General features: G+C 42.0%; 2 protein-coding genes across 3 annotated transcripts; both read left to right on the plus strand.

The window, feature by feature from the left end:
* Nucleotides 1–29,241: 29,241 nt before the first annotated feature.
* On the plus strand, nucleotides 29,242–30,213 carry LOC119814120. Its single transcript, XM_038329471.1, has one exon. The coding sequence runs from the start codon at nucleotides 29,242–29,244 to the stop codon at nucleotides 30,211–30,213; it is 972 nt and encodes a 323-aa protein (XP_038185399.1).
* An 11,678-nt stretch (nucleotides 30,214–41,891) lies between these two features.
* LOC119814737 (synuclein alpha interacting protein) lies at nucleotides 41,892–114,189 on the plus strand. 2 transcript variants are annotated; one of them, XM_038330751.1, is made up of 11 exons: nucleotides 41,892–41,995; nucleotides 53,889–53,961; nucleotides 71,827–72,695; nucleotides 74,578–74,757; nucleotides 81,369–81,482; nucleotides 94,538–94,663; nucleotides 97,811–97,980; nucleotides 103,713–103,805; nucleotides 104,354–105,413; nucleotides 106,624–106,694; nucleotides 113,599–114,189. In XM_038330751.1, the coding sequence occupies exons 1-11, from the start codon at nucleotides 41,939–41,941 to the stop codon at nucleotides 113,681–113,683; spliced, it is 2,898 nt and encodes a 965-aa protein (XP_038186679.1). In that variant the 5' UTR covers nucleotides 41,892–41,938; the 3' UTR covers nucleotides 113,684–114,189. The 2 variants fall into 2 exon arrangements, with proteins under 2 accessions (XP_038186679.1, XP_038186678.1); XM_038330750.1 differs by lacking the exon at nucleotides 106,624–106,694.
* The last annotated feature ends 29,990 nt before the right edge of the window (nucleotides 114,190–144,179 follow it).

The raw sequence follows: 144,179 nt of genomic DNA on the forward strand, positions 1-144,179 counted from the left end.
ACTGTTCTTGGGGGCGTAGTGGGTACAGCCAGAAATTAAATTTGAAAAAAAAAAAAAGAAAAGAAACATCCTGAATGAATCTTCTTCTGCAATCTCTTATCTCTTACAAATCTGCTTCTCGATTACATCATAGAATCAGAAGGAGGGGAATGGAAAACAACTTAAATGCAGTCAGTGTAGAAGAGTTAAGCCAAGTGGGCTTTTGTGTCTTCAAGTCCCTCCTCTCCAGGAGAGTGGAACTCATGCTACTGAGGATGATGATGCTGGGATGCTGTGGCTTTAGCTGTGTATCATCTGTGCATTTCTCGTATTAGCCAGGCTGTGAACTCCCAGCCATCGGTAGTAACAGATCCAGGGTAAAAATGTTCTGCTATCTCCTCTCCTCCTGGCCTTCTCTTCACCTCAGTGTTCTATACTACTCCCTTACCCAGGTGCTTCGGCTGAAAGGTCATTCTGAGCAATGGGAAAAGTGGGACCAGCAACTTCTCTGCTGATCTTGAGGCGCTCGGGGACTGTAACCAGGGGTGACAATTGCAGGTTTCCAGGAGCTTCCTACAAGCAGGGATGTCATCTCTGCCTCTGCGAATCAGGATATTGATGATGAGTTACTGCACTAAGATTTCATAGGATCATTTCAATCTGCATGCCACTAATCACAGCAGCTCGTAGCTGTCAGTCAGGACTGAGTCCTCACGGACCTAGTAAAATGCCAACCTTTACAGGCTATGTTTCGTTCCCTGCTTATAGCAGTCCTGGGATTTAACTTACAGATGAAGAAATGGCTCAAGGGTATAGAGAGAGTTTCAGGACCTTGTCTTTGGTTATTGTATGTATGAGTTGTGGGGAGGAAATCCAACTGTGGCTTCAGTCCCTGCCTGCAAGGCATCTTGGAGTCCCCTCGGCTGTCTGCCACACTGACAAGCACGAATAAGGCATTCCACAAAACCAGTGTCCTTTCCTTTCCCTTGTTTTCATAGTGACTGTGATAAGCAGGCATTGCTCTTTTCAGTGGCGGAATGTTTAAGCCACACTGTTCCTATCTTAGCGAGGGATTCTAAGGGCTATCTGCAAAGGCATACGAACTGCCATCTCCACATTTGCCTTAAGAAACAAGGCAGAGCGTCTTTTTTCCCTTCCCTTCCCCTTGAACATATGACTGCACTTGTACTGGAAGAGATGCTAGGACAGATGGCATCTTAAAATAGTTGTAGCAAACATATTCAATGAGCTGAAATCATAGACATCCTCATGCCAAGCAGATTTCCCGGAGACACGATAAAAACAACATCTTAATATTGAGACTGAGGTACTTAGCTCTCAGACTAAATTGACTAGCTGTTTCGCGGTTTGCCTTGCCTCCTTCCACTCCCTTCTGGATAAACGTTTGCTTCTGGAACTGAACTTATGCTCAGGAAGGCATTCGCTCTTGCTCGCCATTAGTCTTGCTGTTCCTCCCTCTAATGATTCTACCTGAAATCTCTCATCCAAATGGCAACCCATTATTTCTAGTTAGAACACATTTTTTTAAAAAAAATTCAATAATTTGGAGGTTATTCAAATCAGCATCAAACGTCAGATGCTGGACATTTACAATGGCAATATGGCCTTTTAAATGCATGGAACTGCTTTTAAACTGAAGTAATGTCCGTTTGTGATTATGTCTCGCTTTAATGGATCACTAAGAACGTTTCGTAAATACATCATCAGTGCTCTGTCCAGATGCTAAACAGATGATGATCTTCTGCTTACGTTCTCTTCGGTATGGAGGCTTTGGGGACTGCCACTCCCTCGCTAACCTCTGTGGCAGCATTCTCAGCCTCGGTTCTACTAAGTATGAATAGGTCACTTGAGGGGCTTTTCTCTGGGTGTTTTATTTAGCACTTGTGAGAAATGAGTAGTAACCTCTTTCCAGGTGCAATGGTCAAGTGTCCCAGTGTCCCTTACAGGCAAAACCATCCAGCTTAAGAATCCTTGTTCTATGATTACTAACCAGATGGGAAACTATAAATATATATACACATATACATACATATATTTATGGTATATATACATATATATTTGTGGCATATATACATATGTATATGTACATATGTATATTTGTGGTGTGGTATATATACATATATGTATGTATGTGGATATATATATATATATATATATACATCAGCTTTGTTGATAGTCAACTAAAGTGTGGGGGTCGTTATTATATTCTTTCTAGACTCTTTGACCCAGATCTTTCATTTTCATTTTCCCAGATCTTCCTCACCCGCGTTGTGCAAAAGTGTAACTAGCCCCACATCCCCTTTCAACAATATTTGTCTATGCAGCCCCGATCTGTACCTGGAATTACATATTTAATCTTATATATCCTCCCCCTCCTCTCCACATTTCAAGAGAGCTGGATGCTTTTGTAGTATTCAGTGCTTTAACCCCAGAGCATAGATCAATGCCTGGCACGTAAGCTGCGAGCGAGGAGTAATTGTTGACTAAATGAGTCAATTATCTCCAGACACTTGCTGCGAAAAAGCAAAGAGTGGGGATATTAAAGATCACAAACGTAGCCGCAAATAAATTGTTGAGAGACTTCTAACCGAAGAAGCATAGCAGCCAGCATGGTCATTCTATCTAATGCTTTTATAATTAATTATTCTGTAATTGAGATTTAGCTTTCTCCTCATTTTATGTGATTAGTTTTCCTAGAGCCTGTTTTTCATGTCAAGCGTACAGTGACTTCAGAGGACAGAGAGCACTGAGCTGGAAGGACATAAGGGAAGCCCAGATGTTGGAGGCAGGAAAAAGGCACAGGAAGATCCCAACATTTCTTATGCAGTTAGCTGTTTCAGGCTTACCAAGGAACAGACGCTTAACATTAGGTTCTTTCCCTGGTGTGGACAGTCAAGTGCAGTATTCCTTTAGTTCGGTTTTGGGTATTAGAGGCAACAATTGAGAGTTTTTCATTTCAAGCAGCAATTTATCCATTCAGAGCTTAAAATTTTTTTCTATATTTTTGTTGTCTTACTTTGCATTTACATTTCTTCGTCTCACTAAATTGCTCAAAAATATTAAGTGCCTTCATAGTTAGTATTTTCATCGAAAAATTGTCTTTGATAGAAAAATCTATCATTCACCACTAAGTTGGAAACGGAAATCTTTGGCTTAGTTGTTTGGCATGGAAATGTTTGGGTGAAAATGCTTAGTGAATTTAGTAAACAATAAAGATATGCAGCCCATCAAACGTGATTGAGTCTTGAGGAGCTATGGACATATGTTTTGACAAGGTAATGAATGCAGCCTCTTCAAGCTTTATAATGAAAACCACTAAACTCTTATATGACAAGAGGATCAACATGATTGTGGGTAGAGGACAGAATTCACAGGTGCTATTAATGAAAGGGCTGTGTAATTTTCCAGTTTGAAAAGTCAATTATCAATTTATAATTACTAGTTGATTAGCATGTACTTATTTTTTTTTAATTATGTCTATTTGACCTTTAAAGAAACACATGAATATAAGGAGAACTCATCTTCCAAAACAAAGAGGGAAAGAAGAGAGGAACAAAGAGAGGGAAGGAAGAGGGGAGAAAGAAGAACTCATATTTCTGACTTTTAAACATAAGACTAAAATAATTAGAATACTGGTTTTTTTTCTTTCTTTGTTTAGCTGTTTTTACGCTCCCCAAACTGCTCCTGGAGTATACGTAAAGCCCTGGAGAGTTGGGGTAGGTGGGGCTGGAACTGGCACTTGCTTCTTCTTATGGACTAGTTCCAAAAGCTTCTCCCACTTCTTCACCACTGTGTGCCTTCTTGCACTCTTTATTGTCTGTGTCTTGGAATGGAGTTGACTCCATTCCAATCCAAGAGTGCACTGGTGATTGATCCTGTCCTGAAACTCAGCTCCCACCACCTCTGCTCCCATCTTCACGTGGTATGCAACACGATGCTACCATTTCCTTCCTGGATTCTAAAATTCCTCAACACTGGCGGTTGTGTATATGCTTTTGTATACATTCATGGCGATGAGAGGATGGGTGCACATAGAAGAAAGCAAAGGAAAAGGGTAAGGAGTAGGAGGGTGTGTCACCCAAAATCCCAGGGGACAGCAGGATAATTTATTTCGTCAGTAGACATGCTGAGCTTTCATTCCACGCAGAGCATCACAGCAAGTGCCGTGACTAAGAAGATGGGCATGATCCCTCTGCTCCTGCACTCCTTGGAAAGCCTGCTCTCTGACAGTTTTCTCCCTAAAGATGGCCCAGTGGAGCCCATAGCCACATTATCTTAGAAGAACAAGACTTGCAAGGATCTCATAGTTCTGTGACTTTAGCACAGAAAAGAATGTTTGCTTGGAATGGTTTGGCTGGTAATGCTTTCACTGTTCTCCAGAATTTGGCCTCTCGGGGATTAAACTCAAAAGATGAATTTCCTTTCTCCTGTGATTTGCTGTACGTGGGTTTAAATTTTCTAAGTATATTACCATCGTCAAGTGAGGTTAAAAGTACAATCCAGATGTTAGCGAAGAGGGAATAGAGTTTATCTCAAATAGCTGACGATGTTTCCACAGTCAGACACCAAGCTCCCCCCTTTCTCACTCAGGGCAGTTTGACCCATAAATTCAGTTAGTTCACGTCTATGGCAAAGGATAGATTTATAGATATAGGCTTCAGAGCTGTAAAATTAGAGATGATCTAGACAGCCAAATCAGTAGACACTTGGAGCGTGTCTTCCCTCTGCCCATTGACTAGTGGGACTCTCAGATTTATTTGTAATGACATACTGGAATTTGGGTAGATGGGAGTATGATTGAAATGCTCTATTTGCATGTCTTTTGACATTTCCCGTTCACAGCAGTGTAAAGCCAAGAAGCCAATTTTTAAAACCTTTTAGTAGCCACATAAAAGTAATAACTTTGACTACTGAGATATTTGAACTGTGAGGTTATGAGACACTAATAATATGAATGTAATTATGGATATAATAGAAGCAGTCGTCGCTGGATTGTGTAAGGCTCCTTTCAGTCACATTAACTCTATTACCAAATAATTAAAACAGAGTTTGAGGCAAGCTTTGCAAGAATGATTCCCAGATGTGAGCTAATTTTGGTCATTACATTAGAGATAAGCCAATGCTTTAGTGAGCTGAAGAAAAGCATGCACTTTGACGGAACCTTCCAGAAGTCAATGTTATTTGCTTTTCTTCATTTTTCTCCCCACAAACTGTTTGAAAGATAGACTATGAATTCTTTGTCATCCATAATATGTTACAGCTTTTTGGACCGTCTGTGTGAGAAATGCTTTTCAAAGCTTGCTGGGATAAAGTGGTCATCGTAACATCCATCCTTACCACAAAGAACATCTGCCTACCAGCTCTACTTTCTTTGACCGTTTTTGGGAGTGCTTTAGGGAGTGATATTTTTTCCCTGTCATGAAAAGCTTCTGTGCTTGAGGCCAGAGTACAAAGATAACAATAATGTGTGTGTGTGTGTGTGTGTGTGTGTGTGTGTGTGTGTGTGTGTACGTGCATGTGTGCACAAGCACGCATGTGCATGTGTGTGCGCATGTGTAGAGTGCTAATACTTCATGCAAGAATGTGATGTTCTGATCCTCCAAGCAATTAGAAAGTTGTGGTACTCCCATAGGTGTCCAGATGATTTCCTTCATTTCTTTCCTAATTAAAATTTTGATTTCTGGAAATTCTTTGCATTTTAAGTGAAATAATACATTCAGCATGGTGCATGCAAACAATAAACACCCCCTCCCAACGGTTCTGTTCATCTTATTTATAGAATACTGCAAAACAAAGAACTACCTTATGGAAGCTCTTTAAGGAAGGAAAAACTGAATTTGAGAAGCATTCCTTCTGACACATGCTCTGAAGATATTTTTATTATACCAGAGCTAGAAGAATTTTGTATTCCCAGTTTCCCCTCGGCCTCTGCATATTAAACATTATCAAGCATGTAATGAGCAGACCATGGTATAGATATTTTAATGTCACCTCTTCAACCAGCAGTGGGATTTAATGTCTAAAAAATGCTGTGAATGTTCTTAAATTTCATTCAAATGGCTAGAAGCCTTCTCTTTCACTCTTAAGTGTTTCAGCAGTTGAGACACAACTTAAAAGTTAACTCCACAACATTTTCTATGTTACTTAAAAAGAGAACCATAAAACAACTATTTATTTATTTTTATTTTTTAAACAATCTTTTCTCATTTTACATACCTATCCCAGTTCTCACTTCCTCCCCTCCTCCAGTCCCCCTTCCCCACACCCCAACTCCCCATCCACTCTTCAGAAAGGGTAAGGCTTCCCAAGTGGAGTCAACAAAGTCTGACACATCATTTTGAGGCAGGACCAAGGCCGTTCACCCTATATCTAGGTTGAGCAAGGTATTCCTCCAAAAAGAATGAGTTCCAAAATGCCAGTTCAAGCACTAGGGATAATTCCTGATCCTACTGCCAGTTTCCCCACAGACTGCCCAAGCCACACAACTGTCACTGAACACAACTGTGTTCAGTGGATCTAGTTTGGTTCAATGCAGGATCCCCCACTTTTAATCCAGAGTCAGTGAGCTCTCACTAGCTCAGGTCAGCTGTTTTTGTTCGTATCCCTTTTATGGTCATGACCCCTTTGCTCATGTTATTGCTCCTCCCTCTCTAGAACTGGCTTCCGGAAGCTCGGTCCAGTGCTTAATTGAGGGTCTCTGCTTCTGCTTCCATCAGTTGCTGGATGAAGGTTCAATGATAAGAATTAAGGTAGTCATTAGTCTGATTACAGGGGAAGGCCAGTTCAGGCATCCTCTCCACTATTGCTCAGGATCTTAGCTGGAGTCATCCTTGTGGAGTCCTGAGAATTTTGCTAGTGCCAGGTTTCTCCCTAGCCCCATAATGACTTCCTTAGTCAAGATTATCCCTTTCCTTGCTCTCCCTCTGTTCTTCCCCGATTTCAACCATCCCATTCCTTCATGTTCTCCTCCTCCCTCCCCTTTTCCCCTCTCTCTCCCCTTTCACTCCCCCTTCCTTCACACACAAGATCTCAGGAGATGTTGTCTATTCCCTTTCCCAAGGGGATTCATATATGTCTCTCTTAGGGTTCTCCTTGTTACCTAGCTTCTCTGGGGTCATAGACTATAGCCTGGTTATCCTTTATTTTACAATTATTTATTAAATATATACCTTTAAGTTTGTTATGAGGACTTCGCTCATTCTAGGAACAATCTATACGCCAGTGAAACATTGTGGTCTAGGCCTTAAGGTCTTGGCAGTTCCTAGTGTTTATCACCTAGATTTTTTTTTCTTTTGAGACAGGATTTTACTATATAGTCTGCCTGGCTTAGAAGACACTATGTAGGCCTTGAACTCAAGAGATCCACCTGCCTCTGCCTTCCCAGTGCTGAAATAAAAGGTGTCTTCTGCTCTACCAGACTGCCATGATGCTGCCGAATAAGTGATGAAGAAATAGGCATTCTCATGTCAGCAGAGTCCCACTGTTCACTTACAAAGTGAGCGACCATAAGAGGAGCATTAACGTTTATTGATAATGATAGTGCCCTCACCCCCGGACTCCCATACCCAGGGTCAGTTAGTTCTAGGGCCTCACGAAAACTAAGCAGGCACTGTACCAACAAACTATAGCTGTCGTCGTCTTTTAACATTTATCTTGAAATACTGTCTTGTGAAGTTACTCAGTCTGACCTTGAATTTGAGATTTTCCTACCTCCAAACAATTGGGATTAACAGGCCTGAACCATCAAAGCAGCGGTAGTTAGGACAGCAGGATGACTCAGCAGGTTAAGATGCTTGCTGTTGAACCTCACAAGTTGAGTGCAACCCCTGGTTCCTCCCCGTGGAAGAGGAGAACGGACTCCAAAAGTGGTGCTCTGACTTCCACGCGTGTGCCCTTACTCATTACTTACCTACAATCCGTAAGAAAAAGAAATGGAAAAAAGTAGTCCTATTCTAAACCTCACCAGGCTAATGTCTCCACTCAGCAGTTTGGGGATATTGTATGAGAGTTGCAAAAATTTAATGCCAAAGAAGGCAATGCCAAATACAGAACCCATACCAGCCTAGAACAAATTTATTACAAGATTTTTTTTTTTTAATTCAAAGAAGTAGAAAAACAGCCTGGATCAGCCAAATACAGAACCCATGTCAGCCTAGAACAAATTTATTACAAGAATTTTTAATTCAAAGAAGTAGAAAAACAGCCTGGATCAAGTAAACAAGGAGTCATCCGTGTTGGACAACTGAAAAACAAAGCACGGATATGGACCAGGTTGTAAGTAGATGCTTCCCAGGAGAATCATTTCAGAACCAGAGGATTAGGAAAGCTCCCGGGGGGGGGGGGGGGGGGGGGGGGGGAAACTGATGGCATTTTGAGTGTGTCTGTAGTGATAGCTCTAGATTAGGCAGGCCTGTTGCATGATTTCATCCTGGAGAAAAGCTGCACTTGACTCTGGTTCTACACTTAGGATACTAGCTTTGTTTTATTTTGTGGTAAATCGTCTAACGAGCTTACTTAAGATAATATCCCAGTGAGACCTCTCTTGGCGTTTGTAGTTCAGAGGTCTACTGACCCATTTTTGTTACCAATTATTCTCTAATAATAAAAACCCATAGAGCAATGCCACGACTCTGACTTTATCTCACCATTAATTATGAATAGAATATGCCTCACTTGGCCCTTATATTTTAAACCTCCAGCTCCTTTTATTTATTTATTTCTACAAAATCTATTTAGTATAGTGATTCTGGATCCAGAACAGTAATTAATATCCAAGGGGCCTTTAAGGATACTGACATCATAAAAACTCAGTCTCAGGACATCTAATCAGAGCCTGTGCAAAAGAATTTAAAAGAAACCATCTTTCAGTGCCTTCCCAGACAGTTAGTGGGTAACGCAGACAGGACGTCTGTCTGTGTTAAAACGGCTGACATTTAGCTTTGCAACAAAAGAAATACAGTTTACACCTTCTTAGCTGTTTTAATATGTTGAACATTTGTTATGTTTTACCTTACATAGATAACTTTAAAAATATAACAGATCGCCGAGCAGTGGTGGCGCATGCCTTTAATCCCAGCACTCGGGAGGCAGAGGCAGGCGGATCTCTGTGAGTTCGAGACCAGCCTGGTCTACAAGAGCTAGTTCCAGGACAGGCTCTAAAAAACTGCAGAGAAACCCTGTCTCAAAAAAAAAAAAAAAAAAAAAACCAAAAAAAAAGATCATATCTTCTTTATAAGGAGGAAATCTTTCTTAAGTACGATAATGCATTCCTAGTATTTGTTTGGGGTGTGTGTGTGTGTGTGTGTGTGTGTGTGTGTGTGTGTGTGTGTGTGGTCTGGGTTACTTGCTTGCTTGTTTTGCCACTTGTTTCTGTTATTGATTACTAGGAAAGTCTGATAAATCATTGAAGCCTCAAAACAATCCCACACAAGTTAAAGAGTTATGGATAATAAAAAGAGTTATGTATTTAAGGGGAAAAACTTACAGATCACCATCCCAAACAACAGTCCTCTCTTTGCAAACAGGAAACAGAGAGTCTAGCCACCAGAAAGGGAGCCAGAAGCAAGAGAGAGGGCACCTGGTTCCCGCTGCGTTTTAAAGTATAAGAGACCTGCCCCAGTGGGCTGGTATCTTAAAGGCTGTTGGCTGAAGGAGTGGAAGGAGCTCCCGCAGCAAATCATTTCTCTGATCCTTAGCTCAGACTCTGACCCACAGCTTGTTGCTGAGCATCCTCATTTGCAAAGGAGAATTATTATAGGATTTTTGCGCATATGTGTGCTTACGTGTATTTCCATGTGCTTACATGTGGAGCAAAACCAGATGATCATAGAACACGCACAGTGAAATCATGAGAGAGGTAGTTCTAAACTCCCTGTAGGCTGCTTCATAGCAAAGCCTGGCAAAAAGAGGGCCCTGAATGGAGAGATAAGTGAACAGAAGACAGAATACTTAGTGTAGCCAACAAGCAGCTTTTTGTTGTTGTTTTATTTGTTTGTTTTGTTTTGCTTTTAATGTCATGAAGACCCAGACAGGTCGCAACAAAGAGCTGTAATCAGCAGCATGCAACATCTTCTGGCTGGCTGGCTGGCTTCAGCTGTAACCCGGGATGTTTGTGCTGACCTCATGGGGGAAGGCAGACTGCATAGCAAATCTGGCCAACTCTTACCTAAACTGAATGAGTTTGTATACAGTGATACAGTGTGGTGGCAACTGTACTCCAGCACTCCAGATGATAACCTCGCTCAGAGGGAGATGCTCCTGGTCAGTGGTGACCTCTCGTCTTCCAAAACAGCAGGATGCTTTGATCTCTCTCTCTCTCTCTCTCTCTCTCTCTCTCTCTCTCTCTCTCTCACACACACACACACACACACACACACACACACACACACACACACACGACCTCTTGAAATCTCTGTTAGCTTCTCATCTCCTTGCTGTTGGGGAAAAAGTGAGCCTGACTTACTTAGTCAGCCAAATGCAGTTTTCCGATTCTTGGACAACTCAATGTTTTTAAATGATGCTTTCTCGTCTGCATTAAATTGGTCAATTGGTATTTTCAGTGCAAGTTGCTTGCTTATCTTCCTGTCTCTACTCCTTTTGCATGTTTCAGCCAGCCCCTCCCACAAAGTCAGTTCCTAATATTATCTATCACTTCTGTATTGTCATGCAAGGAAAGCCCACCACTTACTGCCAATTTCATGACTGACGTTCTTACCAAGCCTCCTCTAAGAAGAAGCCATAGACTTCAACAGCTTCATACCAAATGCTGCAGTTTCTATTGGAGTCTCATTAATGGGTTTAAAAATTCATTTCTTTGGACAAGCTTTCTACTCTGGCTACTGAGTTTTCTGCATCTCCTGCTAAAGGATAAATAGCAAGTACAAGATCCCTGCATTAGGAATCCTTAGTAGAAATCAGTCTTTTAAATTGATTTTTAAAATGGCAAGACAGATCCTAACCACAAAGGCATTCTGCTGTGGTCAACTATTTTCAGCTTTTGATTTTTCTTCTCTATCTTGAACTTTATTGAAAAGAATCGTTCTTTTAAATTTTCGTTACAAGTCAAGGAAAAATTATCATTTGTATGGAGAAATGACATAACATAAAAAGACAGCTTTGGGCTCCTTGCATCTGTTCATTCTCTTAACAAATGCTTACTTTTGTTATTTTCATATACATGGTACAGAGTGCATGGAATCACCTAGTTTTACATATAAAGTTTTAGTTTTTAAACTTGTGCCGTACCTCTTGCCCAGGTCTTTGTCTGTATTCTCCTTATTCCTATGACTAATTCCATAGCCTTGGATGATTTCAGAAGCGATTTTCCCTGATTTAGTGAGCTGGGAATTCACATCAGTAGGATTTTAGGGGTAAAAGCAGTCAACAGTGCACACAAGAGTGAAAATGAGTCTCCTAAACACTATGTTAAGGAGGAGGAGAATAAGAAGCACAGAGAACATCCTTCCTGATTCCATTCACGTAGAGGTGACACCACAAACCCTCTTCCTATACTGTGATTCCAGATGTGGTCATCTTCATGACATGCAGGGGGAGAGGAGATAGTGGCTGAGACAGGTCAAGAAGGGTGTGGTTTCAGTTTGTAAAGGTTCATTAAGCTTTCCAATCATGACATATACTTTCCAACAAAACGCTTAACCTAACAATTAAACTTGAGGAGGGACATCGACAGCTGTTTTGGTCAATCAGGACTCATGAGAGGAGCCAAGTAAAAGGATGGTGTGGAGGCAAGTCACCATGGAAACCATAGGTCTGTGGCAAGCACCACATTTCAGAGCTCAGAGAAGCAGTGCTGCTTGGAGGCTGTGATTAGCAGAAAAGCTCACAGCTGCTTGTTGATTCTGCTTCTATGACCTGTCACATGGGCACGCAACACGCCCATGCTCCAGATGTGGCACAAGGTGCGGGGACATATTGGTAACCAGACTAATCCAGCCAAACCCTGAGTTCACAGAGTATAGAATTTAGGTTTTCAAACTGACCCTTTTCCATGACCTGGCTGTTGCATTTCTTAATTTACATGACTTTTATTTCAGAAAACCACGAACTTCATTTTCATTAAGACACAGACTACTCATGTCTCTTGTTTCACATTTCAGTGGATTCAGGGAAGAGCGTTCTGAGAATTGAGCCTCCTCTAAGGTGCTTTTCGAGAGACCCTGGTCTTGCAGAGGGCTTGGATAAGAGCACAGGGAACTCTTGCCAGGGCTCCTCTGGGCTCCAGGGCTACAGTCCCATCATTTCTGGGTGGGTAGGTTCATTCACTCCAGTTGGCTGCCAGACTTGTCATTTGATAGGACTCTCATCTGCATGTCAATGAGGCTTGAAGCCCGTGGAAAGAATTAACTGGCCTGAGATGTTTATGAAACTTTTCAGCAGATGCAATTGAAGGGAAAGTTGCCCTGACTGAGCTGATTGTCTTGGAACAGCTCTACAATGAAGGAATCACACTAATATTAAGTGACTCAAGTTATATGATATTTTCAATGATCAGCCTGGTAGGAGTTTAAACATGAGAAAAAAAAAACCTAATCAAAAACAAAAACAGTAAATGAAACAACCCCATTAAAGCACATCTAGCGGCCTTTTATTTATTTTTATACTTTTTAATTTGCATTAAAGCACATTGAAAATGTAGGCTTCCTCCCTGTAGGAACCCTGCTTTTGATTGCATTTTTAAACCAACAATATTAATCTCCAGTTGTACTTCTTCTCCTTGAGGAGTAATTAAAGAAAACATGTTTGTTTTTCTAGGCATCGTTCCTAAATCTGCCAGTGCCAAGATATAAATTCTGGCTTTATGTTCCAAAAGAATGTTTAGGCTTTGAGATCATATAATCTTTAAGTAGAAAGCGGTTCATGTGTGCGGGAGTGCGTGTGTTCTTTGTTCAAGAGCTTAGCTTTATTTCACGGGCATTTCTAGAGAGGTAAGCAGATTCCATGGGAAAACTTCCCTTTCTTGTCCACAGGTTATATCAACAAAGATTTAAAACCCCAAACTGAAATTTAAAACATCGCTTCGAGGATCTAAACAAAAAGTTAAGGCCCCTCAGAAATGTGTGTGTTTCCTTTTTCTTGTGTAAATATCTTGCACATATAAATGGCTCTCCCACCCAAGAAAAACCTTATAACATAGCTTTATATACAAATTCTTCTAGGCTGAAATATTGTCATATATTATCCTTTGTTATTTTCCTTCTGGGTGATACTAAAGCAGCTTTTAATATTGGTATACAGTGAGATACCAACTTACGGTCTATAACGTTATGAACTCTGTATAAGGCAAAGATTATGTCTAGTCAAAATGACCCTTGAAAGCCCATTAAACTGCCCATAAAAATCCACCTTAACATAAACTCAAAGCTGCCAGGGCTTTCTGTAAAATTGGAAAATCACTGTCTTTAGTATCTGGTGAGGTAGGACTACGCTGTAGTGAGAAATGCATTTCTTTAAGTGCCAGGAAAGCCCCCAGCGAGGGAACAACCCCATACCATGAAATAAATAGGAATCACACAGGGAGATAAACAGTTATCTTGCTGTTTGTCGCCAGGTTCATTACCAGACTCTGAGGGGGATGATAGAATGCCCTGTATTATGTCACTGGCCTTTTTTCCTTCCTCTACAAGGTTATTTCAAGTTAAATGCATACATGTAGTGACACCATTGCACGTGGGAAGCCCTGGGGGACTTTTCTACCAGTGAACATGTCAGGAAATACTTTGCTGAATCCAGAGTTTGGAAACAAGGAAACGACACTTACGATGTAAAAGGTAGTGGGCTGTAGCCCAGCTGTCCGGTTGCTGCATGCCTTTGCTTATGGTGTAGAAGAGCACTTTGAGGGCTGATACCACTCACGTGTGTTTAGGAATGTGTAGATGGCACTTAACGCTACCCTGAAGTATACCTTGGCGGCCATGACTATTGCCAAAATGGCTGGCATTCTTTTGTGTGGTAGCTTGAACGAAATGTCCCCCATAGTCCGGGCATTTGAATACTTACGTGGTCCCCAGTTGGTGGCTGTTTAAGGAAGCTTAGGAGGTGTGACCTTCCTGGAGGAAGTCTGTCACTCAGAGCAAGCTGTGGGGTTTAAGAGACTCAGGTCATTTTGAGTTCATGCTCTCTGCCTCCTGTTGAGCATTGTAAGAGGTGAGCCTTCAGTTTCCCATTCTGCCACAGTGCCTGCTGCTGCCTCCCATCTCTGCCATGATGCAGCTAGACTCTTGGAAACATAAGCCGGAAATAAACCCTCCCTTCTGTAAGTTGCCAGGTTATTGTTCTTAGTACCACAATGGAAAAGTAGCTATGGTAATTGCATTGAGTCATCACAGTCGTATGCTTAATGTTAGAGCAATTCTGTTTGATCAGACAGAGGAAAGTGGGACTTTACTCATCATCTTACTCACTTGTGCACACACACACCCACACACAATGCACACAAGCATGAGCTCACACGCACAGGCACACACAGCCATACTTCCTAAGGACTTTTCTGCTTTGAATGCTTCCAGGATTTTGAACACTTTTTCTTAACTCCAAAATCAGTATCTCCCTAGTGACCTGGCTTGGGGATGAGGGTGGGAGGGTTGGATCCATTCTTCAGCTGACCTTGAGGTCACCCTCAGCTCCTTTCTTTTCTTTCTCACAAACAAATATAGGCAGAGTACATGTCCACGTGATCCATTCAGAGTTGGACCACGGTTACTGCTCTCGGAGTGTCGTGCCTTGAACCCCTCTAACTGTCTGTCGCTTCTACCCTTCCTCCCGCAGTTTGACTTCTGCCTCTACCCGATCTCACTCAACGAAAGCCCTCTCAGCACTCTCTCACTGGAAAGTGTTCTCTTGGTTCTTATTCTTCAGAGTCCGTCCCAAATCCTCTGTTACACGGGGCCCCACAGACTCATATATCAGCTTTCTACTCTGATATTTCCCCCAGACCTGTGTCAAGTCCTTCTCACTCTGCTGAGCTCACACCCACCTCAGGACTTTGGCCTGGCGATGCCCTCTGCCTGGAAACTTCCTCTTCCCCTGTGTTTTTACATAGATTGGTTTTTATTGTTAATTAGATCTCTTCTTAAGAATGCCTCTTTTTGACTGACCTTACTTGCAAGGACACAACTTACCTCCTTGTCCTCCGACACACCACACCCCTTATTTCACAAGACTGAGAAGATGTTAGGGATTTATGGTCATCTGGTTAATCCACGTCAGCTGTGCTGCTCAGGATTGGCAGTCGTGGGTCACACGCTGCAACTTTCAAGTTAAAGGTAGTGAATTAAAACGGAACTAGACGTAAGTTCGTTTCCTTGTCTGCAGTAGCCCACACTTCAGGTGCTCGGTATATAGTGCCAGTTGCCACTGTATTGGACAGAACAGGGTATCCGTGAAGCAGAACGCTATGGTGAGCTTCGTAGAAATGAGTTCCCGAGGACAAGGAGTCCATTTGGCTGGCTCACTGCTGGGACCCCAGTGGCCACATCCAACATGCTCAGCTGATACTGGGCAGTGTGACGCAGTGTGTGAAAGAATGGGAGTCTGGTCGTTTCAGGGGCTCTTACCCTCAGATCTGCCTTCAGTCTTTCCAGGTCATTAAGTAGGATATAATTTCAGGGTTAGTGAAGTTAAAACTTGCTTTTCAATATGTAACAGGAGACTTGGAGACTATTTGATTGTTGCATGGGGGAATCTCTTCTACTGCTATTTTTTTACCTAGCCTCCTTAGAGCCTCATTCTGGAGGGCTACAGCTTCCAGTAAACTCTTAACATCACATCTAGGAGAAAGGTGCATTTTCCTCTAAAGTCTCTGTTTAGCCTGGTACAACATTTTTCTCTCTTTATCTCTATAATATTTGTATTTTTTTTGCTGGTATCCACCAAAGAATACAGAATGCTTTCCCCTGTGAGTTATTATTGCCATTTTCTCTATTTGCCTTGAAAACAAAAATCATACTTTAAAAACGGTTTATTAATTCTTTGAGAATTTTACACAGTACATTTTGATCATATCCCCTGACTCCTCCTGGATCTACCCCCAACTCTCCAGCTCCTCTCAACTTCTTAATCACACTTTTTAAAACTGCCTTTTGCAGTCCGTGAGTTTGCAGCATCTTGTACCACGGAGAGCTGGTGGGAGCTGCTGCTGAGTGCAGGTTGTTGCTGAGTGCTGATTGAAAACAGTGCCTGCCCTCTGGCATGCTTCAGAACTAATACCCTTGAACTTTTGAACTCAGAAAAACTTCAGGATATCTGTGAGAAGACATAAGTAATCTAAAGTCAAGAATTTGTGCCCTTCTGGAAACAAATCAAGTAGATTTCAAAAAATAAGTTTGATTTTTGGCTTTTTAATAGTGTCTTACAATTTAATGTTTGAAAATTTATTTGAAGCAATTATAACTTGATGTGAGATTTCAAAACAATAATTATTCATGTAAAATTGTTCAGATAGAAAAATTAATGAAGGTAGATGTGAAAATTATTTTCAAATAATAGTTTCAAGGATAATAATTTACAATTTGGTTTTAAGGAAGAAAAATTGCTTAAGTCCCAAATAATGCATTCAATCATGCTGTGACATCTAAATGCTAGAAATTTATTAGATCTGAACTATCAAAATAATGTTAAGGCACTTAACTTATGGTGCAGGTTTCTTATCCAATATCACATTTCATCGAGAAACATGAGATTTTTTTAGACCTTGAATGAAGTAACTGTATAATTTGAAGGTCCATTAAGTCTTTCTCCAGAAACCTTGATGAGTTGGTGAACACTTTTACTTAATCAGAAATTATGAGAGAAATAAAATAGTAATCAGTAACTTGTATTAATTTTCCTTTTAATTGGGAAGGGTAAAGTGTAATTGGCCTATAAAATCTCACTGATGGGGACTGGGGTGACAGTTCGTTCGGGAGAGCGTTAGCTGTGCAGACACGAGGACCTGAGTTCAGTCCTCAGCATCTCCTTAAAAAGATGAGTGTGAGATGGTGACTGGGCTGAGAAAGAAATCAGAGAAACATCAGCCTTCACAGTAGCCACAAAGAGCATAAAATATCTCAGAGTAACTCTAACCAAACAAATGGAAGGCTTGTATGACAAGAACTTTAAATCTTTGAAGAAAGAAGTTGAAAAAGACACCAGAAAGTGGACAGATCTCCCATGCTCTTGGGTAGGCAGAATTAACATAGTAAACATGGCAATCTTACCAAAAGCAATCTACTGATTCAATGCAATGCCCAGCAAAATCCCAGCAAAATTCTTCACAGACCTCGAAAGAACAGTACTCAACTTCATATGGAAGAGCAAAAAACCCAGGTTAGCCAAAACAATCCTGTACAATAAAAGAACTTCTGGAGGCATCACAATCCCTGACTTCAAACTCTACTACAGAGCTACAGTACTGAAAACAGCCTGGTATCGGCATAAAAACAGACAGGAGGACCAATGGAACCAAATTGACAACTCAGATATTAATCCACACACCTTCGAACACTTGACTTTTGACAAAGAAACAAAAAATATCAAGTGAAAAAAGAAAGCATATTTAACAAATGGTGCTGGCATAACTGGATATCAACATGTAGAAGAATGAAAATAGATCCATATCTATCACCATGCATTAAAAACTCAAGTTCAAATGGATCAAAGACCTCCACATAAAGCCAGTCACACTGATCCTCATAGAAGAGAAAGTGGGAAGTACACTTGAACGCATTGGCACAGGAGACCACTTCTTACATATAATTCCAGTAGCACAGACACTGAGAGAAACAATAAACGGGACCTCCTGAAACTGAAAAGCTTCACAGCAAAGGACACAGTCAACAAGGCAAAACAAGCAGCCTACAGAATGGGATAAGATCTTGACCAATCCCACATCAGACAGAGGTCTGATCTCAAAAAAATACAAAGAATTCAAGAAATTTGTCATCAAAAGAACAAATAACCCAATTTAAAAGAAAATGGAATACAGACCCAAACAGAGAACTCTCAACAGAGGAATCTAAAAGGGCTGAAAGGCACTTAAGGAAATGCTCAACATCCTTAGTCATCAGAGAAATGCAAATCAAAACAACTCTGAGATTCCATCTTTTACCTGAAAAATGGCCAAGATCAAAAACACTGATGACAACTTATGCTGGAGAGGTTGTAGGGTGAAAGGAACACTCCTACATTGCTGGTAGGAATGCAAGCTGGTGCAGCCCCTTTGGATATCTGTATGGCAATTTCTCAGAAAATTAGAAACATCCTTCCTCAAGACCCAGCAATACCACTTTTGTGTATATATCCAAAGGATGCACAATTGTACCACAAGGACATGTGCTCAACTATGTTCATAGCAGCATTTTTTGTCATAGCCAGAACCTGGGAACAACCTAAATGCCCCTCGTCCAAAGAATGGGTAAAGAAAATGTGGTTCTTTTACACAATGGAGTACTGCACAGCAGAGAAAAATAATGTCATTTTGAAATTTGCAGGCAAATGGATGGAGCTAGAAAATATCATATTGAGTGAGGTAACCCAGACTCAGAAGGACAGTTATATGTACTCACTCATGAGTGGTTTTTAAACATAAAGAAAACCAGCCCACAAATCAGAATCCCAGAGAACCTAGACAACAATGAGTACCCTAAAAGAGACAAACACAGATCTAATCCACATGGGAAGTCGTAAAAGACAAGATCTCCTGAGTAAATTGGGAGCATGGGGACCATGGGAGAAAGTTGAAGGAATTGGGGGAGACAAGGAGAGGAGCAGAGAAAAATGTAGAGCTCAATAAAATCAATAAAAAATAAGGATGAACATGGGTATGTGCTCTGTAATCAAAGCCTTGGGGCGATGGTGACGGATGAACTTTGAAGTTCATTGGTTGGCCAGCCTGACAAATGGATATACTCTGAGTTCACTGAGACATCCTGTCACAGCCAAATAAAGTGTTGAGCAATTGAGAAGGATGTCTGAGGCCTCTACATATATGCACAAAAGCATGCACATACTCACAAACCCACACACATACACACACACACACACACACACATACACACACACACAGCTCAATGATAATCAGCCTAAATATCTGTAGGAGTTGAAAGGAATATTTTATTTCTAAACGCATATGGCTAGTCACAAATACTAACAGCTTCCGCTTCTCAAGAGGATGGTCGTGTGGTTTGTTCTGAACAAATAGGACCCTGAGAATTCATTGGCTTATCAAAACCTCTCAGCAGTCAGGTGTGTTGTCTGCACTTGGTACAGGGGTTTTTTCCACGGAGAAGTAGAAACCATTGTTCCACAGAGTACCCGAAACCATTTTCTTCTACTCTTTGGCGTTCTGATGGGAGAATTGCATTTGGCTCATTGAGACCAAAATGTTTAGTGATATTTCTGCTGCAAACATCCCCAAACAAGCAGACCTGTGAGAATGCTTGCCTGTTCTTTGGATACCCACAGCAGTCCCAGCTGAGCAGAGTGGGAACAGTGGAGCTGGGGCTCTCCTGCCTGACAGGTCACATCACCTGGTTCCGGAACAGCGAGTGGGTGGACTTGTGTTAGCAAGCGAGCTGAAGACAGATGGTTCTCACCAACTCCAGCATCCAGGACTACGGGTATTACCCTATTAGGTTCTTTCCTCATGTGTAATGTAATTCTTTATCCACCAGTTATTGATCTTATCATTAAAGAATGTTGAATTTTGCTTCCACTTTTATGTTTAAAAGGGGCATAACTCTACCAAAAATGCAGAACTGTGTGGTTTAGAAGCCAGGCAGGTAAACTGCTTGCTATGTAGTAGTATTCTAACATCTCTTTAGCTTCTAGACATTTGTTAGCTGAAAGCAGTAGTTGGAAAAGAAGAGAATTTTTTGAGGGGGGGGGTTATATTTCTTTAACACTCAAGTTTTATTTTGTAATGGCTATAAATTTACTCAAGCAAACATATGATTGTATGTACAACAGATAACCAAGAGAGAAATACAGAGGACTACAGGGAAAATGAAACCAATATAACATGGAGCTGTTTTCGAAATAACAGTAAAAAATAAATATACAAATAAACAAATAAATAAGCCAAACACCTAACTGGAATTATCTTGAAAAACCACCTTGCAATTGTAAAAGTCTTCATGGTCTGAGTTTAAAAAAATATATATCTAATCTTTGGAGTCAGCCTGATGGCAGTTTTCTATACAAAATTATACATCCATGTTATGCAATTAGTTTGACTTTACAGTAGATTCATGGCAGAGCCAACTTTGCTTAAAAGTCATTTATGTTCTTGGGCTCCATCAGTTTGTCTAGTCTTTGTTCTTTGATAGATCATTTGCCCACAGACCCTTATCCCATTGTCTTCATTTACATGTCTCTGTGAATCTCTAGATACTTTTGAAATGCCATGCTCTGTGGTTCATTTATCCAGAATCACCTTCTCTGACTTCGTGAACCCTGAATCTTTGTCAAGCTTGGCATTTTCACTTCCAAATTACTCGCATTCTATTTGTTTTGTACTAAGGACTGGCTTGAATTCTCCTGCATCCGTGAGATTCCAAAGATGTTGATTTGCTCCAGCTGGAAAGGCTCATTACCTTGTCACTGCTGACCTGGATACACTATCAAATGCGAATACAAATACAAATAATAGATATGGAGAGATGCTACTGTAGGCAGGGATGAATATTTTCATGTTGTGATGTCTTTTGTGTCCTATTGTGACCTTGAAACTGTGGGGAGTTGGATAATTAAAATTCTCTGTATAGAATAACTGCCACTCCTCTTAGGAAGAATTGTATCATGCCCTAAAGGTCCCCAGTGTGATTCTTTTTCTGAATGTCACTCTTCCTGTCCTTTTCAGAGCTTTTCAGAGCCGCTTCTTCATCAGCATCATTTGATCTGCTACCTCTACCTCCTTAGTTTCTGGTGACAGCAGAGAGAGGCAGGGAGAGAGAGCATTTGTGCATGCATTAGCAAAATCAAACTTAACCGTGGAGAAAACTGGCTAAACAAAAGGAATTAAAGAAAAAAAAATGAATTCGGAAACCTTAGCTAGTAATATTAACGGCCATGAACACGATTTGTTAATGTTCCACTCTTGGGGACTAGACTTATTTAAGAATAAAAAGGAGAGGATTGTATGTGAGTATTCTGAATTCCCACTGAAAGTCGTGACTTCCTAATCATCCCTGATCTGAATGATTGAGTCATTTTGCGTATCTAATTGAGATGGACCCTATAATTCAGTGACAACAGTGACAACAGTATCGGCAACCACTGGACCCTTGTCCCGGCCAGTCTTGTAAAGACTTGCCTGTGTTATCTCTTTTAATCTTCACGATGCCTGCAGAGTATCTTTACAGTACTCCGTGTTCCTATTTCTTAGGTGAGGGCATTGAGTCCCTGTCAATTCAATGCTTGGGAAGGACAAGTGACGGAATAGCAATCTGACAAGAATAGGAGGTAATATAGGTACAAAGAGACTAACAGTATACAGACTGTCAGTCAGTGTGGCTCAACACACAGGGTACACTGGAGACCTAGGAGTCTTGAGGCTTTTGATGACAGGAATTAAGCGGAAAGAATGAGGATGAAGAGCTGTGTTTCAACCCAGAGCTTGTTAGAGCAACTGCAGTACTGACTGGACTAGCATAAGGGGAAATGAAAGGCTTATCGGTTGACATGGAATGCTTCAAGCCAGGGAACTCAAAGGAATGCATACTAGTTACCAAGTTCAGAATCAGATTAACTCGGGAAAGAGAGAGCTGGAAAAAAAATTTACATTTCACTAGATAACAAGGATGGAATGAGCCAAGAACTCAGTTGGGGTTTGATGGAATGAGCCAGAGCATGCAGCGAGCCTGAACTGCACATGAACCACACCCAGTGGCCTTAGCAATGCCCCCTTTAAAATGATACAGTGATAACAAAAACACACAAACGGGTTAAATGGGGAAGCAGCATGTGTTCCAGCTTGCTTCAGCTTGGAAGATGGAGTTCTGTAAGATGTCTATAACTATGCCACTCAGAATATACCTAATTCTGTCTCTGCATTAGACAACAGATGCAGCCAAGCGACAGTCTATGCTTATAGCATTGAACCGAGATGCTAAGTAGCATGGCTGCTCTTATTTCCCTCATGGACTTGGTTGCACTTGACACCAGTCATGCAGGTAGTCTCCTCTGCGTATGTTCTTGCCACTCCTACCAGCCACCACTCCTCTATGGAAGGGGACTTGGTGTGGAGATGGCAAGGATTCTTTTCTAAGTCCTGATATGGGGGAGTACAAGGGAGCTGGTTGTGCTTGGCTGTCTGTTCCAAACTTGTCTTGGGAGAGTCAGATCCTGAACTAAAAATGAGTATAGAACTTGAGTTGAACATACATGTTTAATTTGGGAATCCAGTAAGATTTAAGTATTAAGGAGAAAGAAAAAAATTACAATATTCCTGTTGCCTGGCTGGTGAAATAGCTCAGTAGGTAGAGGCACTTATACACCCACACCCAGACACCCCCCCCCCCACACACACACCCCACACACAATTAAATTAAATTAAAATTAATAAAATAAATGTAAAATCCCGGTGACCTTCCTCCAGCTTTGGGTTCATTTTTTTGCTTTGTTTACTATTTTCATCATTCAAGTGTTCATCGTTCAAGCCTTGTAGTTCTGTGGGATATGGTCTGTCATGGCAGGGAAGGAGTGTGATAGGAGTGTGGAGCAGCTGGTCACGTTGCTTCCAAAGTCAGGAAGCAGAAAGAAATACATATTCCAGCCCAGCACGATCCCACCTTCTCACTCAGTTTAGGATGCCAGCCCATGGGATGGTACTGTCCATATTAAGATGGGTATTTCCACCTCCACGAGCTCAGACTAGAAAATCCCTCACAGACATGCTTAGAGGCCTGTCTCTAGGGTGATTTTAGATCCTGTCAACCTGACATTGAAAATTAATCATCACCTTCACCAGAAGCAATCAGGGGCTGAGTTTATGCTCAAAGACAGCATTTGGAATTACAGTCTTTAGCAAAGAGCACAGGAAGAACCTTTCCATCACAAGCAGAAAGTCCTGCAGTTGTGGACGCAGCCATTAGGAGGTCACACGGTCGAGAAGCAGCAATCCTCATGGACTGTCCAACATCCGTATTAGGTTCTGAGTTTCGTTTGACTTCCAGGATCATCTCTTACCTTTCCCCATGAGTGCGTAAACATGCAATATCAGAGAATACATTCACACAATAAATATGAGTTGGGTATATAAACATCTTTACACATTTGTGTCTGTTTATGCTGTAAAGTCTCTGAGAGACTCCCATTAGAAGTCTAAGAAAGAAAGTAGGCAGAAATGAGCCAAATCTTTCAGTCTGTTCACAGTTTTACCACAGGTCTTTCGTGTTTGGATTCTGAGGGGAGTCCTTTGGCAGAATGCCAGTCTGAGAGACTGGCTTAGAAAGATTCAGGTATATAAAACTACTCTGTTCACTTTAATCCCTAGTTCACCAAAGCTGGCAATCTTAGGGGTCTGCAACCCCCATCCACACCTCCCAACCTCCCAACCCCTAACCCCAGTACAGAGTATCCATGGCAGAAAATGAACTCATGAGATCAATCGCCTCAGTGGGAAGCTCCTCCCTTCATGGCCTCTTGTGTTCTGATGAATCTGACCCAGAACTGTGCCTACAAAGCTCTCCTGTCTGGGACTCTAACTTTCCACTTCTGGGATCCTCATGCTTAGAGATGTTTCTGTCATGGCCTACTTCTCAAATTCTCTTCTTTCCCTGCTACCGTATTTCCATCCCACAGTTATTGAATCCAGGATATCCAGAAGTCAGCAATTTCTGTTCCTACTCAGGGCCTCGCCAACCCACCGCTCTTGGAACCACACGGATCCGACTCAGTCCGGAACCAAGTGGAACTGATTGTGGAAGCTACTACCTGGTAGGGTTATTGTAAGGATCACAGGTGGTAACGCATGTGAAGGACCCACATCTTTGCCAGGCTTAATAAATCTTCACTCCCTTCTCCCACCAGAGTGGCCTGGAGCTCTTACACATTTTCCCAGCACTTAGCACAGTAATATCATTAGTGACATTAGTGTATCTAAAAGGCAATTACCATTTAATTGCGCTGGCCCCATCCAGACTGAAGTTGTTCTTCATTCAGTTCTAATTTGGGGTTAGGCGGTTTAGTCCTACCCTAGCTAGTCAACACCATCACAGTCTTCCAGAAAATAAAAATATCTCTAGGCAGTCACTGGTGACAAGGTCAAAGATTCTGAATCGGTTTGGAGCAGCATCTTTTTTCCTGAATGATCATTCAAAAGTAGCCCGGCTCCACTCAGAAGCACTTTCGCCCTCCTTGGGCTCCTTCCTGCTTTTATCAGTGTAGATCTGTGTCTCCCTACAGACTCAGATTTAGAATCCAGTTTCAGGTATGACATCTTAGAAGATGTTTATTTACATCATATACTCAGTTTAAAGGAGTAAATGCCCTTTGCTCAGCCTGTGAAGTTTGCTTATCTTAGCACCACTGTGAGGCCATAATGCCCAAAGGAAGACAGAGTGCTGTATTTTACTTCCTCCCACCCCAGTGTCACATAAATGAACAACAGTCTCTAGTGAAGAGCCCAGGACTTTTTTTTTTTTTCAACTTTCAGGCAAAAGTCTTTAGAACCCCACAAGCGCCTTTGAAGAAACCTAGATGGCCTTAAGCCACACAGAAAGCATTTGCATCTGAACCCGCGTTCCGTGTGATTGGGGATTGAAGTGAAGTCTAAATAACTTTTAGCAGTTTGAGATTTGGAACATAGCCTGGGCCATATAAATTCCCCTTTAGTTCCTTTTCTGTTACATCTGATGCCAAAATAAAGGAAGCCATAGAGAACCTTTGAACTCCTTGGTTCTCAAGTGACCTCAGAGAAGGTGGATTGGCAGAACCCATATTTGGTTATCAAAGGACAATTTTTTTTCATTCCCCCTTACAGGAACCACAGTTACATTCCTGGGTTGAGGATGTGGTGTTGCTTCTGGATTCTCTTGCTGCAGGATGTACACATGCGCTTGAGAAGGGGCATTCTGCTAAAGAAACCCATTGGCGTGGTCCTCGGAGGTCGTTGAGTGGCATCCAGGTCTCTCAGGACCTTGTAATGCAACTCAGTCAACTTGGTGTTGCCCTCTTCCGGTCCCCTACCCAAACCATCCAAAGCAAGCGGCCCAGAGTTTAACGACACCTCATCTGCCAGTTAGGGCAAGTTGCCCTGGCTTTTCTAGGATTCAGATTGTCTCTGACTGCAGATTAAAACTAATAGAGATCCTCCCACGTGGATCTCTCTGTCTCTTCTCTAAAATACCTTTAATTTGACAAATTACATTTATATGTGTGGTGTGTGTGTATTTCATTTTACTTCTTCCCATCTTGTATCACATGAACAAACAGCAAACTCTAGTTAAGAGGAGCCCCAACCTTCTTTAAAACTTTCAGTGGAGATCTTCTGCAGTGAGCATGGCGAAGTCAAAAGGATGGTTTGCTGGGGTGAGTTTTTCCTTCCACTGGGTGGGTCCTGGGGATCGAACTCAGGTCATCAGGCTTAGCAGCAAGTGCCTTTACCCACTGAACCATCTTGCCTGCCCTCTCCAAATATTTTCTTCTAGTTGAAGTCATTGCAGAGGTTGGGAGGGTTTGGAGAACCTTGCAGTGCTGTGTGAGAACATTCTTATGAGGACAAGTCAGGGCAAGGTACTGGCCACAGATGCAAATGAGGATTCCGTTGACAGCTGAAACAGGCCGTCTTAATTAACCCACGGTTACTCTTAAGAGTGATAAACTACAATGAAAAAATTTGGATGGTAATTTTTAGTTCGATGAATTTATTATGATGGAATTTGATGAAAATATTGGCTGGAAATTTCTGAATGGTGAAACATTTATACCGTAACATTGAATCATTCCCTATGAGCATGGAAAGGAAGAAAGCAGGCTTGGGAAAATGAACTTTCTACCTTCCATAAAGGTTGATATGGGGAAAGAGAATCCGTAAGCCATTTGGCAAAATCAATACAAGTTTTTTCAGATACTTGAAATCGTCAATCGTCAAGACCACTCTTCCTTCCCCCCCCCCCCAAAAAAAAAAACCCACAACATTTTATCTGTTCTTTGGTAATCTCATATGTGTCTTTATTCACCGTCCCTCACCCAGCTGTTCCCTGGATGAACCCTGCTTCCTTTTCTATCGATCTCTGTGTCCCATTTTCCCTACTTATGATAATTTTTGTTATCCAAAATAATCTTGGATATGAGCCCTTTCACTGAAGCATGGTCGACTTAGTCATTATGCCTGTGCTTAAACACTGTCACTATGGGGGCTAATGATCATTAGATATAGCCTTTTTATTCTTAAGGTCAAGTTAGGCATCCTAAACTGGTGTACAGAATGCATGGAGTTCGTTATGAGGTTCAGAGGTGTAAACATTCATACCTAGTAATACTGAAAGAGAAAGAAAAAATGCTAACTGCCATTCAGATATCTGAGTGACTTGTGTAAATCAGACTCTCCCCCAAGAAGTACATTTATAATTTATAGCCTCTATCTGTCTGATGGAACAATCGTAAATCAATACGGAGATGCAGAGAAGAGTCAGTGGAAGATCTCCAGTTTGCCAGGGTGTGTGGAGAAGCAGGGAGACCCAAGCATACCAGGCTGTGTTAGTTAGCCTTTCACTGCTGGACCAAAATGACTGAGAATACAACTTACATGGAGGACACTTTACTTGATTTACAGATTTAGAGTCAAAGACTCTACCCCTAATACACCCATTCAGCTAGGAGCTCATCTATGGAGCATCCCTTGATGATGTCTGTGAATGTGAATGTGTACATGTGTGTGTGTGTGGGTGCAGACACACATACAAATGGATATACATGTAGATGCCAGGCCAACCTCAAGTCATCTTGAGGAGCCATCTACCTTGTTTTTTAGATAGAGTCACTAGGGTCATGAGCTTGCTGATTAGGTTTAAGCTGGCTGGACAGTGAGACCCAGGGACCCAGTGCTGGGACTCTGAGCTTGCACCACCATGTCAGGCTCTTCCTGTGGGTGCTGAGGTTCAAACTCAGGTCCTTATGCTTGTGTGGCAAGCACTTTCCCAACTGAGCCATCTCCACAGTCTCTGCCAGTTACCTCTTCTTAGCCACAGCGTCTAGGGACAAAGCCTTTGACACAGGAGTCACTGCGCAGGCACTCAGGGGAACCTTCATATTCAAACCACAACACTAGGTTTCCATCATTTCAGTTGCTAGCTCTGAACAATTTGCTCTCTGGTCTTGTTTTCCCTCATTACTGAAATGAGATTGGTATTAAAGATTAAATCATATTTAAGATTGCAAAGCAAGACAGTGTACCTTGTTTAAGTTGGTGGTAAGTTAATTTATAGTTTATAATAATGCATAAGCATTATAGTTACTACTTACCTTGCTATAATCATTAGATACGGGGTGGATCCTTGTACTTGTCACTGGTTGATGTTCCTAAGGAAAGAAAGTTGACTGTAAACACTAAGTTCTCTCTTATTTTAGCAATCAGTTCAGGAACATGGAGTTAACAGGAAAGCATCAACTCCCAGCTTCCTTCCCATTCCCATTGGTTTGTGGGGCCCAAACTTTGTACCTGCCTATCCTGTCAGAAGCTTCTTATCATGTGCACATTAGAGGTTACCCTTGAGGAAAAGACTGGGAGGTGCCAAATGCTGGCTTTATCAGTAGATAGATAAGATATCAGCTAATTTCCTACCTCTGGAATCTGTAGTTTCTGGTTTGGTCAAAGTTATACTTACAAAGATGAAAAGAGATTTTTCTTGAAAAAAAGTCAATTTGTGTTATCTTCTAGTTATATATATACATATATATATATGTATGTATGTATATATATATATATATATATATTCTAGCTAACTAAGTTTTCAAGGAGCCACTGAACACAGTTAAGAAATGAACACAAGGACTCAAGCCTGCACTAGCCAACTCCAGTGTACTATTTGATCTGGCAGAAGCACATGTTTGGACAGTACAGGGTAAGATGACTGATGTCAGGACCCACAAACAATTTCAGTACAGGTAAAGTACAGCTGTACCCCTCAGCATGACAGTTTTGCTCAAGGAGGGATCCCGTCACATCTGTTTCAATTCACGCAGCTGCTGTATCGCATGCTCACAATGATAAAATCAGCCAAGAGCTTTCCTCAGAACGCATCTCCTCTGGTGAATGATACCTGGCTATATTCAGTCCCCAGAATGGAGCGTTGTGACATAGCTGAGAAACAGGAATTCATCCAAAGTGTGCATGCATGCCAGGGAGATATGTACGTATCACGTCCTTGCCCTTGCTTCATGTTCTCCTATCAACCTTTAGGAGAGAAGTCACTCCACCCCTGTGGTCTAGGAGAGTGTTTCACTAATCACTGCCCAATTGTTAACAATTTGGGAGACTTGGTTGTGAGCATAAATCCCATGTTCATATGTCTCCCTTCTTCCTCGATTGCTTCTCCCCGTTTTCTTTCCATTTCCTTTCCCTGCTTTCCTCGCCAACATGTTCTCCCATCTTTCCTTGGATCCCACGAGGTCACTGCAACAAGCGATGCTTTCCTGCTTTGCAGAGATGCACAAATGGTAGTGGTGTGAAAACACTGTCTGTTCTTGTATAATCTCTCGCATGTTATTGTCCCCATTCTTTGTTTGTCACTTTGTTTTGTTTTTTTTTTTTTTTTTTTTTTTTTTTTTTTGAAATCTGCCTTGTTCATTCTTCAGGCTTTTTTTCATGCATAAAGTGTGATGTCTGCAATTTCTGGCTACCTTTCCTTGACTATTACCAATTTTTCTTCTCTTTTTGGTTATCGGACATTGCTCATACCTATAAAGGAATGACATATTTAAGTATGACGATACTATAAATACATTTCTGAGAAGTTTTAATTACATAGTGATACCTGAGCCTTTCTCGTCACCGTTAAAAGCCCCTGGAGAGGATAAGACAGAATCCTCTTGGGAAGCAGCTCTGTTTTCAACAGCCGGTCACCAAAGCAAGCAGAATTCTGTCACAGACTATGCCGGAATCGTGGCAGTGTACCAGGGCAGGATTTTGCTAACCTGGTGGGGGTAGAAAACACTCAGCTGGTGTCAGTGAAGACCTCTTGAACCTCAAAGCCCCATGAACAAAGTTGTCAAGGAGATAGTTGCAGTCAGAGTTCTGTCTCGATCATGAAGCTCTCTGCAGACACGCTTGAGATCATTGCCTGCGCCGTTCTCATCTCTGTGAGCCTTGTAGGAAACACATGCTTATTCTATTCCACAAGCAAGTGCATCGCTGGGGGCCTGCAGACCTCCTTTCTTCTCATCATCAGCCTTGTGTTCGTCCACCTTACTAAAAACCTGGTGGTGAACATCCTGAAGATTGTTTACTCTTCTGGTATCTTGCTGGATTCAGCGGGCTGCAAAGTTCTGCAATTCACTGCAGCCCTGACTACGTCCCTGGCCATCTGGTTCATGTTACACTTTGCATTGCTCTACCTCCGGAAGCTTTACCAAATTGTCTACCCCTTGAGTGGGGCTGCAAACCCGGATCCACAGAGGTACTCGTTGAAGGGGGTTTCTGCACTTTGGGTGGCTGGTGTGGCAGTGTATATCCCAGTGTTGATATACACGAGAAAACCAGAACCCCCGAATTCTGGAAATGATACGGGCTCCTTGTCTACTAACAGAATGTACCTGGGTTGCTTGACTGGTTTTGGAAATGACCAGGTAGAGCTCTACTATGGGAAAATATTTCTAGTTTTGGTTGATAGTCTTCCTTTAGCCATCTTAGTGTTTGTCTGTCTCTGGATGGCTCTCCTCCTTTTAGAGAAGAAAAAGATGACATATGGGGACATCTGGATTGGAGATGATGATTCAGAAACCGAAGTCCTTCGAGGGGCCAAGTTCAGTATCTTGTTAATGTTGCTGATCACTCCGCTGTGGGTTTCTCACTTTGTCTTAGTCTGCTTCTTGAAGGACTTGGCAACGTGCGTCTTTATTCCAGCTGTTCTCACAGCCCTCTCTTCCGGCTTCTCCGCTCTCAGTCCTTTCCTGCTTATGCTGGTTAATTACAAAATGAAGCTGGTGTCCTTCTGTGGAATCAGTCAGGAAAAGTCCACAACACAGCCTGCAGATGCCATTCCGTCTCCATATGCTTGATGGCTGAGTGAGTGGACTCTGAGATTCTGCAGAGGGCCTGTCGCCTGGGGGTTGGGGGGAGCATAGCTGCAGCCCAGCAGTTTGGGAACTGTCGTTCTCAGCAGCAGTTTCTGAAACAATGGCTAGAAAATTGACGGCTCTAGAAATTAATTTCTGAGAGAGACTTTACAAGTAGAAACAAGAACACTAAGCTGTTTATGCACTGAAGATAAACAGCCATCAAGACACTTCTCATGTAGGACAGTGATTCTGAACCTTCCTGAACCTTCCTAAGGCTGCACTTTCCTCTAGTCTTCGTGTTGTGCTGATCCCCCCACCGTAAAATTATTTAGTTGCTACTTCATAACTGTAATTTTGCTACTGTTATGAATCATAATGCAAATATCTGATATGCAGGATATCTGATATGTGACCCCCGTGGGGATCTTGACCCACAGGTTGAGAACTGCTGATTTTGCATACGGCTGTGGTTTTTTTAATGTAGAATTTCTAAGGAAAGTCAGTGGTCATCATTCTGTAAATGAGCTCAGCGTGGGCATCATGTGAAGTATTTACTCGTGCAATGTGCTGTGATTAAAAAAAAAAAAAACAGCGTTGTTGAAACAGGTCAACACTTCCTAGGCGAATTCCTCATGATGCTCCTGAGGAAGCTATGTTTTCCTTAAAAGATCTCGCAGATTTTGGAAGTGCATTAGGTAGGTGTATGATACTTAGTGTTGGCAGTTTTCACCATAGTATCTCATGTAAGCTTAGAGCAGGTTTTATTCATTGCCCCTGCCATAAGTCTTTATTAAAAATACATCTAGATAAAAAGTATTGAATTAAAGTATTAATATCTGTTTAGTCTTTTTCTCCAAGTGTGCATGATGTGCAGATATTTGGTTGCTCTTGGCATATAGCTCATTCTCCTTGCTTAATCATATAAACATATACAACTACATTTTTTTTTCTTCAGAAGAAGAAGGACATTGAGTTTATAGATAATTTATTTCTTTCTGCTTTTGGTCATTAAGTGGGTATATTCACAAAAGACAAGAAATTAGTAAAATCCTCATAATTATTTGCTTCCTAGATTGGATCCCATTTTTAAAACACATTACAATTCTAACTAAAATTACATGACCAGGTTTTTATTTTTATTTTTTTGTAGCTAGTCACTTGTAGCTGCTTAAGCTCTTAGGTCACAGTAAATTATTATTATAAATATCTATGCATAAATTTGTGTGCAAAGCAGTACATTTAAATCTAATTCTTAATAATTTTTTTCACTTTCTTGCAATAGCAATGGACCTAGGGATTCTTCTGCTGCTCTAGTGAATGGCTCTCTTGAAACCGAGAACCTTTCTCTAAAAAGACTGTCAAAACTATAAATCTGGATATCATTTGCAGAAGAGACTTGCAATATCTTAGTTGCTAGGAAGTTTTGCAGAGAACGTAAATTTCAAGTAAACCAAAGCCACAATTCTGTAATGCTTTGCACCGTTGTGTGTCCCTTGTTTGACACAGAGAATTACAAAAACAACAGCAACAACAAAAAGTCAGGCTTAAGACCTTCTGAGACTTCCGGGTGGTCTTCATGGGAAATGCTTATTGGAGTCCACCGAGGCAGTTTAATCAGAGGGCACCAGGCACGGATCCTGTGTAATGAACTTAACATCTGGAGCGATGGAGGATGTGGGGAAGAGGTCGCCATCTTTTAATTGAGAGCAGATGTAGCCAGAGCTAGGAATAGCCATTGATCTTAAGTGCTCAGATGCGGTTCTGGGACCAGGAGAAACAGGACGACCCAGGAGCTTGTAAGAGATGCCGATGCCAGGGCCTCTCGTCAGACCTGTTGAATCAGAAAGTCTGGGCTCGATACAGCAATCTCTTCATGAACCTTCCGCATGAGCTTCATGCATGGCGCAGCTTGGAGAACCACTAGCCTAGGGTTGCTCCAAAGTTTAATCCTCACAAATGATCAGAGTAAAGCCAAAATAACTGACTCAAGATGTCGTCTCCAATGATCCTTGTGTGTGCTGCTGCCATGTCCGCTTCCCTCTAAGACAGCAATCAGGTCTGCCAGCTGTGTTCCATATATTGTCAACAGGAATTGGCAAACAAATAAATCCACTGTAGAAATTGTCACTTTGCACAATTAGAGAGAAAGCAAGAATCTTCACGTGTGCAAACAGTTTGAAACTTGGATTTGGACCACTTCCTGTAGTATCTAAAGATCAAGTTTCCAGATCATTCCGCAGTTGTGTCCAGAAACCAGTGCAAAACATGGCTGGCCAAGGCCCAGCTCAACCTCCCAGTGCTAGCAATGCCTCTTTTTTCTTCCCAGATTTTTTCATCTAGATTTGTCCTCATTAGATCATAGTTTTGTTCTTGTGGAGTTGGTAAGTTTCAGCTATGATGGAGAATCTTGTGCTTACTGAATGACCCATAGTTCTCCCTTTCAGATTATTTTCATCTTAATGTTCTCGTTCACTCCTTTCTCTTTTCTCTCTCCTGAAAGGTTATATAGTCATATCAAATTCTTGCTGTAGTCTAAACAGCATGGATGAGGATAAGGAATAGTTAGCAGACACTATGAAGGTAGCATGTATTGGAGAGGGATAAAAATGGGTCAGGACTGTTGGGGGGATTTTGTATAGACTGGAAGGTGTTTCCTGATTTCATCTCTGACTGCACAGCTTCTTTTACTGAGGCCAAGGCAGGACTTTAATCTCTTCTTTCATGGCTCCCACCATACTTCTAGCTGATCAGTTTCTTGCCGAGCTGGCTTTGGTTATAGAAAGCACCTGATTCCATTCTAGCCCATTCAACATGTCATTAAACACCAGGTCCTTTCTGAACCTGGCATCTCAGAATCTCCCTCTAAGATATGTTCTGGAAGTCAAATGTTTCTAACCTACTTACTGGTCATTAAATTTTTGAAAGAGAAAAGAACACTACGTTCATTTGTTTTTCTTATCTGAAATAGATATTTCCCTACTTTTGTTTCAAAAAGAAGAGTTTCTCATTTACAAGCTATCTTGCCTTCCTTATTCTGTCTTTGGTTCATCCCAACCTATATGGTATCCCTCAAAAGAAATGACACCAGGAACTGAACGCAACAATTTTTTTTTCTCTGAGTCTGTATGTATTTTTTTATGTTTATCTTCTCTAGTGCAGCTGCTGTGAACATGGATTCTTTTCATCTTTCAAAAGGTATTTTAAATGTAATACTCATCTTAAATCACATATGCAGACACAATACAAACCTGAAAGAGTGTAAATATGCTTATCTTTCCTATGATTAAAACTGAGGTCTTTCCATCACTAATGCTTTATTGTAAGTTACTTGACTCTTAGTATTTGGTTTCAGAAATCACAAATCAATCCCCCGATCATTGGAAACAATTTTAAGCTGATAAATCAGGACTTAAAACTGCAAAAAGGACAAATGTACAAAGATTCATCAGAGAAATCCTAATTTCTATTAAGAATTCTACTACTACAATACTGTTTTAATTGCCTTTTCAATAAGATGTAATATAGAATAGTCATGCATTGTACAACCAATAAATCTTAGTTATGTGATAAAATAACAATTCATGGGTAATGGGAAAAAGTTATTTCCAGATCACCTGATTAGCAAATGCACCCATGGCTCCAGTATGAACTTTTATAGCACTTAATGTTAGACCTAAGTTCGAGTTTTGTTCTGTAGGTTCTGTAAATTCACGATAAGATTCTCAGTGTCATTAATACAACACATATTTTTGTGAGCTGTGAATTTTCTAAGTACACCCATTGTAAAAAATAATGAGTATCCTAAATCCTTTTCTTAAAGATGGAGCTTAAACTATTAAAGCAGCAAATGGATGATAGACTATGCCATCTTACATGCTAGCTGGTATAAGGTGTGTTCAACAGAGATTGAACACAGTTCTCTGTGCCAGCGATGATCGTGTCTGGCTTTCTATTTAGGCTCTACAGGAAAGATGAGTAACTTGCTTGGTTTTAGGTTCCTGAACACTCAGAGCGATACAGTCCAGGGATGGGACTATGTCGTGGATTCTGATCAGGATGACTCCAAGTGTATCCATGTTTCAGGGCAGCCTGGGGCAGTTAAGAACCTGGCAGAATGTGATTTGTGTCAGCTGCCCTCCTCTCTACTTCATGATGCATACCCTTGGCCATTATGGTCCTGAGTTTTGTCATCTGTGAAACCGGAAGTGCATAAATGCAAATGATAATTTACGATGTCTCCTTTCCTCACAGTACTATCAAAAAGAAAATCACTTAAACATATTGAAGGTGATTTTGGAAATAGAAACTGTTTTAAACAGATGTGGGGTTGCTTTACTGTTGTAGTTTTGGCAAGAACTCAACAGGGGCGTCTACTTGGCTTAAAATCCCTATTTTTGGCTGTGTGTCGATGAGGCATTACATTACCCTTCCAAACCTTTGCTTCTTTATTTCCATAGTGGAAATTCTGAAGATGTTTGCCTGTAGGGTCTTTATAAGACAAAGTGAATAGAGAATCCATGTTAAAAAAACAAACAAACAAACAAAAACGCCTCACTCTATAGACTCAGAAGATGGCTTATTGGGTAAGAAAGCTTATTTCACGAGTGTGAACCTCAGGACCCATGTAAAATGATGGTGTTGTGGTACAAGCCTGTAAACCCAGTGCTATAGAGAATGGATATAGAAGGATCCCTGTGTTTTTCTGGCTGCCTGCCTAGCTACCAGCTCAGTGAGAGGCCCTGTCTCAGGGGAATAAAGTGGCGAGTGATTGATCAGGACACTTGATGTCTTCCTCTAGCCTCTGTATACAAACACAAGCGCACAGCATGCACTCATGGGTGTACCCACAAGCACACACACATGCATGTACCAGACACATACAACACTCACATGCAGTCCCACAAACACACACACAAAACCTAAGCCAATCTGAGATTCCAGGAGATTAGTTTTCGTCCCCCATTTTTCTGAGCAGTGTACAGTATCCTCCCTCCTGCTGCACCCTTACTCCAGTGCATGGATGTCTTTTATTTGCTATCAAAATACTCAACTGCAGTTTTCCAAACATGCCCGAAAACTTGATATTCTAGAAACACGCAGAATTCGGAAATACTCTCGTGTCCGCTCCTCTCTATCACCCAGGGCTAGCCCTCACCCTTCAGATCACTTTCTAAATGAAAAACTGCTGTGGTCAGTGTAAAATCCACCCTCTCCTGGAAATTCTCATTTGCAAGCCTTTGCCCATGCATTAAGACTAGAGCGCTTCGCCCTCCCCCAGAGCTCTGTCTCTCATCCTTGCCTAATTCTCCTTTGCATCGGACAGATCTTTCCCATCTCCAGGGCCTTGCCTCCAGTCCGTATGTCTTCATTCATCACAGCAAGTACCACATTAGACTGAAATGGCTTGCTTGCTTGCTTGCTTCCTCTTGTACTGTGCGTTCCACACTGATGTAGAGCATGTGGTCTTACCCAGCATGTATATTCAGACTGTTCCATAGGTGAAGACCTGGAGAGTCCACAGGCTTGGGTTTTCCCTCTGTCCCTCATATGTGCTTCTTGGCCCTCCTTGCTCTGTGTCTTTCTAGGAGAAATTTCTTGCCTCTGACATTTATCTGCTTCGAGAGTAGGCATTCAGCAACTGCCATGCTTCTGGCCACTGTTGAATCGAAGAGTGGAAAAGAAATTGAATCCACATTTGGAATCAGTTGCTTCCTTGCCAGCCAAACCACGGAGCCAACTGGGGACATTTCCACCCAAGCCTTCTAGGTCCTCGTTTGGAATATTTTTTTCAGCTCTTATAGTGAACAAAGTAAACACGGTGTCTGTGAGCAGGCTTGCAATTTGAAAATGTATCTGAGTATAAATTTGGCAGGGGCGAGGGGGGTGTGGGGAGTGGTGATCTTTTCCCAAGTGTTAGTGGATTACAGGGTGAAGAAGCGGGTTGCCACACAAATCAACTGAAGTTACCTCACCGCTGAGCATACTCTGCTCATGGATGTTGACAGGTCCAGCTTAGTTTTAATTACCTGGCCGTCATAATATACGCGAGTAAAAGTAGGAATCGAGACTTTGACAGGGGAGAAGAAATGTGTGCAGTTCCACCCTTCAGAATGACTCCATACTAACTCCTTCTAAATGGAGTGAGGCAATACGTTTTCAAAAGAATTTGGGTAGAGCAATTTATGTGATGGGTGAGGGTAGTCACAAATCAACGTGCCTTTTATGAGCCAAGCACACCAGAATGTCTGTATTACCATGAGTGCAGTTTCTCAGAGAGATCCTGTTGGCCACTCCAAGGTTTTTCCACTGATGCTGCCATGACCCGCCAGATTTTTGCAAGTCTTCATTTGGAATGGCTTTTTCAGAGTCTGTCTGCAAGTCACACACATACACAAATGAAAATGCCTCCCCAAACCATAAAACAACGAGGGCGCACTGCTTCTAATAATTTGCCTACATTTTTTTTTAATCACATTGCATTCTTTGCTACTTTTGAGATCTTTCCCAGCTTATGGGAGTAGTGGAACCATCACTGGCTGAGGTGACCTCATGGGAAAGTGTCAAAGCATTGACAGACGCTTTAGCACCTACGCGTTTTCTCAGCTAATGGCACTCTCTTAGAGGCAGCAGAGTCTGACAGAACTCGGCACAGTAGGCTTTACATTTCACTTTGTGCTTTGAACGCCAAGCCTCAGTTTGGAGTTTGGGTAAAGTTTCTTCCAGTTCCTTGAACTCGCCCAAAGAAGATGGGCATCCAAGATGTCCCCAGAGCTTCTGGAGATCCTGAAAGCCTTGGCTACCTGGCTGTATCTCCCTTCTCTGAATATTTCCCTTCCATCAATTTTTGTACCCAACTGGGAAAGCTAAGCCATTCAAAATTACTTTCTTTTTTCTCTCCCAGCCCAACCTGCGTCTTCCCTCTTAAACTTTGGAAAGATTTCTTTTCAAATGTGCAGCAGACCTGCCTACATGGGTAACAATATGGTGGGGAACAGTTAAAAACTCACTGGAGTCTGAACTGGGATTACTTTGGTCCATTGTCAGACTCCTCTAAGGGGGCAGATCTTCAGAGATGTATGTTGCAGATGACAGGAGGGCTTCAATACAAACAGAAGCCCCAAGGAGCGTTGGTCAAGTGACAGTAGCTTGCAAGGTTGGGGATGAGGATACCTGGCAGTATATAGACTTTTAAGTGATGAAGCCCTAAAATCCTAAAATAGTGGTTCTTACCACTTCCTAACGCTGCAACCCTTTAATACAGTTCCTCATGTTGCGGTGACGACCCCCCACCTCGAAATTATTTTTGTTGCTACTTCATAACTGCAGTTTTGCTATTGTTATGAATTTTAATGTAAATAGTTTTTGGAGACAGAGTTTTGTCAAAAGGGTCACGACCCCCAGGTGGAGAGCCGTTGTGACCTAACTGTTGTGACCTAAATGTGATTTACAGTAACTGGAATCTCATGTAAAGGATTGAAGCTGAACTGCTCCTTCCGAATACCTGAAACACATTTCTCACTTAGGGAGAAACCCAATCTCGTCAGACTGAGGAGGAAGCAGTCCAACTGCCGCTCAGCTGCTGCTCTGGGCCAGAGGGAGGAAGGCTTTGGTCTCTTTCTGGGCTAGCACTTGGCATGACTTGCCTTCACTCCCACCATGTAAACCCACAGCAGGCATAAGAAAGTGAGACCCTTCCATCCTCCGGTTGCGAAGGGGGAGGAAACCTAATCCGGACCTCATAACATTTTATTATGTTTGTGAAGGGTTTTCTTTCCTTAATCCTAGAGACTGTGAAACAAAAAAAATTGTGACATGCCAGTAGTTTATTTGTTAAATTAAACTGTTGCTGTTGTGGTATGACTTTCAAATGACATTAATACAACAAACTCAGTCTTAGAATTTAAATGAAATCAGCAGTCTTGGCGGGGGACACCCACTAGAAAGGGTAGGAGGGTAGTGGTGGCATTCACTGTTTGAAACTGCATTCCTTTTTGCAGTGTGTCTTCTAGGGTCCAAACTTAAATACACTGCAGACCAGGCTTGAGCAGACCAGCCTGGGAGGGATCAGCTGAGCTGGGGTGAACATCTTAGTAGATACTACGAGACTATGAGACATCGCCACTCAGCTGCAACCAGCCACGGTTATTGGGAATGTGAACCCACATAGCCAAGCCAAGACTTTAGATTTTTTTTTTTTTAGGCTAAACCCAGAATAAAAACTTTGATGTGAACTTCTCCAAAGTCTAGAAGTCAACAACTCGTTTGTTGCTGGATTCTGTTTTGTTCACCACCACCACCACCACCACCACCATCACCCCACTTTTTTTAGACACTACTAGGATCAAACAAATCCCACCTTTAGGACAAAATTGGCCTTGGCTCACGGGACTCCGAATTGTACTCCATGTTGCTAGACTTTCTGATAGAGAATATAGGTCACCAGCTGGGAAAGGAAACACTCTGTGTTGGTGGGATGAGACTGAAGAATAGGAGAGGAAAATCAACCAGAGTTCAGCTCGCTTTCTCGTCTTGTGCCATCGTGTGAAGCAGCTGCCTAGACAGACCTCACCGCCCCCTATCCCCGTGCCTTGAAAGGTGATGCCGATGCCCAGTAGAAAGGCTCATGAGAGGGAGGGAGCATATAATGACCACAGGGACAACTGAAAAGAAACAGCTGGAAATGCGACCAGGACTGATAGACTCTGGGGATTTCCACACATTAAAAGTGAAAATATAAATATATTCAAAATAACTTGAGAGAGAGAGAGAGAGAGAGAGAGAAGCATTGAAACTACAAAAGAGGAACCGGGATACACACAGAATAAGCCCTTCTTAAAGGAGATGGCTCTGTAGGAAGCCAAGGAGTGTTTCAGATGCCAAGGCTTATTATCTTCTGGCCTGTAAGTCATGAAAATCTCATCCAGAGAGAGAGAGCTGGCAGGCCAACCAACCCAGCTACCACCTAGCCCCAGAACCAGGACTGGGGGTCGGTCCACCCAGCATTCACCCTATCTGTGATCTACTGGAGCGCGTGAAGGACCTAGACCGGCAGGTCCAAAGCTGAAGCTTCCACGATGAAATTTTATTTCTTTTTCTTTTTCTTTTAACTTTTATCTTAGTTGTTTTTTTTTTTTTGAGTGGGGGGAGGTTGCGGGGTCAGAGGGCAGAGGCCAAAGGATGGGGAGATGAATGTGATCAGGAGGCATGATGTGAAATCCACAAAGAATTAATAAAAAGTCAAAAAGAAAAGAAGTCAAAGAAAATCACATCCCTACCCTTAAAGGGCAAATAGAAAGATTTTATATTTGCTTTGATGTGACAGTTCATATTACCTTCTCATTCCGTTCTGCTAGCCTGGCTACATTTACAGGAACGTTGCCCTTTCTACTGTCAGAACACCACAAAGGGATCACTGACTACTTGTTAATTGGGTTGCCTAAGGCATATTCATCTGCAATTTGTATTTCGTCCTGTATTTCCGTGCATTTAAAGATCTGCTCAGTTCCCACTTCTGGTGTATGCCTTTCTTCATTGTTTCTTATTTCTGTGTTCTCTGTATCCCGATCCATTACTGTCCTACCCTGAACTCTCTCTTCATATTGTACAATGGTATAATTATGATAAACATAAAAACAATCCTCTTACCTAAGTCATTCTCCTTCCCTTGCCACAGTCCTAGACCACTGTATGTCATTTTAAATATGACAGATAGAGTCCATGCAAAAAGGAATGAGGGTGCTCCTTGCTTCCAGCTGCACCTGGCCACGACACATGGTGTCTGGGTTCTGTTTTCACTGAAGTCATGGAAATGGCTTGTCGATCCACAGTTCATCACAGAGGTGCAGACTGAGGGGAAAGAGTGTAAGCTGGAAGAAAGGCTATTAATGAATGAGCTGAAACCCACAGTCTAGTCTGTCTCTGAACCCGTGTGTGTGTGTGTGTGTGTGTGTGTGTGTGTGTGTGTGTGTGTAAGGAAACGTCGTCGCTATCAGTAATTTGCAAGTACAAGGGTGTGTGCTTTCCTCTGTCAAGCTCTGAGGCTTACAAGGAAAGGAATAAGCTTTCACATCTGAGCACTTGGTTTCAGAACTATTTTTCTAGATTTTTTTTATCAATAATAAAATGCCTGGTTTTAAGTTTTATTTTTACAAATGCAGTTTTTTTCTTTAAAACCGTGATTTCAGAAGAACTGTATCCATATGTCATAAATAGATCATTTTGTTCGAGTTTGAAACAACACCCTAATCTGATCTTGGATAGTTCTTTATTGCAATTAAGTCTGTAAGCAATGCATGTGTGTGGAAAGGGAAGAAGAAACATGGAAAAGTAAATTATTTCATAGGTTTGAGGTGTGATTTTTTTTTTCCTATTGCATAGCTGTACCCTTTTTATGACTCAAAAAGGAGAAAGAATCTAAATCTTTAAAAGGAGGTGCTTAGAATAAGAGTGTCCTTTCAAGAAAATAAACCAGCTACTCAGAAATGTTGGCACATGCTTGTAATCTTTGGAGGCAGAGGCAGGAGAATCACTTAAGTTAGAGACCATTTTGGTCGGCAGAGTCCCATCATGATCCCGTCTCAGTAACATAAATGTAAAAGCCTGCTTAGGCTCCTGGTCTTGTATGACAGAGCTCATCCTCATCCGCCTAGATGCGCTGCCACCGTTCAGTAATCTTTTCATTTAGCAAGACACACTTTCACGACGGACTCCAAAGAGCAAGCCACAAACCATTTATGAAACTCACATGTGGATACCTCAGACAATTTGTGTAATAAAAGAGGCATACGGCGGAAAACAGAATCCTTTCTTCGGTGTCTGAGAGCTGACAGAGGATAATTGCACTCCAAGGCACCACTAGGAGGTCTCTATTTCTGTTCTTGACATGTGTGGGTACCACTGCCACTGCCAATGGTGATGATGATTAAGTGATGGGAAAATGAAGCGGGAAGTGAAGTCTCTTACCCTGACAGATGTAAAGGATTGCCACAGGCATCCCTGGAGCAAGTGCTGACGGAAGACATTCTGGTGCCTGCACCAGGTCACTCCGGCACTGTCAGTCAGGGCTGCTTAAAGCAGAGGCCATCGCAATAGCTCAATTCAAATCGAGACAAGCCCCACCTCCTTCCGTGTCTTCCTTGCCTCTCTTTTGGAATTTGAGATTCACGCCACATTTTCTGAACTAGCCATTGCTTTTGATTAGTTGGTATCTGTCTTGTACCCATGTGATTACTACAGGGATGTAGTGATCATTGCTCCACTCACAGCAACCAAGAATATTCCCACAGAAAATACCTGAATACAGTTTCCCTAACAGTGCCCAGAGATTGTCTTTCCATAAAGCCCACACGTTCACCCAGTGTGTGATAAGGGCATGAGCTTCATTGAAAGCTACCATTTATTGTAGGGGAAAACTCTGACCCAGGTTACTGCCCAGGAGAAGATAAGTGCAAATCAAGTAAAGCAAAGGATTATGGGTGCTCCCTGGGGAAGCAGAGCTGAGGACGAGAGGAGCTGTGCTCAGGGCTTTTGGAAAGCCTGACTTTGGGGGGAGGAAATGTGCCCCAGGGCAGTGCTATTACCCAATTACCTTTCCCGATTTTGTTTGTTCAAATGGGGATAATACTTTTAGTTATAAATAACTAACCTTTGGCCTTTCTTCTCTGCTTCTGCCTTATCCAGGAAATTATAAGTATTTGACCTTACTCAAAATGTACAAAGAAGAATAATGGAAGCCCCTGAATACCTTGATTTGGATGAAATTGACTTTAGTGATGACATTTCTGTAAGTATCACTATCTACAAGCAATGTTTTCACACTGCTCCGCCCTCAAGCTTACGCGCTGCTTCGTTTGTACTGTCCGTATTTCCACAACTCTCCCAGCTACATTGATGAGCTGAAAACAAGCTGTGGAACAGACACAGTGTATGGTTTGGGGCGGGGCTTTCTGGGCTTATGGGAGACTGATGCCTAACTGTGTGTGAGCTGGGGGCAGGGAGGGGGTGCAAGACATTCAGCCTTGCTTAGCATTCCATTCCTAAGGCGTGCCGAGGTTGTTTGAAAATTACTGATGAGTCTGTTTGTAAAGCTTCAGCACATGGATCTAACTGTTCATTCCCAGTGTCCTTATATGTCTGTATCACAACTAGCATTCTCTCAAATTCACAGGAACACAGACTGAAGCCAACTTGACATGTAATTGATGGGAAATAAAGGGAGGGGGTCGAGAGATGGCTAAACAGTTAAGGTCAATCACTGCTCTTCCAGAGGATCTGAGTTCAGTACCCAGCACCCCTAGCCGATGGCTCACAACTACTTATAACTCCAGCTCCAGGGGATCCAACACCCTCTCCTAGCCTTTGTGAACACTACACTCGTGTGCGCATGTATGTGCATACACACATACACAAAACAAAAATAAATATTATGATAAAGGGAAACCTTCCAGTCATTGAAAACATCAAAACACAGACTGGACACTTGGGAATACTGACAAATCATGAGCTGAAGATCAGATCAGCTGACCTCTGAGGTCCTATCATTCCAAAGCGCTGTGGGCTGATGAGTCCCTTAGGTCCGCTAACACTCAAGCCCTACAAGCGTCTGAGCACATAATCTACATGTGGCTTGCCTAGAGCTGCATTCGATGTATCGCCTGCCATGCAGTCAGTTCTGATACCCAACAACATGTTGGCACGATCACCCTACAAGCTCATCGCATCTGAGCTCATTTTATTTAATCTCTCTGTACCTGGAGCTTTGGGTCATCACTGGATGTTGCCCCCCAAACAGTGCACATGCTTTGACGTATGTCTGGCTGGAAGTGGATTCCTGTACTCCTTACCATGTATACCCTAACTAACAGGGACTTCGCATGACAGTCGGATTGTAGGCATAGATATGATAAATCACCTCCTTAATACAGTGCTGGATCTTTCTGTTTTTGAACTAGAAAAATAGCCCCTTGTTATTCGGCTTATTCCAACTTCTAGTTAAATTTATTGGTCCTTATTCAGACCCAGGTCCCTATTCAGACCTATGTGAAGTAAGAGTCCTTTTTTTCCATGATGTGTGGATGTCGATCAGTCACGGTGCTTGACTTGAGAAAGTGTTTAGAATGTGCTTCTTTTGTGACTCTTCCTCTCAAAGTATTTGGATTTGAATGAGAGCCAAGAAAGTGAAGGATAGTATAAAGATTTGTTGGGAAGTTGGAAGATGTAGAAAAAAAGAATGTGTAATCATTAGGAGTTTGGTGGTAGTAGTTCTTGAGGTTTTTTTTGATGGCGAAGTTGAGGTTTGAGAGTTGTTTTTGGTTTGGTTTTGTTATTTTCGGTTTTGTTTCAAGCAGTTTAGTTGTTTGTTTATTTGTTTTTCTATTTGCCATCCTAGGGACAGAACCTACAGAGTTACACATTCTAGGCATGTGTTCTATCACTGAATTGTATTCCCAACTCTTGGTTTTCTTAGACAAGAGTATCATGATGTAGCCCAGGCTGGCCTTCAGTTTACAATCTCCGGCCTCAAACTCTGAGGCAAGCATTACACAACCAGCCAGGTTGTTTTTTTACAAGAACAGGGTTTGAACAGGCAACCAGGCCAGGCTCCTGGTTTCTTCTGCCCGTTGGCTGGGTGATTTGGAGCACATGAGTTTCACTTCCCTGAAATACTCATATAACTTTTTAAAATTGTTTTAAGGTTTGGGTGAAATGATAATATATGTGAAACACTTAGCTTGGCACACAGCTCTTTAAAATAGTAGCTTTGTTATTGTTTCAATGAATAATACAATAATATTTATCTGACCAATAGTGGATAAAGAACTCGAGGGAAAAGACCAGGCATGGTGTCAAGATTTTCTTTTAAGTACAACAGAGCAGTTGTATTTACAGAAGAATCACTGGCAGCAGCCCATAATTTTGATGAATTAGGAAGCTCTGCTTGAAAGATAAAATGTATTAAGCAATAACCGAAGCTGTTTAGCAAATAGGGCTACAGGATTATGCAATGGTTGAGCCTCTCTGACTTGACCACTCTGAACTATAAATTCATATTTCCACCAGTAGGAATGTACCTTCCCCAAAAGTTTCCTTTTAGGTAGACTCCAATGTTTAGATCTTTGGCCTGCATTAAAACTTAACCCAGGTTTGAACTGGATAGCATTGACAAGACAGTAATGGATAATGCGAATTATGTCCTATGGGCCAGGCCACGTGAGTTTCACCCTCACACTGATCCTATGGAGAAGGGATTGTAGCCATCTTCCTTTGACAGATGAGGACATCAAAGCATAGAGACCTTATAGCTTGCCAAGGATCTCCTGGTTGGTCAGGAGCACACTGTTTCCAGAATACTCAGTTCCTGCCTTTCCCAGATTTATAGTTTATTGCAATAATTTACAGCAATGGCAATTTTTCTGCCCCTGTTTCCCACCCACAAGCATTTGGTGATACCGAGTTTTCATTGCCATACTGGGAAGGTGCTCCTGGCTCTGGTGGATAGAGACCAGGAATGTACAGTCTACAGGAAAGCCTCCTCAACAGAGGACCATCCAGTCCAAAACGTTGACAGCCTGAAGGGTGAGGTGTCCAAGTCCATTGCAATCCCCCTTGAAACTGGAGAAGCTCTATTTAGCAACCTCTCCAGCGTTAGATTGTTTTTTCATAATTCAGTATGATCCGAGTTTAATACCCTAACCCTGACAAAGCTTTACTGTTCATAGTTAATGATTTCAGGGAGAAAAAGTGAGGACCAACTCATAAATAGTGAAGTAAGTGTTCTCGGCCTGTTGCGGTAAACTAGGAACACTGGCCGTCGAGGCTGCTAACCGAGAGTGTCTCCAATGCCGAGGCTCAGAAAGGAACGTGTCTCCCAGCTGCTAGTTCACTGTCTTGGAGAATGAAGTTTCCCATAAACGTGCTTTTATTTTTTTGGATTGCACAGACCTCTCTCTCTGCTCCCTTACTCTTCCCTGATTCAGTGGCAGGAGACGATGGTGGGGAGTCCAGGCAGCATTTGGAAAAGATGTTTACAAAACTCATGCTGGGGTTTAAGACTCCCCTCCTTACCCTCCAACTATAGCCCAATTACGTAGTTTGGGCTTTGTATTTCATGGTTTTTCCCTCTGGTCAGGAGACTGGTTCTTGTTTTAATTAAAACGCAAGCTGTATATTTGTATAGAAAAACAGCTAGAACTTTCTGTCTTTATCTAATGAGACAAAACACAGAAGGCAACCAACTTATTTTGAAGTTCTCCAGACTTGAAAATGATGGGTTTCCCCTGTAAAATGCAACGTTTCAACGGCACATCCCTGTCTCCCTGCCATCTGAGGGCAGAGCGCTATGCCCAAGCTGTAGCCCATGAGAGAGGGCACGTACAAACCTTTCTCTCCCGGCAAATAGGTTTACAGAGGCCTCTTTTATTCAGTTGAAAACCAGGCTCTCCTATCATCAAAACAAAAACAAAACCCTCCGGGGTTCTTAGGAACTATGGCATATTTATTTTACCAAGCAAAGCCAATTTTTTTTTTCACAAAAATAGTATCTTATCCAGGACTGAATAAATAAAGCAGAGGTTGAACAGCAGAGAGGTGACATATGTCACTCACAGTCACTGTCACACGTAGGTCCTGTCACACACACAGCTGAAACCTTTCAAGTCAAGCCTCACAAAACTGCAAGAGACGGGTTCCGCTTTCATCCTGTGTCGTAGATTACAAAAAGGAGACTTGCAGAGGACCTGGGAGTTCACAAGGTTACAGAAAAAACTCAGCAAGCAGGGTCAGAACTGGACTACGGAACTCTTCGACTCAGAAGGGGACTTTGACCTTCTGAGAAACTTCTTTGAGTGGAAGCACCTCTGCACCTCTAAACCTGTCACCCATGTCCATTTGGTACTGGAGTGGTCACAAATTTGCTTCTTGGGAGTACGGGACCTGGGTCCCCACTCTAAATAAATATAATCTGCTGAACGAAAACTAAGCAAAACCCTTTCTTTTACTACCCTGACGTTTCCCTAGAAGGTAACCAGAAACTTCACGTGGAGTCTGGATGCCCCAGTCCTGCTTCATGGTTCCTATCAGCCATGTCCTTCCTAGAAGTTACCCTGTTCTTGGCCATAGTTAAACCTTTCTTGGCGCCGATTATGTGATGTGGCCTCAGCAACAATCACAATGCTATTACATTTTCTTACAGTGCTTTATTTGCTGTGTCTTACTTTTGAGTCCAAATTGCCTCTTATTCCTCATCTATAGCCCCATGAAGTTCAAAGCATTTTTCTTATTTCAACACCAGATGCCCTGCATTTCATTGTTTTGTAAGCACCCCCCCCCCCAAGAAGTACACGGGGGATTGTCTGATCCAGAAATGATGTGTTGTATGTTTCGGACCTCAAGACTGGAACTCAGATCTCCTTCTCCATCTTGGCTTAAATGCTCACAGAAGAGAGGAACCTTAGCCAGAGGGTGACTTCCAAGAAGAAAGAGCAACCACCAAATCTTTAATTTGCCTCTTCTTTCTGAACTTAGCCCGTCGAGTCCTCTTCTTGGCTATGCTGGGTAGCCACAGCATTTATTAGACTGACTACACAGCTTATTTATACAAACTACTTGCTCATAGCTAACTGTTTTGCCAATCTAGTCAGCAAGTGTTTATTAAACATCCGCGGTGTTCCAGGCACAGTTCTAGGTTTGAGAAAGTAGTATAAACTCGGTCTGTGCTTGCAGGGAGTTTTATGATGGCAAATAAACTATTCTATTTCATAGCATGTAGCGTATTTATTATAACTGTGAAATGTCAGATCAACTTCATGGGAAGTCACACTTTGTACCAATCCCTGTCCCTGGCAGTCTGTGTTTCTCGGTGCTGATTGACTCTTGGCTCACAGTTGAAGCCAGACAAGTGCTGTTGCTGGACAAGGTCCCTGGCTGGCCAGCGACCCTACCACAAGATAAATGTTTCTTTTATTTGTTTCATCATTTATAATTTTTAATATTTATTATTATTTAGGCTTAACTTTTTAGTGTTTTTGATGCTCTAAATATAAATAATAATGGTACTTAACATTTGTCGAACACTTACTGTACATCCGACAGGACTGCCATGCTCTACAGTGTTAGCTCAGAGTCTTCACGCCACACTCTGTTAGGGTACTGTAGTTACCCTGAGTTACCTGTGAGATTAAAGAATAAGATTGCCAATAAAATGTTGAAATCAGGATCTGATGTGGGCCAACTGGCTCCAGAACCCACATCTTCATTGAAGACGACTTCTGGGCTTTGTAGTCATCTTTGGACTGACTTCTAATGCGACAATGCACTGGAGTTTGGGTGGGGACTTAGTTATGAAGGGACGAGATGGAAATAACACACTCACGAATACAGAGTGAAGTAGCGCCACTGCCTCTTCATCCAGCAGGGAAGGATGGGGAAAGCTCCAGACCAGCTCGCCAAGCCATGGCATCAGGAAGCCTTCCACGTCCAAGAGAGAGCCCACCCCTTCTCCCACGCTTCTTAAAGAGTCATGCATGGATCCTCAGAGAAGACCACGCCCATCGAGCCAACCCATTCCATTCCATTGGTCATTAGACTGAATGGCCAAATTCCCTTAATAGACTTCACAGTTCAGTTAGGTCATTACCATTCATTTCCAGTCCTTGCCATAGGAGGCCCTTCAGCGTTGTTCTCACACTTGCTTCTCCATTGTGGATGGACCACCAAATGCTGCTTGTCCACACACTGCATTAATTATATTCATATTACTTATGTACTGGTGTACTCTTAAAAATGACCAAGAAGAGTGCTGAGTTCTCCCACACCAGCTACAGACAATATCGAGCATGGAAGGCATAAAACAATTTTTTTTCTTTTTTTCAAATCTTGACAAATATAATAGAAACAAAGACCACTGCAAAAGCCATGGGCATGTGAGAATCGAATTGATTACAGTAATTCTAATTATTAATGAATCCTAGTATGGTGGGAATAAGCTATCTGTGCCGCATGCTCAGGGCTATGTGGAGTCATAGGCTTCTCCATTAGAAAGTGGGCCTCTGTAGAGAACAAGATGTTAGAGGGGAAAAAAGTCTTAAGCTCAGAAAATCTCTCTTCAGCTATTTATCTGCTTTGACAGGCAGTTTTGCTTGTGTGGAGGGCTGTGGTTCTACCGTGTGGCTGCCTGAATTCTGGGAAGCTCGGAGAATCCAGGAGTCTCATGATAGTTGTGGGAATGGATGGCTCATCATCTTTGTCATTTGGAAACGTAATAGAACCTCAGTTCCTTAAGAATCTCTAGCTTGCAAAGGTGCTTGGGATGGTGCTCTTTCATTTTCTATGCTTCTTTACCACTTGGGTAATGTTTGCTTGTTCCCCCAACTGGCCCAACTAGTCTTCAGGACTAAAGGCCACTGTTTACAAGTCCTGAATGATTGTCAGTCTTGGTGGTCAGAGATTCCCATAGTCCAATGTAGAACTCATGTTCTACATGTAGACTCATGAATCTCATCCATGTTCAAACTGCTTTACATGGCAAGGGAATAAACTGACTGCTGTGGCCTGGAATACACACACACACACACACACACACACATTTGTCTGACATAAAAGACTGTAGTTTGGAAAGCAAACTTTCTGTGCCCACCCTTATCTACAAACTCGCTTGAGTAAGGAAGTAGTTAGGACGACTCACATAAGGTGCAGCGGTTAGATGACAATATCTTCCTTTTCATTTCCAGTCCCTACTCATACCTGCCCCTCTCTTGTTCTCCTGGGTTTAATGTCCTGGCAGGAATGAAGATGAGGAAGGAAAGTCTGTATAGAACTCACAGAAAACAGGTTAGAGAGGAGAGCCAAAAGTGTTTCCAGGCGCTTATCAGTTTGCAAAATAACTCCATCTTCATTATCTCCTATTGATACCTGTGGCTACAGATAACGAAACCAAGTCCCAGAGGTATAAAACAATTGATTGTCCAGAACCATAGAGATAGTAAGCATCAGAGCCAGGGCGTAAATCCAGACCGGGCTTCAAGTCTTTGTCCTTTATAGAAAAGGGCAACTTCCAGCAGTCACGTTAATGGAGTGAGATTTTAGTCTTTTGAATGTACTGTGATTGCATTGCTAGATTTATAATTATGGGTTTTTCTAAGATTGCTTTTGTATAGATATAAACTGTTGTTATCATGGCTACTAAAGCCGTGGGCTACTTAAAGGAGTTCTTTTAGTCCAGTTCAATAAGCGCCTAGTATCTTAGATAGCTAAAATATTTTCTACCACCTGAAGAAGCAATGAAACCATTTGCATTTGTGGAGAGACAGGATGCCATGTGTATGATTAAGAGGAGGCCTCATGAATTCTGCTGTTTCAGAATTGCCTGGATGTCTCATAACAGGACAATGACTGCACCCAACATAAGTGGTCCTGATTCAGTGTCCTAAAATGGGTCCAAAGAATTCCAAGTACCAGGAATTCCTGGAAGGCATTGATGCCAGTGATCCAGAGGGAACACTTTGAATGCTGACATTCCTTCCCTCTGGGAGAGTCATAGAGGGCATTATAGAGATGATACCGAGACAAGGCTGGAAAAATTAAAGGGAATTTTCCTGTTGAAATGGGAGAAATGGCATTCTGGGTAGACAAAGTAGAATTCATAAAGACATAGGAAAAACAGTAGATATGCGAACTATAAGAAATTTCTTGTTACCACAAAGAGAAGTGAAGGAAAGTAAGAGATGAGACTGATCTTATACTACACTAAGGCACATGATCTGTCCTGTGCATCCTGCAGAAGCACTGACGGATTTGAAACAGACATGCTTTAGTCAAATTTGAACTATGAATTATAACTATATATAACTATAAATTTGAACTGATGAATTATACCAGTATTAATGCTCAGAGGGAATTCCTACTAACTACCTAAACTTGAAAGCTTTTAAACTTCTGAAAATCTACAGTATTATGCCCAGGCTCAAGTGTAGTGTACGTACATGTTGGTGTTCCAGGCAGTTAATTGGTTCCTGCGTATGTACAAGTCAAAGATAATATCCTTTCCCTCCTCTCCGTATCAGAGCTCATAGATCAAGAGGAAAAAGCTAAGCCTAAGACACTGCAGACATTTACTGTGGGCATAAAAGAGAAACATTGCTAAGAACTGCCCTGGGGCTTTGTGCAGAAGGCAGAGTACATGCTGACCTTATGGAACAGTGGCACTTCATGGTTGGAGGAAATCCCTACAGACAAGGAGGACCTGAAAATTAAAAGAAACAGTCAAATAGACCTCAGCTCTATAGAGGCATTGAAACAGCTGAGGGAATTGGTCAACCTCACCAGGAGCTCTTGAAACATAAAGCCGTAGTAAAAGTTTGATCAAAGAGGCTATTTCTGCAGCCAGTGACCTCTGGAAGGATTCAAGAAAAGGAAGATGTTAGGACAAAATAGTAAAAGGAAAAACAATGCCTCTCAAGTAACTGAACGCCCTCTCTCATATCACCAAAGGATAACAGAATCAAGAGAACAGGCTACACAATTTAGGTTGGAGGATAAGTAGAAGAAGGATGTATTCGTCTTGGTTTGGTCAGTCCATGTGGCAGGAGTTACTACTAGTGATTGTCCTACGAGTGAAGTAGGTTAGCCATCTGACAGCTCCTTATAAAAGACCATCTGTCCTGTGAATTGGGAAGCCTCCCATTCCAGATGGTAGCACAATGTACTCTTGTATGAGAGACATCCTGGGTCATTGGGTCATGGGCTCATCCTCAGATTTGCAAGTATGAAAAGACATTTTCGTGTTGCTTTTGTGAGACATGCTTCCTGTGCATTTCTTCCCACCACAATGTAAGCATTTTAGGTCACTCTATTGTATTAGATCTTCCTGTGTAGTGTTGTTATTTACAGAATAAGCCCTCAAATTACTCTTTTATTGTGCCTTTATAAAGAACGATAGATTTGTTGAATGCATAGACTGTGTGACCTTCCATGCATCCTAAAAAGTTCCCCAAACTGTAATTTTCTAGCTGGCACTTTTTTTCTTAGTTTGCTGTGTTTTTTAATTTCTAGTCCCAGGAGTAGCACATCACTTTTTTCTTTAGGGTCATTATTTCTTACTGGTTGTGATGCGAAGAATTCAAATATATGTCTTCACAAAAGAAAGCATCCTTTTTCGGTATGGGCAAAGTTACAGCCTGTATGTTGCCCTCTCCCCAGTTCTGTTTTGGTTTTTTTTTTTTGAGGGGGTGGGGTGTTGGTTTTGATTATTGGTCAGTTGCTTGGTTTGTTTGGTGTTCCATTGTTGTTTTGAGGCAAGGTCTCAGTGTGTCACCCTGACTGGCTTGGAACTTGCTGTATAGACTCGGGCTGGCCTTGAACTCAGAAAATGCTTGGCTCTACCCACTCAAGTGCTAGGATTACAGGTATGTGTCCCCACATCCAGATTTTCCTGTGATAGGCTGTTGACACACCAGCCAAGCACCCTGTGCTGTTCAGAGTTTGAACCTCAGCAAATTTAACCTCACTGCCTCCTGCGGGCCTTTGCAGTCAAACAGGTAGAGCTGGACCTGCAGCTAATACAGCTGAGATCTGGAGAATAGGGAATCTGGCTTTCAGGTGCGAGTGCGCGTGCCTGGGATGCAGACAGCAGTTGGGCTGTTTCCATTGGGTGTATATCATTTAAGCCCACTGAGAAATCCTGGCTGTATCATTGCCCATATTTATACATAATCAATCAATTTTCCTCTTTTCTAAAATGTTGTCTTGAGGGGAAATCCAAAAAGGGAGGGAGGGCGAAGAGGGGAGGGAGGGAAGAAAGAGAGGGAGTGAGAGATGGCAGTGGGGAGCAGGAGAGATGGTGAGCCTTTGCCAAAGGGGGTTTCATGGGGCACAGCAACCAAAACAAAGGCCTAATTTTAATTGAATTATAGACTGTGTAATTATATAACCTGCACCAGCTGGTCTCAGAAAGCTACCAGATTCCTTAGAGAGCTTGTACTTGATCAGGAACATGAGGTACCTTGTTACTACCAAGACGAAGCTTCTCTGTCTAAATTATCCCTGACCGCCCCATCCCCCAACACACACACACACACAAAGCATAATGTAGAAGGAAAAATTGTCTAGAGGCTCAACTCTGGTTCACGCAGCCTTCCCCTCCCTCCACCTGTGTGTAGTGTGTGTGCTGAGACACCTGTAGTCTCGGATGAATGGCCAATATAAACAGGGTGTTATTGCATCAGACAGGTAAGAATAATTTCTCTAATTAGTCTTCTGAGATTTCATTTTTCATTTGGAAATACTGGGAATTTAATTTGTTTGTGATGTGCAAGCTGACAATGGCGGCAAGCGCCTGCTCCTTCTGTCTTGCTTTGCTGATATTCTGTGGGAACTCTGGAGGTCTATCTATCAACATCACACCCACTAACGTACCTTTGCGTTGAGAAAGCATTCTAATTATATGGTCCTCGCTTGTGAGGCTAGAATAATACTAATGGGCTTCCTCTGGTCATTTTTCTTTTAAATTATTTTTTTCTCAGTTGCCTCAGATTTTGCAAGGGAGAAGTAATTCATGATATGCGCCTGCTCTTAGAGATACAGAGCAAAACATTCTGAGAAAATTGTGTTTTATGGATGGCAGTATGAGTATGACTGAAGATAGTCTTTGATTAAAGGCCTCGTGCTCTTCTATTCATTCTATTTATTTTGTTTGAACACATCCTTCTTACACGACAAATTGATGGCTATCAAATGTAGACCCCATAAATCATAGTTATTGATTTTACATGTGTTTTTGTGCCTCCAGTGTCATAATTTGTTATCTTGATATCCAGCCCTGAACTTGATGCTGTGACAGAGACTAAAAGGTGCTGTCTTTCCTTCCAAACTAATCTATGGACGAGAGAGCTTTCAAAGAGACCTGTGCTCCCCTTGCTTTTAATGACCAGACCTCCGTATTTGCCATGGAGACAATACACACAGTAAAATCCGCAGCACATGGTAACTGTTGGAGCCTAAAACAAAAAGACGTGTTTATTGTATGTGTAAGAGTGTTAGGTATGTATGTGCACTGCATGAGAGTGCCTGGAAGCTGCAGAGGCCAAAAGAGGGAGTTGGATCCCCTGGAATGGAAGCTACAGATAGTTGTGGCCCATCATGAAGGTGCCGGGAAGCACATCAATCTTCTCTGCAAGAGGAGTAAATGTTCTAAACCACTGAGCCATCTCTCCAGGCCCAGCTTTGGGATTTTATGTAGTGCGGTCCACACCAGCATGGACATGTCTTCTCCAGTCTGGATGCTGAGGAAGCCGAATTCTCCTCCACTAGGCTTTTTACATTGGTAGCTAGCTAGCTCTTTGGGTTGAGGAAACAAATCCTATCTTCTGGAAATATTCAAGGTTCAGTAATTCTGGCTATATTTCAGTTTGAAATGATGAGAAACAGAATAGCTTTCAGATGTGTCTTGCTTTACCCATTAAATAAGAGCCGCCAGGCTCCTCTTTAACCTGTGTCTACTGAGATGCTCGCTGATCCATCTTAGGATGCTCTCAGATCACCACGAGGTCCACCTCTTGAATGTGTCTGTTGTACTTAAGCCTCAGTCCTTGTGTTCATCTTTTTTTTTTTTCTGGCTGGTTTAAGGGAATGCCTTTATTTTAAATTTCTGTCTCACACCCTTCTCCCTCTGTCTTCCCATTCAGTATTCAGTCACATCTCTCAAGACCATCCCAGAACTGTGCAGAAGATGTGATTCCCAAAATGAGGACAGATCAGGTAAGTCGGACCCCTCGCCCCTCCTCCCCCACCAGTGGTAGCGCTCCGGTTTGCCTGGCCTTGGTTACCACTTTTGCCTTCTGCTCGTTTCCCTTGTGGTTTCTCTGCTCCCGCCACCTCCCTGCCACCTTCAACAAACAGATGTATCTGTTGAGATGTGTAGATGAGGTCATCTACAGGACTGCGAGGTCGTAACTAGGACCCGGCTGTGTATACATCGACATAGGTCCTCTTGATAACCTTCAAACCGTAGACTCCACAGAGATCTGCAGAAAACCCAAGAAAGCAGTGGTGGCAAAAACATAATGATGCCGGCGCCAGTGAAAAAATGCTGGATGCATTTACTGCCCATATGGCAAGGACCGACGTGAGGGATGATGCTTTGCCAGAGTCTGAAACCCTATCAGGATGCGACATGCTAGAATCTGCAATAAGGCATACTACAACAGTTAAGATGAAAGCAGGGCGCTGGCGTTTAATAGTGTAAACTAAACAGAGAATTATGGCAGCTAGATGGAAACCAGCTGGCTGGCCTCGCCTCCTTGCCCCATCCCCCGACTGAAAAAAAGTACATTGAGGGTTGTTCCCCCTTCTCCCCCTCCCTGTAAATCAAATTAAATCCCTCTGCTTTTCTCTCTGAGATGGGCAAAGAGGAAAATAAAAAGTATATTGATGGGAATGATATTAAACTATGGAATGGTGTTCGTTCCTTCGCTCTAGATAATGACTCAAAGGCATCACCATTAACCTAGCCAAACTGAACCTCTCCTCGTAGGAACACCAGGCTGGAGAAACATGCTTGGCAGGAGACTTAAGATAATCCTTAAATTATGCACGTGATGTTTAAAAATAAATAGAGGTATCTTTCCTGTACAGCTACTAGAATTCTGAATTTCTGACCGAAAGGACTTGGAAAACTAATTAGCTTTCCTCCCTGGACTGTTTGTTTTGCTTTCACATTTTCCATAGAAGAAACAGCAAAAATAATGCGTTTTCAGGTCTGTCTCTCTCTCTCTCTCTCTCTCTCTCTCTCTCTCTCTCTCTCTCTGTCCCCTCTCTCTCCTCTCTCCCTGTGTATACACTCAAATTTGAACATGTGGATGTGTGTTGGTAATATATAAATATGAATCAGAAACATGCCAGAAGTTAGCCTTAAATTTAAATGAAAGTTTTCATTTGCTCTAAACTGTTAAAAAAAAAAAAAAAAGGAGACAGGACATAAAGTTGGGAGGGAGATGGGGTAAACCACATCTGGGAGTTTGGAGGGAGGCAGCGGTATAGGGACACGATGGAAATAAGTTGTATAAATACATAACATTTTCAAAGAATGCATAAAGATGTTGTTTTTAAAAAGACACGTGTTTGCTGAGATGGACAGGAGATTTTTGGCTCTGAGCCTTTGAAGGATTTATCTCCTTAAAGCAACATTTTTTTTCTCAAAAAAATCACTTGGAAAGGATTGTGCTCAGCAGCAGAAACTACACACTGCAAGAATCAAGAGACAAGCCTCAGAGTCCAAAGACTGGAGTTCAAGTTAGAGTCCAAAGACTTGGGAAGACTGTCGAGTGTTCCCATCTAGCGCTGTTTTACGAAGTGCTTTAACAAATATTCCCATTCATGCTTGCATTTGTTCAGTCAACAGCTGTGTGTTGAGGGTTCTCTGATCCAAGCATAGAGAATAAAACAAACCAAAAAACACCAAGACACAAGCTCCTGTGCTCACTGAGCTCGCACCTGGGTAGGTGACAATCAGAGGACAAGCAAACATCTAAGTAGGCAAGAGCCTTGCAGACAATATGGCAGCTTGAGCCCTCATGACAGTCTCTCAATGTGTGGGTTGCGACCCTTTGGCAAATCTCTATCTCCACAAATACTTACATTACGACTCATAACACTAGCAAAAATGACATTTAGGAAGTAGCAACAAAATAATTTTAAGGTTGGAATCACCCACCTTAAACATGAGGAACTTTTTAAAGGGTCACAGCGTTAGGAAGAGAACCACTGTGGTAGAACAACTTATGGGCCTTGAGGAGGAAGTGTTCAGGATGGCAGGGAGTGTGTCAATGACTTTTCTTATCACCTTGACAAAAGCAATTTTAGGGGTGTGGGGATCTTCAGTTCTCAGTCTAAGTATACAGTCCGGACGACAGGAAAGCCATTGCCTCCTGAGCCCGAAGCAGCTGATCACGTGGGGTCTGTCGTCAGGAAGAAGAGAGAGGGCTGTCTGTGGGCATACAGCTTTCGTTCCCATTCCCATTCATTCCAGGACCTCAGCCCATGGAATGGTGCCTCCTGCATTTACAATGGGTCACCCCACCTCAATTAACCTATCGTGGAAACTCCCTCACAGACATGCCCAGAGATCTTTCCAGATTATTCTAAGTCGCATCACCTTGACGATTGAGAATAAGCATCACAGAATCTTAGAATGACCCAGCCACGTGAAAGCCAGGAAAGGGGACTGAAAACCAAAGAATGAGCAATGCCCACTTCCTTGATCCAGGAATAAACTTAGCAATTATGACGAAGTAAAGAGAGCCAGTGTGGCTGCTGAATAGTGATCAAACTAAAGAACAGCAGGAGAGGGGGGTGGGCAGAGGATGTGGCCAGATGCCAAAGCCAGCTAGGTTTCCTATGTGTAGTAGACAGCACTGCCAGCAGGGTCCAGCTTTTATGAAATCCTATCACAGACAGACCATGACTTACTCAAAACGTCTGCGGCCAAAAGTCTTTCAGAGTTAGGAGTTCTCTATATTTTAGGTGTTTTGTGTGTTTGTTTGTTTGTTTGTTTGTTTGTTTTTTTAGATAGCCTGAAGGTCATCACTCTAGTGATGGGAAGTATATAATCTCATGAGACTGACCATCTTAAAAATGTTAACAGGCTGTGCACGTTTTAATCCAAATGTTCCAAACTTGAAATGCTCTAAAATCTAAAACTCATTAGACATCATGCCAGCCCCTTACATGGTTTGGATTTTGGAACCATCTTATTATTAGATTTCCAGGTCAGGGATGTTCAACATGTAGAACCATAACCCGTGGAAAGACTCCATGTGACAGAGCTCAGGTGGGGTGGGGGGGTTAGAGGGAGAAAGCGAATGGGAAGAGTGGGGAGGGGAGAGGGAAGACCGGCCTCTGGGGAACAGAAGAGAGGAGAAGTAGGGAGGGAGACAAGCACACACACTCACGTGGGCGGGCAGACAAATGGATGGACAGAGGGAGACAGAGAGAAAGAGAGGGATGGGAGGTGGGCGGGGCCCTGAAAAGGGAACATGGTGAATGTGCCCAGGTGGTGCTCTTAGTGGCCACAGCAGAGGACATAGACTCCAAGGTCAGGCCAGGGCAGGTGAAGCTAGTTGGGGCATTGTTTTAGTTTCCCAAGTGTGATATAAATTTGTTTGTAATGAAAAAGTTTTAATTATTTACAGGCACAAAAAATTTTAAGGTTAAGACAAATTTAGGCAGTCTAAAGCCAATCAGATTCTTTTTTCAAGAATGAGTTTTTTTTTGTCCCACAGAGGCAGCCGTCCTATTCATCACTCTATTAACAGAGTACCAATTCTGATGACATGAATTTTGTTATTCTGTCAAACCTGGTGTCCCTTGAATTTCACCTGCCCCTTTCCTGGAACCTTAGAGAAGCAGGACACATCCCTCCTGGAAAGGAGAACTGCTCGATATTTGGAAAGGGCTGCCCTGTGCCCCTCCAGGGTTTACATCTTCCCAGCAGCCATCTTGAAATGCAGCACCCACAGCTAAATCCGTAAATCCAAAGTCTCGCTGTTGTCTGCTCAGCCTCATGCAACAGCTTAACATACTATATGTGGCTTACCATATACCTTTCCTGCGCATAAGGTCTGTCCTTTCTGCCTGTGTTCTGTGATGGGAGGTATAATGATCACCTTGGATGTGGCCTTTAAAACAGTTGATGGACATGTAGCCCAAGGCTCACCTCTCTTCATCCCTGCACCTGGGTCAGCTTGCTTTGTGGGCTGCCAGATAGGCAGCTGCCACGGTGTTGTCAGAGGCTCTGAGTTGAGTTCTAGCACTTTCCACCAGCTTGCCACAGCCTGTGAGTCCCCCTGGAGTACCCTTCTCTTAGCTAAAAAACTTGAGTCTCTATCGTCTCCTAATAAGGATAATATTGTCATTGATCATTAACTACACTACACAATCACTAGGCTTCAGGTTTGTGTGTGTGTAAGAGAGAGATTTTGCAAAGAAGAAAGGGTGGAGGAATTTTGGACATACGCATGAGGTAGGAGGGAGACAAATTACTGAGGAGTGGGAAGCCAGAGAACGTATTCTGTTCATGGTGTACTGGAGCCGTGCAGGGTGCCCCTGAGACTTCAGGGATTCCTCAGGGATACCTCATTCCAGGCATTGTGCCAAATCTTCTGTAAACATTTCCCTTCTCCACCAAATAATTCTGAGGAAGGACCGTTATTGTGGCCGTTCTACTGATGAGGACCCAAGCCCGCAGTTAATAATTTGCCCCAAATTCTTGAACCATCAAGCGGATCTGAAACCAGATCCTCTGTCTCCAAGACCCCCATGAATATGAGTCAGCTTAGGGGTAATTGAATTCCAGGAACATGTGTATCAAGTAGTGTAGGGTGAGGAACAGCAGCAAGGGAAGGTTGTGTGTGAAATGTTCACATCTGATAAAGGAAGTAATCCGTGAAACCTTTGCATGCATTTCCTGCCCAATAGCTGCGTCTCCAAGGCAGTGAGGGTTAACTTCATGGCTGTCTTCAAATGAGGGCAGAAATGCATCATGCAACATATGGTATTCAAATAAAATATCCAGTTTCATTGGCTTGGAGGTTTTTTTTTTAAAGTTAATTAGATATTCAAAGATGCATTCGTTTCAAATTCATGATGCTATCACTGCCCTGTGATTCTTTGAAAACAAGTATCTGCTAATCTCACCGTCCACTTTTCTTGGGCAGAAAGGCAAATAAATACGAATCCTCCTTTGGATCTGGGAACGGAAACTCAGTCAGGTTAGAAAGCTTGGCTCTGCCGCTGTGATAAATACGCCTCCCATAGCTCTGAGAATAGATTCTGAAAGACTTTCAATGCTGGAATAATATGAATTGTTGCTCGTATGACACCAAATAAAAGAAACCATTCTCTCCAAAACTTGGTTTCTTTTAAAAAGTCATTTGTATATATTGAAAAGCATTGTCAATTTGCTGTATTTTTAGACCCTGTTCCTTCAAACTTTGTGACAAACTCTGAAGCTATGAAAACAAACACTTCCATGCTGTTTGAAGATTTACAAGGATTTTAGCTATCACCTAAAATAATAAATTGGCATCAAATGTGTCCCGTAGACATTGTTGTGACATAGTTAATGTTGCTAAATATATAAACCTCCTGTTTTCAATTTGTATTAAGGTTTAATGCCACAAACATGAAAGTAAAAGTTAGCTGGGCAGTTTTAGGATAGTTTTTTTTTAAAAAAAAAAAAGCATGCAGATTAATCCATTTCCCATGATGTAACATAAAATGTACTCCAAAGAAAAGAATAAGGAAACAAATTTTCCAAGATCTCAGTTAAAAAAAAAAAAAAAAGAAAAAAGATTGCTTTGGGGGCTAGAGCAATGGCTCCATGGTTAAGAGCAAGGACTGTTCTTGCAAATGAACTAAGTTCATGCCCAACACCCACCCACCTTAGGCCAATAACAATAGTATAATTCTAAAGGTGTTATAATCTGTTATTTTAGAACATGGGAAATTAAATAAAACTATAATTACCTTGCCACTGAAACAATTGTATCTTTTCAGGTTTTTCCCTGAGACTTTTTTTGTGCCTGCAATTGTAATACAGACAATGTCAGCTGATGCATTTTTCATTACTACAGAGTTTGCATGCAGGCCAACATTGTGAAAGTGGGCCACAGAATGTTCCTGTAAAAGTGGAGCTGCCCCCACTCTCCAAATTATTGGCTTACTTTTATTGGAGTCTAAAACACTCCTTTCCCTCACACTGCTCCTTAGAGAAAGCGGTTGGTAGAAATAAGTGCAGGGAAGTAAACATCGAATTAGGACAAGAAAGCTGAGGATGCAGAGAAAATGACCAGACAGATGAGGTGTGTGTGTGTGTGTGTGTGTGTGTGTGTGCATGTGTGTGTGTGTGCGTGCACACGTGTACATATAAACTGAAGCAGAGACCAGACACACCATACACATGCAGACAGCCTCTTAAAGAAGTATGGCCCTGCAGAGAGTTTCTTCTCAGGAGGTCCAATCCCTGTCACTCCTCCCCAGGCCAGTGCAAACCCGTGGCTGTAGAAAGGTCTTCATAAGCTCCAGTGCATCTTTCTCACACACCACTCTCCCTTCTTCCTCTGTTGTTCAGTCGTCCCGTCTCAGTCTCTGTCTCTGCATCTTCTCTGTTCTGATTCTCCTGTAAAGGGGGATGGGGTGGAAATGGGAATGCAATTCAGTTGGTAGGGTGCTTGCCTAGCATGCATGAAGTCCTGGGTTCAGTCCTTAGCATCACATAAACCAGACACGGTAGTGTAAGCTGGGAATGCTAGCACCTGAAAATGGGAGATTCAAGCCAGCCTGGGGTACATGAAGTTCTCAGGCTTCCCCTTCTGAAAGAGAAAGGGGTGGGAGAGGGAGGGAGTGGGGAGGAGATTCAGGCCTCTAAGGCATATTCAGGTATTAGAATCCTAGAATCCCAAAGTTGAAGGATCTTCTGCAGAGGTTATGATTGTCGATAGTGACCCCCTCCCATAAGGCATCTGCTCAGCTAGACCCTCTCATCTCTGTGCTCAACCCAAGTGTTTTCAGAATCACCCAGTCCTGAGTCTGTGCGGGCTCTCAAGCCTCACTCGATCAGTGTGGTACAGAACCAACACCAATGCTGGCAGATTCACCCGCCCTGAGTCTGTGGGCTCTCAAGTCTTAATGCAGACCCAGATTCTGAACCTACAGTTTCCAAGCTTGGTCCAGGCTATTTATTTATTTATGCACATTCAAGTTTAAGACACTTTGACCTAAGTCACTGGGAATCCAACCTGTTGTCCTTAATGAAATACAACAGTCTCCTCAAAAATTTATGATCTGCTATGCCTCTCCAAGCTTAAAATTCAGGTAATGGTGTCCAAAGATGGTCATGAAGCTGTGCAGTGGGAAATGTTTCTGTGGTCATGAGAGACAAAGAGTGATTTGCTACACTGGTCCAGCAAGCTTTTCTGGTGCCACTCCCCCTGCCTTTGGCTTTGTAGCCACATCAATCATGCAGTGTATTAGGCTCCTTCACAGGGACTGCCCTTCCTTTCCCCTTCACCTCTAAAGGAACCCCTTGGGTCCCTTTAACTGATTCCCTAGACCAGTAATATCTAGTAGAAATATATAGTGAGCCACATATATAACAATTTTTAGCATCCTTATAGGATAAATACCACTAAACAGATGGGTTTATTTCATAATGCTGTTTATTATTCTTATGCTTAAAAATTATTATCATTTAGACATGTGCGAACAACTATCTTTTAAAAAATAATAAAAAAATAAAAATAAAATAAATAAATAAAAGATTTTCACAACCAAAAGCTTCTAGAGACAGTGAAGGTCTAGGTTATACCAGGACCTACCACAACAAACTGTATTGTTTCCTAGCTCACTGTATTTTGTTCTCCTCCTGAACTATCTAAAGGGCCTTTCTTTCTTCTCCCATTCTTTTGTGTGCATGAGTGTGGGGTAATAGTTGGCAGTACTGAGGAGTGAATGGAGAGCGTGTCACTTGCTAGTTACCTGGTTCACTACTGAGTTTTAGTTCCAGACCTGCTTTTCCTTTATGTTTTGAGACCAAGTCTAACTAAGTTGTGTAAGCTGGCCTAGAACTCATTCTGCAGTCCCAAGAGCCGTTGAAATCAACTTACTTTAAAGAGTTATGAAAACCTCTGATTTTCTACTTCCTTTTGCCCTAAGCATCTACAGTATTTGCTGCCCTGCTAGAAACCACTGCCACTTCCATATCATAAAATCCATTGACACTTCCTTTTTTTATTCTTGTGGAAGTATTTGAGTCTATTGGCCACCACTGCCTCCCTCCTGATTTTCTTCCTAACTCATTGGGAGCCCCTTATTCTCCTTTACAAGTTCTTTCTCTGTTTGACCGCCAGCGGTCAAGTGAGCTAAATATTCAGTAGGGCCATCCTCTCTCCTCCCTGCCTCTAGGTCCCCTTTATTGCTCAGATGGTTTCTGATGCTCTCTAACTGCAACTATTAATCTCCAGCATTTTTTTCAACAATCCACCCAGTATCTACATTAACTGTCTCACTGAATTTCAAGAGGAATTCTTGAATCATCTTTGACATGGTTTTTAGAGGATCACACACACACACACCCACCACACACACACTGGGCATGTACCTCATCAAATAGCTCTTGACCTATCAGACAATTCACTGTGTTGCTAACGGTGGAATTTCCTTGCTCACTCATGCCTCATCATTCCATCTCTACATCCTGGGTCCTCTATGCTCCGAGAATGTCTTTGGGCTCCCAAGAGTATCTGCCTAGGCTGAGTGCAGTGGATGGCAGAGACAGATGCAGGTCAACACAAAATCATCAACTGACTCAAAACATGGTGAGGAGGTTGTGACATTTTAAAACGTTCTGGCGTGTCAAAAAATTGGGCTTGCCGGGCGATGGTGGCGCACGCCTTTAATCCCAGCACTCGGGAGGCAGAGGCAGGCGGATCTCTGTGAGTTCGAGACCAGCCTGGTCTACAAGAGCTAGTTCCAGGACAGGCTCCAAAGCCACAGAGAAACCCTGTCTCAAAAAAAAAAAAAAAAAATTGGGCTTGCCTGTAAGCTAGAATGAATATTTGTGCTTCTATAAAATTTGTGTATTAGAAATCCCCAAGATGATATTACATGTAGGTGGAACCTCAGGGGAGGCTGTTTGGTCATGAGGGTGCGGGATTAGTGGCTCATGAAAGTGGCTGTGTATTGGCCCCAAATAGCCTTCTTGTCTTCATCTCCAGCCCTTCCCTATGGCTCTCTCTGCCAACATCTCTGCTGCTTTAGGTCTTTACAAATGTGCTAGCTTCTCCCCAGATTGTCACAGAATTGCCCTTTCTGGCTTACTTCCCCAAATTCACATATGCGTGGCTGTTTCTCCTTGGATTTAAGAATTGCCTCCTAGGCGGGTTTTCTCCATCATCTACACCCTCACGCCGACTCATTTCCATAAAAGCACATTGATGTCCATCATATTTTTGTTTGTATGTGCTCTTGCATTATTGTCTAGACAAGGTTGTATCTATTTCAGTCTCCCCTGCGGGGAAAAGAGAATTGTGTGCACAGAGGACATTTAGCAAATGCTTACTGAATAAATGGGTCTGGTAAGAAGACCTTAGCACTCAGTCTGTCACCAACTACTTTGGCTGTGCATCCTTTGTCCTGTTCATACATCTCTTGATTATATTCAAAGGAGATTGACAGCTTTAGCCAGGAGTCTCAGTGATCAGATAAATCCAAATTTAGACTTGACACTGCCAATTATAAACAAGACGGAGAAAATCTGCTCGACTGTCATTTAGACAAGTTATTATTAAAACTCTATCCTAAACTTTCTTCCCTTAACTTTGTAGTTTGATACTCGAGGAGTGGCCGAATTCAGGAGGAGCTCATGTTGGGATTTTAGTTAAAGGGAATCTGAAGTGGCTCCATCTGTCCTTGCCACTGGTTGCTGGGGTTCCGTGACCGACATGTGAACCAAATAGAGAGACGGTGAATTGTCTGTTTAGGGAGTGGCTTTAGTTTTTGACAGAGTAGTCCTCCGGTGCTATGGGAAGCTAGAGTCAGGCAACCTTCTTCCTGATTGAGAAATCAGAATGCTGCATGATTTTCCACACAATGCTTAAAATTCCCCGAGTTCTCATTTGTTTTCAAGTGAGAGTCCATAAAAACTGCCCATCCATCTTTGAGACGTGTTATGAAAAATCTCTGATGAAATCATGAACTCTCCTGTGGTCAGAAATACAGAAAGTCTGATGTGGATGTATTGGCCATTTTAAAGTGTTAAGTGAAGGAAAATCCCAATGAAGGTACCATTTTGTGGGATCCAGGAAACACATGGTACACATCGTTACACTAATGTCTGTGAAGTGTGCACTGACATAGCTAATTCCTACGTCAGGATGCACATGATACGCTTAAAAATGAAATAAGCTGGTATTCAAGGAGATGGCAAGTAGAAAGTGTATATTTTCCAAACACACACACACACAAAACCTTACCCATTTCCTGCCCCTGTCTGCCCTTGCCTCTTGTCTGGTCTCTTCCTAAGGAGCAGCATAACTCTGTGCGTTGTCCTTGGCAGTAGATCAGCACTGTAAAACGTCGCCACCTTCAGTTAAAAGGGGTTAGTGTGTGTCTGCACATCCAGAAAGCACACTTGGGCTACTACTCCCCAGCTGTCTTTTCCCATGTGTCTCAGCTTGATGAGTCTTTTCATTGACCTTTCGCTGTGGCTCTTTGTACAAACCCAGAGTGAAAGAGAGAAGGGAGGAGGGGCGAGAGGGAACCTAGGAAATGGGCCTGGAATGAACCCCAACTTAATCCACTCGCAAGGTTTTGCTAATGTCACAATGAAGGCTAGCATACTTTCTGCATGACAGAATAGCTCTGAAAGCGTGTATTTTCTTCAGACCTACCAATTGCCAGTCTGTGTAAACTGTACTTTTGAAGCCCCAGGATTTAAACTTGTCCAAATATTGCGTCCGACTTCATGACAGAATATGCCTCTGTGGTAAAGATGTATCTTTTCTAGCCAGGTTTATAGGATTTGAATATTTCAGTGAGTTTTCACAGAACAAAGAAACAAGCAGAGATCGACTGGTTAGTTCTCCGAGAAAGTCTGCATAGTTACGGGCAGGGCTGGGAGTAATAAAACATGAAGTGACATGTTCAATAACAGCTGCTTGGTGTCAGTGGCCTTTTAAAGACAGGAGGTTTAAGACCCAAATCGATGACATTTTCTTCACAGCATGTGAATAGATCAATGAATGGGGTATTTATAAGAATAAAGTCATGTGTATACTTACTCTTCAATCTCAGGATACCCTCAATAAAGGGCCTGGGGTATCAGTGAAAAGGATGAGCCAGCAACCCCAAAGGAACGTTCCAGAAGTGTGCGTTCCATTTACACACATCACTCTTCCCAGCATAAGGTCCTGACACAATCCTCCAAAGCCAGAGTTCCCTCAGCAGCCATCCCTTGGATCAGGTTACAGACTAACCTGTAGGGCAGTGCGAAAGGTCACTCCTCCTGTACTTCCCATTCAGATCCAGGCTCGTCCCCTTCTTCCTACGGTCACGAGGAGATGGAAGCCATCTGTTATCGGTCCTTAGAGATCCTAAGGTGTTTGTGTTCCACGGGTCCACTGCAGATGTCACTTGGCCAGTGGTAACCAAGTCAGGACTCTAGCATTGGCAAGCCCGTTCTTTCACGATTGCCCTCCCACGGAAGTGTGAGTAGAAGGAAACGGAGGAGACCAGCAGTGGACTTGCCTAGCACGTACCCAGCCTTGGGCTTGGTCTCCAGCGCTGCATCAACTCAACATATTTGGTGACTTGTCATCTCAACATTCAAGAAGTAAGGGTAGGAGGATCAGAAGCACAAGGTTATCCTTGGCTACATAGCAAGTTCAAGGACAGCCTGGGATATATGAGACCCTATATTTATAAAAAATGGTTAAAATAAAAGAGAGAGAATTCTGGAGAACATGTAGGGTATATTTCTTATAGACTGCTATGGAATGTAGTGTGTTGTGTATACTTAAAGAAATTAAATTTGTAGGCAGACATTATTCTTCCATATCCTGGCTGCCCAGACCCGAATAATCACATAGAAACTATATTAATTACAACACTTCTTTGCCAATGACTTGGGCATATCTCTAGCTAGCTCTTACATACTGAATCAACCCATTTCTATTTATCTGTGTATCACCACAAGGCTATGGCCTACTGGTAAGGATCCCATATGTCTCCTTCAGCAGCTACGTGGTGTCGCCCTGACCCTGCCTACTCCCTCTCTATATCACTGGATTTCCCTCCTGGCTTTATTCTGCCCTGCCATTGGTCAAAACAGCTTTATTCATTAACCAATAGTAATAAAACACATTCACAGCAGAGGGGAATTCTACATCTTAAATTGACCAGTTTGCTTCTCACCGAAAGTAGAATCCATTTAACTTGACAGAATCCTTTCTCTCCTCACTGTCTCATGCTAATTTTCTAATATGGAATATGGATACAGCTCTCCATATTTAGAAGCAAAATAAATGGGCATTTTAGGAGCCAGCATTGATGTTTAGTCTTAAAAGTTGGGTCTACTATGGCAACAGCAAACGTTCCATTATCTTCTTAAAGAAAACAATTTATCAAGCCTAGAAGCCAGAGAATTATGTGTCTGCAATCGTCTCAGCCTCATAATTATAAATTTGTGAGGATCCGGTAAAATGCATGAATCCAAAAGAATTATAGTGTTCCATTGTGAGTCAGAATCAAGAACCCTGTTATTTGTAGACATTCTACATCATCAGAGATATTTAGGGAGGGTCAGATCTTAGCAATAATATTGCCTAACCTTGTTATTTTCTAGATGAGGAAATTTAAATTAAGAATTTTTTTGTTGTTGTTTTTTTGAGACAGGGTTTCTCTGTGTTGCCCTGGCTGTCCTGGAACTTACTCTGTAGACTAGATTGACCTCAAACTCAGAGATCACCTGCCTCTATCTATCTCCCAAGTGCTGAGATTAAAGGTGTGCGCCACCACCACCCCAACAAGAACTTCTTAAGAGAGTACATTAAAAGTACCTCACTATGTGGCATGCCTTCTAACTGCCCAAGCCACTTGAATAACTTAACTCACCTTGGTTTTGAAAAAAAAAAATGAGCTCATTGTAACAAAACTTATTTATTATACTTTGCATTTTTGGTCCATTCACTCACTCATGGAAAGGCTGGTCACTTTGAAGATCTTTGCTAAACAGTGAGCAGGTCACAAGCAGAAGTAGCTTCTTGAAGAACCCGTGTCCTTGAGGGACCTCAGGAGAAGGTGAGGTTGGTATGGCACCTCCAGATTGCTGCAGGCATGTCCAAGTGTTGCCAGGGAACTGAGACATAAAGCATTTTTTTTTAAACTCTCCCAGCTGTTTCTTGGGAGACTCAGAAGAAGGGGCTCAGTGGAGCAACACTGGATGACTCGTGTGTGATGAACATGAGTCGCTGGCAGCGACAGCAGCAAGGAATTCGTAGGAAAAGGCCCAAAGGCAAGAACAATGATAGATGGCCATAGCATTTCCAGAAAGATTGGATTTAACAGAGGAGGAGAATAGAAAGGCGGGGCTTTAAGGATCATGAATTCTGAGAGAAGAAGGTAAATTATAAGGTGAATGAAAGAACCATTGCAGACCATGCTAAAGAATTTTGCTATGAACAAAAAAGCCAGTGTCTACAAACCTTGTAACTTAAGGGACATTTTACATCATGTGCTATATCCAAAAGTCCCTTTTTTGTTTTTATCTTTAAATATATATAATGTATGCGTTTATTTATTTAACATGTTTCTAAAGTACTTTACTTCTAAGAATATTTGTTTCTTGAAAGAAACTGTCATATGGTAAACAGAATACCAATATTTCTTGAAATGAGGTCATCATTGAAAGGAATGTGACGAGCATGAAACCCTCCAGTTAATTCATATGAAAGTCACTGACTCTGAAGGCTGCAGTCAGTTTATTAAGGGCCATTCTACATTTTGGGGAGGAATTAAATTCTAGCACCAAGCTAAGACTCCTTAAGCAAATGAGAAGGAAGACGAAGGCTGACCACTGAATAGTTTTCTCACATTGTAAATGAGGTGTGTTTATCATGGGTCCTAGGGTGTGTCCGACAGTAAGGAATATTCATCGTATACTTGAGGCAATATCATTTTAGGAAGTATGAGACACATGAAGTTTGGGAGCAAATTTTGGGTGACAAATTTGATCTTACCCAAAGAGGGATTAGCTAGACTAGAAAGAGAGACCAATGAGAGAAAGGAATCCAGTGTGTGATAGTTGTGGAAAAGGATCCTAGTGTAACCCAGTTAGTGCAGGAAGGGTACAGAAAAGGGGCCAAGTTTAAGAGAGATTTGGGATAAGGCCACAAATTTTTGTCTGAGCAATGTGGGGCAGGGATCAAAGAAATAGAGGGACAGACGATGCCTTGGGGAATGAACGTCTTAAGAGACTGTATAAATGACACTGTGGTTGTTCATGCCAGGATCTAAAGGATTGTAAGGGGGGCTTCCGGAATGGGGAGAGTGGAAACAGACAGAGGTGGAGAGAGTCAGACCCCTGGATTCAGATGCTTGCCATTCAGAGAATCTTGCATATTCTAGATTGACATTATTGCTTGTTAGGAAAATGGCTGGTTTTTAGTAGTTATGAGGTGACTGAAATCTTCTTGCTAATGCCCAGAGCATCCCAAATGTCAGCTAGACTCTAGGAGACTGTTTTGCCTATAAACTGGCATCATAAACATCTGCCTCATTACTGATCATTTTAAAATTTTGTGACTCCATCAGGTAGACAGATTGAAGGCACACTAGGCATATTTACTGTGCTAAGATGTTAAAGATGGACATCTCTAAAAGCAAAACATCACTAAGAACCTTCTTATGTAAACAATCTACTGGGAATTTTGAAGGATAGCGAGCTAAATTAAACACAGATACCGTTCCCATAGAATTTGTAAAGATTAAGATAAAAATTCTCAGGGATTTAAATTGTGTTCACATGTCAACAATTTGTGCATAGTTTCAAGAGAAGAAATCTAGCTTCAAAAACCTTCCCAGTAGCCCATTAGTGTGAAATTTGTTTCCATGGATGACTAGAATGTTATGACGGTTCTGTAGCAAAACAACAATAAAGCAAATTTGGTGGTACCCTTAAAGAATTGAAAGGGAAAACCTTGCCTGCCATTAATAATCTGTTTCTTATGCTGTGTATACTTGCCCAGCTTAGGAGAGATAAATGGGTGTTTGTCTTTTGTTTGTTGCATTTCTGCTCATCCAAATATGTGACATGGCAACAAATTTGAGCTTTCTCGTGAAACCCATTAGTTCATTTTTCATAAGCAGGTTTTCCCCCTTGGCAATCAAGACAGGCTTGAAGGCACAGATTTCATCCTAAGCCCACAAAACAGCCATAGGCTTGAATGAGGAAAAAAGACAACATTCCCAAATGTTGACACTCCTTCTTCAGTTTCTAGACCTTTCTGTGGAAAGAAGGGCAAGAAGTGTTTTCATAAAACACAGACAGAATTCATTTACATAGAGCGTTCTTAATGGCTCCTGTCAGAACAAAACAGCTGGGAAACATATGGTACCCATTTCCCTGTATCACTTGGAAAAAAGTTCATATGTAAATAAAGCCAACATAAAAGAGTGGCCCTTTGAACCTGTGACCTCACATAATACATAAATATATCAGTACAGGGCACTCGTTGCATTGACCCACTAAGTCATGTGCTTTAAATATTTTTAAAACATTCTAAGAATCATAGTTTTTAAGAGCTCCAAAGAAATCAAGGTAAGTGACAAGATATCAGCAGATACCATGTCAAGCAATAGGCATGTGTTTCACACTGTCTATGAATAGGTTTTCCCACAATATTTATAGATTTGGGGAAAGTTGGTGAGTAAAATCAAATGCCTACTTACACCTTATAAGCTCCATGATCTCTGTCTCTCTATTGCTTCATGTGAAACAGGCACTGTGTGTTCTTAAGGCAGAGAAAATGGCTTGGCAGAAATTTCTGGCAAACAATAACTTTTCATAGCTTCATATTTTCAGAAAGAAAAGAACATATAAAAGGTAGACATTTTTATATTTATAGAGAATTGATTGGAATAATTGGCCTTTACCTTTACATATTGACATTTCATAAATGACTTTAAAGACTCTGGCTTTTCCCGGCGATGATCACTCCTTTGGGTTTATGAAGGGAACTTATTTCCCTCTGGGATATTAAGCTGAAAATCCCTCAGAAGCATTCACTTTACGCATGTTATAAGACTGAATGAATTGTGCAGAGTGAGATTCAAGTTCACATATGTGTGTCTGTCAGTCGTTTGTTCCAGGCTGAGATTGTGCATGGCTCTAGATACAAAGTGCTGTGGGTAAGAGAAGCAGGCAGCAATCTAGATGTCTTCCTTCCCTTCGGGGTGTCCTTTACTATGTGTCGCTCATTGGGAAGAAACCGGCTCTCCTCCCATAGCTTTCAGGGTCTTCCTCTTTGCTTCTAAAGTCCGAGAGCTGGAAAAGCCTTGAGGTTGAAATGTGCAGAACAGACCTTCTGAACTTCATGCCAAGTTGTTGACCATTTGGAGGACAGAACTCGGGATTTTATGACAGGCAAGCCCACTCACTCCTCCCTTTGCTTGATTCCATAACTTCCCTGAATGATTTTAGGTCAGATGTCGGTATGAACAACGGCTAGTAGCATGAATTGAGGGATCCCTTTAACTGTAAGAATCAGTCATTACCAGAGGTTACTGTAAAAGTCACAGGACTGAGCACGCCTGCTGTCTCAGGGGCTCTCACCCTTTGGCTGTGCCCAACAGCAAAGACAGGCAGGTTTGCTCACTCTGGGGTGAAACCCTTCCCACCCGCGTTTGTTTCATAGGATAGAGGGTAGTTGGAAGGAAGCTTTACCTGCCTGATGGACGATGATAGAAACTAACAGCAGAAGAATAGAAACCTGTAAAGTAGCCTGCTAGCTTGCAAGAGTGCTGCCATCTGCCTTCTAGTAGAGGAGGGTCTCAGAGGAAATAGAGCCCTGCTGTGGGCACGAGCCCTGCAGCTGCGTCCGTCCACTCTGAGATAGGCTACCAGGCATCTTGTTTGTATTGAGGGTTATTAGAAGAGAGTGTGGTTTTATCTTTTCTCTCCCAATGTGCCTGACTGTCTCACTGTCTGTCTCAACCAGTTGAAGGTAGGCCGGCCTGCAATCTTTAACTGCACAAAAATGAGAGAAATTTAAAAAACAATGTTGAGTACTAGTCTGCCTTCCCTCTTTGCCCTTCATGACTTCCCCTTTTCTGGTTTCTACCTCTCCCAACACAGAGAACAGTGTTGCTCTAAAGAGCATGTTCTATTGTTAAATGGAAATGCATTATGTCGTGTGAGAAGCACCACAAGATGGCCCTGCACGATGTTTGTCTAGGATGCTCAGTGTAGGGTGGATTGGCTCCATCATGGCGTGTCTCCTGTGAACAGATGAGCACCTAACCACTTTTTATGCTTTTCCTTGCTGTCCCTAAACATCTAATGGGAAAAAGTGTCAGATCACATTAGTAGGTCACAATTTGAGTTTGTAGAAGATGAGCTATGATTCCTTCACACGGATGTCTTAAACATTAGAGATGTGTATACAGGCAAGTACATGCTTCTGTGTGTGTATGTGTGTACATATATCACTGGTTCACTGGCTTAGTGTAGAAGCCCAGTCTTATTCTCTTTTGTTTTTGTTTTAGGGTGGTGGCAAACATGTAAACAGTATCAGAGACACCCAATCATAAAATGTCTGTCAGGGTTTATTTATTTTAACTTTCTGCTGTTATCAATTAGTTCTGGGACATTATGTCATGACTTTCTTATGTTTCTCTGCCTTGCAGTGGTAATGAAGCATTAGTTTTCTGGATATATGTCCTCTCATGATTTTTATCCCCTTATAAAGCGGCCCACTGTGAGCATAACCTAAGTGAGCTATATCTACCTATGTGGCCAAACTCTGTTCAATTTCCAGTTTAATAGTCTCCTCTGTTACTTTTTTAAAACAGTTTCAAGCTCTAGCTGGAATTGTGGTGTCTCAACTCTCATTACAAACCCACAAAAGCCCACTGGAATTGCTGATGTATACAGTAAGTTCCGCCCAGTGAAGCGCGTGTCTCCGCTGAAACATCAGCCAGAGACGCTGGAAAACAATGAAAATGATGACCAAAAGAACAATACAGTAGAGTACCAGAAAGGCGGGGAGACTGACCAGGGCCCCCAGCCGGAGGAACTCAGCACTGAAGATGGAGTCAGGGGGTTGCCAGGTAAGGGCTCTGAGCCCAGCCAGGCACTGGGCGAGCTGGAACATTACGACCTTGACATGGATGAGATTCTGGATGTGCCTTACATTAAATCCAGTCAACAGCTGGCCTCATTCACTAAGGTGTCTTCAGAGAAGAGGATTTTGGGCTTATGCACAACCATCAATGGCCTTTCTGGTAAAGCCTGTCCTATTGGAAGCACTGAGAACTCCACACCCAACATGACTCCATTTTGTGTTCTTTCTCCTGTGAAAAGTCCTCACTTGAGGAAAGCATCGACTGTCCTCCGGGACCAGCACAAGCTCTGCACAGAAGACTCTGAGAGCTTACCTGCTCTGGGTAAATGTGCCCCTGCGTATGAGTCCGAGAACCACAGTAAAGACTTCCTGAACAAGGCCTTTAGTGATCCCCATAGCCGAAAAATTGAGAAGGCGGGGCCAGACTGCAAGCTCAGGGCCTTCCACCTGCAGTCCTCAGCAGCAGGGGCTAAACCGGAAGAGCAGGTCAACGGCATGAACTGGACCAATGCCCAAGGCACAGAAGAAAGGAGTGAGAACCTGAAGAAAGTAAGAAGCATACTGAACATCGTGAAAGAAGGACAGATATCGCTCTTGGTGAGTACTGTCTGTCTGTCTGTCTGTCTGTCTGTCTGACTGACCTACAGACTCCGTCTCCTAACAGGATGAAGTGTTTGTTTCACGCCTTTCTGTGAATTTTTTTATTTGCTCTTTGAGCGTTTTTTATACCATGTTTTGTTCATTTTCACCTTCTTTGTTTGATTCCTTGCTAAAGCTTTACTTGCTGCTTTAGTTGAGAGGCGTGATATCTAAACACCAAGGTTAGGAGGTTAATTCAGGGGATGCAAATGGCTCCGGAAGAGTGTGGGTGCCGTTTAACATCGCCTGACCTCAGCTGAAATAAAGACATTTAATCTAAAAGGAAAACAAAACAAAGAGCCCCGCACTGTTTTCCAGTTGAGTTGATGCCTTTTTTTCCCCCTTTGCTTTTCGAATGATTCCCCATGCTCTCCCTCCGTTTCTGTGGGGACGTCAGTTTTCAGCTGATGGCGGACCTGCCAGATCTGGGAACAGAGAGTTCTCTGTTTCACCCTGATCATTATTCAGAAAAGTTGGGCCACGGGGTTTGGAAAACATTTGCAGATACAGCTTTCCCTAGAGTTTGATTGTTCTCTGACACACACGGGGTTTTCGCTCTGCTCCAGCACTCTGTGTCCAGGGAACATGAAGAATTGTCTCCAAGGACTCCAAGCAGAGTTACTGGGTGTAAGAAACATCTATTGAGAAAGTTCAACCGAATAGCGTTCCATCCGCTGCACTGTTTTCCTAGCTTCCAGATGCTGATTGGACGGTAGCAATCCTGGGCTCCTACTCAGAGGATAAAGTCTCCTTCAGGAAACGCACTGCCTGCATCGTGGCATCACGACTCCACTAATGTTAAGCTTGCACAGAGAAACTATAGCACGCTGGTCCCATTGTCACAAACAGGACAATGTGATTGATCGATTTTATCACATGAAGCCGTAACTGGTTTCTCGTGAAAATGTCTTGTCTATTTTCCCCAGCTTTTGTCTCTGAGTCTCTTCAGTTTGTTGTTTTCCTTCATCCCATACATTCAGAAGTCACAAATGCTAACACCACTGGGTTTGCCCAAAATATTCTATCAGACACTTCATACTCAGAGGAATGAAAACAGATAAAGAGCCAGGTTGCCTCCGGATATCCCAGACGCCCCTGGGAGTCACTGGTATGTCTAGAGGTCTCTGTGAACACACTAGTGGCCACAACCTTTAGGTAACATGCAGAGGGAGGCTGTCTGACAAGTCAGGCCTTTGACACAAGCGCTTCATTCATCCAGCAAACCTACAACAGTCAATAAAGCATAGCCCTGTCCCTCGAGCACTTAGCAGTGTCGTGACAGAAGAGAAGCTATTGCTTGCCATCAATGTCACCTCAGGGACCTAAAATACCATCTGGAAACCTTCGCAGCTTATTGGTCCTAGCTTGGTGACCCTTTCTCTCAAAACCATCTGTCCCTTGAGAGTACCTGTTCTAAAGCAGTGGATCTCAGCCTTCCTAATGCTGTGGTCCCTTAATCCAGTTTCCCATGTTGTGGTGACCCCCAGCCATAAAATTATTTGTGTTATTACGTCATAACTGTGATCTTGCTATGGTTATGAATTGTAATGTAAATATTTGTGTGTTCTGATGGTCATAGAGGATGCTTTGTGAAAGGGTCATTCAACTCCCAAAAGGGTCACGACCCACAGGTTGAGAACCACTGTTCTAGAGCATGTTGTAAGTAAGACAAATAGCAAGGGACTCTAACTAACTAGGTCCTTGCAAGGCCACCAGGGCCCTCGTGAGCTGTTCCTTCTTCCCTATGCCCAAAGGAGACCCTCCATAGTGTCCGGTTTTGGTTCATTGATTGAAGTCTCCCCTTCCTCCTTCTCCTCCCTTCCCCCCAACCCCTGGACAGCCACACCTAGCCGCAGACAATCTGGACAAAATTCACGACGAGAATGGAAACAATCTGTTACACGTCGCTGCATCGAAGGGGCATGCAGAATGTCTGCAGCACCTCACGTCTCTGATGGGCGAAGACTGCCTCAATGAACGGAACGCAGAGCAGCTGACTCCAGCGGGTCTGGCCATCAAGGTGACGTCTTAGGGGCTGAGCTGTCCCGGGCTTTGTCTTTGGATTTGATCTCCACTTTTTTTTTTTAAATAAGATTTCTTGTGAGCTAAGCTATTGGAAGGGGAAGAGGAGAGAGTGACGTATTAAACAAAGAGCAAATGAGTGTATGACATGTAAGAAGTTAATCACTCAGTCACTAGCGCTCTGAGATGTTGATGGCCTTCCAGCTTATTATCCAATAAGGATAATTTCCCAATCAACTCACAAAAGAGAGAAGAAGATGACCCCCTGCAGGGCTGAGAATTTTGTTATTCATGGTGATTGCAATTTGGATTCTTACCCACACCTGGATCTCTCAAAGACTGTGTCAGTTTTTCCTAATGTGGGAATAAGAAGCAAGGAGAATTAGATCAGCGTGTGCTGTTAAGGGAGGCAAGCTCTTAGGAGTTTTGGACAATAATGTGGGCTTTTAATGAATCAAATCTGAGTTTAAATGACATCAGCATCAAAACTGCTTATAACATCACTGAGGATTCCATACGTAGTCCCCTGAAACAGCACAATATGCTATCTGTCAAAGTGTACGTAAATTAATACCAACTGGGGTGGAGTTAAAACCTGGACCTAACACAAGAGAGCAGGGACCTTGTGGCACGGTGGTAAGAGTGTCTGGAGATAGACCGAGTCACAAGGAGATTAGCTAGTAAACCGAAATGTCTGTTGGGATCTTTGGCCGATAAATGTAGGATTTAGTCATACTTATGAAGAAGCCAGAAGTGACGTTCAGAGAAAAAGAATACATCTTGACTTCGGCATGAGACCACTTCACACGATGGCTGGATCTCCTAAAAGCCAAATGCATCATTTTACAAATGGAATTGCATAGGTGTTGACTAGGAGAACAAGCTAACTAAAGAAACCTACGTGTGACCCTACTAACGCAGTTTTAAAGCAATAACTTACTCTCTCATCCCTAATAGATCTTATCTGCAAAGGTGATTTTTAAAACCTTAATGCATGTAGTGGTCAACAAAATTTATAGATTAAAAATGTTATTTTAGTTTCCATTGCTCCCTGAGAAAGTATGACTTCAAAATCTGCATAGTAAATACTTTGTTAGAAAGAAATCTACACTGCCAGAGAATGTATTTTTCTCTGGTTGTGAATGATGCCATGGCAGATCAGAACTGAGTTTCCTGCAGCCAATGTGGAAAAAAAAATTTAGAGGAAAAAAAAAAACCTCATTCAGTAGAGTTGAGTCTGTGTGCCGAAGCCAACATGTTCTGTGTTATTGGGTGCTGGAGGCAGAAATCTGAATAAGAGATAGTCCCTATTCCTAGGGACCGATATACCTGGTAACTAAAGTAGGCACCTTGATTACCGGTGATAACAATATCGATGGTAAAATTGGCATCTCACCCTGTGACACACTCCAGTGAGATGGCTGGGTAGAATGTGGTCATCCCTGGGCATATGTCAGTGACAAATATCCTTATAATGCCAACAGATGTTGGCACCTGTCATATCTACAGCCTGGTTTAGTGTTTATGAAATATAGTCTTCATTAGTTTTCCTAACTAATGGGTGGTGATTGAATATTTCCTTATTATATAATTGAATGAAACATTTCTTTTAATTTATTCGCCCTGCTGCTCATTTGGATATATTAAACATGTTAAAGCATGAAGGCTCATAAGACATATAGTCGCCCTTAAACCAGCCCTCGTGTGAACAGCTTCCATGCTATCTCCCCAGGAGCTGTTGATTTCTATCTAAACTTCAGCCACCGCAGTACAGCCATCACCAACAGGGCTGCAGATTCCTGCTATAATTTGATTTGGGGACTTGGGCTTCTGAATGCTTTAAGAAAGCATTCTTTCTGCTCCATCATTCCAGTTACATTGGCCCAAAGCAGTACATTCAAGTATTTTATACAAGTACCTAGCCCTTCACAAAGGTGACCTGCACTTCACTCGGTGTGCTTCAGGTGACACTGATGAAGCTGAGAGTCTTAAGAAGCCACCAGTCTCTGGTTTTAGGACCTTGTTTTGAGCACCTGTAGCAGCTGACAGTGTTTCATCAAACAGTTCTAAGAGTGGCCAGAGAGATGGCTCGGTGGCTATAAGCTCTTGCTGCTCTTGCAGAGGACCACGAGAAAATTATTTCCTCATTCCCAGGCTCCTTAAGCAGAGCGTAATAAATAAATATGTCCGTTACATTACAGACTTTATTGAGGGTTTTCCAGGAGACTCAAGAGTGACGGCTTTGGGAGTCTGTGCCCTTTGGAACTGGCTAAGCAAAGTCACTGTGAAGAAAAAGTTCTGAAAGGCCCGATTTCTAACACAGTCTGTTTTCTAAAATAGAATTGGCAGAAGGAATTGTGTAAGGACCTGAGCAAACTCAGAATGAAATAAGCCTAATTCCTTTTTTGTTTTGTTAACTTCTTCTTTGGTCGTTCTGATTAAGCCCAAAGGCAAAATGTTGATCTTGTGATAATGTGACGTCATACATGCTTACAGACATTCTTTTTTTTTTTAATACTCAAATAACTTTAAGCCCAGAAACTTGAAGGGGCAGAAGTATACTGCTGGAATTTAATATTTTTTTGTTGGTTTGTATTCTTGTTACTTGTATTTAAGGCAAGTTATTTTGGTTTCAAATTCGGGGAAGTGCAATAATATTTCCTTCTGTTCTTTGATGCATTTTATTGTTTAAATGCCACTTCCTTGATTCACCAGATGTAAAACTCACCTACAAGAACTGTCTCCCACAACCCTCGAATACACCCACTTGTCAAGTACACAGAAAACATTTTCTAGGATATAGCCTATATCGAGTTGTATCCACAAACCCAGTACCTTGTGAAGGACTGAAATACGTGCTTACATACTTCATCAGTAATAAAGTGCAATTAGAAACTAACAACACAAGGAAGCATGGGCTATTCACAATGATGACAAATTAGTTCTCTCTAAAACAGTCAGTAGGACAAAAAAAAAGTAAATTTCAGAGGAAATTGAAGATGGTTGCGGACAGCTGAGAAAGAGAAAGCAGCAAACCACTGTCTTCGCAGGAAGCATCTACAGCTGTGTGTGTAGGGAGGCCTGAAAAGGAGGGGGACAGGGAGGAAAGCTTCAGACAGACACCTTAGGAACTGGAGAGGTAAGAAAAACCTAATCCAAAGAAAACAAAAGAAAGGCAATAACAGGACGTAAAGCAGAGATAAGTGTAACGGGGAATGTAACAACAGTAGAACAAATCGACAAAGCTAAATTGAGTTATGAGGAGGTAGGAAAAAACCCTTTAATTTAGTTAGACTTACCAGAAAGAGAGGGCGAGAGACATAGTGAGGGGGTCCCTATTTACTAAAACTGGAGGCATGGCTTCACATTTCTGTGTAAATAGTAATTTTTACACACTGTCTTGCTTCTTGTATGATCAAGATGGCTTCCATCTTCTTCATTCAGAAAGAATGAAGAGAATGTTTCATAGGGCAACAGCCAGGGCTCAGTTTTGAAGTCTGGGGCCTGGAAAAAGAGAGGTCATGAGAGTCTGAAAGTGCTGAGCTGAAAGGCATGGCTGACTTTGACCTGTGACTAGTGGAAGGAGCGTGGCCAATGGCAGCACCACAACTCGAGAGCCAAGAACAGAAGGGACCTCAAACTCTGTCTCTTCTTCTGGTCTCCTGTGGCTAACGTGCATTACCCAAACCCAGCCAGAAGCCAGGATGCCAGGCAGACACCCTAAAGAGAGCAGCCCCAGGGCAGCAAGGACCACGTTGCCTTGCCATACCAGTAAAAACTTAATGATGAAGACACATCCTGAGATGCATTTTTCCACGATTTTGTCCTTGTGCAAACACCACAGAGAATATTTACATACACATGATACATGTCTGCACTGTGGCCTTTAATGCAGTTAGGAAATGGTAAACATGAAACGCATGTGGGTACCGCCAGCGTAACACAGCATCCTGTTTTACAGTAAACTCTTTGTCATAGGCCAGAGTGCCGGCTAAAAGAATGAGAAGCAGCCTAGTACAGTAAATAGATAAACCAGTAGCGTAGCTGTTTTGTTATTGACTGTAATGACGGTTTTTATGGAACATTTATACTATGCACAGTCATGCAGCACATCCCCAAGGACAGAATAGCATGGGTGTTTGTGAGTGTGAGAGTGTGTATGTGTGTATGTGCATATATGTGTGTGACAGAGTGTGCATATGTGAGTGCATTGTGTAAATACAGTGTATGTGTGAGACTCGATGTGTGTACGTGTCTGTGAGAGAGTGTGAGTCAGTGTGTGTGAGGGAAAGATTCAGTATGTGTGGGAATGTGTATGAATGTGTGTGTGTGTGTGTTTGTGTGAGAGAGAGGGAGGTGTCTGAGTGAGTGTATGTGCGTGTGTGTGTGTGTGTGTCTGTATGTAACTGGGAATTCTTGACTTAAAATCCTGTTAGTCAAATAGAAAATGAAAAAAAGAGATTGCCTCTTCTCTCTTCCTCTGGGAATAGATGTTTTCATCTTGACAGGTTAAGATTCTAAAGAAAACAATAATCCTGTTAGATGCTGCTCATTTGCCCTTCCCTGACTCCAGGAGACCCTTTCTGTGCTCACACCCCACAGTATGCAAGCTAGAAACAGTCTTAACAGTCTCTAGGAAAATCTAAGAGAATAGACATGTAGTGAGTGTAGTGGCCATGAGCCTGTGCTGCATCTCATTTCGCCCCTATTGTGATGCTACGGTCTCTGGTGTCCATGTGAGATGGCTCATGCCCTAGAGCTAAGTAACTGTGGCCAAGTGGCGAGCCAACGACGTCCATCCATCTCAGAGTCTGTCTGGAAGTTAATCACAGGATGCCCCACTTAGATTTTCTGTGAAGGGTAAAGAGACCTTCCCAATAAGCATGGACTGCATCTTAACTATTTCTGTGCCTCGTTTATGTTCCGAAACTCTCATGGTGCTAAGAGTAAAAACCCAGTGGTGACTAGAGATGAGAGAGAATTTTAAACCCAAAAGTATGAGAGTCATAAAACAAAAGTCTTTCTAACACCCCAGGTGATTTCTTTCTACTGCACCTCTCTCCTTCATCACAACTAGGGAGAACTTTTAATTTCCTGAAAATGTACAGCTTGTAGCTGTTTGACTTTTGTAGCATCATTACAAATAACAACAATCTTCTTCCATAAAAATATTGTCGCCTTTTGAACTTTTGATTGTTCTGCTAATTAAAATGTTTATCCTGGTCACTTAATGAAAATTGTTATTTCAAATAGAAAGTTGTTAATTTTTCTTGAAAACTATGGTAGTGTTTTATTTTGAAAATAGTTGCCACATCTTATAAACTGTAAGTGAAGAATGCCGGAGAAATGGCTCAGAGAGTAAGAGCTCTTCCAGAGAACCAGGGTTTGATTTCTAGCACCCACATGACAGCTCATGGCTGTCTGTAACGGTAACTCTAGTTCCAGAGGATCCGATGCCCTCTTCTGGCCTCCTGGAATACCAGGTATGCATGTAATGCATGTAGTTCAGAACACTCATAACATAAAATAAATAAATCTCTAAATAAAATAAATTTTAGGTGATAGGTAGTGATTGCTGACAATATTATGTGTTAGCTTGGATACAGAACAACTGGAATGCTCTACTGCTGTTTGTGGTAGTAAAAGTAATTTTCCACTTTGGAAAACAGTTTGACAGCTTTTCATAAGGTTAAATATATACTTACCACAATCTTAGAAATTCTAGAGCTTGGCATGGTGGTGCAGGCCTTTAATATCAGCACTTGGGAGGTGGAGAATCTCTGTGAGTTTGAGACCACCCTGGTCTACATAGTGAGATCCAGGACAGCCAGGACTAAATAGAGAGACCTTGTCCAAAAGAGAGAGAGAGAGAGAGAGAGAGAGAGAGAGAGAGAGAGAGAGAGAGAGAGAGAGAGAGAGAGAGGGAGGGAGGGAGGGAGGGGGGAATGGAGGAAGGAATGGAGGGAGGAATGGAGGGAGGGAGAAGAAAGAAAGAAGAAATTTTAATTCTAGATATCCATTCAAGAGAAATAAATAAGAACTTACTTTCAAAAAGATACAATTAGATTTTAATTTCAAAAATTAAAAAATATTTGTAGTAGTTTGGATAAATACCAAGTGAAAACAAGCCAGAATCAAAGAACAACATGCTCATCTTGTCTGAGCTTATTTTGCGTGTGTGTGTATACATATATATGCTGTATATATATTGAATATATATTCAAAAATAAACTATACTTTCAATTATACTTTACAGAATGTAAATTTATCTCAATAGAGTAAGTTCATCCATTCATTCACTTGTTTACAGTGCTAGAAATCAAACTTGCGCACACTAGGTGGGTACTCTACCACAAAGCTCAGCAGAATGATTTTAAAATAACTGGTTAGAATCACAAAGACATACACAAGTAGAAATTCTCCCGCTGATTTGGAGCTAAACCACAAAGCGTGAATGTAACAGGTCTTACATTTATGTTTCAAGTAAATACAAGCCCAATACAAAGTCCAAAATTCATCTGTCTTCCCATGGTAAAACTACAATCTTTGTGATATTTGCTAAACTTTAGTAATTTTGAATTTCTTTCTCTTTGTCTCCTCAAACTCCAGAATGGCCAGCTGGAGTGTGTGCGCTGGATGGTGAGCGAGACAGAAGCCATTGCAGAATTGAGTTGCTCCAAGGACTTCCCAAGCCTTATTCATTATGCAGGTTGCTATGGGCAGGTATGGTGTCCTTAAGTATCTTCTCTTACATGTCCATCAAAGTCCAACATGACATCATAAATCCAAAGATTTTATGAACAATGATATTTATTGTAATTTTTAATGAAGGAATGTTTTAAACAACCTAGATATCTCAACGCAAGATTTTAGATGAAGAGTTAAGCTATATTCATATAGTAGAATTATATGAGGAAGTGTTAATTACATAATGTTGATAAAATCTAATATATAAAGCTTCCATTGTAAGTTAGTACCAACTTTAAATTTTGTGGAGAAGGAAAGTAAGACTAGAAAAAATACAGCCTAACATAGTTGCAGTCATTTGGGGACAGAATGGAACTATAGCTTTTTTAAAGGTTATTTGTTTGTTTGTTAATTTTCTACTTTGACAATGAATATTTTTAACGTTTACCAAAAAGAAAAATGGTAGTACTTTATTGAGCACAAACCCAAACACCACGTCCTCTTAAGGTATCAGCCAAGGATGCCTCACCGGAACAAAAATGACCAGATGCTCACCTTCCTAGATGTGGATGGAGGGGGGAGGAACTTGGACTTCCCACAGGGCAGGGAATCCTTACTGCTCTTCGGACAGGAGAGGGAGGGGGGAGTGAAGGGGGAAGGGGGAGGTAAATGGGAGGTGGGGAGGAGGCGGAAATTTTTAATTAAAAAAAAAATGAGCAGGTGTATTAACAAGAGCATCCTTAGAACTAAGTTCTCCACCCCGGCCTGTGAGACACTCCATGGGTAAGAGAGCCGTCCCTGCAAAAGCCTGATGACCCAGTCCAGTCCCCAGAGCCCACGGATAGGCAGGAGGAGAAGGCTGACTCCAAAACGTTGTCTTCTGACCCACAAGTGCATGCACACACATACTCATAATAAACTCAAGAAATCGATTTCTACATTAGAAAAATCTTGACATTATTAGCTGATACACACAGATCTTGTCTCTACCTCCCTTTGAGGGTGATGGTTATAATTTATCTTTTAAAAAGGCTGAAGTCACAAAAACGTCAATCTCAAGCTTAAAAAAAATAAGGAAGTCAATATAGTATAAGAATAGATTTAATCAAATTTGTGGCAGAGAAAATTGCTTTTCATGTATCTAACCACTCCCAGCCCCTACCCTCACCCCCGCTGCTGCCTTTGGCTCTGTAGATTTTCCCAGGAGCAGTAAATTGTGGCATTGCCAATTAAAGATTGTGCTTATTTCTTCAGCATGCCAATCACATTTTTCAAAAGGCTAGAAAATATTACCATAGTCGTTCTTCCCTTTTGTGCTATTGTTTACTTTTGAGATAGGGCCTTTCTATGCAGTCTAGACTGTACTACAGCTCACTACAGGCAAAACTCAATGATCTTCCTGCCTCTCCCTCCCAAGTGCTGGGGTTAGCAGTGTGCATGATCATGCCTAGGTTGGCTTTTCTTCAGTAATCATACTAGCTGAAAGTTTATTCTGTACCAAAGCAACTTCAGTTGATATGATGCATATATAAACTGAGATAAACAACAAAGATAAAACACCATACATATGCACGTTTCCTTTGTTGCCAAGCTCCCTGCTATTGGAATTTATGTAAATTATCTATAAGATCTTGTTTAAGCCGGGCGGTGGTGGCGCACGCCTTTAATCCCAGCACTCGGGAGGCAGAGGCAGGCGGATCTCTGTGAGTTCGAGGCCAGCCTGGTCTACAAGAGCTAGTTCCAGGACAGGCTCTAAAAAAGCTGCAGAGAAACCCTGTCTCGAAAAAAAAAAAAAAAAAAAAAAAAAAAAAACAAAAAAAAAGATCTTGTTTATTCCATCGTTGAAGAACACAAAGAAGGAAAGTTAAGAAATGGCACATTGTCTAATGCTATTAAGAGGGAAGACTAGAGCCATGCAATGATGGCGCACGCCTTTAATCCCAGCACCTGAGGGGCAGAGGCGGGTGGATCTCAGTGAGTTTGAGGCCAGCCTGAGTCTACAAAGCAAGTTCCAGGACAACCAGAACTGTTTCACAGGAAGGAGGGAGGGAGGAAGGGAGAGAGAGAGGGAGGGAGGGAGGGAGAGAGGGAGGGAGGGAGGGAGAGAGAGAGAGAGGGAGGGAGGGAGGGAGGGAGAGAGGGAGGGAGGGAGGGAGGGAGGGAAAGAAAGAGGGAGAGGACTAGATTTCCACTCAGGTCCTGTATCTTTAGGGGCTCAGTTGTTTTGTCCCCATCTGTACAGATGGTTTGTACAGGAATATCTCACACAGACCATTGAAGTGAGAAACTGTATAAATGCATAGAATTCAAAAAGGAGGATAGGAGGAACATTAAAAGTTTGAATAAGTCGCTATCTTTTAAAACATTAGACTCACATCTTTTTTTTTTTTTTGGATTGTGCTTCCCAGTCCAATCCTCTGTCATTAAAATAAACAATGGTAATTATTACACATTTGCTAAAACAGAGGTTTATAAATTTTTTCTCAAGTATTTGACCATTGCTAATCTCCATAAGTCATTTTTGGTATTGAGCATATTTATTAAACTATGCGATCGATGGCTTTACATTTCTAATTTCATTTGCTCACTCAAAGCCTAATTGGGCCTTTGGGGTATTTGTGGAAAGGTTGCGACACTGACTCCAGTTAGGGAGGGAAGGGGGCTAGCCAGCCACACTGACTCCAGTTAGGGAGGGAAGGGGGGCTAGCCAGCCACACTGACTCCAGTTAGGGAGGGAAGAGGGCTAGCCAGACCTGTTCTGAGGCTCTGGACAAAGGACTGGCATCAGCCATCTTCAGGGAAATGTCAGTTCCTTGCTACTTTCTTTATTCGGTTCTCAGAGCACATGTCTCAGAATTCTTAAGCTGTGGGAATAGAAGAAAAGGAAGTGCCCCCTTGTGGGAAGGCTGTGTGAGCGTCCACTTACTGAGCTGAAACCTAGGAAAACGCAAAATCTAGTGACCCATCTGAAGAGACTTGTCAAACATTAGCCTCACACTGGGAGTCATCCTGAGGTTGCTCTAGGATGCGATGCATTTCTATGACATAAAATGCAGATTTGAGGGAGGCCAATCGCACCCTTCAGAGGACAGTCTACCCCCATGGAAACTGTAGATGCCCATTTGATCTGCCAGTTCTTCCCAGTGTCATCCTCCTGCCGCCACAGCCACTTATGTAACAGATAACCTGCAGAGCGGCTGAACTTGGAACCATGACAAGGCTAATATTTCCACAAGGAAGACTGCTATTGAGCAGTCTCTAATGGATTCAGCACATGCGAGTCTTTCTCTGCCAGGCAGGCACTAGACAGAGTGTGTTCTGACTTTTGTTTCTTCAGTAAACACCTTTGGAAAGGATCAGACCAACCAAAGAAAATTGTTTGCTGCTTCCTCTCCTTGCTCTCTACTCTCCTATAGATCCGGGAAGAAGGGGCTCCAATTGTCTCCCGATTTGTGTCCTTTTTCTTATAAAAATTGCCTTTAAAGATGGCAGTGCCACAGGGTGGTAGCCAGCGGGTTTGGTGGATGCGTGGAGTGAGCGATCTTTGGATGATAGGAATTGACTTTGCTCACGCTGACACTTGAAGTCTCAGAGGGCACAATTATTTTATCGCCTGGCTATACCTCGCATAACTAGCTACAGGGAGTGGGAAGGCTAAAGCCTTGTGGGGACTGGAAGAGCAGGCCTGGGGGTGGGAGCAGTTCCTGCATAGGCCTGCTCTGCCTCCCCAATAGGAAAGCTGTTGGCGAAACAATAGAGATGGAACCGTGTTTATTCAAAACCACTCTCTGTGTGACTTGGGCATTTTAGGCCAACATGAAGGTTCAGGTGGTATCCAGGCTCTCCCTGCAGATAGTCTGCCTGCAGCTGCTGTGGGAGGTGTCACCCTATCCTGCCTTGATACTTGGTTAGGGGGCTCTGTGATGTGCAGCATTGAATTTGTGATTCCTTTGGTTTTTGAGTCTTTCATGGGCCATTTAGTCAAAACACTCTGTCGAAATGACTTGCCTTCATAACGCTAAACTGCGTCTAGACTTCATTTTACATTTGGTCCTGAGAAAGTCTGGTATTTTTTTTTTAAGGACTCTTTTTGAAGCGAGCAAAAGCTCATAGTTTCCCGTGAGTGGTCATTGGCAGCTGAGGGCACGATGACGAGGGGTGTGCTTTTACATGCCCTGTTGCTGTTCTCTGAGTCACTTTCATCAGAGAAGTATTCTGTCCTGGACTTTGTTTCATTGACTATTGTTTCAATGTCGTGGGGCGGAAATAAGTAAACCATCTGAAAGTACTCTTGTTGGAGATGAAAGGCAAGTAGAAAGATCTTGGTTTTGTTTATGTTCTGTTTTGCTTTTGTTCTCTGATAGAGTCTTGCAATGCCGCAGAGGCTAACAGAGAACTTGCAATCCTCCCCTTTTAGCCTCCCCACAACCTGGAATTGCAGATGTGCTTTCTCCCACCACCGCTGGCAGAAAAACCTTAGATTAGCACAAACAACCATCTAAATGCTAACTATTGATCTTGGAGAGATAACTAACCCAGAGCTCCACAATCTGCAGACTGACAGCCAGAGTTTCCTAAGCCTAAGGGCTCCATAGGAGCATGCCTGTTAGAATCAGTGCTGTTGGAGAAATCAGAGCCTTCTGATGTGGAATTCCCCTCTGCCATTGGATAATAAAGAAACTGGCTTGGCCTGATAGGGTAGAACAGAGCTAGGCAGGGAAAACTAACCTGAATGCTGGGAGAAAGAAGGTAGAGTAAAAGGGAGAAGCCATGTAACCCTGCCAGAGACAGATGCTGGAACTTTACCCAGTAAGCCACAGCCTCGTGGTGATACACAGATTAATGGAGATGGGTTAATTTAAGATATGAGTTAGCCAGAAATACAGTTAGGCTATTGGCCAAACAGTATGGCAAATAATGTGGTTTCTATGTGATTATTTCGGGGCTGAGCTGCCAGGAACAAACAAGGGGCTTCCTACAACAGTGTTCCAGCCCTAAAGATGGAAAAGAGAGTTCCAAAGACAACTGAGCCCTAGTGCCAGGTGTCTGGGATTCAGTCTTACCCAGTCCTAGCTTGATGGCTTTGCACACATGCATATGCATGAATGCATGTAGAAAGAAGAAAAAGGGAATTCAAAACAAGAAAAGAAAAGAGAAAAGAGACATGTCCTGTGCCTTTGTTGTTCTCAGCTGTATGACATGGCAAGAGAACTTCCCTCTTGGGAGTTCTGAAGACCTAATGAAGACCAGTATACTGACCAGTCCAAAATACACACTAGACAAATGTTGGCTGCTTTGGCAAATCTTCCAATTTGTTGATTTTATTGCCATCAGTGTAGTTTGTCTACTTATTTTACTTTAAGTAAAGAATAAACCAAACTTACCAAGAAGTTATTTTGGCCTTGATATACTTAATTCTTAAGTGCATCTTCCCCCATAATCTTGCCATCTCTGTATCGTACATTTACCTTACAATAAATGATGTAAAAGTATTAATGACCGATTTTTTTAATTTACATTTTGACATCTTGATAAATGGGATGAATCTCTAAATGTGGTGTATTAGATTTGGTGATCTAGTGTTGCAGACAAAGCTCCAAGTTGTACCACAAACTGTAGAGATTTTATTGATACTAGCAATAAAACTGTGACATATATTTCAATTAAACTTTTATTAGACTTTGTTCAGTGCATCTTATAAATTGCATGTATTAATTGCCTCTTTAAGGACCTTGCATTGCCTATGGGAACACTTAAGTTGCAATGCTAAAACAGGTTATCCAAAGGCCAGAGAATCCTCAGAAGAGAAAATATGTAGATAAGAGAAGTTCTTGGTCCATAGATGTAAGCTGAATAGATAAGGGGATGTGTGAGTGGATTGATGAATGGATAGACGGACTTTACATTGGAGAGTATTCCTCAAGATAGAAACAGCAGAGACAAGCTTCTCTGTTCACATGACTGCTTAGAATAACCCTTGAAAGCAATATTTATCAAAAATGAAAGTCTGACATTGCATCCCTCCTTCAACATTTCCTCCTGCAATGGAGAGGAAGAACATACACACACACACACACACACACACACACACACACACACACGTGCAAGCATGCGCACTCACACAGCAGGGAGGAAGAGAGAATCTGAATGCATTAAAGGACTAGGAGGGGAGGAAGACATCATTAAACATGTCTCTAACACATGTAGGCATCAATGAGGACCTTCCTAGCTGGACAAGTGGCCATTCTCTCCTGATTATGTTTTAGTGTGCTTGTCGAATAAGTCACCATTTTATTCTAAGTCTTTGCGTCCCTATGCTTCCCAGAAGTAAAGCCCAATGTCTCAAATAATGAGTACTAAAGATCTTATGTGAAAACAAGGGAAACTAGCCATCTGTCTTGAAATCCTAAATGCATGTAATCAGAAGACCACTCATGCAGTTCCTTTGAGTAGAACCCATTCAAATGGTATGACAGGAAAGATTTTTCTTTACAAGATATGAGTAAATAGGCCAATTGCCTTATCTTCTTAACATTGTATGTATATATATAATATATATACATAGATTTTATTAACTTAAATCAATTAGGTTTCATTATGTATTTTTGACACTCTTTTCCCCACCTCTTTCCCCACACACACCCCATCTGTCCCCTACGCCAGCTTACCCCAGTATCCTCCTTTCCACTCTCAGGTCACAAGTGATCTTTTGGTTTTCCGCCCCTCCCCGTTCCTCAGCACTCTTGTTCCATTCTCTTGGTGGCTTATCTTGTTTCATATAAAAGAGCTGTACTACAGAAAGTATATAACAGAATTTGAGGCACCAGGCAAAACACTGGTAAGTCAGTAGAATTGTGTCTGCCTTATATGAGTCTTAGGTAAGGTCTCTGACAGCCACTACAAGAAAAGATTATTGTAGCGATACATCTGGGCACTGGCTCAGGGCACTCAGGATCCATGGCAACTCTCTTTTCTCACAGAGCGCTCCTATATCTTATTCTCCCACATCACCTGGCCCCTTGCCAAGGGCCCTTGATTTTTCTCCACATTTCCACATTTCTAGAATAATTCTAAGACTCAAAAAATGTAATATTCTATTGCTGACAGTCCAATTACTAAAAGCCAAAACACTATGATTTTAGTAAAGCCTGTGTCTATACAGGTGGAATAGACGCACCCTCTAGAACATTCAGTTTGATCTGAAGAATCTGAAAATTTGCATGGCAAGACAGTTTACAAATAGGACATTTCAAATATCTTCAACTCTCTTGAACTTTACTTTCTAAAGGAAGCTGGTACAAATCAGATGACATTCCTCGCTGTCCTGGACTAATTCTATGTCGACTTGACACAAGCTGAAGTCATCTGAGAGGAGAGAACCTCAATTGAGAAAGTGCCTCTATTAGATCCTGCTATAGGGTATTTTCTTAATTAGTGATTGATGGGGGAGGGCCCAGTCCATTGTGGGTGGGTCCATTCCTGGGCTAGTAGTCTTGGGTTCTATAAGAAAGCAGGCTGAGCAAGCCTGCACTTCTCCATGGCCTCTGCATCAGTTACTGTCCTGGGTTCTTGCCCTCAGTAATGAACTATGTATGATATGGAAGTCTAAATTAAATAAATCCTTTCCTCCCCAACTTGCTTTTTGGTCCCGGTGCTTCATCTCAGCAATAGAAACTCTAACTAAGACAGTTACAGTTCTCTGATTTATAAAACAAGATTGAATGGGATAGTTTCCCCCAAATGTCTTCCAATGTGTAGTTTTAAGAGTCCTTGGTTTGTTATCATGGAACAAACCAAGTCCCCCAAGCTTGAAAATGACCTATTGAAGAGGTTCTGTTCTGTGATTGGTGGGACTGTCTTTCTCATCTGTAGAGACACCACAGCCTTTCTCCTGGAGTTTTCTTAAGTCTTAGCCATTGCCTGCATGCCAGTTGGTAATAGCTTTAATCCTGATACTATTCATTGAGATTTTGCTTTTTTTTTTTTTTTTGGTCGCTTTTGGTTTTTTATTTCTATTTTGATTTTGGAGACAGGGTCTCTCTATGAATGCCGGGCTGTTGTGGAACTTGCTATGTAGACCAGGCTGGCCTTAAACTCATAGCGATCCACCTGCCTGTGCCTCCCAAGTCCCAATCCACAGAGAATTTTTAAAGATTTATCTTGTGTTATGTGTTTGAGGGGATATGTATATGTGAACTCAGATGCTCTGGGAAACAAGAAGAGGGTGCCAGGTCTCCTGGTGGTAGAAATACAGGCCATGGTAAACCATTTGGTGTGGGTGCTAGGAACTGAACTTGGGTCTGCAAAAGCAGTAGTCACCCTGAGCCATCTCTCTTGTCCCCTCAATGAAATGTTAAAAGAACTAAGTTGCTTAATACAATAACCTGTTTCCAAGTAAAAGAAATCCAGCATTTTTTGCCTAGTTAACTAGGAAAAGTAGAGTAGCCATTTTATTGTCTCAAGCATATGAAAACATTGTCTATTCTGGTCCCAACATCAGCCCCAATTTCCTGTAAGTTTTTCTTTGAAGAAGAGAGTTAAGCCTATCAGGACTCCCTTCTCCAGTTTCTAGTTCTCAACCAGAGTCTCCAGGCTCATCCTCGCCCCTTTTTCTGGGAACCCTTGAAGACCCTTTGACTCTCTTCAAGTTCCACCTCCATCCGCAGCTAGCATTCATCCCACTCTCCCAGGTACTGTCTTACTCAGATGTAAGAATCAGTTCCCTTTTCCTCATTTTGCTTTTTGAGGGGTTTTACTCCATCTTGCCCACTTGGACAGAGTACGGCACAAATATTGTGTCTGTCCCCACATGTTAGCTACCTTTGTAAACAGTGCCCTATTGACCAGCAGAGAGAAAAAAAAAACCATTTAGGAGTTAGCTGTTTGGATTCAAAATTCCTTTAGCAAATTAACTGGCATGTTCAGAAGATGAGGGCAAATTTAATCCAAAAAAAAGTTCATGACCAGTCGGAACAAATAACCAGAGGGGAGAAAATCCTTTAAGAGGTTAAGAAGAAAGAAGTTCAAGGCTATTCCAAGCACATGATCATCTTTTTAAATGTCACATTCCACCCACTAAGCTTCATGCTGTTGTTTTTACCACTCTCGTGTTTTTTACTTTATATTTAATTCTTCTATTTTAAAACATTGTAATCCCATCTCCTTGCTTGCTTCAAAAACCATGACATGAAAATACCACAAAACATTCACTGGGTAAAATGCAAACAGATTACAACGAAATATCCTGACTGCTCGCTCTCTGGCTTCGCTTCTGAAAGACTTAGTCTCTTTGCCTTTGGTTCCTTTCCTTTAACATGAAGGGGAAAAAAATGATATTACTTTAAAAAAAAATACCACCAGCATTTGGTCAGAGACAAGAACAAGAAGTTCCTGCTTTATCTCAGCAAGGTTATCTTGGATTTGACAGCTTACGGTACTGATTTGTGTTCAGTCTGTGGACTGCAGGATGTTCAGGATTAGGGGGCCATGGTTTAAGAATATAAATTTAAAAGTAAATCGAGTTGTGTCGGTAGTGTAAGGTCTTGGGGTAATCGGCTTGAAAGCTACAGGCAGCTTAACAGAGCAGAAAGTGTGGCCTTAATGTAGTGATGTGCTGCAGGTTGTGTTCCTGTGGCCCAGTTCCCGGCCTCCTGACTAGCTTATGCCCCAAAATAACAACACACAAATTGTATTCTTTTAAACACTGCCTGGCTCATTAGTTTCAGCCTCTTACTCACATCTTGCTTTAACCCATTTCTAATAATCTGTGTAGCACCACGAAGTGGTGTCCTACCGGAAAGATTCTAGCGTACGTCCATCTTGGGCTGGAGCTTCATCATGTCTGGCATCTCCTCAGGAGAGGCACGGTGGTCTGTCTAACTTAGGAGAGGCGTAGCATCTTACTGATCCTTCTACCTCATTTCCTCATCCTGTTCTGTCTACTCCACCCACCTAAGGGGTGGTCTATCAAATGGGCCAGGCAGTTTCTTTATTAGCCAATGAAATCAACTCAAACAGAAGACTCTACTACATCATTTCCCCTTTTTCTGTTTAAACAATAAAAAGAAGGCTTTAACTTTAACATAGCAAAATTACATATAACAAAACAGTTATCAAGCAAGAATTATAATTACAATATTTATATCTACTTTATCTTTTATCATAACTAAGGAAAACTATATCTATCCATTCTTCAACTCCATCAAAGACTCCAGAAGGATATAATATTACCTAGGTGAACAAGAAGTAAGCTACTTCCAAAACTCTAGAAATCACAGAGACATCTCGCTGCCTGGACAGTCACCCAAAGTTCTTTTGTATTGTTGGTGCATCTATCTTCGGCCTACAGGCCCATAACTATCCAGCAGACATTTCTATGCAGCAGGAATTTCGAAGGCAATTCAGTCACTTTCTGCTGTGTCCTGCAGAATGTCTTGCAGACTCTTTCATGAGTCAGGAACCCCAAAGAATCATCTCACATTTAGGCAAGTTCAGCATTCCTCTCTGTGTCCAGTTTATGCAAGTGTCCAAGCAAGAGCAGTTTCTTGCCCAATGGCTATCAAACTCCATAAGTAGCCTCTTAGATGCCCATCTTCCTCTTGAAGTAGCTTGTGCTGCCAGGAGCAGATGTGTCTCATTGTCATGAAAAGTCCTAAGTTATTAAGACATTTAAGTAGAATATTCTGTAGTCTTTGAAAGATATGAAGAATATCTATCTAACTGAAATATATCTCTATATATCTAGAAAATCTAACTAACATAACTATAAGCTTTACTATTATTGATGATTATCCATTAACAACCTATATTTCTTAATTATACATTACATTTTTAAAATGAACTACACAATCACAATACCTTAATCAGTATCAAAAATACATATACATATAACAAAATTGACCTTAAATGTCTATCAATAAAGCAAAATCTATACCAATGCAAATTATTCATATCTATATCATATCCCCCCTTTAAATGTAAAAGAACACTTATAAACAATATTTGGGAACATGGGCGCAGTTATTTCTCTCCAAACTGCTTCCTGCTGAATGGGGACGCTGTTAATCAGATCTTTCATGGTGTAACCTGTGTGCCAGGTTCATCTCAGTCATCAGTTGGGTGAAGTAATTTTCTGAAGATGTTCACAGCAACCTTTCAGGAGGGCGTGGTCTATCATACCATATTGGGATAGATGCAATCCATAGGGTCTCATTTTCTGTAAAAATAAAAGAAGAATCTCTTTTCCAAAGTATCATATCCTTAGATCCAAATTCTGAAGTCAAGGTATTTTCAAAATATCTATCTTGGATTAGTTCAGCAGCATTTATAAACAAATATCTTTTAGCAGTTGTTGCTTCTTCCTCAGCATTCAAATAATTCAAAGAGAGCATAGTAGTAAACAGCATCAAGATTCTCTGTGTATTTTCCATCTTTGTGCAGCTTTATTTTAACCTCTATTTCGTTTATTTTTACTTTTATTTTTTGAGACAGGCTCTCTGTATATCTTTGTCCTGGAATAACTCTTTAGACCAGGCTGTCCTTGAACTCTCAGAAATCCACTTGCCTTTGCTTCCCAAGTGCCAGGATTAAAGGTGTATGCTACCACACCTTGAACTCACAGAGATTTGTCTGTCACTGCCTCCCAGGCATTGGGATTAAAGGTGTGTCCTGCCACACCTTGAAGTCACAGAGGTCAATCTACCTCTGCCTCCCAAGTGTTGGGTTTAAAGGTGTGTACCACCACAACAAAGTACTTCCTTTTTTTTTTTTTTTAAGAACTTTAACCTTTAGCCTGCATATATTTTTAACACATAGTAAAACATTTAGAGGTTTTCTTTGTCTTTGAATCTCTCTTTACTGTATATCTCTCTTTTTCTGACCACACGGGTCTTTAATTTACCAAGCAATATAGGTAGGATTAAAGCCATGACTTTGGCGGCTGGATCCAGCCCATTCCTTAGCTTTCCAGCCTCATACAGAGGTACCGGCTGTAGCCATGTTTATCACCACAACTCTGTGGCGGTTCAAGGTCCCTGCCAGCAAGCAAGCTGCAACAGTGTTAAACAACACTCAAAAGCTCCATAGTCAGGACCGCCTGCTTGAAAGAGTCAGAGTTTGCCCTGGCAGGACGGCCCAGAAAGCTGGCATTTTTAAAACAGCACAACTTTTTTCCAGCTACAACTGAAAACAAACAAGCAGACGTTCAGACCCAAGAAATTGCTGCTACCAAGAAGCCATGCTTTACTCTATTCTTTCCCAAGCTTTCTCAAGCTTTCTGTGGATTCATTTATCCATGTCTGGGCGCCATTCTGTAGTGATGTGCTGCAGGTTGTGTTCCTGTGGCCCAGTTCCCGGCCTCCTGACTAGCTTATGCCCCAAAATAACAACACACAAATTGTATTCTTTTAAACACTGCCTGGCTCATTAGTTTCAGCCTCTTACTCACATCTTGCTTTAACCCATTTCTAATAATCTGTGTAGCACCACGAAGTGGTGTCCTACCGGAAAGATTCTAGCGTACGTCCATCTTGGGCTGGAGCTTCATCATGTCTGGCATCTCCTCAGGAGAGGCACGGTGGTCTGTCTAACTTAGGAGAGGCGTAGCATCTTACTGATCCTTCTACCTCATTTCCTCTTCCTGTTCTGTCTACTCCACCCACCTAAGGGGTGGTCTATCAAATGGGCCAGGCAGTTTCTTTATTAGCCAATGAAATCAACTCAAACAGAAGACTCTACTACATCACCTTAAGAGACTTGACATCAAAAGACCTGGATTCAGGTTTCAACTTCAGATATGTCTAGCTGTGTGACTATGAGGACCGATACTTTCTGTAAATTCTCCCCCGCTTCTGTAGTCTAAGTAACAAGAACACTTCCAAGGAAACTTCCCACCTTTGAAATCTTCTTTGCGATCCTCTTTTGCATTTCAGTCAGACTCACAGCGTTTAGTGCTTACTGAATGGGAATAGCCTTTTGATAGGATAAGTAATATTTGATGTTACACACTGCTCGTAAACTATACTGCTGTTTCTTTATATTCAGCTTCTCTGCATGGTATTCCACTAATCCCAAGTGCTCTTGTGTGTGTCTAGGAGAAGATTCTCCTGTGGCTTCTTCAGTTCATGCAAGAACAAGGCATCTCGCTGGACGAAGTGGACCAGGAAGGCAACAGTGCTGTTCACGTCGCCTCCCAGCATGGCTACCTTGGATGCATACAGGTGCACAGCTTGCTGCTCACAGTCAGAAAGGGGTCTCTTAAGAAACAAAACTGGGGCAGTGGAGGGAAGGAAGGAACAATAGTGGGAAGGAAGGAATTTTGTTCATTAGGAGAAATGCCTGTACAAGATCAGCTTTTGTACTATACAGTAGGGGTAACAAACTGGACAGTAAGAACCCTGTGCTTTCCTTTCTTTGTGATAGGACTAAGCTTCACAAGTGTGTTTAAAAAAGGCCCAGAGTCAGAGAAGCTCAGTTATGGATCCCCTTGGGCCTTCAGCAGACCAGGCTCAGCCTTGGTTAGCCTTGGTTTCACCCAACAGCCTCAAGCAGCCTCACACTTGTAACCCAACATATCTTTAAAAAAAAAAAAATCTCATATTCTCTGTGCATGTGATAGTTAAAGATTATTAAGCAGAGGCACCGAGTGGGGTAGGGGGAGTATCGTGGTCATGGACCCATGTCACAAGGTGAGCACTAGGTCAGTAAAGGGTCTCTATGGGAAGGGAAGACTGCATCTGAGACAGAGAGCACTGGGCAATGAGAACTGGTTGCTCAGAAAGTCACTTAAGAATGTATGCCAAAACCTTGAATATCAAAGTCAAGAGTATAATAACAGCAAACATGCAGAGAATACTAGGAAGTTCTCTAGAGGACCTGTGCTCACACATCTGCTCTTCAGAGAGCTCACTGAAGAGGAAAATATGCAGCGTATCTGGACGCCATGCAATGGTGCATCTCCCAATTTAACACACTAACATGGAAAAAAAGTGATCAGTAAGAAAGTGTAGAATGGAGAGAAAGCCAAATTTCTTACCAATATATGCAAAATGATTAAAATAATGGTGTTGTTTTTCTATGGAAGAAAGACAACTGGATGAAGATTTAAAAAAAAAAACAAGATGGGTCTTTTCATTAGATAAAACAATACTTAATAATCCTGAAGCAAACATTTCATAAACTAATCAGTGACTGAAGCCTGAAGAAACCCAGGGGATGTTACTACTTCTATTTACAGTTTAGATATTTTCTTCTTAATATGTTTAGAGAAGTAGGCTGCCTCCCAGGGCATTCGTCACTCCGCTTCACACAACGGTGTTTTTGGCACTAGGCACCGTGGAAACTTGGATAACTCAGACAGAGTCTATCCACTGTGCGGAAGATTAAAAAATAATAGTAATGAGGGATTGGAGCAAGTAAGGGGCCTTCTGGGTTGAGAAAGGGATTGGGGGAGGAGAGAGGAGGGCAAACTGCCGGGGAATCAGAGTCAAGGGCAGGAATAACAGTGTATGTTTAGACTGAGTCTCTTGGAGCTTCCTGCTGACAGGGTCTCTGTGACACCCTGAGAGAGGGAGGAAGTGGCTTTATGGAAAGCTGACCTTTCATGGTGAGCAGCCATAAACTAAGAGGAAAATGAAGTTCTTTAATGGCCTCTGAGTCTAGCAGTTGATGATATTGAACACAAGCACTGTTTGTGGGGGGAAAATCATTACTACCAAAATAAGCCGAGGTTTTCAGTATCAGCATCATCATGTCATCAAAGAATATGTCAGGGAGCAACAAGTTCTTACTATTCGTGTGACAGCTTCCTTCCAGACTCTAACAATATTAAATTAGTATTAAATGAAAGTATTGAAATGGAACCATTTCCATGTTTTTAGGTCACTGACTTCAGCCATGCTCTGTCGAGTCTTCCTCTCCTCTATTCATGATACTTTGGCCACATGCCATAACTTCTCCACTCGCTTTTGCCTGTTAAATTTTGCTCCAAAACAGTTTTAAGCCTCAATATTAGGTCAATATTCAAACGTTACCATTCTTCTCCACACTCTGAGGCTAGATGAAGGACTCACGATGAGGCATGTCTGCACCTTAATCCACCTTGTGGGATCCTACCCACCCCATTCCAGCTATACTATCAAAAACAAACACAAGGTATTAAGAAAGACATGCAAATGTCCTCTTACTCAGCTGAGAAAGGCCTCAGCCTCCTTGGAAGGCATTGCTTTAACACCTCTTCAGCTGGCTCCGCTCACTGTTTTGTTCTATTGCATCCAGGTGTAGAGGCTTTGAAGCATCCCCTAGAGTATTTTCATTGATACTTGACGTGAGAGATCTGGTTCCAACTTTGACTTTTTAACCTTATACACATCCTTCCATCTGTGGTGCACCTGCTGCCCATGACTTTAGGGAACCTTTTCCCTTGGGAAAGAGACAAGTTCACACCACTACTCTAGAGAATCCTCTCCCTCAGGAAAGAGACAAGTTCACACACCACTACTCTAGAGAACTCTTTCCCTTGGGAAAGGGAGAAGGTCACACCAAGCTCTCTGCTACCACGTCTACCCAATTAGTATCTTTGCCATGGCCCAAGTGAACTGCTACACAGCTTCTCCAGGCCCCTATACTATCTCTTTCCAATTATTTTATTCCCAACTAGGGAGGCCTGGCAAGAGCTTAACAAGTGTTATTCCAAAACCAGTTAGCCAAGAGAATAAGAATAGGATGACAGAATGCCACTCCCCACATCCCACAGCTCCTCTGACTTTAAGAATGCTTTCTTTGAACCCCAACCATAAAAATGACAAAATATTACAAACATTGCTTTGCCCATCCCATAAAGAGGATAAGTGGTTGGTAGACCTCCCTGTAGGCTACATGTGGATAAGAAAATAATAATAATACCATCGTTGTTGGCTGTGAAGGGAAGCCTCTAGAATCAGCTAGGTAGACCACTAGAGATACTTTTCTCTGAACTGGTGTTTCCCGCACAACACCATGGACTCTGATAATTGGCTTTGGAATAATGAGAAAAAAATCCACCCAGCATTCTGTTATAGTCTTTTTAAAAACAATGTTCAGGAGGAAGTCCTGGGGCTAGAGAGATGGCTCAGTCATTAAGAGTACTTGCTGTTCTTCCAGAGGTCCCAAGTTTGGTTCCCAGTACCCACACCAAGCAACTCACATCCATCCATAACTCCAGTTCTAGGTAACGTGATGTCTTCTTCTGGCCTCTGTAGACACAATCTTGCACACACACACACACACACACACACACACACACACACACACACACACACACACACAAACAATCTGTTTAATAAAAAGCAAGTCCTGATACAATGATATGTTTTTGTATTTTCTGGCAGACCCTGGTGGAGTATGGAGCAAATGTCACTATGCAGAACCACGCTGGGGAAAAGCCCTCCCAGAGTGCTGAGCGGCATGGGCACACCCTGTGCTCCCGGTACCTAGTGGTAGTTGAGACCTGCATGTCACTGGCCTCACAAGTGGTAAAGTTGACCAAGCAGCTAAAGGAGTAAGTGGCCGCTTGATTCCTAGAGAACAAAGTCTACCTTATATTTCTTGTGCTTAGATCTGAGCCAAGGGCTTTGGAAAGTTCCCTTCATTCCAGGTATTAGTGAAATCTGGGCATTCTCATCTTTTCTTCTTCCATCCTAGAGGATCACAACCTGAGTATATGCTCTAAAGAGGCAAAATGGTATTAAGCCATGAAGTGCAGAGCAAGCGCACCAACAGGGAATCACAGTCTTCACAGAGAGGGAGTATCATCTGTATTGCTGTCACCTCAGGGACAGGTGGCAGCAGAGCCTGAGTAGCACACAGCATCCTCGCTGTCCTTTCATTCTTTGTGTAGGACATCATGAAGAGTGGGAGAGAAGGAGGGGCTAGAAATGCCCCCCTTCGGTGTTCTCAACAAGGGAAGTGTGTCTTTGGGAAATTACAGATATAAGTGTCTTGATACCCATCCACAGAAAATTTATTGGGGAAAAAATGAAGCAGGGTTTTAATTAGGTTTCAGAATATAAATGTCACTTTTTAAAGTCATTTGCCTGATGGATTATGAAACTGGTACCCATTGCCTATCAGGTGTCAGAGAAGCATTTGTGGAAGATGGGCACAACATAAATAGTTGAAGAAGATGGGATGGAATATGAATACATCAGGTGGGAGTCTAGAAAGAATTAAGGAGTTGTAGACAGTTGTGAGCCACCTTGTGGGTGCTAAAATCAAACCAGGGTCCTCTGGAAGAGCAGCCAATGCTTATAACCACTGAGTCATCTCTCCAGCCCTCTACCAGAGTTCAGTGAGAAAAGAAATGTCTCCTATTTACAACTTACTTGGATGAAAAGAGGGCCAGTATGGGTAAAGGACCTTAACTGGTTGCAGATATGCGTCAGGTAACACTATGATGTGACCTTGGACTCCCTGTGCCTCCCTGAGCTCAGGCAACCCCTTGTCTCTCTACATGCCCTCTTTTGCCTCAAATGAGCAAGCCTCTTGTGCCCCTCATGTTGGTAGGATCTAAAGTAATCTGAGTTTAAAACCTAAAGTGTAAAAGATTTCCTCCAAGAATGCTCTGTCAGTTAAACAAAACTTCTCCATGACAGCTGAGCCTGGGCAGACATAAGATCCCACTGTAGCTGAAGGAAGAGTATATATTAGTTAATAACCTAATAACTCACTGAGTTATTTTTCCACAGTGAGCAGACTCTTTCATAAGTCTTTGTGTATCTACATAGCTTTCTGAATAAGGCAGTAGATAGAATGAAAGGCATGTATTTTTAAAATTAGAGAGGCTGGGATGATAACTCAGTGGTAGAGCACTTGCCTGGCGTGCAGAAGTTCTGGGTTCAACCCTAAAATCTTGGGGATGTAAGGGGATTGGTACTCAATGCCTTTCGAAAATGCTAAAGCACCATCCACTCCCTCTAGTGATAAATGGACATACTCTTAAAAGGAGCTTTAACATCCCATAGAATACATTTCCTAAAATTTCACACCCAGAAAATAGATTTTTTTTAAATCTCAGCTTTTATGCCTCAGACTCTGAAAATTTTTTATGAACTGCTTAGTTGTTTTGCTGTTATGTTGGTGACTTTTGCGAATTCAAGGTCCAGACCACTCTCCCCGTTAGTTATCCTGGGATAAGCAAGCCCTATACACTGACAGATGGCAGCCATCCAGTTGTCTTGAAATCCAAATGCTGTGGACAAGTGTTGTTAGTCCAGATCAAAGATAAAATATATGCGGTGCTCTTGTGGGCACTGACCTTTCATGTAGTATGTACTTTAGTGATGTACAGAAGTGTGTAGAGAAAGCCCATGAAGCAGTCACAGAGATCTGTGTCCTTTGTGCTGTGGGACATGGGTAGCAAGGCAAGGAAGGGAAATGATTTCCAAAGCTTGAAAAGACCTGACTTTTACCCAGGGTGAGCTTTGGGGACAGTTAGCCTTGAGTGTCTCTCCTTATTATAATGCTGTTCCCAACTCCTTTATAGCCATTGCTATGTCTAGAAATGGCAAACTTCAACCCTACTAAAATCTATGTTAGTAAACCTAGTATTTGGAATGGAATTCGGTCTCACCAGAAAGGTCCTAAACCTTAATATTTTAGTGTAGCCTTAATTGGAAATCAGATATTCAGAGAAGATAGCAAGTTCAAGTGGGATTAAGGTGGTCTTAACCTGGTGACTAGCATCCCTATAAATAATGGTGAGAGGCATGTACCCAGAGGGTATGCCATGTGAACATGAAGACAGTGTTCATGGGGAAATATCTACAAACCATGAAACCAGAGTTTGCCAATAAAAACTAGACCCTAGGAGACAGGCACAGGGTACAAGATGGATACCATAATGGCCCCCAGAAGGAACCAACATGGCTGACAATGTCATCTCAGACTACTTAGGCCTCCCAAACAGTGAGCTGATAAATTAATGTTGTCTAAGGCTGAGGAGATGCTTTAGTACTTAAAAGCCCATGGTGCTCTTGTAGAAGATCATTCCCATAATACGCAAATACAGCTTTCTCTCTGTAATTATGAATGATTGAGGCTTTCTAGAAGCTCAAATCTAGAGAATTAGAGTGTCCTCCATTGTTCTTTTGGTCATAACTGACAGTCAACGTAACTGATGTCGCATGGGATTTTTTTTTAAATTCTGTCACAATTCCTAAAAGATATGTAATAAATCTTTGAAAAGGTGACTTCCTCTACCAACTTTTGAGTGTGCACCTTTCCCTAGCCCACTCGGTCACTCATGTCTTCAGAGTGCTTTATCTCTCTTAATAATGTCTGTCTTCCTGTTTGTTTTTATAATTTATTGTTTTGCCTATTTTCTGTGTATGAGTGTTTTTTCTGCACAGATATCTGTGCACTGTGTCCATGCCTGGTGCCTGAAGAAGAGACCATTAGATCACCTGGAACTGGAGTTGTATAGATGGTTATGAGCCACTCTGTGGGTGCTATGATTCAAACCCAGGTCCTCTGAAAGAGCAGTTAATGCTCTTACTGCTGAGCCATCACTCCAGCCCCTATTTCTGTCTCTTAAAATACCACACACACAAACACACACACACATGCATGCACGCATGCACACACAAACTTAGTATGTATCCAACTAGCAAAGTGGAGTATATTTAGTACTATATTAAGCCAGTGTCAGCAAATAGTAAACTGGGCAAAGCCTGCTCAATACCTATTTTGTAAGAAGTGTGGTTGTCACACCACCACACATGTTCACCTGTGTGTTAGGCAAGGTTAAAGTCATGCTAAAGGACAGAGCTGAATGGTTGTTCCAAAAGCTTAGTGACTCCCAAGTCTAAGATATGGGCTCTATGGTCCAGTAAGAGTTTGCTAGGTCTTGCTTTGGACAACTTCGTGGTTTTATTTTTATTATTGTTGTTTAAGATGGATTTTTGCTCTTATATTATATGTATGAATGTGGGCCTGAGTGTATATCTGTGCACCAAGTGTTTGCAGGTCATCATGGAGACCAGTAGAGGCATTGGATCTCCTAACTGGAATTACAGTTTGTTCTGAGTGACCCAGGGTGGGTGCTGGGAATCAAACCCAGGACCTCTACAAAAGCATCAAATGCTCTTAGCCTCTGAGCCATCTGTTCAGCCCCATGACTAAGTTTGATTCAGTGAGTTTGACAGAATAGCTGAGATGAAATAAGGTTACAGACTTGGCTTGTTTTGGGAGATGAATTATTAGAGATAATGCTGACTGCTTATGAGAAAAAACAAAGATGCTTGGGACTTGTGGAAGATGTTATTAGGATCTGACTCCACAGAAGTACATTTAGACAAAAAAAAGTATATGAAGCAAGATCCTTCAAGAATGCCAGGCTTCCTCTAGTCCATTCTAAGATAAGATAGTCACTGTAAGAAAACTTACAAACCGTTCATTTAGTTCTACGCCATGGCTCAAGAGAGCTGTTACCATTTTGATGCTGAACTAATCATGTAAGTTTTTTGTTGTTTATAACAAATTAGCACAGAATTAGTGACTTAACATAGGACAAGTTTGCCTTTTATTTTTATAAGATAGAATGTCAACAGGGATCTTGTCATGCTAAGATCTAAACGTTGACAGGCCACTTTCCTAAAACACAGGGTATAAGGTAAGTGTATGCTCTGCTCCTTCAGATTGTTATAGAATCAGCTTTTTGCATTTGGATGACGAGGTCCCTGCTACTTTCTGACTGCTAGATGGGGGTCACCTCCCACAGCATCTTGTAGCCCATAATCTCCTTTCTCTGTGTATGACATCAGCAGCAGGGTCAAGTCCTTCTTCTACTTCCCCACTGTAAAAGGCTTACATGAGTAGAACAGTCCAGCCCAGAAACCCATATGAAACCTTCCTATTTTAACATTAGCTATAGATAGTATCACCTCCCTTTTGACATGTTTATGACTTCTGGGAATTTGGACATGGATGGACATTCTTGGGGCACTGTACTAATACCGCTTACTGCATTCAGTAAATGATGATCATTCCTGTAGAATAAGAGTCAATTTGCTTTAATCCCAGCACTTGAAAGGCTGAAGCAGAAGGAGCTCTATGAGTTCAAAACCAGCCCAGTCTAGACAGTGAGCCAAATGCCACCCAAGGCTACAGAATGAGACCTTGACTCAAAAGAAAAGTCAATTTGATTGGTTCATACCAATTTCTACAATAATTAATATATGTTTTTGAAGTGATTTTTTTTCTTCCTGTAGCTGTGACTTTTAGCCTATTTTCTGGACTTAAAAGCACATTCTGATATACATACTCTTATGTCCAGAGGAAATGGAGCGTTATCACGCATTATTTATTATTTATATAAGAACATATAAAGCTGTTGTAGGTATTTTGTGTTGCATTTTGTTTTATGTCTATGACGATTAGTAAACTGCTACAAACACTTCTAAAATTCAAACAGTTTCTAGGCTAAGTGTCCTGTGCCCTTAATCCCAGATGTAAGAAGGCAGATGTAGTTAGATCTCAGTGGGTGCAAGGCCAGCTTGGTCTACATAGCAAGTTCCAAGCCATCTACAGCTATACAGAGGGACCTTGTCTCAAAAGCAAGCAAACGACAAAGACAATCGTTTAGAAAACAACAGTATCATTTTGAAATACACCCTTCTAGATTTCGGTTCTGCTGATGGGGAAAGAGAAATTCTTCCTAAAACTACAGCGACTTAGCAGCTCACACTCATGATGCCGGCAGTGTGAGGCAGACATAGCCAGGTTCCTGAATCTTGCTGCCCAGCCATTTTAGCTGCACCATTAGCTTCAAGTGCAGCGAGAAATGATGTCACAAATACTAAGGTGGAGAGCAACAGAGGAAGATGGTCAACATCACCTTCCACGCGTGCACACATGCACAAACACACACAGAGGAGTCTATATGACACATAGACTAGTAGAGTATAATATACACATACAAATGTTAGACGAGTTTTTTTGTATGTTCATAGGTATTCAGTATTCAAGTAATAGTGCCATTGCAAAAATGATTGAAATCCCTTCGCTCTTACTCATGAGTTATTAGTTTCTTCACAGCTTGTCATTAATATGTCCTTTTTGACACTTTTGATTGCTTCCTTGGAAAACTCTCTGAGTCATAAGAATGGAGACTAAAGACTTTTTAAGGCCTTTGAATAGATTGCCATATACTGCCTTTTCGTGAAGATTCTTCTCCCTCTAGTTTTTGAGGTTGCCATGCTTCAGACATTGTGTTCTTTGATTGTTTTCTTGCAGACAGACAGTGGAGCGTGTCACATTGCAGAGCCAACTCCAGCAACTTCTAGAAGCCCAAAAATCAGAGGGCAAATCACTCCCTTCTTCACCCAGGTAATACCAGTCATTGAATTGTTGGGTATTTGAAATCTTTAAATCCTTCCTCTAGTATTCCATTTAAAGTTTTTCTTTTGAGAAAATGACATCAGGAAACATTTTGTTCTTCTAAAAATAAATTAAAAGTTCTCACAATGAAGTCTGTGTCTAGGTCACAGGACCTAAGGTAGTCTTCAGCCTTTTAATTTCTTTGGGCCATGACTACAAACAAGTTATGTTCCCTTTCCCTTTTGTTGCCTTACCTATGAAATGAGAATAAAGACATATAGCTTTATTAGATTGTTGCAAACAGAAGTGAGAAAATTCATACAAAATGGTGGATAAACAATAAAACTAACAAATTTTGTAGCCATGAAGTTTAGGACGTGTTATGCTCTAGCTACAGCTGCTAGAATGGAGTCTTTGCTAATTGTCCTGAAAAACCATTAAGTAACTCCCATCTTGTTTGCCGTACACTGCTAATCACACTAAAGGTCGTGCAAGGACTTATGGCTGCATTCAGTGCAGTAGGAAATCATCTCACATCTCCTTCATCTTCCTTTCAGTTCACCCTCCTCACCAGCTTCTAGAAAGTCCCAGTGGAGAATCCTAGATGCAGATGATGAGGCTACAGGCAAGAGCAAAACAGGAGCCCAGGAGGGAATACAAGTTCTTGGAAGCTTATCAGCATCCAGCAGGGCTAGGACCAAAGGAAAAGATGAAGACTCTGATAAAATCCTACGTCAGTTATTGGGAAAAGAAATCTCAGAGAATGTCTGCACCCAGGAAAAGCTGTCATTGGAATTCCAGGATACTCAGGCATCCTCTAGGAATCTGAAAAAAATTCCCCTGGAGAAGAGAGAATTGAAGCTAGCCAGGCTGAGGCAGCTGATGCAGAGGTCATTGAGCGAATCTGATACAGACTCAAACAACTCTGAAGACCCCAAAAATACTCCTGTGAGAAAAGCAGACAGGCCCAGGCCACAGCCCATTGTGGAAAGTGTGGAGAATATGGACAGCGCAGAAAGCTTACACCTGATGATAAAGAAACACTCTCTGCCATCAGGACGCCGGTTTCCTTTCAGTACAAAGGCCTCCAAATCCCTGGATGGGCACAGCCCATCTCCCACTTCAGAGAGCAGTGAACCAGACTTGGACTCCCTTTGTCCAGGCTTGGGGCTGACTCCTCCCACCCAGCCTTCTGCAGACTTCACTCAGTCCAGTCCCGACAGTTCCGCTGCCCAGAAAGTTGCCACGAGCCCCAAGAGTGCCCTCAAGTCTCCATCATCCAAGCGCCGGACATCCCAGAACTCAAAACTCAGAGTCACCTTTGAGGAGCCTGTCGTGCAGATGGAGCAAACTAGCCTTGAACTAAATGGAGAAAAGGACAAAGATAGGGGCAGGGCCCCCCAGAGGACTAGTGAGTCAGGGGAACAAATGAAAAGACCTTTTGGAACCTTCCGATCCATTATGGAGACTTTAAGTGGAAATCAAAACAACAATAACAACTACCAGCCAGCCACCCAGCTGAAGACCTGCACACTGCCCTTAACATCACTTGGAAGGAAGACGGCAGATCCCAAGGGAAACCCCGTGAGCCCTGCTAGCAAAGGAAAGAATAAGGCTGTGAGTGCTATTTGCAGACTGTGCTTGTACGACTGTTCATTGATTGTGTTATTGTTAAAGCCCAGGTTACCGACTTGTGCCATCTTGAAAGGGTCACCCCAAAACTCAGAAATCCATATTTTTTTAATGAAATGTGTCTGCCAGGTTAAAATACATACCCTTGCACGTTCCTTTGGAGAACGCTGAGAGAAGTGGGTAAAGAAATCACGGGTTTGTTCTGATCCCTTTTTCTTTTGCTCTGGGCATTAGGAATTGTAAACTGGGAGGCATTCATACAAGATGAAACTACCCATCAGCATAAAATCAGTCCTTTGTTGGCTCTGATTCTGCCTTGGGAAGAGTTTGTTCTCGTGGACCTGGTATTCTCAAGCCCATCTTAAAGGCAAATAAACAGAAAGCCCATTTCTAAGCTACTTAACTCAAGTGACTTTTGAAATGAATGACCCTCCCCCAGGGACTGCCACATGGCATGATACTACACAGATCTCTCTATGTTGATTAGATACTGGAGAGGCTGAAGTACTTGCCAGTATACAGGAGATGGCAGGAGACACTGTTGAAGTCATTTATAGCACCATTTCTTGGAAATCCATCTGTAATTCACATCCCATGAAGAAGAGATAGGAACATCTTTTTAGGCAACGAATTCTGCACGCTCTGTGCTTGCCATGCCACCAAAAACAGTATAGCAGCCAAAATGCATAGCTCCTTGTGGAAGGAATGCCTCGGATCTTTTCACGATTTTAGTTACTACGCCGCCCAGTAGTATCCAAAGCTTACCAGTTTTCCTCGTTGAGTTGTTAAATTCCTATTACAGCATAGTCTTAAGAACTGTCTGTATTTCTTGCTGTGATGCCAAGTTCAGTTTCAGTTAACTTCTCTGCAACGGCCTCCTCACTGACTTTTAAATTATCTACCAACTCCCTTGCTATGAAAGACTTCACCATATACTGGTTACATCTAGAAAGGGCACATGCCAGCTAAAACAGCAGACAGCAGACTTTTTGCATTAAAAAATTAAAACCTAACTTTTCTCCCCCAATAACTTAAGGGGATCTCAGGATCAGCAATAACTCTAAAGCCGTCTCCACAGTTTCCCATGAAGCTTCCCCTGAATGTGTCCTGCATGCCTTTCATTAACTGGGACTGGTGCATGGGATGAGCTTGTTGCATGCATGTCTTCAGATAATTCTTACTTGCGCTTCTCTAGGAGATGCACAGCAGCTGTATCCACCTTCCCTCTAACGTGCTGGTTGAAGAGCACCTGCGTGGCTATGCACGGTATGTGGCGTGGGGCGCACCGTGAGGCACAGCCATGCCTTTGCTTGGATTTGCATGCGCTCTGAAATGATGCATCTGCGACCCTTTTCAGCAGGGATAACACCAACGGAGAAGAAACTTGCAAGTCTTCCCTGCCCCACAAAGAGATAGGGTTCAGGTGGCAACTAAACCCTGGGAAGGTGACCGGTAGTCATTGGAGGGGCTTTATCCCAGCATCAGTCAGGAGAATCTACTCTGTACATAAACTCACCCTGTTTCTCAGTTGACTTTGGCCCTTCGGTTTGCATTTTAAGGGAGCATGGTGCCAAGTAAGTATAGAATTAGGTTCAGTCATGGATAGAAGGGGTCAGCTGTCCATCAGAAATCAGAGCTTGAAATGGAAGCTGGGGCTTTTGCTTCAGTGCCGCTTACAGACTGGAGGTGCCTTTTGTCAAGACTGCTGTTCTTGGGAGAAGCAAGCCTCTGCTTCTGCAGAAGCTCTCTCACTTAGCACAGTGAACGGCTTCCAGTCCAGACGCCATTAGGATGAAGGTCCACTGATAAAGGAAAGGTCTTCCTCCAACGAAACGTTCACAAGCCCAGATGCATAGAGTATAAACATACAAGAGAGTCAGGAGCCTGTAGCCAGTGACTGAGACTCCTCCTTCTGAGCATTGAATTCAAACCTTGTCACTACACAAGGCCAGTAAATCTGCTAGCTTAATGACCGAGTCCTTAGAAGGACGGTTCCTTAAATGCTGTAGGAAAGTGTTCTACTCCTCTCAGACATCCAAGTGGCATTTTGTGCACTGAAGTTTCATAAACCTATTACACTAAAATGCCCAGTGTTTCCAGACCTGGCGGGAAGTGGGTAAAGTGGCAGGAAAGGTGCCTGAGTTAATGTGGTCAGTGCCTTTGGACTGGTTTATTTGAGAAGCGTTTAACGTCAAAACCCATTTTAAAAGCAAACTGTTGGGTCTAAAACTTTTCAATAATTTGAAAAACATTGCATGGTATTCAACATTCCTCCAAAATCCCTCAAGGAATGTGTTTACTATACATACAGATTTTAGTTCAAAATACTAAATTTCCAGAAGATCTCTCTTTTCTTTCTTTTTTTTTTTCCTTGCCCTCTCTAGGTCAAATTTAGTCTGCTTCCCAGTCTGAATAGAAAACAGACATTAGTCATGTTAGGGTATGTCATCAGGGGTCTCGTTAATTCCGTGCATTAAAGGAACAGTCTTAGACTCTTAATAGTCACTAGTGACCAGCTGGCTACTAACAGGTAGTCTACATGAGAGTCAGGACTGCTCCCTGCCGTCCTGTGACAGAGGCTGGGCCAGGGTTAGAGATGGGAAAATGACAGGGGAAAGTTCTACCTCCTTCCAAACATCAGTGCTTTCCCCTTTTGTTCTTCTTGGCCTCGGTCCCTATTCTTACACCCTCCCCTGTGCCGCCTGTCTTTGGCTGCATGGGTCTTCTTGGTGCCTGGAAAATTCTGCTTTTGTCCCTAAGACAAGGAAAGCACAAAGACTTGGCAAACTCTCTGGGAGCGGAGAGGAAAATGCCTCTCGTGGCTTCCAGGCTCCTAACAGCAACTGGGAACAAGATAATTAGTGTCACGACAGATTTTCCCGCCAGAAATATTTCACCCTGTCTTTTTACAAGGAAAAGAACAAAGCTGGGCATTTTAGTGTTATAGGATTACAAAACTTCAGAGCACAAAATGAGGTTACAGAGCCTCTTGGATGTCTGAGAGTAGCAGAACACTTTCCTACGGCACTTAAGGAACCGTCCTTCTAAGGACTCGGTCATTAAGCTAGCAGATTCCCTGGCCTTATGTAGTGACAAGGTTTGAATTCAATGTCAAATACTTAGAAAATTCAAACAACATGTATAGTCAGCGCCCAGACCAGACCTCTTCCTCTCACTGCCGTACACCCTCAGGCACACTTTACCATGCTCTTAGTTTGGCATGGGTTTCCATTACAAAGGAGTTGAGTTTGTTTGTTGGATGTTTGTTTCTCACACTGGAGAGAATAAGTTCTTCCTAGTCTCTCTGCATCTCATGCACGCATCTAACACAAGTCTGGTCCACTCCACAGATGAACCAAGAATGCCTCTCTACTTAAAAGAAAGATTCCTCGAAGAAATTGAGGCTAGAACGAGATGTTTAAATGAGTAATACATAATTAACGCTGGTGCCTGCAGCATTACCTGAGGGCAAGGGTTCATGTATCAGTCAAATCTTGACCTAGGAACTTGCTAGAAGATCACATGACTTCTTGAAATAGTAGAGGGCAGCCTCAACTGTGGGTGGAGATGTTGACAGCTCCCTGCTACTGACCCTCTTGTTAGCAGAGATGAAACAGTGGTAGTAGCTCCAGAACTCTGGAATCAAAGTCTAGTTTAGTTTCTAAGAATTTTATTTTTAGTTCTTCTAGCTAAAAGGAAAGTAGAAAGTCGCATAGTGATGGTGCACACCTTTAATTCCAGCACTTGGCAGAAGCAGGTGGATCTCTGAGTTTGAGGCCAACCTAGTCTACAGAGAAAGTTCTAGGACAGCTAGGGCTGCACAGAGAAATCTTGTCTTTAAAAAAATTTAAAAAAATAAGATAGAGAAAGGAGAAGGAAGAGGAGAAGAAGAAAAGAAAGAACAATAAATACAGCATTTTAAAGACTGTTTTTCAGCTCTTTTTGCAGCTTCTGATGGCTACTTATTTTTCTAAATTGATCATGGAGTGATCAGCAAAGAGTCTGGATTCTAGTGGCCTTTAAAGTCAGCTTCAGCTTCTTTGCTTTGAACAGCCTCTTCAGTGTGTCAGCTCTGGAAGATGACTTGGTTTACAGGGGGCAAATTTATCTTTCCTTTTTTTTTTCTTACAGAAGATAAGTTGACCTGGAGTCTTTGCAACTTAGGGGGAATATTTGCAATCCCTGGTCTTAAAATGCTAAGGAAGTCTTGAGTCTGCCTGTGGTAGCTTGTTTTCACCTTGGCTACCCCCAATAACACCCTCTCTGACCACGTGGCGCTGTTTCCTGAAGGAGTCATACCCCTATCCTAGCACCAGCATTAGAGACTCCTTGAAAACCACATGAAGCTGTCAAAACTCTTAGAATGCTTTTTATTACCCATGCATTAATCGCTTAAGAATTAAATATCCAGAGCCAAGAGCTAATGTGAAGTATTTTGTATAGATTTCAAGGTTCCCAATGCTGCTTCAGAGAATCATCTTTTTGGCCCAGGGCTGGGGCTGATGTCACTCGTTTGCTGTTGCTCACAGAGGAGAAAGGAGAAATCTTCCTCGGAAACCAAAGGCACCCCACCAGGATGAATTCTTTAGCTTGCTTATCCTGACTATCCGACTATCACTAGAGAGACAAAAAAATCCTAAGACAAAAGCCCATTTCTTCATCTTCTCTGTTTTTCCCACTCCTGAAGGTCCAGTTGTGAGTTAAGTTCAGAGAAGAGATATGTCTCTCAGTGCCATATCTGTACTATTAGTCTGCCATTACTAAGGACACCTTAGGATATTGTGAGCAGAGGGACTCCCCATAATCTCTCTGAAGGCTGAATTGTAGAGGTGTATAGGTTGATTGAAATTATCACAAATACAAACCTTCTTCTCTTGTATGTTACATCCCTACTCCTAGCTGACAAACCACACCTTTCTTTTCAGCATCTTTATCAATAAGGCGGAACTGAGAAAATAGCTCAGTTGGTTAAGTACTTTCTGTGTAGACATGAAGACTTGAACCTAGAACACACATTGACAGTGTCAGTCACAGTGGTATGAACTTGCACTCCCAATACTGAGTCAACAGATTGGCACACTCAGCCTGTTACATTGCCAACCAACCAAAACCAGTGAGCCCCATACCAACAAGAAATCCAAAGCCTGGGAAAGAAGCTAGGTACCTCTTGAGGAACAACACTTGAGGTGTCCTCTGGCCGCCAGACCCATGTATACACATGTGATGCATACCCATGTGCACACAGCTGTACTTACATAAACTTGTACCCATATATGCACTCCCATACACAAAAGACATGTTTTTCCCAAAGTAAGGCATGGCCTCTGAACTCAGACAGGTCATAGTGAAGACACTCACAGGAGAATAGGCATAAACTCATACCAGAGCTCGGGGAGATCAGTCCCCCTTGAGAGAGCCATTGTATTCCCAATGTTTGGAATGGTGTCTGGTGTATGGAAGAGGCTTCATAAATATTTGAAAAGAAAAAGAGCCTAACAGATGAAAAGGAGGAAGAAAAAGGGGGGAAAAGCAGGACAAAATCTTGTCTCTACTAGCCTACCAGGAGAGGGCTGTTATTATGCTCTATGGATACATTTGAATTCAGTCTTCTGCAGTAAGCTTCTATTTGAGTATTAAAGAATATATTAAATTTTGAACCACAATTCCCCCTTTTAGTAAATAAATTGTACAGATTGACTACGAGTAAAGCCGGAAGAGAGAGCACACTTAGCAAGCTCTTCTTTTGGTTAGCGGGGGAATGTGTGGCAGGCTGCAGGCCATGGCACACTGATCCCATAAGTTGCTGCGGGATCGCCACGTGCTGTGGAAATATAGTGTGTGCCTAGATGATTCAGCATGCTGGAACACTTGAAAACCAGTTATTTAAATAGAAGCCTCTCCTCCTTTTTAATTTTGGTCACTCAGAATGTGATTTCATATCCAAGAGTGAAATCAAGGCACAACAATTATCCGAATGATTTGTGCCAGAATTACCCACTTTTGTTCTTTTGAATTCTGGCAATTGAAGATTGAGTAATTGAAGGATTCAGGGAAGACTGAATTATTATCATATTAAATGTCTCATATTAAATTAACAGTTTACTTGGTTGGGACTTGAATTTCTCTAATCAAACTAGGTTTTTCCTGCAGAAAGAGGGTTCACTTGTGGGTGCCCAAAGCAATGTCCCCTATCTCAAAGCAAAGATACCCTTTCAAGAACTAAACTCTTTAACTCATTTAATTGGATTTTCATCAAGATTATATAAATACATCTGAGTAATAATAACAAGAAATGTTATATGAGGAAGGGCTGAGGGGACCCCCGCCCCTTACTATTGAGCTGTTTGTTGATTTGAGAAGAAGGAATGGCAGTCTTCAAATATGTGCCTACTAGTTACTCTCGTAACCACCTCAACGGGTTGCTTTAATCCGATGCTCACACCAATGGCCCTGCTTAAATTAAATGGGTCACAAAACAAAAGCAAAGGACAGAAGTCTCAGAGAGGAACTGGTAGAGATGGGAGGGCACACTTATAGAAAGGGAGGGAGAGAAGAGAGAATTGAGGGAGTGATCAGAGTATGCTCTATACATGTAGGAATTGTCCAAGGACAAAATTTAAAAAGCTGTCAACCTCTTGCAGCACGCCCCCCATCCACTATTCCTGTTCTTCTCAATGAGCTGTGCCTTTTCCTTGCAGTGTGCCCCCCATCCACTATTCCTGTTCTTCTCAATGAGCTGTGCCTTTCCTTTCCGATTTTCTCCAGCATTCTGTATCCCTATGTACAGTGTCAGAGAAATTGTCAGTGTCCTATCATTTACTGGCATCCTGCTGTGGATGATAAAAATGGGCCAGCGAATATTCCAGACGCTTTACACATCTCTGCTCTTTCAATCTTCACAATGATATGTATGGCAGATACTATTATTACCCACATTTGCACACTGGAAAAAGACATAGATAATTGTGCATCTTGCCCAAGATTACACGGTAATGATGGTTATAAATTGTGGAGCCAGGATTTGAATTTGAACAGTCTGGCTCAAGAGTTCGTATTAACAGTAAGTCTTATTTTAGCCTCTCCTTCCCACCCCTCTTCTCTCTCTCTCCGTTTTTTTTCCTCTGAGAGTTGGATATTGAACCTAGTGCTTTATGCGTTCTAGCCAAACACTCTACCACTGAACTACGTCCCCTGACTGCCGCTTCTTATGAACCCACAAGGATTCAACAGGGACCCCAAGGTTCCATAGCTGCCTCTAAGTTTACAGCCATGAGCCTTGAGGACGCATTCCAACCATGCCCAAGCCATACCAGTAATCAAGCATCAAGTGTGGTTTTGAGGTCATAAAGCCACACTCTTAAGCTTGTCCTGCATCTAAATATTAGAACCATTACCAGAAAGAAGCTTTTGATCGTATCTCATGTAGCAACAGTAAGAACTTAGTCGTAGACAGGCTTGTCCAGAAACAAGGCTCGCTCCTCTCTGGAAGCTTTAAATAGATGTATCTAATACATCATGAAAATGGATGTATCTTATCCAGAGGGGAAAACCACTCATAGAAAAACATCTGTCCCTTTGTCCTCCTCTTCCACAGTATAGTCAGGATTAGGCTGGAAACAGCACTCATGGTTGAGAGTTTTCTATTTCCCATACCTTCACCTCTTTACGGTCCTTCAGCACACCAGTCTGCCGTCACTCCTAAAGGCATTCTTTTCAGACCGTCAAGACTACAGCTTCTTGTGGAAGTCACCACAAGGCACCAGTGATTCCTTGAAATTACTTGAAACTATAAAACAAAACAAAAACAAAAACAAAACTCTTGCTTCCCTGCAACCAGCAACACTACACATCCTATCATGTTTGTCTCTGATAAAAATCCCCTTGACTACAGAGTGCCTGAGCTCTAATCAGTGTGGCTAAGAATTTGCTCCTGGAGCCAAATTCAAATATGCTCAGAGAGTGTGCCTTTTTATATCATGACTGCTTTCGTTACATTTAAACAGTAATGTGTATGAAAAGCGACTAATTTGCCTCCTGGAATGAAGTGCTGCTCTTCAGGATGGTTTGGGGATGGATAACTTCCATTTTTGGTGAGCTGTTTAGCAGCGTCATCGTGTAACCTGACCATGGTTTTATCTAATTTTGGCCTGTGTTTTTTTCTTCTGTTTAGGCATAATGACATCAAGAGAAACACGAAGAAAACCTATGGCAGAAAGCACGATGCTGAGTCAGAATCAAAGGAACTCTTCTTATAGATCACTTTTTATAAGTCTTACGCATGCCCTCTGGCCACCACCGGGAGCTCCTGGAGACAGTGGCAATAAGACCACAGAAACAACACCTCACCAACAGAGCAGAATATCTGGATGCCTTAAATTTATATCTGGGATTTATCATAAGATACATTTTGGACCATATCTGTATATAGAACTTTGTTTTTTAAGATGCTATTTGAAAACATGATTGGGCAATGTGTGCGTTGAAACATTTGCTGTTTGGCTGATTCAGCCTTCTCCACACACACACCCCAGGCTCTGACACCGCTGGTGTTCTGTCAATTGCATGAGGATTTGCTAGTGTTGATTGATATTTCCTTCCTCCATAACAAGGGCAGCTTTGGCTCAACTCAGTGAGTCTAGGTCACTGGTATTATTTTCTGTCAAGAGTGTGTGTTTTTTTTCTGTCATTTCTACTTTTTTAATAAAAAAAATAATAAAACATTGTTAATAGCCACGTATGAGTACGGGGCATCGACTTCCTAGTAAATCTGTGATGTTCTGATTTTTAAAAGGCTCTGCAAGTATTTTGACTGCTGATACTCGATATCAAGGACAAACTGGCCTGTTTATCTTGTTTCCTGGGATGGAGGGGTCAAATAAAATATTCTATGCTTCATTAAGCACAGAAAGATCAGACAAGTTTGTGGAGCAAGCCGTCCCTCTGCCTTCTCAAAACACAGTGCTGACATGGGAAAACACATAACAACTGAAGATTTAGTCCTTTCTTGGGTCACTTTTTTCTGCCTCCAGCACATCATGAGGCTTGTCTAATTCCTGTGGGAGACAGTGTGGAGCCTAAGTTTATAACAGCCTTATTGTTGACATAGACCTCTTAATCCCTGTAAGCAATGACTTACAGGAAGGTTCATCTTATCGTGGAAAAACACATTTGTGTTGAAACTACAAGAGTTTTATTTTCAAAGCGTTGGCATGGTCTGTGAGCTCAGAAACTACCATAGTGGTGTCTTCATAATGTCCGTGTCATCTAATATGGGCTACAGTGTCCTGGTGCACAGAGCAGGCCCAATGTCTGAATCTGATGGTTAGGCTTGCAAATGTGGGCCAACTTGATTTAATGAAATAACAATGACAAATAGGAGTTAATAGTTGAGTGTCTTTTGTGCACTAGCCACATGTGGCAATATCATTGTTCCTGTTTTATATTAGAAAGGCAACCTTAAAAAGAAAGAGAAAGAGAAAGAGAAAGAAGGAAGGAAGGAAGGAAGGAAGGAAGGAAGGAAGGAAGGAAGGAAGGAAGGAAGGAAGGAAGGGAAAGAAAGAAAGATAATTGAGAACACATAAGTTCTGTGTTCAAAGTTTACACCACTAGTTGATAGCAGATGAAACATTGGTTAAAAAAAAAACTTGTTCATTATCCTTGCTACACTATAAAGAGAAATCATGCCATGCAACAGGGCTCATATGAGTGGTTTATTGGAAGAGAAAAAAAAAGGGGCAGAAAAGGGAACAAGGAAGGGGTAGAGGGGTTTCAGAGACTAATCCATGGGGACAAGAGTGGCAGAAGAGAAAGACAGAGAAAGAGAGACAGAAAGATGGGAGGTGGGTAAGGCCCACCTTTTATAAGGAAACACAGCGAATATACACAGAAGGTGTTCTTAGTGGCTGCAGCTGAGGTTGTATCCTGTCCTGACCCTAAGGGCAGACCAGTACAGATGCCTGAGTACTAACATTCTGTTGGTGTACAAAAGAGTTCCAAAATGGAGTATAACAAAGGTATATTTATCTGGGAATAAACTCACATAAAGAGTAGAAATCTGCAGTCCTCTTCATATGCTGGTAACTGGAACCAAATCCAGCATCCAAGAGGCCCATACATGCTTTTTGCCTGCATTTATAGTACATGAGACCATGCCCAAAGTGGGCTAATATCATAAAGGCTACTGGCTGAAGGAGTTCCCACAGCACCTCCCCCTTTCGTCTAAATAAGAGAGTTCTAAGCCTAATACAAAACTATATATAATAAGAGCAAATATCAACTGCAAAATTTAGAATTACAACCAACATGAACAACATCAAGCAAGAAACATATGTTAAATGTTTCAATAGTTATCCTATCCTAAGGAGTCTAAGCCTTATATTAAAAATTGCTTGGGCTAAGTCATGAGAGGAAAGTAACTATGAACCAATGTTGCAATTTATTTAAAAATGTGGCAAAGAGGAGTCTCACCACGCAACAGGGCTCACATGGGAGGTTTACTGGAAAAGGAGAGAAGGGGCAGAAAACATTTCAGAGAAGGGGGCAGAGGGGGTCAGAGACTGGACCCTGGGGACAAGAATGGTGGAAGAGAGAGAAAGAAAAAGAGAAAAAAAGGAGAGGGAGAAAGAGACAAAGATGGAAGCTAAGCAAACCCCGCCTTTTAAAAGGGTTTGGAGCAAATGTGCACAGGAGGTGCTTTAGTGGCTGCAGTTGAGAATGCATCCTTCCAAGACCCCAAGGACAGTCAGTACAGTTGCCTGAATACTAACATTTGCCATGCTAGCCTTCAATCTTTGCTATGCTGTCTTCCTGAGACAGAGCCATGGACAGTCTTTTGGTCTTGGACAAGCAATGCTGCCTTCTTGGGAATTCAGGAAAATGGTAAGAATGACCTACACACATAGCTCAAAAGAAGGTTCTGGTCAGGCAGTGGTGGTGTATGCCTTTAATCCCAGCACTTGAGAGGCAGAGGCAGGTGAATCTGTGTGAGTCAGAGGCCAGACTAGTCTGCAGAGCAAATTCTAGGATAGCCAAGGCTACAAAGAAAACCCTATCTCGAAAAAAAATGAAAGAAAGAAAGAAAGAAAGGAAGGAAAGAAGGAAGGAAGGAAAGAAGGAAAAAAGGAAGGAAAAAAGGAAGGAAGGAAAGAAGAAAGGTTCCTTCTAGTCTACAATGCAACATGCCTATAAGTTTCAGTGAGTTCAAAGTGGCGCAAATAGCTGCTCCTGCACAGCCTGGTGTCATTTCTCATGGTGCCTTGAATTCAAACAAGATGCCCTGTGTCTGGTTTGGGGACGTCCCCACTTTTGCTCTATTTGCCTGCTTTGTACTATTGCTTGTAATTCTAGCAGAGAACACTAGACAAGAGCTTATAAAATATACCTTCCTGTTTCCTGCCTGATGCTAAGGAGGCCACCACGGAAGCCACATAATGAGGCAGCACGTGGTTCTTGGCCCAAAATGTGGCCTGCAAGAATGGATATCCAGAAAGTGTTCCCTCTGTTCCCAAGAGTCCCAGTTTTCTTCTGAAACTGATTTGAAAGGTGAAAGGTGAAAGGTCCAACCATCCTGCAGGTTTATAAAACAATACAAAGAAAATAATTGAACATAGAAGATGGGGCTGGAGAGATGTCTCAACAGTTAAGAATACTGACTGCTCTTACAAGAAGGAGGGTTCAGTTCCCAGCAGCCACACAGTGGCTTATAACCATCTATAACTCCAGTCCACGAGATCTATGTCCTCTTCTGACCTTGTGTGTAGGCACAAGGCATACACATGGTGCGCAGACATACATGCAGGCGAAACAGCAAAGAAAATGTCAAGAGTTTGAATGAACTTCAACCCAGAAAACTCTGTGATCCAGCTGTGCAGAGGAACATTTAAACCTCAGGATAGTGCGTGAATATGGCAGAGCAAAAAGGGGAGTAACTCAGGAAGGTTGAGAAGATTCCTACAAGCTGGGCTGAAATCCACACATTCTCTGGTTAATGACATTGCTGGTCACTGAAAATGCTGGTCCTTGTCGTACATGGACATGTCTTTACTGCCCAAATTCCCAAGAAAATGCATAAACTAGAGAGGCTTGAAATTAGTGGAGACTTTTTTTTTTTTACCACAAAGTTTCATGCAACATATACAAAATGAATGTGGAAACTTACTTTTCTCTAGGAATTGAGACACATGTGCAAGTTAAAGAAAGAGAGTAGGAGCAAGACTCTGAGGCTCCTACCCCAGCTTCCCCTTCCCATCGGGCTAGTAAAACGAGCGAAGCTCTATCAACATGCCTAATGGCATGCAGCAGAGAAGGAAACTTGGCTCCACAGTAAAAAAGCAGTCACAGCATCTGTCAACATCTTGTAAAGGTTGGCTTCTTTTATGTCTCCAAAGGGACCTGTATTGCCAGAGTTCAACACATCAAATTAAGAATGTTTCTCAGAAACAATCAGAGGACACTAAACTCTCACCGCACTCAACAGATTGAATTCCTGTTGCTTATTTGTGTTAAACAGTGTCAAGACCCCACTCCTAATGAGAACATTCTAGGTGTTTACCATGGGTTTGGTAGTGGGGAATAAGACTCATGAGACTATCTTCAAATAAGATGGTGTGTGTGTGTGTCAATGACGATGGAACTCAAGCAAGTGCCTGGCAAGTGTTCTACCACTGAGCCACACCTCCACCCTAATTGAAGAATTTTCACTCCTTGCTCAGCCTAGATATAGTGGGGAGGGCCTTGGTCCTGCCTCAAAGCAATGTGCTAGACTTTCTGGACTCCCCATGGGAAGCCTACCCTCACTGAGGAGTGGATGGGGGGGATGGGGGAGGGGGAAGAAGTAAGAAGAGGGAGTGAGAACTGGTTTGGCATGTAAAATGAGAAAAGATAGTTGTTGTTTTTTTTAAATAAATTTAAATAAATAAACAGAAGGGGAAAAAAATTTTCCCCCTCAAAGTACAAAGACAAGCCAGGCATGCAGATACATGCCTCTAATCCTATCATTCCAAAGTCAGAAGCTGGACAATCAGAAATTTAAGGCCACATAGATGCCATTTCAAAAAGTGAGAACCATAACAACATGGTGATATGCAAATTACATAACAGAAATTATGCAAATGTGCTTAAATCCCTCAGAACCTCAGAACCTCTTTGATACAAAATGGGCTAAATGCTTATTCTTTAATGCCTTCCTGTGAGTTTGTGTTGTCCTGATAAGGCTAAGTGAGTACAAGGAATTCATCACAGCAGGGAGTACTGTTTCCTGATCCTGTCTACTGCTCATGACGCTCATCGGCAGATGGGTCAGGTTTGCTTTTATAACTTTCCCCGTTAACCACTGCATAGTTTCTTAAGACTTCTCACGGAATTGATTCCTGTCTTTTTATTGAAACAGTAAATCTAATAATCTTAACAAGATTTCTGCATCACCTTAGAGATGCTGGTCAACAGACGCTGGCAATCTCTTTCCATAGCACAAATCGCCCTTTCCTTCTCGTTTTGTTCTGGCTCTTTCTCGTCCTCCTTTTCTCTCGTTCTCCAAATTCTTTTCCCTTCTTCACTCCCTCTCAACTCTCTTTAAGGTCATCTCCCAATGCTTCACTCATCCCTGCCCTCTGTCTACAAGACCTTGAAACCCCTTACCTTATTCTTGTTGCAGGAGTAAAACACCCCTATGAAGAGAACGTAAGGAAGAATGCATTTATTTTAGCTCACCTTGAAGTGAAGCAGGGCGTTCGACGCAGTAGGAACTTGAAGAAATTGGTTGTATCATATTCACAGTCAGAAAGCAAACAGCAGTGAATGTTAGTGTTCCAGTAACTTCATGTATTCAATACAGATTGCAGCCGAGGGAAATGTCACCCACAGTGGAAAATGGCCCCATATTAACTAACCAAATTGAGATAGTCTCTCACAGGTGAGCCCGGAAGATAATATCCCAGGTGATTCTTTATTCCACCTATATTTCATTCTATATTCCATCAAGTTAACAAATATAGTTAATCACAATGACCTAACCTTGCCAACCTGACACACAAACACATCATTTTAAACCACAATCTTACACTCCTTGTGCCCAAAGTGTCATGGCCATCTCAAAACACAAAATATAATCAAACTTCAAAAGCTCCAATGGTATATAGCAATTTTAAAAGTATCAAGGTCCAAAGCCCATGTCTCATCTGAGATTAAAGGCAACTGCTAAAAATTGAGAGCTCCTAACAAAAATTAAAGACAAATTATATGATTTCAACATATAATGACAGAGTAACTGTTCCTACTTGAAATATCGTGACATAACAAAGAATGATTAGACTAAAGCAAGACCAAAATCCAGTAGGGAAATCATTAAACCCCACAGCTCCATGTCTGGCATCTGGGCCTCCTAATGTAATCTTTGGACTCCAATGGAACTTAGCAGCTCAATTCCTCCTTCCACCTTTGTCCTTCCACCACTGCCTGTACCCATTTCACCTTTCTTTTGGGCCAACCTGTGTATGTGGCTTTCCTCAGTAGATGTCCCGTGTTCCTAGTAGCTCTAATACTCTGATGTCATCATTATAACTTATGCTTTACTTTCACAGCTTACCAACATGGCCTATCAGACCTCTTTACAGGGGATCTGACCAAATTACACATGCCTAGCCTCGGCTGCTTTCTGAAACTCCTTAACGTCCTCAATCTTGCCCCTTCTATATCTGTAAAACCAATATCGTAGAGATGTCACTACCAAGTTCACTTGCTACTCAAAATGGAGCCTGACTCCCTTGAACCACAACTCCATCAGCTTCTGTATGCTGACCCTAGACATTGTCAGCATCCAGTTGACAACCAAGATTAACCAACACACTCACTATAACTGAAGGAGTCAGCAAAGGACTCCTAGGAAGCAGAAATGTCCAGGTTTGTAGTGAAAATTAAGATGCTCCATTCTTGTCAAAAATGTCAGATGAGTAAACACTACATGATAATAAATTCAGCCCAGTGACTGGGCCAATGCTATGAAGTAGGCATTCAAAGAAAAGAGTCCCAGAAGTTAACATCAGAAGCTGAGATCACGAAAGTTAGTTTAGACTTCCAGATACTCTTGAAACAGGCAGCTCAGTTTGGCCAATGATAGAGGGGAGTGAAGTTCATAGCAAGGGGTCTTGGGAAATTTTGTTGAGGAAGCACCTTACCTGCCCCTCATATTTTGCTCCTTATGTGTAATTCTTCTTCCTCCCTAGGCTCAGCACTTCCTCTTTAGCTATGAGAACAAATGTTTAATGAAAAGAAAGAAAGCGAGAAAGGGAGGGAGGAAGGAAGAGATGGAGGAAAAAAGGAAGGAATGCGGCTGGAGAAGTGGCTCAGCAGTTAAGAGCACTGGCTGTTCTTCTTGAGTTCAATTCCCAGAAATTGCATGTTGGCTGGCAACCATCTATAGTGGGATCTGATACTCTTTTCTGTCATGCAGGCATATATGCAAATAGCACTCAAATACAAAAGTATAAATCATTTAAAAAGAAAGAAAGAGAGAGAGAGAGAAAGGGAGGGAGGGAGGGTAGACAGGAGACAGTCAGTTACTTGACTAGCTGCCCAAGCTCTGAATAGTACCCTATGTGATTTGTTGCATAAGTTCTATTAAGTAAATATTGGTATCTGGACTCTAGTGAGACCAATCAAATAAACCCTGATTGGTGTATTCAGTTAACAGAACAGAATGCATCAGATCACTAGACTCAAGCAACATTTCTTTTTTTTTTATTTACTCCTAGGTCATGGAAACATTACTTGTGCTTCAGAATTGAAGTCAGTTTTGATAGCTCATCTAAAAAATAATGTGAGTAAAATCTCATACTGTAATACTGTGAAACAAGGTTATATTCCCCAGCTGCCAGAAGGCAGTACTGCTGGCCCAGAGCCCTTCGGTGTCCTGCTTTAGCTAAGGGTCGCTCTTGGCTGAGGAGGCTCTCCTTGACCAAAAGCAACTACCTCCTTAGAAACCCCTGACCGCTCGGTGTGTAAGTACACACAGACCCAGTCCCTCACCCAGCTCTAGACAACTCCCAAAAGTCATCTCAGCTCAAGAGCAAATTGTGGGTTTGGCCCATTTTCCCAGCCAATTCCTTCTTCCTACACCTCTGAGGGTCATAATCTTAAGAGACGTCCAAACCAAACTTCCTGCAACCAATCTTGAGATCACATCTTCTTATCAAGATATACAATCTGTGATAGCATGTCAACGTGTCCTGGACTTACACAAAATAAACTTGTTTAACTCTAGTTGACGCTTAATCCAAATTGTATATTAACAATATACTTTCAGAACGTTTCACTTCCCTCAAAGTAGGTTTTTTTCCCTTAAAACTTGTTATAATCAGTTCTAATATGTGGGATTTAGACCATTCTACCATCATGAAGATTTGGGGCCAAAATATGCAGGTTACGGCATAACTGTCCAGATAATTTTTTTAAAAGAAATTCAATGAAAGTTACATTCTATATGACTATAATTTCATTTGTTTGCTAATGATGCCAAATTGATACTTAATATAGTAGCCTGTGGTCATGATTATGGAAACACACCATTCCTAGCATCCTTCCATAGGCTATGATCCCAGATGCAATCCATCAACTTCATGTCATTGCTGATGGTTGAATTATACCCTGGGTCTCCAAAAACCATATCACCTCTACACTACGGCATTTATCAAAAATCAATATAAGAAATGGCAACGTAGAAAAATGTTTCCATATATATTTTTATAAAACTTATTGAAACCATCATATGTTTTAAAAAGCCAATAACTCCATAAGGGGCCATAAAGTAAATTCCTCTTAGAGTTAGTACCAGGGGGGAAATCTACCTCCATAGAAAAACTGGCCTGGTGCTTTTTATTAGCTAATAAGAACCTTATATGACTTGCTTTCCTTTTCCTCTTGCCTGCCAGAAAAGGGTCAAAAGTGAAGTTTGCACTCAATCTAAGAAGCAATCCTTATCCAAGATTTTCCTAGAATACCCATCTCACCAATACCGTCATCCTCCTTTGTTCTTAATTTCTCATCCTATCTTGATGATTGAAATGATCTGTGAATCCTACTGTGTCTCCAAACTTTCTAAAATATGCTGAATGGCGTAAATATAAATGTCCCCACCATACCTTACCTACCTAAGCCTGCTTCTTTCATTTCTGATGCTGAAACTCGCATTTTGTTCAAGTCCATGCTCATTCAAAGTGTAAGACAGTTGCTGCCTTCCATTTACTTGTTGTTTATCAAGGATGAGAGAAATCACTTAAAAGTATGTATAAAGAATGAATCAGGAAACAATATGGTGGGGATGGGAGGGTCAGTGTTGAAAAGAGGGAGAAATCACCTTGGATTTGGTTGAGACCGGCTCATGATTTTTTTGTTTGGTTTTGGTTTTTGCTTTTTCCAAGACAGGGTTTCTCTGTATAGCCCTGACTGTCCTGGAACTCACTTTGTAGCACAGGCTGGCCTCAAATTCAGAGGCCTCTGCCTCCCAAGTACTGGAATGAAAACTGGGCCCCTCTACACCTGACTCCAGGCACATGATATTTAAGGTTCACATTTAACAGAGGCAGACAAGACAAGTCGATAGAGATCCATGAGATTCCCGTGGCCTCCACATGCTTGCTGTGCTCAAGGGGGAATACAGATGCACACACGGTACTAACTGTGCACAACAAGACACCACTCCCAGTAGCTTGTCACAACTCACATAAGCGTTAAAACTTTCAATCAGCCTTTCTTGATCAATCTGTGTTTTCCCACCCACAGACAGGTAGCAAATACTCAGAAGAGAGTTTCCAGTGCTATTTAGTTTGTCTCCTAGCTGTGACACAAATATAGGGACAGAGTCCTGAATCCTGAGCATTTTTACTGTGACTTGTGCATAGGGCATACTTCCTCTGGTGGCTTTGAATGCAGTGTGCTTTAGGAAAGACCCTACTAGGAGGAAAACGTTCATTTCTCTCTTTACTCCCAAGATCACTCTTCAGTGGCTGAGTTAGGTCTTCACACCTGGGATCTCTTCTAAAGGACAGTAGGGGGCCTGGGATTCTGCCCACCCTGTGGAAACTCTCCCTAGCTCTGCTGCATGCTGAGGATCTTCCTCCCCAGAGGTCCTTCTTCCTCTCTTATGTTGCCGAGTGTTCTCTGCCTACCCTACTGCCTTATGTCTCTCTGGAAATCTCTTAGGCATCTCTTACTTTCTGGCTGCTTCTCAGATGCCCTGAGCTGATGACCCTGGCTCCTGTGCTCTATTTGTCCTCTCACACCTGTTCTCAGGACCAGCAGCCTCCCATCCAGGTAAGCGTCTGGCTTAGGCTTCATTCTTCTCTTGGCTTTCTCTCGTCCCCCTGCTAAGTGGGCAGGAGACCTCAGGACTGGTGATTATGGTTTGCAAGATGGAGCAGGAAGGGGCACAGGCCTCATAGCAAAAGTTAATTCAGTGCAACTACATGTGAACCCTATAACTTATACAGAAAGACTTTATTTCCTTCCCCAGCTTGAGTTATGCTCTATTCCTTAATGCCCCATAAACTGCAAGATTAAGGGCCAGATCTTAACTTAGCAGGAGAGTAACAGACTTAGTTGAGGTGGGAGAGGTGGCATATGGCGGCAGAAACTCACCTTACACCATGGGCAAAATACATGACCTGAGTTCAAAGAGTCAATTCTCAATAAGAAGCAGAGGAAAATTGCCTCTTCAGTTAGCCGCTTTATTCAAAAACTTTGCTATCTGTGTGAAAAAAGAATGGAATTCTTCCATTCTGTCCCCTCAGGTTTTTCCTTCCCATCATCAGTCCCTATATTTATGTTAACTTAATGCATAGAACTCACAAGCAAATTACTGACTGATCATCTCCCATTGCTTCTAACATTTACTATTACCATTTGTCTTTGTTGGAAGGAATGATCATACTTAAATTGTTAATAAAATGGTTACAAGCAAGGTTGGAAGGATGGCCCTGCAGTTAAGAGAAATCACTGCTCTTGCAGAGGATCCAAGTTGGGTTCCCGGCACCCACACCAGAGAGCTCACCGTCACTTATAAGCCCCTCCAGAAAATCCAAAGCTCTCTCCTGGCCTCCAGGGACAACTGCGTTCACATGTACATTCCTATGCATGCCTGCCCATAATTAAGAAGAAATTTAAATCCTTTTAAAAATTGTGACAGGCAACGAATAGCAGGTACAGAAGCTGAACGTTAAGGTGGGTGTCAGAAAGTTTCGCCCTTATCCTGCTGATGGCAGCTGTCTTTACCAGCCGGCCCATGCACAGGATTTTCTTTCTTCTGTCATACACAGAATTTCTATTGCTGTAAAGGGAACCCACGTATCTGAGTCCCAGATTCATCGGTGCAAGGTGCTGTGCTTGTCCGGGTCTGCACACTCCTCTAGGACAAGAATACCATGGTGCTGCATCCCCAACAATGGCCAGAACGTGGAAAATGCTCCCGCTGAGAGCCATCCTCCCCCAAGCTTCAGTGGGATCAGAAGAAGACAGGAAATCCATTGTTCTGCTGTGTGTGTCATGACAGCCTTCCAGGTGAAGGCCTGGCCACCGTTCTTCCCCAGACTTAAAACTTGCCACCAGCAGGAAAGATCATGACTATTTGCTGGAATTTATTTTGGCCTAATGAACATTTAAAAATAGTTACTTTATTTGATATCGTCCAGCCTCCTTCCAGAGCCAGTTAAAAGGCCAAGCTTCCTCCCCCAGACTCCCTTTGTTTTCCAGACATACCACAGCCCTAAGGAGCATATGCCCTGCACCATACAAAAATGTTCAGTAACGAGATTCCTTGATTGGCTACCCAATTAAGTAAATCTGGCCCGGAGGAAACTAAGTTACAATAACATTGAGGTCTGTCTCCAAGCCCACAAAAGAAAAGAAACTTAGAAATAAAAAACAAACAGGGCTGAAAATTCTGTTGTGCAATGAGAACTGCAGAATGGCTGTCTGTCAGAGGATGGTTCAAAAACATTAACACTTTCCCAGACTCCTATGCGGCCCCCACAGTCCCTACGTGTTGCAGGCTGGGTGGATGACTGGCTTTGAAGCCAGCCCTCTTCAACACCATTAGCAGTGTGAGCAGCACTTGCTCTCAGACCTTGTTGCGAGGCCAAGGCCGCCATCTCTTCTGCTTTTTAGTAATAAACACATGGGAAAGTGTGGGCTCCTGGGCCGAGGCTTGGGGATCAGCAACTTCCCAACACCCTTCTGCGGTTAGGACTCATACGTGGTTCCAGGGAGAAGAACTTAGCTAACTAAACCTCCAAACAATGAGATGTCTCTCTTCACTATCTTCCCTCCATCCTTCGCCTCTCCTCTCTCTTCCCTCCCCTCCCCCCTCTCGCACATTAACTCTTTTCAGTTATTGTAGCCACGAAGGCCAAGCAGATCGTTCTCCACGCCTCATCATTTCCACGGGCCTGCGTTCCCGGAAACGTTCCTCTTTAGACTGCCTCGCTTGGCTATGCAAGTCTTCAATCCAGCACAAATGTAGAATGGTTCAGGGGGAGTCAATTCTAGAAGCCGAAAATAGTAAAAGAAGGATTGAATAACTCTATACGTGTAAGAATTGGCACTTTGTCTTTTAGCCATAAAAAGAACTAAAATACATTTCCCTCATAAAGCCATGTTTTATTGATATATATGTGGTCCGGTGATGTGAAAACCACTTTAAAGCTAATAAATGGCTCATATTCGCTTTGACCCATGAAATAGGTAATCATGAAGGACAAGCTTCTTAGGGTTATACATCTCTCTTTTGGTGTATTTATAATAATCCAGTGTTTAACGGCATTTCTTGGAGGCAGTCAGTTGTTAATGAGGAATTCATATCAATTATTAGTGTTGTCCACCACTCTAGACAGATATTGTCGAATGATTTTTACATTGCACATCTAAAATCTAGTTTAGGCTTCCACGTCCTCCCTCTCTCCCCCACGAAGATCTATCTTGTGGGATTTACCTGGTTTCTTTCCATGTTAGGGCTTGATATCTAATATGGCTTGTTAACAGAGCTCACTATATTTTCTGGGCAAAAGTGTTTATGAGAAAAACTTTAGATTTATACAAGGGTTGGGACATGTGACTCATATAAACTGTAATAAGAGTATTGTTGCTGAAACCTGGGTTTGCTTTGAAGCCTCGTCATCCTGTTCTTGGGAAACCATTAAGCGAAATGCCCCGAAGGGTAGGAGAAATTGCATCGAGCAATAAAATGCCAACAAACTACAGGATTTGAAGATCGTACACTTTCATCTAAACATGCCCTTCTCGCCTTTCACTTGGCAGGAGTTTGCTTTTTGAAAAGCAATAAACTCTAACACTCTGGTTGACCTGGGATGTGTTTAAGAAATCAAATCCTCGAGCCAGAAGCGGGAGGACCTTTCACAAGGATGGACTCCCCACCTTAGAAAAACCACAGGATGAGAAATGTAAACAAAACGAGGCCAGAATTGTGTGTCTCAATTGTCCAGATCTTGGGTTTCTGCGATGAGGGTACACACTAAAACCCTAGGACAGGAGAAACAGCTTTCAGTCTGTTTAAACAGGTGTCCAGTAAGTACATATAATCTTGGTGCACAACCAAGATGGACATGGTCAAGTTTCCCTGTCCACAGGCCTCTGGGGCCTTTGGAAATCTAGGGCAGACAGCATTCAGTCTCAGATCAAGTTTGTAGTCAAGTGGCTCTTCCCAGAGCCAACCGGGGTTCTGAAGTGACTCGTGCACTTTACTTAGGTTTCTTAGGAATAATAAAAGAGATCCAAACTAAAAGCCCATAGCAATATTTATCTAAACCATTTTCTTCTTCCACTTCTGGCCCCATTCACTGCCAGTGGGAGGAAGCCCTTCAATTCTCCCTTCCCGTGGCTGCTCTCAGCTCATGGTTCCCTGTTCTTTCCTCATTCGGAATCACTTTGTGATGTAGACTGACCCCATGTCCTTCCTAGCATAAAAGGGTCTCTTCCATTTACAGCACAGAAGCAGGAATTTGATCTGGTAATTAAAGGGTTCTTTTTTAGCTGGGGAGGGGAAGGAAGAGCCAGTACGCATCCTGTATTAACAGTTTGATCCCAATGTGTATGTTTAATGATACAGCACAAACTGTTAGCAAAAGTGGGGTTGGAGAGATGGCTCAGAGGTTAGGAGCATTTGTGGCATTTGCAGAGGACCCAGGCTCAGTTCCCAGCGCACACATGATGGCTCACAATCATCTGTAACTCTCGTTCTGAGAAATACGATGCTCTGTTCTGACCTCTGTGGGCACTAGGCATGGTGCACACACATCCATGCAAAATACTCATACATATAAAAGAAATATATCTAAAAAAACATTTTTTAAACTAGCGAAGATTAGGCTGGGAGGCAGAATAACGTTAGAGTGCTTGCCTAGCATACACTAAATTTACCATCAAAATTAAGACATGAGAAATACCTGGAGGCGTGTGCAGGATACTATTATAGTCTTAAGTCTTATATTAGAGGTTTGACTAGAGAAACTTGTGTTTATAAAAACAGACCAGGAGATCTCAAAACAGTCCAGTTCCCTTTCAGAACAATGAGTCTGGTAGGTTGCCTAGTGGAACCTACAATTTACAAGAGAGGGAAAGGAAAGAAGCCCTTTAAAAAAAGGCCATTCACAGCCCTGGGGTGTTATAATGCCTATCTGTGAAAACCATTGTCCCAAGGTTTGGGGTGACAAGCTAGGAGGTGCAGGTCTTAGCTGCACCTAATAAATTCTATTCTCCAAGTATTGTGAATTCAATGTCTGGAAGAGTAGGCGGCATTTCCACACAGAGGCACTGGGTGACTGACTCAGAACCATGGCCGAATGGCAAGAGTATGACTTACCGGAACTCAAGGGACCATCCCGTCTCTGTCACTGTTACCGGACAGAAAGGCCAACCCAAGGTTACTAGACTCTATCATAACAGCGTAAGAAAATAAAATGCCATGTACCATAACTTCCCAATTCTTCTCGCCCAAGGTTCAATATTTGTGCTACATCTGAAGGCCAGCTACCCATGCCTACCGGTTTATATGGTTCACGGGCCAGGGTATAGGATGGGTATAGGAGTAGTAAAAGCCTTCAAACAAGTATTTGGACTCACATCTGCTTCAGTATGAATATTCAATAGAATAAACTGCAAAAACCACCCCCCAACAAATAAAAATTATTTTAAGAAAATAAAATGGGAATTTTACCAAGTAATTTAATTTCGTTAGCCATGGAACATATATAAGCTCAGGCCAAAGTAAAAGTCAGGGTGAAATGGAAAAATACCCTGAGCGAAGACAACTTTAATCAATCACTGCTCTTACAGAACCCCTTCTCTCTCTTTCAGACACACACACACACACACACACACACATCTTCTTGACTATAGCAGATTAATAAATAGATCAGGATATGTATGACATGAATTTGTACCCAAAACATTGGAAATATCTAAGTTCTGCAGAGGCGGGAACTTGGTGTGGGTCCATTTTGTATGTCTATGCGTGTGGCGTGTAAAACTACTCACGCTAAAAGTAATACTGCTGGAAATTTCATTGCAAACAAGAAGGCAGCAAATCAGTTACCTTTCCATTTTCTTACATGTTTATGCTTTTGGGATTTTATCTTTGGATAAAAAATCAAAAATAAAGGAAACCAGAAAACAATTCAAAGTGAATGATACCATAAACACATACACCTGGACTGGTACAATACATTCCAGCAGTGCTGAGAGAGAGAAAAGGGGCTGCTATTTTATTGCCTCCACTAGAAAAGAAGAAACCCTAACACTTTAGAAGCTTCTCTACGAGAATGGTATTCTTCAGAGGGGATTTAACCCCAAAGAGTAGAATCAATGGCTTTGCTCAGGCTGGCAGGGGGACTAGCAACCTGGAACTGCTTGGGCTATGCACACACCCCTCTTTTAATAATGCACTTGGCATCCTGAGACCTTATCTGCATACACTGTGCACACTTACGTGACTCTGAACAATTCATTCAGTAACCCAGGACCCTCACCTGCACTGAGCTACATTACAGTCTACCCCAACAATGGAACGAGTTTGTCTGCACCTGATAACAATCAAACTTGGGCAGTTGCCACTTACACACGTTCCCCATATAACTGGGAAAGAGGACAAATCCTACCTAGGCAGATTTTTAGGTCCCTGCCCGATAATGCGCAATGTCTTTGAAGTGAAGATTTAAGGAGAAACCCCTGATGTGGAATATTAGTTAAAGATGTGTTACATTTGTTTATGCTGTGGAGCATTTGTTTAATGATGCAAAGATGTGTTGCACTCTTTTATGTTACATTTGTTTAACTCTGTGAAGCTGTGTTACTTTGCCTGCCTAAAACACCTGGTTGGTCTAATAAGGAGCCGAATGGCCAATAGGTAGCTAGGTGAGGGATAGGCAAGGCTGGCAGGCAGACAGTAAATACAAAAAGAAAAATAGAAGAGGGAGGAGTGGAAGAAGAGGAGATGCCAGGGGCAGCCATCCAATCATCCAGCCTTCCAGCCATCCAACCACCCAGCTACACAGAAAGGCAAGGAGTAAGAAGTAAAGAAAGGTACATAGAAAAATAAAAACACAGAGTCAAACGATAGATAGGATAATTTAAGAAAGACTGGCTAGAAAAAAAGCCAAGTTAAGGCTGGGCATTCATAAGAAAGAGTAAGACGCCGTGTATTTATTTGGAAGCTGGGTGGTGGGCCCACAAAAGACCAAAGAGCTAAGAGTTAAAAAAAAAAAAAAACCAACTACAAGCCCCTATTTACCATCTCTCTTAGTTTGCTTTATATTGCTGCTATAAACCACCATAACCAAAATCAACTTGGGGAACACAGAGTTTATTTCAGCTTACAGTTTATAGTTCATCCTGAAAGCAGGTCGTGGCAGGAACCTGGAGTTAGGAACAGAAGCAGAGACTGTGGAGGAACACTTCCTTCTGCTTTGCTCCCCCTGACTTGTTCAGCCTGCTTTCTTATACAGCCCGGGACCACCTGCCCCAGAAGGGTATCACCCACAGTGGCCTGGGGTCTCCCACATCAATTGTTAATCAAGGAAATGCCCTATACACTTGTCCATATGGGTAATACAATGGAGGCATTTTCTCACTTACGTTTTCTCTTCACAGATAACTCCAACCTATGTCAAGTAGAAAAAAGTTAACCAAGACATCATCTCCTACGTATGCACGATTGGAAATGCATATGATTAAAATCAAAATGCATTATGGGAAGGGAAGTAGGAGAAAAGTTACATAGCTTAAAAGCCTGTGAGTAAAAATAGATTGCCACCCACACAACATCCCTTAGCAATCAAACTTTTTCCCTTGATCCCCATTAAAAAAAAATGCTACATACTGGGGTGGGGGGTGTAGATATAATCTGCCACCCCTAACCCTGAAGATATCCACAATAGAAAACCTCTTACAAAGGAGAAATTAGTGTTCTCCAATGGAGTCTCTCTGAGAATACAAACTGTTATAGCCACATGTTGGGGTAAAATCTGTCAGGGTCCAACCTCATCAACCTCATTCACACATTACAGGGTAGGGATATGTAGATTATAAAAATTAGTAGGAGGGACAGAGATACAAAAGAAACACAGAGGCATAGGATAGAACCAGGAGGTCAATCCAGTAAATACTGGATATGCCTGTGTTTATTTTCCATTATTTCCAATCCAAATAGGGAGGAAGAAGCCAATAGACTCCTTTAACATGACACAGACAGCAAACAGAGCAATTACCTGCTTTAATACTTGAAACATCAAGCAACTATATCCTGAGTTAAGCATTCTGTTGTTTAGGCAGGACACATTGCCACCACACCTTAGACCAAGCATCCTGTAGGTAGCTACTCCCTGGGTCAAACCTCCTGCCATAGCCTTGAAGGAGCAGTAATAGACTTGAATTTTCTGAACTTTGGTCAAGGTTGAGTAGATCCACCTCTGTGAGTCATCTCAGTTCCCAAAGCACCAAGTAACCACACCCTAGGTGAAGATATCTTGTTTGTAGGCACACCTTAAATCAGACCTCTTATCAATAACTTTAAAAGAGCAAGAGTAGGCTTAAGCTCTCCGACCTTCAGTCAAGGTGGAGCGGACCCCCTTCTGTGGACCCCACAATAAACCTCACTCAAGGGCAGGCTCTATGCCCAGCAGTAGAAAGAAGGCCAACACACACACAAAAAAAAAACTCAGTGGTGTTTGGGGAGCTTTTGTTTTGCTTTGTTTTGTATTTCATAATGCTTTATTTGGGCTCTATTTTTTAAACCTTACTGGCCTTTTGCTTATAGATTGTGGTTTCTAATTTTGTGTTCTTCTGAGTTTTCATTCTGCTGGTATGTGTTCCTTAAGCTTTTTCTTGTTGTTATGATATGTGTGTTTTTTGGTATTTGACTTTATTTTTTTTTCTTTTTCTCTGTTTTTCTGTTTCTTTTCTAAGGAAAGAAAAAAGAAAGAAGGCTTAGAGTTGGGTGTGTAGAGAGGTAGGGAGGAACTGAAGGGAGATGAGGGAGAGGAAACCATGATAAGAGTATATTGTATAAAAAACTGTTTTCAGTTTTAAAAAAGAAGGAATGATGAAAACTCTCTCTAATTATTAAAGCGCTTTGAGTACCCTCACTCATGTGGCCTGCTGTCATCTGGCACTCTTCACAGTATACCTGACCTGCTTTGATGCTTTGATTTGAATTTGATTTGCAAATTTTGCAAATCTATATGATGCTTTATTTCAATTCCTTGATAAAGAGTCAAAGAACATGAAAACATGGCCCAGGCTCTAACACCTGTAACAGAATAAAAATAAGAGATGAAGTCAATGAAAACTAAAGCAAACAGTAGGGAAAGTTACAATAACAAGCAAAGTCAGCTGTTGTAGATTTATAAAAGTAGTAAACCCTAGATTGAAGAAAGAAAAAAAAAACAGAGATCCAGGGATTAGCTCAGTTGATAGAGTGCTTGCCTCACATACATGAGACTCTGAGTTCAATGCCCAGCATTAAAAACCAAAACCAAAGTCAGGAAGGACCAAAAATATCAGTATCAAAGACAAAATAATCATTTCATTATGTGTTCTACAGTCACTTGAAAACAATAATGAAAATACAATGACCAATTCGGTGAAGACAACACCTGAAAAAAAAAAGGGACAAATCCTTTGAGAATTGAAAGTGACAAACAATAGCAAGAATTGACAGATGGGATTGCATGGAAATAAAAAAGTTTCCACCCGGCAAAGGAAGCAAGAGTCAAGTGACAGCCTATGGAGTGAGAGGAAACATTTGCCAGCTATACATCTTTCAGGGGATTATATCTAGAATATAAACAAAGAACTAAAACATTAAACATCAGTTACACAGGCCTTTTTCTGGTTTCCTGGCCTTGGCCCATATTTCTCCCACCTAGATATGCACATTTAACAGTTAGAGGCTAGAATCTGCATTTGAGCAAGAATGTATAGCTTCTATCTTTATTAGCCTGGATTATCTTGCTTAAAATAACATTTTTTCCCAGTTCTATGAATTTTCATACAAATAATTTCATTTTTCTTTACATCTGAAAAAAATGTATTGTGGGTATTTACCATTTATCGTTATTCATTTATCTGTTGGTGGATGTCTATGCGGATTCCATTCTCTTGCTGCTGCGAAAAGAGCAGCAGCATTTCTCCCTAGTCAGCATGACTATAATTAAAGAGATGTTGGCAAGAACAGGGCATGTTAGCCGAAGAGCATTGGTATGTTGCTGCTAGATTGCCAAAGGAATGGAAGTCAGCACACAACAGTGATACCTCCACATCGTCTTTACAGATGCCAAGAGATGGAATTAGCCTGTGTCTATCAACAGAGGGATGGATAGAGAAGATATAGACATAAATGCACACATGCTTGCTCACACAGCGGAGTTTTCAATCAGCCATGAAGGAGAACAAAACTGTGACATTTAGTTGTGTCATTTGCAGAAAAGTGGGGAAACTGGAGATCATCATACGAAGCAAAATAAACCAGACTCAGAAAGATAAATGCCACGTTTTCTCTCATTGACAAGATCTAGATTTAAATAGACGTGGTGGAGGAGGAGAAGGGGATTTTAGGGTAAGGGAGATGGGGAAGGAGAGCAAGAGGAGGATAAAGGTGGGTATGAGCGAAGTAAATGGTATTCACATTCCTAGGTAGTGTTTACTGTCAATTTAACATAGCCTAGGGTCACCTGGGAAGAGAAGCCTTAATTGAAAAGTTAGCTAGCCAGATTGGTCTGTGGGCATCTCTGGAGGCCTTGTTTTGATTGCTAATTGATGTAAGAAGGTCTAGCCTACTGTAGGTTTTTCGTACTCTCTTCCCCTCTGATTCACCCTTGGTTTTTCAAACCTATCCCTTCTTTTTTTTAAAATATTTATTTCTTTATTTATTATGTATACAATATTCTGTCTGTGTGTATGCCTCCAGGCCAGAAGAGGGCACCAGACCCCATTACAGATGGTTGTGAGCCACCATGTGGTTGCTAGTAATTGAACTCAGGACCTTTGGAAGACCAGGCAATGCTCTTAACCTCTGAGCCATCTCTCTAGCCCAAACCTATCCCTTCTTAAACCTTTCTCACCCCAGTCTTTTGCTTCTCTACTTTAGCATCTATCTACAGTCCCTACTACCTGATGATGTCCCCATAAAAGATCCCTGTTTTGGTTAGTGTTTCTACTACTGTGAAGAGACACCACGACCATGGCAACTCTTATAAAGGAAAAACATTTAATTGGGGTGGCTTACATTTTTAAGGGTTCAGTTCATTATCATGGTGTGACATGGGGGAATGCAGGTAGACATGGTTCTGGAGCAGGAGCTAAGAATCTTTACATCTTGATCCAAAGGCAACAGGAAGTGAACTGAGACACTGGGCATGGCTTGAGCATATATGATACCTAGAAGCCTGCCTCCACAGTGACACACTTCCTCCAACAATCCACACCCACTCCACAAAGCCACACCTCCTAATAGTTCCACATCCAGTGAGTTTGTGAGAGCCAATTACATTCAAAGTATCACAACCCCTGGCTTCCACGTGGGCTTAACACACAAAACAAAAGATTTGTTAGGCTCTGCATATGGGAGAAAACATAGAGCATTTGTTTTTCTGGGTCTCATTTGCCTGGTTCAGTATCATTTTTTCCAGTTCTAGCCATTTACCTGCAAATATCATGATTTCCTTTGTCTTTATAGCTGAGTGGTTTCCCATTGTGTATATGTACCGTATTGTCCTATCGGTTCACCTGTTGATGGACATCTGTGTTGGTTCCATGTCCCAGGTATTATAAAATAGAGCAGCAATAAACAAGGATATATGTGTTTCCACAGTGAGATATACAGTGTCTTGGGTACATGCCCAGGAGGGGCATAGCTGTGCCGTATGTCAGTTCCTGTCTAGGTTTGTTGAGGATAGTTTGTTGTTGGGGGGGTGTTTGTTTTTTGTTTGTTTGCTTGTTTGCTTTCGATTGTCTGGTTTGGTTTGGGTGTTAGTTTTGGAGGAACCTCTAAACTGGTTTCCACTCCCACAACAGAGTCTGAAGAGTTCCCCTTTTCCTCATCTACCATAGCGTTTGTCCTCATTTTTATTCCTGATGATGGCCATTCTGACTGGAGGGAGATGGAATCTTAAAGTAGTTTTAATTTGCATTTCCCTGGAGGCTACGGTGGTCCAGCAATTTTTAAATGCTTTCTGTATTTCTTTTTTTTTTGAATTTTTTCTTAACTTCCACGGCAATTTTTAAACTGGGTTGTTTATCTTTTTTTCTAATGTGTAAGTTTTTGAGTTCTAGACACTGATCTTCTGTGTAGCACAAATTCCAATTGTTCTTAATAAAAACCCAGAGTCAGATATTAGTGGGGAACGCTGAGAGACCAAAGAAACAGAGCTGCCAGGCACTGGAGACCTTTTCCCTCTACCAATGCTCAGACAGAAGGGGCAGATCCTGTCCTCAGACTGCCTCCTCAGACTTGGTCCTCTGACTGACTGCTTCAGCTTGCACCTCAGAGTGCCTCCTCAGACTGCACTGAGCTCCTGTCTCATCCCACCTTACATTCCTCTCTCTGCCCAGCCATATCGCTCCTGTCTCCACCTCCCTAGTGCTGGGATTAAAGGTGTGGGATACCAAGTGCCGGGATCACCTTTGTGTGAACTGTTTCTCTTTTAGACAGATTTAATCTCATGTAGCCCAGGGAAGCCTTGAACTAACAGATCCCTCTGCCTCTGTTTCCAGAGTCCTGAGATTAAAGGTGTGTGCCACCACTCCCTGGCCTCTAGTGGCTCAGCTCTGCACTCTGATCTTGGGGCAAGCTTTATTTATTAAAACATAAACAAAATATTACTGTACTTCTGTCTGGCAAAAACTGTTTCCCGTTTTCTGAGCTGCTCCCTCACTCACAGATCAGGATTGCATAAGCTTTTAAGTTGCATAAGTTCTCACACATTGATTGTTGGCCTTGTCCTGTGCATCTTCAGAACCTTCTTCAAAGATACCTTACCTCTACTTGTAAGTGAGAGCATACTCCCAACTTTCTCCTCTAGCAATTGTGGGGTGTAAAATTTCATGCTGCAGTCTTCGATCCATTTGCCCTAAAATGGTATTCTGTCTTTGTTGGTTGAGGTTTGTTTATCGGAGGCAATGTAAAGACGGAAATCCAGTCTGTCTAACTGTCTTTGTATCGTGGAATTTAAACCATAAAGGATTAGATTGCTATTGAAAGATCTGTGTTGATGCCTGTCACCTTATTGACTTTGTAGTGTTTTCTTTGACCTCTTTGGATTAACTGTCCTGGAGTTGTTTATTTACTCTTGTGATATCTTGGTGTTTATCTTTAGGCCTAAGTATCCTCTTTAGAGCAAGTTTAGTGATTATAAATTCATTTAGTCTATTTTTATCATGGAAATATTTTATTTCTTTTCCCAAGTTTTAAGACATAGCTTTTCTTTGTATGATAGTCTGGAATGGCAGTTGTGGACTTTCAGAAGTCAGGATAAATCCTTGGCTCTAAAAGTTTTTGTTGAATAAGCAGATGTTATTCTAGTGCATCCTACCTCTATTAGTAACTTAATCCTTCTCTCTTGCAGCTTCTAATATGCTTTATTTTCCCTGTATTTTTAGTGTTTTAAACATAATGTGTCAAGAGACTTTCTTTTCTCATCCTATTTGACATTTTGTAGGATTCTTGTAACAAGACAGGGAGATTTTTCTCTAGATTTGGGGATTATTCTTCTATGGCTTTATTGAACATATTTTCTGTGCCTTTGGTGCAATATTCTTCTCCTTCTAATAAAAGCCAATGATTCAAAGATTTAGTCTTTTCATGAGGTGCCAGAGCTCTCCCACTCTCCATTCATTTATTGTTTTAATTTGTCATGACCTTTACTGAGTGATAAGAGAATATTCTTAACATATAAAGGGCTTCTAGGAGAAGCCTGAAGTTAATATCCTGTCTGGGGATCAAAGACTCCCTGCCTTTCCTGGGATTAACATTAGCAGCAAAAATGTTCACAGCTCTTCAGGTGGTAATGAAAGTTCCAGTTAACACAGCAAAGTGGGAAAAAGCACTCACTCTCATCATTTATTAGGAGTAACAGCAAATGAAAACAAAATGAGACAGTAGTATCTTGTCACCAGAATCAACACTTTAAAAAGAACCAACAACTCCACTTACATGCAATGTTGGGATAGGAATATAAAATGATATGGCCTCTTTGATAACTTTTACGTTTGAACATATACTTACCATATACACCAACATTTCTACTAGATATTAATTAACTCAAGAGAAATGAAAACATAGACTCAGAGAACATGCAAAAATGTCCATAGCAGCTTTATTCATAGTGTCTCCAGACTGTAACCAGTCCACATAGCCATTAATAGATAGATGGTTAAACAAAATTTTGCGGATTCATACACTGAACAACAACAACAAATCTTTATGCAATACAGATTATTTTCAAAAACATTACTCTGAGCAGAGGACCTCAGAAGAAAGAATATATATCCTGTGGTTCCTTTGTGCTTATTTCAAGAACAGAAACAACTAACTATATTGTTTTAAAAACAAAAGTAATGGTTGCCTAGTGTTTGGATCATATTGATAGTGGATACACCATGAAATAATATGCAGGAATTTTTTGTTAGCTAGGAAAATTCTATATTATGGAGTCAGTTTTTATTACACAGATGTAAATAGTAGATGATCAATGATGATTAAAGATAGGTAGACAGAAAAATGGTGATGATAGATAGTAGATAGATAGATGACAGATAGGTAGATGATAGATTAGGAAGAGAGAGAGAGATTGTAGATAAATGATAGGTAGATAAAGAATAGATAGATAGATAGATACATACATACATACATACATACATACATACATACATGATTCATTAAACTGCAGCAAATGCATTTTCTTGCATATGCACAGATCTCTTGCATGAAAATATGGATTCCTGGATGCTATCCCTGGGGATTCTGATCTGAATTCTCCAGCCCCAGGCAGCACAGGGTCCCATGTTCATTGCTCACACTGCTCTGCATCTGACCCGTAGTTACTGCTGCAAGGAAGGCTGTGTGTTGGAGCTCAATGCCCCCTTGTGTCTGAGACTGTCATTGGACCCTGGTCCTACTTCTTTAATAACAACCGTTTTTCAAAGTTCAGCAGCTCGAGAGACAAATGATGTCATTCATATCATTTATTCACAAAATTGTGATGGCTCTGAGACAAATAAACAGAAATCCCAGCCTTTCTCTAAGGCCCTCTCCTTGTAGTAATCCTCAGCCTTTCCAGGAGAGATGATGTACGCACAGGAATGGGTCCCACTCTCTGTCAGCGCACATCACTGGACTGGGCGCTCCAACTGGCCCCAAAGACCTGGGATTACGAATAAAATCCTCTAATGGCAAATTAAGCAGGGACTCTTCCCTGGTTGGGAATCAAGATGACTAAGGAATTCTTACTCTGTAACTATTTTCTTAAGTCACAGCATGCACTTTCTGCAGTCTGTGTTGCAAGACCACAAAAATCACAGTGGTTAGGAAATCCCTTTGTCTAAAAGCCATCATTTGCTACTTGGTCAGATTAGAAAACCGTCAACAGTCAATACCTCCAAAACCATGACTTCGGGATGTACACGAGGCCCTCGTCACGTAGAGGGCCATGACCGCTTACATATGACTTCCGCCAAAGCAAAGCTTTGTTTAGCAACCCCTAGCTTACAAAGGGGACTTCATATACACAGGAGGCGGCTGTCCCGTCTACACCGTGCAGGTCTTAGAAGATCGGGTAAGACATTAGATCCCTTTTCCAACTGCAAACATTCCTTGGGTCTTCTTCATCCTTTAATAAGTGCTTTAACCAGTCACAGCAGCTGAGAACCCATGGGGCTGTAGTATTAACAAAGGGAAGAAGGAAGAAGGCAAATCTCTGTGTGTATCTGTAGACCAGGCAGGGAAGAGAGGGTTAGAAGGCAGGTGACAGCTAGAGAAAATTCGATAGCTAGAGAGCAGTAAATGGGGTGAAAAGCAAGCTCGGAAGGGAACAGGGCCCTTTGGAATGCAGAGCACGAGACTGACCTTCCCTGCAGCTTTGCTGGGGCCCTGGGGAAGGCTGCTAATTCTCACAGTTACTCTGGGAAGCAGAGCCCATTGTCTGCCAGGGTCGGCACCACCGTGGCTGCCTGAAGCTTTCTGCTTCTTTATGTCTTCCCGACTGACTCTCTGCAGCTAAAGGAGAGAACAGTGTCCACCCTGTTCCCACCCTCAACATTCCCTCTTGTCAAGACTGCGGTGACAGACTCTTCCTAGCTTAAGAGCTCAAAAAAATTCTGAAGGGGCCCTTTTTCTGCTTTACCACATGAAATGACAGTTGTAGGACTTTTCACATTTCAAAGTTTTAGACCTAGAAATGGCATTGGAAAGAGTCTAGCCCAAACTCTTAATTTCACATATAAAACTATGTATGCAAAATACGTATGGTTTAAACCCAGACTACACGCCAAGAATCAGACGACAGACCCTTGGAAGTCAGTCTCCCTTCTTGTCCTACTCTGAGCTGGTGGCCAGGGATTTCTCTCAGAGTGGGCTTGGTAGGTCTCTTGGATCCGTTCTTTATATCATCCTTAATCATTTTTTTGAACTCTAGAATTACAATAGTAAAACCATAATCGTGTAAAAACAGATAAAAAAAATCCCACCCCAGGAGAGTTAATACTCTAAGTAAATAGATTAATTGACACACATACGTAAATAAATACTACAACAGCCGAGAGTGCCAAAAGGTAGAAACAAAAAGTCCCAGGGAGGTCACAAAGATGAAGATGGAATGATTACAAAGGTTTCTAAAGGAAAAGTGCCAAGTAGACATGTTCATAAAAAGAAAGAAAGTGGAATTCTGGAGGCACTATTCCAACCAAAAAACAAAATATGGCGTCGTTAAGGAAGAACATGGAATCCTCTGGAGTTAATACAGAATGAGAGCGAAAATGGGGCAGAGTTGCAAACAGGGAAGTCAGGAGCAAGCCACCAGGGCAAAGGCCTTGAATGGACTGGAGGGACAACTGAATCCCCAAATCACAGAGGTCATCAGGCCAGCGCACCACACAGGAGGCTTCTGAAGATAACTGAGTACATCCCTGTTTCTGAAGTCACAGTGTAATCCATATTCCATAGAGACCAGTTATGGTGCAGGATCAAACAGGCCCCATAAAAACAGCAGGATGCACGAGAGAGGAATAAATAATCCCCAACAGGCTGTGGTTGACTAATGAAGGTGTGAAAGGAAAATGGCACATTGGAAGACTTAACTGGAATATTTACACCATGAATGACATCACAGCATCCAAGGGGAATGAATCACCTCTCCCCTACTTTCCATTAACTACCTCTACTAATTGGTATTCATGGTTATATTTTTATATCTGCACAGGGAAGGTTCTAGAAGTTCAGTTGATGGTTAGTGTTCACCATCAACCTGACAGACTCTGGAATCACCTGGGAGATATGCCTCTTGACACACCTGTGAGGGATTCTTTGGATTAGGTGAGCCTCTGGGTATGCAAGGGAAGAATTGTGGTAACTGGATGAGGTAAGAAGACCCACGCTAAAGGGCTACAGCACCTGGACTTATAAGGCTTCAAGCTCCTTAACTCCCCTGCTATGACAATTGTTCCCTTGAACTATGAGCCAACATAAGCCCATCCTTCCCTAAACTGCCTTTGTCAGGGTACTTTATCCCCTCAAGAGGAGAGTTGCTAAAACCTTCAACCCCTCAGGGACAAGCTCCACACAGTGAGTCATTGAAGAAGATGAGAGAAAGGCCCCAGCTGGATGCCCCTGGACCTTCAGAGCCTGGGGCCAGATTTGCTGTCCAGGTGGTCCAGTAGCTGTCAGCTATATGAAATAAGTTTAAAACATGGCGCATCCATTGCTAACCAGAGCACAGTAGACAGCCTACACTGCTAAAGTATAAATAGATCCCTCTTTTGACAAAGTAGACAACTCAAGGAGAATTATGTACATAATTGCACCCCAAAGATGCATACAAATGTTGAAACCAGCGCGCAGTCGGTGACAATTATAGTTTCCTGAGACCAAAGAAAACAGCGTCCAGAGGATTATTTCCTGGGAACAACTGGTTAATCGATCATTTTATTATCTGCAGATACTTTACCATGCTTCTCAACAAATTAGTACAGAATAGAAACATTCATAGACAATTACAAAGATATAAAAAAGAAAAATGTGACTTCACACTTTACATGTACTTTAGTCTTATTTTCAGCATTAAGAAAACAATATAAATGTCTTATTAATTAAAAAATTTCAATACCTGTTCATCTTTTAAAAACACAGGTTAAACAAATACCAGAGAAGGCTAGTCTGAAAGACTCTTTCAAGCCTCATAGTCTAGGTCCAGCCCTTCTAGGGTGCCCTTTCCTCAGATGAGCCCAAGCTAGACTTCCCGCCTTAAGTAGAAATAAAGAAGGGATCAGGTGACCCCAAGACCATATTTTGCAAGAATAAACAGCACGACTGACATAGAGGAAGACACAGAGTCGGATGTGTTCATTCTCATATGGGAAAGTGTGGGTTTAGAGATCAGAAATTGAATATTCAAGAACTCAGACGCAACTATGTGAGTCTTAAGCAGGTCCAGTACATGGACTTACTACATGCCTGTCTGGAGAGATCAAAGAACATTCGAGAGCCATGGCCAGGCGGCTTGGGGTGGGGGGTGAATAGGGTGAGCCTCTTTCCTGTTTCCATGTAGAAGACAGCTGTGTTTCTTCCTATGCAAGCCTTGGAAGCTCAGAACACACATCACACAGGCACGTTTTATGCTCCCGCCTTCTAAAAATAGATTGGTTAAGACACCAAGCACCACGTTTTGCTTCCTGCACTATCTTGAGAGCTTAAGGAGCTGAGAAAAATTCTAGCAATTCAAGAGGTTCTGTTTAATGGAATGCTGTCCCATGAGTGCCTGTCTCTTAGGAGTTCTTAAATATTGGCTGGGTTGAGGTCTCTGCTTCTGCTCAACTAGACATCACACATGCCTCTCCATGTTTACCTCAGGAGTATCCTCTGACTCACCCATGCCTCTGAATTCCTGAGGAGTCATCTTCCCTTCTCGTGTTCTTAATGCAACACTTACTGCCCTGCAGAATCCTTCCTTCTCTTCTCTTTCTCCTGAAATACATTGACCACCTAGTCTAGGCAAGCACCACTCTAATTAATTTCTGATTTCATTTAACATCAGTTAATTTCCTAGTAGGATCTTCTCAGCTCTCTTCTATACGCCCTCCTGTCTGGATGTAGAGCCTTCTTTACGCTTTGGATTCTGGGTACCGAACATTTATTCCACCCAAACAGTGACACAATTACCCAACTTTTACAAAACTGAAGTGGACAACTTCTATTTCATGAAATGGAAAAGTTTATTGTTCCATCCTTTCTCTGCTATTTTATCTTCCCTCTGAAATATCATGAATGGCAGATCCTAACCAAAAGAAGGGCTATAAGAAGAAAGAAGATGGATAGGTGAGGAGGGCGGGACAGGATGGGGAGGAACATAGGAGGAAGGAGTGGCATGCCATTTATACTCTTCTTAAAAGGATTTAGTCAGTGTGTACGAGTGCACCCATGTATGTGTACTATGTGCATGCATTTGTCCTTGGAAGTCAGAAGAAGGCATCAGCTCCCTTGGAACTAGAGTCACAGATGGTGACAAGCCATTGTGCGAATGCTGGGACCCTGAACCCTGGTCCTATACAAGAACAGTGAGGGCTCTTCATCATTAAACCATATCTCCAGCACCACGTCATACTTTGGTGAACTCCAAAACGTGCCTCATCTTTCTGGGCTTCTTCCTGTTTTCCATTCCTAGGAAGTAAGAAGAGAATGTTAATTACTTGATCAACATATTTCAGTGTGATATTTTCAGGATAAGAGTCAGGAACGAGGATGTGGTAGACGGACACAAAGAACAGACATCCTTTAAACCCTGATCGGCAACTCTAAAAGGCCTTAAACTTTTTGTCTTTCCAAAAATTACATCTCCTGGATTGAAGGGTCAGGGAAGGTAGGGTGGGGGGAGGAGAGGAGGGAGGGGAAACTGCAGTAGGGAGAGGCATACGGATCTCTGTGAGTTCATGGCCAGCTTGGTCTACAGAGCAAGTACCAGGAAAGGCTCCAAAGCTACACAGAGAAACCCTGTCTCAAAAAACCAAACTTTAATCAATTATCTTAAAACAAACAAACAAAATTACATTTTCTTACAAAATGATCCCCCTTTCAACCCATTAGGAACTTTTCTGTTAATTCAGTTTGGAGCCACTCTAAGCCCTGACTCGGGAAGTCTGCAGAATTAAGATCTGGGCCTTGGAAACCATGAGCAATCCACTTACTCATAAGAGAGAAGGCCCACGTGCAAAGCTCAGAGTCACAGTGAGAACACACAGCCTCTCCCTGCTCCTGCCTGGAGCATCTGTGTCCATTCTTCAGGAATGGGGAGAACAGTAACTTTCCCGGACACAGGCCCCAAACTACGCCTTAAGTGATATAATCAAGCTCAGTTCCCTTACATGGCAGGCTACAGAGCCCTGGAACTTTCTGCCAGCTCCACCATCTCTGTCACCACCATTCTCGAGACACTCTGTCACCAGAACCCAGAAGTTACAAAAGTAAAGATTATCCAGGATGGCACCGATAATAATAGCTCAATTTTGAAGGAATTCCACAAGCAGGAAAAACCAACTTACTTTTCCCCAGTTTGTATAACAACCATAGAAAACATTTACATCCATATTGTGTGTGTGTGCACATGTGTGTAGTATACTCACATGTTCATGTCCGCATGTGCCCATGTGTGTGCCTGTGTTTGGAAGTCAGACATCAACATCAAGTGTCTCCCTCTGCCAATTTCCACCTTATTTTTGAGGCAGTCTCTCACTGAACCTGGAGAGCGTGTATTCACTAGGCAAATCCAGGAATCAACTTGTCTCTACCCCGCAGCAACTACAATAACAGATCAGCACCTCAGTGCCTGGCTTTGGGGGTGAGTGCCAGGGATCAAACTCGGGTCTTTATGATGCTTATGTATCAGAAACTTCCAGCCCCCTAGAGAATATGAGTAAAGAAATTAGGCCAGAGGTAGAGTAATTGACTTACTAAGTTTCAAAGTCAGGATGAGAACCCAGGTCTAAGAGTTTGGG

The sequence above is a fragment of the Arvicola amphibius genome, chromosome 5 (genome assembly GCF_903992535.2).
Source record: "Arvicola amphibius chromosome 5, mArvAmp1.2, whole genome shotgun sequence".
Classification (NCBI taxonomy): domain Eukaryota; kingdom Metazoa; phylum Chordata; class Mammalia; order Rodentia; family Cricetidae; genus Arvicola; species Arvicola amphibius.

Coding starts and splice junctions, on each gene's coding strand:
- LOC119814120 (XM_038329471.1), top strand. CDS start 29,242: ATGAAGCTCTCTGCAGACACGCTTGAGATCATTGCCTGCGCCGTTCTC.
- LOC119814737 (XM_038330751.1), top strand. CDS start 41,939: ATGGAAGCCCCTGAATACCTTGATTTGGATGAAATTGACTTTAGTGAT. Junction 41,996..53,888: donor ACTTTAGTGATGACATTTCT/GTAAGTATCACT, acceptor CTTCCCATTCAG/TATTCAGTCACATCTCTCAA. Junction 105,414..106,623: donor GCAAAGGAAAGAATAAGGCT/GTGAGTGCTATT, acceptor GCGCTTCTCTAG/GAGATGCACAGCAGCTGTAT.